Source organism: Hyperolius riggenbachi, chromosome 9, assembly GCF_040937935.1.
Source record: "Hyperolius riggenbachi isolate aHypRig1 chromosome 9, aHypRig1.pri, whole genome shotgun sequence".
Taxonomy (NCBI): Eukaryota; Metazoa; Chordata; class Amphibia; order Anura; family Hyperoliidae; genus Hyperolius; species Hyperolius riggenbachi.
In genome coordinates, this window is record NC_090654.1 from 135,372,440 (window position 1) to 135,516,618 (window position 144,179).

The 144,179-nt window shown below is 44.9% G+C and overlaps 1 protein-coding gene across 1 annotated transcript; it reads left to right on the plus strand.

The window, feature by feature from the left end:
• Positions 1–13,768: 13,768 nt before the first annotated feature.
• Positions 13,769–94,459, plus strand: TAGLN2 (transgelin 2). Its single transcript, XM_068251709.1, has 5 exons — positions 13,769–13,875; positions 79,797–80,007; positions 84,327–84,492; positions 89,944–90,046; positions 94,017–94,459. The coding sequence occupies exons 2-5, from the start codon at positions 79,825–79,827 to the stop codon at positions 94,156–94,158; spliced, it is 594 nt and encodes a 197-aa protein (XP_068107810.1). The 5' UTR covers positions 13,769–13,875; positions 79,797–79,824; the 3' UTR covers positions 94,159–94,459.
• Positions 94,460–144,179: the final 49,720 nt, after the last annotated feature.

Sequence of the window (144,179 nt, forward strand, 5' to 3'; positions counted from 1 at the left end):
AATTACTTTTCTCCCATGTTGCTGTTACTTACAGTAGTTAGTAGAAATTACGATTTTCACGATAGTGGTCCTTTAAACCTAATAAGTTGCCAAGATATATAAAATTACACATAATAAAGTGTGATTTTTTTCACCCTCCCCGGGTCCGTTTTCCACATATAGTCTTGAAGTCCCCGCCCCCAATGTGAAATTGGGCCAGGGTGTGACAGGATCTCTCCTGTAGCATGTTCTGTCGGTTGCAGTGGGACTGCAACCGGGCAGTTCTGACTTATCTGCTTGCATTTAGTTGCGCATTCGCAATACGTCTCATTGTCATTTGCAATCACCCTGCAATTCAGAGCAGCTTGAGATGCTGTCATTACTCCTCCTTTTGCTTGCTGCAGTTGAACTGAGCCCTGGATTTCCTACATGCATGTCATTGCATAGTATTGTATGTATTTGTTATGAGAGTCTTTCAGCTAGCAGTTTGTAATCAAGCTGGCTCAAGATTGCGTAATTACCATTCAGCTGTGTGGGAATTTGCATGCCTTCATCCATTGGCTGATGCCAACATAAAAGTCTGCCTCCCATTTCAGACCCCGCCCGACATAACGTTCAGCTCTCTGAGTTGTTGCTGGGTCATTCATGTGAATTGTATATTGCATTGTTTAATCTTGTTTCCTGCTTGGACGTTTGCTGTATCTGCGGGGATACAGTAAAGTCACTCTGATCCTGATAGCTTGGATTCTGCCAGCACCACGTTTGTGATTGGTAGTATTCCTTCTTGCCTTGTTCTTGAGGACGTAACTAAAGCAGCAGTTGCCATTAGTTACGCTCCTACCTGTTAGTATTGTCTATGTCAGTGTGAATGTTGCCGTTGCTGAGGCAACGACTAGATTGGCAAAGCATTCTGTCTGTCTGTCTGTCTGTTGTTTGTCTTAATTGTTATTGTTCTAGTCAGCCAGTTTTCAGAGCTATATATATATGCAGACACTGCCGATATATATGTACTCTAGTTAGTTCAGTATTGTATATTGTACTTTGTAATTGTCTCATTACCTGCTATCTATCCTGTGTATGACCCGGCTTGTCCCTTACTTTGATTCTGTCTCGTCCTTCCTGTACTGCAGTCATCTGATATTAGTTTATGATAGGCGGCCCAGAGCTGCAGTTGCTCTGGGCAATCCTGCTCCCTTGTTCATTACTGCTGTGTCCCTCTGTGTAGCCTCTTCCATTACCCAGCTACATAGTCTGGAGCACACACGCTGACTCAGAAAGTATGGCCACCCAGCATTACAGGGTGATTTTTTTTCTTTCCAAACCATAGGTGCAAAGGATGTTGCTGGATTGATGTCATAACTCCAACCCCCATGTCCATGTGATCTAATCCAGGCAGGCAGACAAATATCTGAAATATGAATTATAGCAAACAGACAGGATAAGGCAGGCTGCAGCAGTGCTCCTGTCTCTCTTCTCTGTTACACACTGTGAGAAGAGAGGTCATTTGATCCAGGCAGGCAGAGAGCAGGGGAGGGAGGGTCAGGAAAGGACAACAGACTGGAGGGGAGGGTACAATGCTGAGGGTGTATTTTAGCAAGGCTTCAGCATATGGAGAAAGAAGGAAGTGCTACTTACAGATATAAATGAGTACCTGTTCTATCCACTACATCAGGCTCGATTGATAATCCTCCCCTCGATGCCGTGTATGCCCAGCATTACACTCTAAAGGTAGCCATACACTGGTCGATTTACCATTAGATCGACCAACTGACAGATCCCTATCTGATCGAATCTGATCAGAGAGGGATCGTATGGCTGCCTTTACTGCAAACAGATTGTGAATCGGTTTCAGGCTGAAACCGATCACAATCTGTTGAGCTGCTCTTGCCGCCTGTCCCCGCCCCCGTGCATACATTACCTGACGCTGGCTCCGGGTCCTCTTCTCCGCGCTGCACCCCGCACCGCATCCCAGCATACGCTGTGTCACTCCGTGACCAGGAAGTTCAAATAGAGCACCCTCTATATGAACTTCCTGGTCACTGGAGTGACACAGGAAGTTCATGTACGCTGGGATGGAAGCAGGAACAGAGCGGTGCAGCGCGGAGAAGATGCCCGGGAGCCAGCGTCAGGTAATGTATACTTGATCGGATCGGCCGCCGCTAACGACACGCTCCCTACCCGCAGGCGATCGACGGTAATTTCCCGCACGCCGCGATCGACGGACCGATCCGATTTCGGGAGGAAATCGGATCGGCGGGTGCGTTTAGCGCGAACGATTGGCAGCAGATTCGATCCCAGTGATCGAATCTGCTGTCGAAACGGGCGCAAATCGGGCCAGTGTATGGCCAGCTTAAAGTTCTGGATAGGCAAATCTCTTGTCACCCTAAGATGTCTTTGTAATGGATATACCCTGCTTAGAGAAAGTCTGGTTACCTAGGAAAGCAATTACGTTATTCTGGATGTCAATCCAAGCGGCAATAACACAGGCATGTATTAAAATTAGAATGATGTACTGCGGCCCGGTTAAAGCCTCTTTTCCACAAGCAGCTGAAGTTGGTGAAATCACCACATGTCAGCTGCTCCCGTTCAGGTGCTTGCTAGTGCTAAGCATGGGTGGTGGACATGTGGCCCCCCATGTAGTTGCATCTGAAGTTGGCATCCTCAGATGTGACTTGAGACGCTTTTTGGCCATTACGTAACTAAGCCGCCTGTGAAACGCGACATGCGCGGAGCTACCAAATGCTGCATTTGGCAGCCTGTGCTTGAAACAGAATAGCGCTTGTGGCTGGCAGCAGTTCAGCCGCCAATGGAAAAGAGGCCTTAGTTAGTCTGTTTGCATAACGGTGGCCTGACGATCAAGCAGTCTGTATAGGGAATATGACTGGCTTCGTCTCTCACATACTTGGAGTAACCTGTTGACAGTATTTTAGGTGGCAAGATGCAGCCTCCCGCCAGAAGAGGTTGCCAGAGGAGCCCACAGCATTAGGTAGCCATATAGATCACCCCAAGGATAGGTAGCCAGATGTATAGGTAGTCAGTGGTGCCCCCTGTATTTGGTAGGATCCCCTCAATATAGGAAACCAGATGTGCCTCCCAGTATTAGGCAGCCTTCCCCCAGTAGTTAGCCAGAGGAGCCCCCATATTAGGTAATTAGATGCAGCCAACCCCTAAAGGATACTTAGCCAGATGTAGCCCTCCACCCCCAGTACTGTTAGCTAGATGTAGCCCCCCAGTATAAGTATCCAGAGATGCCCCTAATATTAAAAGTAGAGATGGCCCGAACCTCCGATTTTAGGTTCGCGAACCTCGAACGCGAACTTCGCGAACTGCAATAGACTTCAATGGGGAGGCGAACTTTGAAAACTACAAACATTTATGCTGGCCACAAAAGTGATGGAAAAGATGTTTCAAGGGGTTTAACACCTGGAGGGGGGCATGGCGGAGTGGGATACATGCCAAAAGTCCCGGGGGGAAATCAGGATTTGACGCACAGCAGCGATTTAAGGGCAGAAATCACATTGCATGCTAAATTGGAGGCCTAAAGTGCTTTAAAACATCTTGCATGTATATACATCAATCAGGTTGTGTATTTAGTGTACTGCTTCACACTGACAGACCAAACTCACGGTGTAACGCACTGCAAACAGCTTTTTGTGTAGCGGGGGCCGTGTTGGACTGGTCCGCGCCATGGCGAGAGTGCAGGCAATAGCGGTTTTCAAGCCCATATGGTCGCCGGGCTGAGATAGCTCAATGCTAGAACAACAGTGACTGTCCAGCTGATCGAATTTGGTCTGTCCACAATGAAGCAACGACCTTATTATCTTGGGTGTGCACCCACCCCCGACATACTCATATAGCCAGCGGTCATTGCTTCATTATGATACGCAAGCCCCTTCACCGTGGCAAGGTAACGATCACGAAGGGGAATTTACACATGTACATGCCTTTTGTTTTGTTGTTGCAGCTGCAGTGCAAAATTAGGCAGGCATGTACACACACCAGAAAAAATTGTTATTGGTGTTGTTAGCGGCCGCTGCTAGTAGAGGCCTTAAAAATTCAGGAATCCGCCTGGAGTCCTGGACCCTGTTGGTGGTGGCGTAGAAGGCAGTCAAGCGGCCTGCAGGCAGAGATGCTTTGTAGAGACCGACTTAGTCTTGGGGCAGGCAGTCACACGGCGTGCAGGCAGAGATGCGGTATGTGTGTGGGGCTAACTTAGTCTTCGAGCAGGCAGTAGCCCTCTGGGATCCATGCCTCATTCATTTTAATAAAAGGTGAGGTACTGAACACTTTTTTTTGACCTAGGCGACTTCTCTTCTCACTGACAATGCCTCCAGCTGCGCCGAAGGTCCTTTCTGACAGGACGCTTGAGGCAGGGCAAGACAGAAGTTGGATGGCAAATTGTGACAGCTCTGGCCACAGGTCAAGCCTGCGCACCCAGTAGTCTAGGGGTTCATCGCTGCTCAGACTGTCGATGGTTCTTTCTCTACCATTGTTAAAGAAAGGGTACGGCCGGGGAATCGGGGTTCGATTCCGGTCCGGAGGGGAGCCTGAGAAACGGCTACCACCACACATCCAAGGAAGGCAGCAGGCACGGCACGCAAGTCCCGACTTGGGGAGGTAGTGACGAAAAATAACAGTACAGGACTCTTTCCAGGCCCTGTATAATGATGAGTACACTTGAAATCCTTTAACGGGAATGGTATGCAGTGACTGGTATCAATACAATGTGCAGCTGTCACACACACAGGTACCGTGAACAGGTATGCAGTGACTGGTATTACAAATGTGCAGCTGTCACACACACAGGTACCGTGAACAGGGATGCAGTGACTGGTATAGGTATATAACACTGCATGCTGTCACGCAGGCGCACTGAACAGGTATGCAGTGATTGGTATCAATACAATGTGCAGCTATCACACACACAGGTACCGTGAAAAGGTATCCAGTGACTGGTATTACAAATGTGCAGCTGTCACACACACAGGTATTGTGAACAGGTATGCAGTGACTGGTATAGGTATATAACACTGCGTGCTGTCATGTAGGTGCACTGAACAGGTATGCAGTGACAGGTATCAATACAATGTGCAGCTATCACACACACAGGTACCGTGAAAAGGTATCCAGTGACTGGTATTACAAATGTGCAGCTGTCACACACACAGGTACCGTGAACAGGTGCAGTGAAAAGGTAGGCACTGAATATGCTGGGCCTGGCAGTGGCACAGTAGGAATTAGCAAGGGCCAGATGTGACTGACTGACAGGGCTGTATATGCAAGTGTCAGTGGGCCACACACATAAAAAAAAACCAGATCACAAGAACAACATTAGCTCTCAAAAGAGCTGTTGTAGGGTGATTTTTAGCAAGAAGTATCAGCAAGGAGCAAGCTAACTAAGCTTTCCCTAATCTGTGCAGCAACCTCTCTCCCTTCTCTAATTACTGCAGCCACACCGAGTGAGATAATGGCCGGCGCTGCCTTATATAAAGGAGGGGGGCTCCAGGAGGGACTGGCTACCATGTGTTTGCTGACTGTGATCTAGAGGGTCAAAGTTTAGCCTAATGATGTAGTATAGGGGGCGGGTCGAACGCGCATATAGTTCGCGGTTCACCGCGAACGTGAACCAACGATGTTCGCATGCGAACCGTTCGGGCCATCTCTAATTAAAAGTTATTTTACTGATAAGACAAGAAAACTCAGGAGAAAAGTTAACTACATATGGACCAAGGACTTGTGTAGCATTTTTGTATGTTTATATTATTTTATTGATGTTAGCATTCCCCTATAAAGAAGCATGGCACTTTAAAGATGCATAATTTTCATCCATTTACCCCTTCACACCATAGCAGTAAAAGGACCATAATACACACTTAAGGAAACAGTCCAGGCTTGAAATCATTGTTGCCCAGCCCAGATCACCTGAAGTCTGAATCAAAACCACTTACAATGACAGAGGCGCTTAATTTGAATCCTTGTGCAGATTGTTTGATACTCCTCCCTATATTGCCTGATGAAGCGGGGTTGAACCTGCGAAACGCGTTGCATTTCTTTTTGGAGTTCCTAATAAATGTATTTGACTGTCTGAATCGCAGTCGTTGTCGTGTCTGCTTGAGGGAGGTAAGACCACCACTTCCTCCTTCAATTTTGCCATTTAAGTTGGTTTTTAAGCTCATTTAATCTAATCTTATACTTTTGGTGCCTCTGTTCATTGTATACAACTTACAATGACCAGCATCTTCCATAAATATTTTATGTATGAACTTTTGTCTTTACTGATGAGGGCCAAAAGCCCGAAACAGGCTGTCTACATGTGGGGTTGGTGTGGCTATGTAATATTTAAAGCTATAGGCTTGCTAAACACCAGCGGGTCTGGATGCTTGCTTTGCTTACAAGGGCGAAAAGGGATAATTTGCATATTCAGCATTGGTGCATTGTGGGTATCCACAAATATTCACTTATAGCTGAATTATTGCAAATTTCCTTCTGTTTTAAAGCAGAATATAACCCTGCATTTCAACTTTGCTCTAAAACATTATTTACAGCATATTATATGCAAAAAGCATTTTTTTTTTTTACTAGACCAGCATTGGAAGGGTTAAACACAGAGGTTTCAAGTTCCGTGGAGAGATATGCAGAAGTTCAGATTGTTACATTCTATTTAGTTAGATGTATCTATTGATAAATGTTACATACTCTTTGGCTGTCCTCCAAGCTCCTTCTCAGTCAGAGAGATGAGTCACATTCAACACTTAGATACATTTATGTAAACAAAATGTATCTATTTCAGCTTCGGATGCTTCTGCAGAAATCTCCAAGAACTTTAAAGCTCTGTGTAACCCTTCCAATGCTGGTCTAGTAAAAAAAAAAATGCTGGTTGCATATAATATACTGTAAATAATGTTTTAGAGCAAAGTTGAAATGCAGGGTTATATTCCGCTTTAAGAAGGCAAATTCCACCAAGCATTGCTTATTAGTAGGAGGGCTTTTCAGTCTCTTTTATTCCCCTATATATTCCTAGTGGTTTGGGTCACTATGAGCTGCTTGGGTGCTCTGTTTTTAGACTAGAAAGAAGTGGAAGTGTGTCGGAGAGTCCAAATCTGCACATGGAAATCCCCCTTCCTACTGTTTATCCTGGATGCTGGTTGTAGAATTAATAACCATTGTATCCTGTCGTGCTTCTGTGCAATAACTCCTAAAGCGCCATACACACACTAGGTTATCTTTGCCTGAAACAGTGATTAGTGATCATTTTGGGTAATAATCTATCATGAGGGGTGTCTATTAATACAAGAGTGTATGCGCATCACCCTATATGTAAATAATAATAGTGAAAGAGGTGAATACCAAAAGACAAAAACCACAACAGTAGCTCTGTATAAGGCACCATTGAAAAATCCCAAAGTATAAAACTCAGACACTTAAATCAATTACAATGCATTCGGAAAATTACGAGTCCTGTCAATTAAAAAAAAAATTATATATTTTATATATATATATATATATATATATATATATATATATATATATATATATATATATATATATGTACGTGGCACACTTTTGTGGATTTTGCAACAGAATATGCATTTCTTCCTAGTACGGGAACTTTTTTAAGATGCCCTTTAATCCCAAAACTTGCGTGTTTCTGCAGAAAAGCAACAGGCAACTGTGTACTTATTTTCACGTCCTGGCTTTCGGTCCGCCAAACAAACATTCCCAGGTATTGGGGCAGGTCTGTCAGCCAAAATGTATTCCCTCCCACTTTAATGTTTATTGTTATCTAACGTAGGCTAAACGAAAAGTGACCAAACATTGCGAGGTCCCGATTCACAAAGCTTATTACCTCTATCTACACGCAGGCTGGTATTGGCTAGGAAGCTGGTACCATTGGGCCATTCCTGTGCACATGGATTATTAAGGGGCAACTTCCAAAAGGGAGACAACAAAACCTCCCTCCTTTACAAAGACTGTGGCTCTTCCCCTCTCTGGTACCTAAAGGCCCATACACACGTCGGATTTTTGCGAACGACCCGTCGTTTAAACGTTCCGTCGTTCGCACGTCAAATCCGGCGTGTGTACAGACCATCGTTCGGGTGATAAGACTGGTTTTCAGCGATCCGCCGGGCGGATCGCTGAAAACCAGTCTTATCACCCGAACGATAGTCTGTACACACGCCGGATTTGACGTGCGAACGACAGAACGTTCAAACGGCGGGTCGTTCGCAAAAATCCGACGTGTGTATGGGCCTTAAAGCTACGTAAACATGGTAAGATTAAATCATTGGAATGAGTGACACATTGTCTAAGTACCATTTGAAAATCATAAGCACAAATAAAGAGGAACTGTCGCGAAAACACATACAAAAATAAAAATTGGGAGCCAAACATAAAAAAGAGAAAGCTGCACAGATCCTTTCCCTCTTAGTCGATATTATTAGCCTAGAACAGGCTCAAAAGTCCACGCAGAAATCAGGTACGTTGTCAGAATTACAGAGCGTTAGAGATAAGCTTAAAGAGGAACTGTTTGAACTTAAAATTTAAAACACATACAAATAAAAAGTACATTTCTTCCAGCGTAAAATGAGCCATACATTACTTTCCTCTTATGTTGCTGTTACTTACAATAGGTAGTAGAAATCTGACATTACCAACAGGTTTTAGGTTAGTCCATCTCTTCATAGGGGATTCTCAGCATGGCCTTTAGTTATTATAAAGACATTCCCTGAAAAAGATTTATACACTGATGCTGGCCAGCCTCCCTGCTCACCGTACACTTCTCTGGCAGCTGGACAGGGCAACTGCCATTCACTAAGTGCTTTTAAAAGTAATGAAAACCCTGAGAAATTTCCATGAGAAGATGGGCTAGTCCAAAATCTGCCAGTAATGTCAGATTTCTACTACTTACTGTAAGTGACAGCAACATAGGAGAAAAGTGATTTATTGCTCATTTTACTCTGGAAGAAACATACTTCTCATTTGCATATGTTTACATGTATTTTAAAATGTTACGTTTTTTGCGACAGAGGTCCTTTAAGGGAACAGTAATCGACAGATCCCGGATGGTGCTCTGGCATTTTAAAGAACCAACATGATGAATCACTTCGGCAGTTAATCGTTCCTCAACAGCAATGTGTACAGAGTTTTTTAGATTTTTAAAAGAGGTGTGTGCAAAGTCTATGGCACTGTTCCCTACTGTCCGTCACATCCGGCATTGTTTATTTGTTTTGCATTTTGTTTGCAGTCTTCTGTTGTCATTTCACATCACTTGACAACTTCTGTACTGATCTTGGAATGTTTTTTTTAAGGGAACCTTAACCATTTAAGCCGCCTGGACGTGATCCCCACGTCCAGGTGGCTGCTCAGTGAATGGTTCCCGTTCACTGATCTAAGTCCCCAGCAGAAAAAACGACGATCTCTTATCAGAGGCTGCGGTCTTTCTGAAAAAAAAAAAGTTTTCCATCCTCCTTATGCTTCCGGGAAGCAAGAAGAAAACAAAACAAAACAAAACCTCATCTTGTGGCCAAATAGTAAAACTACATCTACATACATTTTTAATGCAATTTACACACATAACATTTAAAACTACTATTCCCACACCAAAAAATTACCCAAATAAAATGGGGGAAAAAAATTACAATACAAAAAAAACAAAACAAAAAAAACCCAAAGTTACCTAAGGGTCTGAACTTTTTAAATATGCATGTGAAGGGGGTATACTACAAACATTTTTTAAATTATAAGCTTGTAAATAGTGATGGACGCAAAACTGAAAAAATGCACCTTTATTTCCAAATAAAATATTGGCACCATAAATTGTGATAGGGACAAAATGTAAATGGTGTAATAACCGAGACAAACGGGCAAATAAAATACATAGGTTTTAATTATGGTAGCATGTATTATTTTAAAGCTATAATGGCCGAAAACTGAGAAATAATGCATTTTTTCAATTTTTTTCTTAATATTCCTGTTAAAAAGCATTTATAAAAAATAATTCTTAGCAAAATGTACCACCCAAAGAAAGCCTAATTAGTGGTGGAAAAAACAAGATGTAGATCAATAAATTGTGATAATTAGTGAAAGTTATTAGCGAATGAATGGGAGGGGAAAATTGCTCTGATGCATAAGGTGAAAAATCCCCGCAGGCTGAAATGGTTAACTGAGAGGGATATGGATCTGGACACCCAATACCAGTGGCTTGGAAGTCCTGCTGATCTCTTTGGCTGCAGTAGTGGCTGAATCACACATGAAATGATCCAGTCTGACAGACATGCTTGTTGAGGGGCTGTAGCTAAAAGTATTAGAGACACAAGATCAGCAAGGGAGTCAGGCAACTGGTATTATTTTAAAAGCAAAAATCCATATCCTTCTCAGTTTAGGTTCCCTTTAAACGTTTCAGACGATTACTATCTTCCAGTGTTTATGAGGCTTAACGTAAACTCAAGGCAAACCCGATGTAACAAAGAAAAACTAAATAGAGGAAGCCTTTTATTTGGGACGAAACCGGTTGGGTATAGCTGACGTTTGCAGGGCCAGATTCGCGCAAAGGCCACTAAGGCCAGTGCCTCAAGTGGTGCAAGGCTTGGCGCGGGTGATCTTTGTATTCCTTTGTTTACTACAGAGTCCAAAGCAAAGCGACTCTTGCATAGTAAAGTGTCCCACGGCGTTGACTTTCTCTTCCTCCAGGCTCCAGCTAGCCATGCCTGCGGTTCTCTGGCTCCACCTCTCATCTCTTCATCATGGCCATGTGCTGGAAGCGGACCAGAGAAGAATCACTCGAGGAGGAGAAGGGAGACAGACCTACCGGAACAGGTAACTGTATACTGCAGCTGTGCACAAGAAGAGAGAGGGGACATATCAGCAGTCTTAGGTGGCAAATGTCTGTACAATTTAGAAATACTGTGAAATATTGCACCTTTTAGGCTGCCTGTATTTAAAAGATCTGCATACGTGCAAAACGTTTTGTTTCACTTTGGCAGCGTCTTACTGCACTGCTGGAATGTAAGTGAGCACAGACACTGAGGGCTAGGTCATACTCGGCGCGCCGCTAGACCGTGATTGTTTTCGGCTCGCAATTTTAACAAAAAGTGTCGCGATTCTTGCACGCTTTGCGCTTGTAATTCCCATTCAATAGGACAAGAATCACAGCACAATCGCCCCCAAAACACTGCATGCAGCGCGTTTGCGATTAATCAACCGCTGCAGTGTGAATGTATCCCTAGGAATACATTTGTAGCAGCACTTTGCTGATTGCTAGCGATCAGCAAAGCGCAGAAGAATCGCCCCAATGTGAACCAGCCCTAAGGAGGGCGACCCATGGCAGACCCTGCTTTTTAGTGACATTAGGTCAGTTTCTGTGACAGTTAGTAGACACTCAGGTTACTGAGGAAAGTGGTTACAGGTGCCCTATCAGGGTTCAGGGGTCATGTAGAGGTTCGCACACACGCCGGACTGGAGGCAACGACGGGTCCGTCGTCACCTCCCGCTGGGTGGGCGTTCCAGCGACAGTCCGGCCTGTGTACAGTCTGTCTGCAGACTGATACGGCTGTTTCTGAGCAATCCGCCCGGCGGATTTCACTTTGAGTGAATAGGAGGGCATGGTAAAGCTCAACCCCTCCCCTTACCTTCTCTGCCCATTCTCTCTCTCTTGCTTCCTCTCCCACCCTCTCTAAGGCCTGGGATCCACTACAAAGCGCTATCGCAATCGCTAGTGATTTGTGGTAGTGCTTTGCAATCGATTTTGGGAGCGATTTCCCTGCTCCGATACAATACATTAGAAAGGAAATGTTCCCTAAATGCTGCATGTCTTGCGACTGCGATTTGCCTAATCGCAATTGTTCTTGTGGAATCAGTCGCATCAGCTTACATTAGCAAAGCGTTTAGGGAGATCGCTAGCGATTTAAAGCGGTCCCTAAAGGCACAAAAAACACCACTGTAGCGGATTCCTACCCTTACGGCCAGTTCACACTGGATGGATCAAAAACGGTCTATGTAAAAACTGATCCTGAAAGGGACCCTGAGCAGTGGATTAAATTGAAATTGGTACTTACCTGGGGCTTACTCCAGCCCACCAATGGCAATGAGGTTCCCCAGCGTCCTCCTGGCTCCTCTCTGGGTCCCGCTGGTGGCTCCTTTACTGGCAACTTTCCGCGGGAGTGTCAGCCCAACACTTCCATGATGACGCTACACGTCATCATGGCGGCAAGCATGAAAGTCCTGTGCATGCGCTGTTCAGAGTTAGAAAACCGCGCAGGACTGTCACGCCAGCCACGGTGATGATGTGGAGCGTCCCAGTCCAGGAAGTGATGGTAAAAGAGCCGCCAGCGGGACCCGGAGAGGATCCAGGAGGATGCCGGGGGACCTTGCAGCCTACGGTGGGCTGGAGGAAGCCCCAGGTAAGTACCAATTTCTTTTCAATCTACTGCTCAGGGTCCCTTTAAAACGGATCCAGTTTTTATTGGGAATCAGTTTTGATCAGTGACCCTCCACGCCGTGAATGTAATGGGTCCGTCAATCCAGAAAAATCACTTGCTCCCCAAACGTGTGGTCCGTGGGCCGAATGGATCCATTCCAACAGAGCGATGTGAACAAATCCTATTGATTAACATAGGATCCGTTCATATGCATTAGGATAAGTTCCATTATCGTCCGCTAAATGGACCATTTTTTATGCCAATGTAAACCAGACCTTACTGTCTCTGACCACCCTCTTATGTACTCTACCTTTCTCTAGTTGAACTCGATGGACGTATGTCTTTTTTCAACCCAAATAACTATGTAACTATGTCCGATCGGGATTCAATCGATAGTGTGGTAAATTTTGCATTGATAACTATAGTGTGATCGATTTTGGTTAGTTATCAATGCAAAATTTACCACACTATCGATTGAATCCCGATCGAACATGTCAGATTTAATCGATCCAATCGAATTTGAATTGTGACGTGTAGATGGGGCTTAACTCTGATTACACCTCTGACACTACAGCTGTCCCTGGAAGGTTCTGGGGCTCCATATCAATAGATTGTTTGGGGCCCCGTGTAAAACTCACACTGGGGCCCCAAGTTCCTTAGTTACACAACTGCTGAAAGCAACCAATTCACTGCCTGTCAGCTGCTCTCATGCATTGGCACAACACTTGCTAGTGATTGACTCTTTTTTTTTGCCGCTGGGCAATGCCACATTATTATTATTTTTTAATTATATCACACCAACATCTTCCATAGCTGAGTACGTTGTTCAAAACAAATTGAGGCATAGATACAAGAGAAGTAGTTCAAAACACTGACTGTACAACTAGGACATCCAGCAATACACATGCAACTACATACAAAGTTTACTGGTGAGGAGCATTTTAGCCCCTTTGAGACTTTTATAAAATCTTACTTGCTCTGGGTCACCATAAAGCTACCTGGGTACTCTACATATCTGGGTACTCTATTACTAGGAAATTCAAAGCAATTTGATGAGCATTGAGCCCCCATATGGAGGTAACCATAAGACATGAGGTTCCTTCAGAACTTAGTGCTCATGCTCAGGTAGTCGTCCAGTCTGTCCACAAAATAGAAGTTCGATTGATGACTTCTGACGGCTGTATACATTTCTATCTGTTAACCAAACGTTAAAACGTTAGCTGAAGCTTAGCCGAACAGAGTACAGCCGCCAACTTCGAACAGGCAGAATCTTTTCTCTATCTCAGGAATCACAGGAAGAAGTCTAGCACAAGGTTCAGTGTCCACCCACACACACCCTTTTTTCTTTGATTAGGGCTGATGTCACTGCTTAGCTTTTTTTTCTTCTTTGGGGCAGGGCTGGGAATCTAGAGAGACTCAGACACACAGGGCAGGCGTTCTAGTGCTGTTTCCTGCTGCCCGAGACCGAGAGAGCTACAAGGTAAGTCTTGCTTCCCACCAGTACAGCTGTTACCAGTAGCGAAGCGCTGTGCTACGCATTGCTAGATGCTGGAAAATGAATACATTTTATAGGCGGAGATCACTTGCTGTCTCTGCCAGATATATGTACTGGATTACAGTAGCCTTGGGCAGGCTGTGGCTCGCTAGCTGCGGTGGAGCTACAAGTATCAGCATGGCTAGATATTTTGGACTGCCGATCAAAGTCCCCTTTTAGGAGCTGAAAATCTTATCAGTATTCATATGGGATTCACAGCTTGTCATGCTGTAATACAACCTGTATCAGTTCTGTTGAACGACATATCCCAGAATACCCCACCACCCTCTGGACTCTGATCTGTGCACAGCTTTTGAGAGCAGATGACTCAGCCTCGAATCTGTACCTTGTATTGATTATTGGAGCGCAGGTTTCGGATCTGTATGATTCATCAAGTCTTGGGAAGTTGAGAAATTAAATGTTGCAGCACTACAAGTGTCTTTTAGGCTTATATAGTGATTTGGTTTTATAGACTGCTGATCTAATGTATAAGAGCATATTGTGTTATCATTGGCAGAGTACTACTTTTCTAATCGTGAAGCACCCCAATACTGAAAGACCATTTGCACAGTGGCATAGGTATGGAGTGAGGTTTATATGGGGTCCCAAGCACTCTTGTTATGGAGCCCCAAAACCCAGCTGCAGTGCAAGAGAGGTGTAATCAGAGTGAGAAAATAGATTGTGAAGGATTACCCCCTAATTAATGACCATAAAGAGGTGTTCATTATTAATATAGCACCAATAAAAAGCTAATAAGATTTATGAAGGAAGGCCCTTCTGGCCTAAGGGCCCCCATGCAGTTGAAACTTCTGCATCCTCTATTGCTATGCATCCACTGCATTTGCATCTGTGCTTGGTCTCTTGAACTATCCCAGACTCAGTATGCCTTGTAGGTATTCTGATTTCCAGTTAAATGAAATGCTAGTTCTGACTATATTTCCCTTTTAGAGAGCTATCTATTCTGAGCTGATCTTTTGCATTAATTTGAAATACATGTTTCTTAATACCTGTGCATGACGAACTAGGACTTTAATCCCCAAATACCCAGTTCTAGTATAACTACAAGTAACTGTACTGTTCGGCTTGAGGAACTATCAGAAATAGGAATATCAACATTGCTTAAAGCGGTATTGTCACCATAAAAATCAAATTTCAAAAGCAACTGGTCTGAGTGTTTTAAGTGATAAAGATGATCCTGCATTCAAAACTTGTAAAACTTTTTCTGCTGTTATGGTTTGTAGTTTTCACATACTTTAGGAGCACTGGCCCTAGTGCCAAACAGTGCCAAAGAGTTTAATGCTGGGAGTTCTTTTTATCTATAATATATTCCTCCTCTTCCATTTATTTCCCTGCCTAGCTCCTTATCAGAAAAACCCTCTGATTACTCGTGGTTACAAGCAAGGCTGAGGTGAATTATGCTGGATACACACAGTGCGTTCCCGCTCTATTCCCGGCCTCTCGATTATTTCCGACATGTCCAATTCGCGTTTCGGTGGATTGTTAGGTCGATTCGGCATACTTTACATGAGAATCAACCTAAAAATCATCGAAACGTGATCGGAAATAATCGAGCTGGAAATCAGTGGGAGTGTCTGAAGACTCTGGGAAGAGGGCAGCTAATGAATACACAATGAGCAAGAGAAGGGAGGGGGAGAAAACAAGAGTCAGGGAGGATACAATGTCAGCATTAGCTTGGCAAGATGGCCTCTGCCTAGAATAGGATTTTCTGCTTTTCCTTTATAAAATTCACAGGAATCATTACGTGGATAGCACGATACATCTGTTATGTAAGTAGAAGTAGTATTTGTGTGTATGTGTGTATATGTATGTATGTATGTATGTATGTATGTATGTATGTTTTTTATTTCTAGGTTAGCATGGGTGTCGCTTGTTCTTCAACTAGTGGACTAGTGGAGGTACAACTAAAGTCCCTGACTTAAGACAGGTCCGAGGAAATAAAAAAACAAGATCTACTTACCTGGGGCTTTCTCCAGCCGTTGTCAGTCGATCTGTCCCTCGCCGCAGCTCCAGGGTCCCTTCCGTTGAAAATGCCGACACCAGGTCGGCATCTTCTGCGCCTGTGCGAGCGTGCAGCTGTGCCACTTGCGACAGCGCTCGTGTGGCCTAGAGCATTCTGTGAAGGTGCATAACTACTGTGCCTGCGTAGAACGCTCCAGGCCACGGATGTGTAGGTGCAGAAGGTGCCAACCTGGTGAGGTCAGCATCTGCAACGGAGGGGACCCCAGAGCTGCGGCAAGGGACAGATCGGCTGCAAGGTGCTGGAGGAAACCCTAGGTAAGTAGATCTTGTTTGTTTCTTTTCCTCAGATGTGTCCTTTAAGGTGCCAATACATTACTAAATTTGCGCCATCAATATCTGGCAGATTTGATCATAAAGATAGTAGTGGCAATCGATTTCCTGATTACAGATGGACCTCTGGCCTGTCTCTTCACTCTCCTGAGCCCATGGCGAATGTGGAAGCAGTGCTAAGCTCACCTGTCTGCTGGCACGTCTCCTCCAGTGTCCTGTGTCTTCTCTCCATCGTTGCGTTGGGGCACCTGTGACCTGACAGCAAGCACGAGGTCACGCAGGTGCCACCTCTTCAAGGGGTACAGATGCCCCCGAGGCCGGTGGTGATGGAGAGAAGACACAGGATAAACAGGAGGCGGTGCGCCAGCTGATCATATAGGTGAACTTAGCACCGCTTCCACACTCTCCATGGGTCTGGGAGGGTACACGTATACATGCGGGAGACCTGGGGGCCCAGCGGGCGGAGGCGGCAGCACTGCTGAAATCTAGTGGAAATATCTGTGCAGAGTGTGGGTAAATAAGATACCTCTCTGATCAAATTCGATTAAAGTGGGATCTAAGTGGTGGCCATCGAGTAATGTATGGTCACCTTTAGGCCTTGGCCTTCATAGATACTGCATCCTTTTTATTTTTTCAACTTCTTCACTACAGGTAATTCAACTGAAAGGACCAAATTCATCTGCAGTGATTGGGCCCTTGGTTTATAATTCGGACAGCCTTAATCTGTAGTTTTCAGCATTTCATGTGCTTTTGGTCTTGCGTTTAGATTGTACACTTTGGTAACGGTCAAATATCTCTTTATTTATTTTTTTATTTGTAATGTGAAAGTCTGAGTAAGAGAATTCTCAGGCATTGAGCCATCAGTGGGTCTGCTGACATATTTTAGGGTTGAGAAAGGCATTTTTGGAATGTATGTGTACTGCATTAATCCCACTCCTCCCTCCTTTCGTTAAACAGGACATGACCCCCTCTTCCCCTTAGCAGTGTGATTAATAAGTGATGTGGAAGGAATAATAACAAGGGAGATAAGTCTGTGAAGTCTCTTGTATGCTGAAGTACTACAAGATTCAGAAACAACTGTAGAGCATACAGTGTCCATGGCATTATGAAAAAGGCTTGAGAATAGTATCTTGCTCAGAAATCAGTCACTCCCTGTCCTTATCTTGCTACTGCACAGTGTTAACCAATGCCACTCCTGGGAATGGAAATGTATAGGAAACCTACCAAAGAATAGAAATTCTACTGTATGCTTCACTGTATGGTGGCATTGTATTGCTGCCACACAAATACACTCCTTCCACCCGTGTGTCCCCCTCCCCTCGTGTACACTACTGCTGACTCCTCTGATCGGTCCGAGTAAACAAATGAGTACAGGTCAGAGGCATGGAGATCCCCATTGGATTACAAAAGACGAATGGGAATCCTCAGCAAGAGGGAGAATTCTTATTGGTTCATGATGGACCAATGAAATTTCTCCCTGTTAGTAGGTATAATTGGTCTGTTGTAATCCTCTGGGGAGCCCCATGCTCCAGCTGGCCTCCGGTCTCTGGGCCAGGGAAAACATGAGTATCAATGATTGAAGCAGACAAGTGGAGCAGATGCAGAAAGGACAGCATGGACGTGCAATGGAATGAAGTTCTTTTAATGCAGTTTTACATCCGCTGCAAGTGGGAACCGAGCCTTACAGCTAGCAAACAGATTTCTCCTATGATGGGAGGTTTAAGTACTGGACACCATATATTTATTACAATCTATTGCAAGTAAACTAACTTCTCTGATCATCTAAAAAAGTATTGGAGCCACAATTAAACCAACTACACTTTTAAGACCTTGTTGGCAAACTTGATTATCTGCTGCTATTGGTGATGGTAATATTGCAATTCCGACTTCTTAAATGAGCCACAAAATCCAAAGAGGCCTGTTTATAAAACAAACCTTTTGTTGTCTGCGATTGCCAGCCACAGCAGTTACTTCTGAAGTGGCAATTGCTGTTTGGTGAGCCACAAATTTAGCTATGGGGTTGACCACCAACTTAAGGGTGCATTCACACTGTATCAGTTGCGTTGCAGAATAATTTTGGATGTCAACCCGCTGCCCATACAATTCTATGGGGTTGTGTTATGCAGTGTGAATCAAGCCTTATATAAATAGATCCTACAGGCTAGAGATGGTGTCACTCTCTCTGATTTCAGTCCAGTTGTAATTATTATTATTTATTATTATTTAGTATTTATATAGCGCCGACATATTACGCAGCGCTGTACAGTGTGTGTGTGTATATATATATATATATCTTGTCACTAACTGTCCCTCAAAGGAGCTCACAATCTAATCCCTACCATTGCCATATGTCTATATTATGTAGTGTAAGTACTGTAGTCTAGGGCCAATTTTAGGGGAGCCAATTAACTTATCCGTATGTTTTTTGAATGTGAGAGGAAACCAGAGTGCCCGGAGGAAACCCACGCAGACACGGACAGAACATACAAACTCTTTGCAGATAGTGCCCTGGTTGGGATTCGAACCAGGGACCCAGCGCTGCAAGGCGAGAGAGCTAACCACTACGCCACCGTTCATTATGGGCTTGTGGGAGTGGAGAAGACAGGGGCACAGCAATAACCATAGTAGCTGCTACTGGGCCCAGAAGAAAGTGGGAGTTCTGTTGGTCTCCAACCTGCCATTCCAGTGTTTCAACACATACTTTCGGGAAATGTAGCAAGTATAGTCCCCAAGAGACAGAAAAACAATTATTTACTGTAATCTGCTGGTGAAATATTATTTCTGGGTGGATATGGCCTTTAACATTTATAGTACTACATGAGAATGGTAGATTAATTGTACTTACGGTATCTATTACTGCTGGCTGCAATGTTGTCTTTTCATGACCAACAGGGCTATATTTAGTGGCGTCAATATAAACCTATACATTTACTTTAGCTCTAAAATAGTCATTAATATCATTAATAAAACTTAAGAACGTGTGTGTGAAAACTCTGTGGCTGACAGCACGAAACAAAATGGTGCATTATTTGACCTCTGTGTCGAGATTAAACATAGCTGGTGAAAAGGAGTTAAGCTAGGTACACATGCTAGATAACACTTGTCTGTTATGCTGGGCATACACTGGCGATGCGCCCTTATCAATCGAGCCACTGATGTCTCGATTGATAATTTCCGTCAGGTCCGATGACCCGCCGGATCGATACCCCGGCCGCTCGCGGGGACACGGCGGGAGTCGATCCAGCAGCTTATCGAGACGCTGGGTCGGTTCGTGTATGCCCAGCTGACCATCTTGGGTGAGTACAGTAGACCCCTGATATCTGCTCTTGATTGATGCCCGAATTACTCTCAAGCATGTTGTTTTCCTTATTGCTCTGCTTCCCAGAAGTGCATCACACTTTGTCCCCTCTCCATAAAAACAGGCTAGAAATATCTCAGCCCAGTTCTGTTACCCAAGGGATCAAGTCCCAGTCCTTGAGAGGATTTAGGATCCATTCCCACTGCAGAATACACTGCACAGGATACATGCAGATGGTTTTCCTGTGCATCTGCTATGCTATTTTTGGTATGGTTGTCTACCTCCCATATTTTTTGTACCATGGAAACAAGGGCTGTGGAGTTAGTACAAAAATCATCGGACTCCTTAGTTTACAAAACCATTAACGCCGACTCCAGGTATGCAAAAGTTGCTCCAACGCCTCAGTCTGATACTTATTAGGGCTGTGGAGTCGGTACAAAGATCATTCAACAGGTCAGTTTATGAAACTCCCTCTCCAGGTACCCAAAAAATTGCTTCGGCTCGACTCCACAGCCCTGGTGGAAACGCAGTTGCACAAAAATGCAGCATACGGTGTGTTTGCCAATGATAATGCATTGCATTAGTGGAAACCGTAATATGGCATTATGTCATTGTGATTCCTTAGTTGCATACTTTGAAAAAAAAACAGATTGGTATGCCTATGGCAGAACAAGCCCTAAATCCCTGCCTACATGCTCAATCAATGCCACTGCCTGGGATCAGTTCCCGATCCCTCGGGCAACATCGCAGGGCCAGGGCTGTGCTGACACATCCTGTTCTACTCTATTGGGGGATTGAAGTGGAGGAAGAGTGACATTACATGGTGGGTGGGGTAAATGGGAGAACAATGCTTTTGGCCGTAGCAGGACAGATTGCTGGCCGAGTGGTAGAGAGGGGTCTGGGGCTGACATTTGTCCCCTACAGCAGTGTTTCTCAACAGTATCATAACATATTCCATTTTATGAAAAACGGCGACTGAGGTACTACCTACTGTTGTTGGTAACTTCATCCTATACCCGTGATTCATACACATTTGTTGGAAGCACTTCATAACTGTGTGTAAATGCTTTTACAGCCTTCCTTTATGCTTTTATCGCATTAGTGTAATAATTTAATATTAAATGTTAAATCAGTGTAATCTATTTTGCGAATTGCCAAACCCTAAGGGCCCGTTCACACTGCACGCGTTTCCAGCCGCGTTTTGGAAACGCGTGCAGGCGGCCGATACGCACGACATCAGACATTGCATAGAGTGCAATGTCTGATGTTCACACTGCATGCGTTCCTGACCTGTGCGGTCCGGGAACGCATGCTGCACGCAGATTTTGCTAAAACGCGTGGCTGTCCCATTCACTTTTCAGTGATGGGATCAGCCACGCAACGCACACAAACGCGGATGGCCATGCGTTCGTACGCGTTGCGGTCCGCACGCGTTCCGCACGCATGGCCATCCGCATTTGTGATCTGAACGGGCCCTAACATATAACTGGAACAAATTCAAGTATCCCTTGGCTATGTTTACATCATGCTGAGAATCTAGAGTAATGTTCCAGTAATTAGATAATGACAAGTTTCTCAATGGGAAGACCACTAGGAGAATGAATGTTGTAATGTCCATATGAAAGGGCACTAGGGTGATTGAAGTGGGCGTGGTCAGAGTATGACTGCCAGCGGAAAAGAAAACACACACACACACACACACACACACACACACACACACACACACACACACACACACACACACACACACACACACACACACACACACACACACACACACACACACACACACACACACACACACACACACACACACACACACACACACACACACACACACACACACACACACACACACACACACACACACACACACACACACACACACACACACACACACACCTCAACTTTTTATTGTATTCCTATTTATTGCATTTATAAAGCGCCAATATATTATGCAGCACTGAAATTTTAATTTGATGTTGATGTGCAGAGATAAAACTTGCAAACCAATTACACTCCTTTTCAGGAAACCCAATTAAGCCAAGTAAAAATTCTATAGGGAAGTATTGCTTTAAGATCAGGCTGACATGTGTGACTGGCATGGCAGATAATGAGGTAATCAAGGCGTGCAGACAGGCATGCTGGGACACATTGCACAATCACTGCAGGAATCTGTCTCTGCCTGTAGATTTCCTCCCTTCCAGGCGGAGATTACATTGGACAAACATTAAACTTCCCTAGAGCCAATCTTCCATCTTCTGACTGGTCATGCTAATAAAATCTGATTATCCATGGACACAAAGCAGTGCATGCTAATAAAGTCTGATTACCCAGGGACACAAAACACACGTACATCAGATTTGTAGCTTTCTCATACAGGTTTATATATGATTGAGTGTACCATAGTCAGTTAAGGTGGCCATTCACTCAAAATATACCGTATTTTCCGCCGTATAAGACGCTCCGGAATATAAGACGCACCCAAGTTTGGAGGGCAAAAATCAGTGAAAAAAAAAAAATACTAAACCTGGTGCGTCCATATTCCAGGAGCGTCTTGTACATGTCCTCCTGTGTGTCCTCATGTGTGCTCCTGTGCTTTCCATATCCCCATGTGTCCTTCTGTGTGTCCTCCTGTGCCCCCATGTGTCCTCCTGTGCCCCCCATATGTCCTCCTGTGCCCCCCATGTGTCCTGTGTGTCCTCATGTGCCCCCCATGTGTCCTTCTGTGCCCCCTCATGTGTGCCTCTGTGCCCTCCATATGTCCTCCTGTGCCCCCATGTGTTCCTGTGCCCCCCATGTGCCGTTCATGTGTCCTCCTGTGCCCCCAATGTGTCCTCATGTGCCCCCCATGTGCCCTTCATGTGTCCTCCTGTGCCCCCATGTGCCCTTCATGTGCCCCCCCCATGTGTCCTGTGTGTCCTTATGTGCCCCCTCATGTGTGCTTCTGTGCCCTCCATATGTCCTCCTGTGGCCCCCAATGTGTCCTCATTTGCCCCTCATGTCAACTCTGTGCCACCCATATGTCCTCCTGTGGCCCCCAATGTGTCCTCATTTGCCCCTCATGTCGCCTCTGTGCCCCCCATTGTCCTCCTGTGGCCCCCAATGTGTCTCCACTTGCCCCTCATATCGCCTCTGTCCCCCCATGTGTCCTCCTGTGGCCCCCTGCCTTCCTCCCTCCCTCCCACCCGAGTTTTCTGATCCCCCCTTCCGTCCCCGAGTGTCAATAGCGGCAACTTACCTTTCACATGCTCCCGCGCCGATCCCACATAATTGCGCTGCCCCCCGCTAGCATGCGCTCCCTCCTCCTTGCGGATCTGGCCCCCCCGGGTGTGTGAAGTAGCGGCAGCTTACCTCCACGATGCGCCCGCGATGACTGGAGACATCCCTCTCCCCGGCACTTCGCGCTCTAGTGACTGGCTTGAACTGTGCGTCATCAGTTCAAGCCAGTCACTAGAGCGCGAAGTGCCGGGGAGAGGGATGTCTCCAGTCATCGCGGGCGCATTGTGGAGGTAAGCTGCCGCTACTTCACACACCCGGGGGGGCCAGATCCGCCAGGGGGAGGGAGCGCATGCTAGCGGGGGGCAGCGCGATTATGTGGGATCGGCGCAGGAGCATGTGAAAGGTAAGTTGCCGCTATTGACACTCGGGGACGGACGGGGGGGATCAGAAAACTCGAGCGGGCGGGAGGGAGGGAGGAAGGCACCCAAGCAGGCACTGAAAGGCAGGGAATCCCCGACATGGCGGCGGGTCGGCGGTTCGTATCGGCGGGCGTTCGTAAGTCGGGGATTCCCTGCCTTTGCCGTATAAGACGCAGGGACTTTTTCTCCCTATTTTTGGGGGAGAAAAAGTGCGTCTTATACGGCGAAAAATACGGTATATATATGTATGTATGTATGTATGTGTGTATATATATCGGACAGGATGGAAAATGTTAAACAGAGGTGGGGCAAGAGCATTGGCAAATCGATGGCCTATAGCTTTGCACTGGATTGAACAGTGCAACTCTTCAGTTTGATCGATTTTCAATAGATTCCCTAATGGAATCTATTGGAAACTGATGTGAAGTGTATGGTAGGAATAGATTCCTTCTGAATCGATTTCTTTTGAGAAAATAATCATTTTTACTCAAGTGAACCACACAACATATGTAGGGTCTCTGACTCCTTGCGTTGCCTCCAAAAACAAGCCCTGAAACAATTACTTATAATTCTGTCAGATTGACGGTCCAATCTATATTTCTGACCGATTTGATTTCTGAATTATAGTGTGTGTGTGTGTGTGTAGAAGGGATCGGGAATCAGATCGAACCTGTCGAATAATCGATTCGACCGTCAATCCGTGCATCGTGTGTACCAGGCATAATGCTGGGAATACACCGAGTTTTTTTTTTTTTTTTTTTTTTTTTTTTTTGGCACATAGATGGCTTGATAAATATTTCCCCACAGGTCCGATTTGATGTCGATAGTTTTTCTGATCGAAAAAAACCTATTGAGATAAGTTACGAGGGAGGTATATCCTGATTGAATACAAAAGGTTTATAAAAATACAAAACTTTATTAAAGGGAAGGTTCAGGGAGGGGATTAAAAAAATAAAAATAAATTTCCACTTACTTGGGGCTTCCTCCTCCGGTGGTCTCCGGTGCCCGACCCGGCCAGGCCGGCTGCCAGGTTGGGCTCTTCTGCGCTCCATTTCCTGGCACTTCTGCGTCCCACGCCGGCGCGCTGACGTCATCGGACGTCCGCCGGGCTGTACTGCGCATGCGCAGAACTACTGCGCCTGCGCAGTACAGCCCAGCGGAAGTCCGATGACGTCAGCGCGCTGGCGTGGGACGCAGAAGTGCCAGGAAATGGAGCGCAGAAGAGCCCGACCTGGCAGCCGGCCTGGCCAGGTCGGGTCGGGCACCGGAGACCACCGGGAGCCTGCGGAGCGGCGGCGAGGGCACCTCCTGCCTGCCACGGGCTGGAGGAAGCCCCAGGTAAGTGGAAATTTTTTATTTTTTTAATCCCCTCCCTGAACCTTCCCTTTAAACACTTACAAAAAAGGAAAAACATAATATAAAATCATGCATGACAATGAGTACCTTTTTTTTTTTTTTTTTTTTTTTTTTTTTTTTTCTGATCGATTTTCTCATAAAAATGAATGGAAATCTATCAGAAAAATGATTGGAGAATCGAAGGGCTAGTAAATCTGCCGAAAAAAACTTGTTGTGTATTCCCAGAATAAAGATTTATACAGATGACTGATAAGGTCCGTACACACGCCGGACTTTAGGCAACGACGGGTCCGTCGTTGCCTCCCGCTGGGTGGGCGTGCCAGCGACAGTCCGGCGTGTGTACGCTCTGTCGTCAGACTGATACGGCTGTTCCTGAGCGATCCGCCGGGCGGATCGCTCAGAAACAGCCGTATCAGTCTGACGACAGAGCGTACACACGCCGGACTGTCACTGGCACGCCCACCCAGCGGGAGGCAACGACGGACCCGTCGTTGCCTAAAGTCCGGCGTGTGTACGGACCTATATTGCAAATGTGTACTTAGCCCTGAAAATAAATTGCTAACCAAGCCTAATTTAAACAAAAAAACATGGCTACAGGTCCTGTTTTATCCTCAAGGCATCAAAGATTTGCTATCAGTTGTTAAGTACAATCAATCGGGGTACACCTAGAATGGTAACAGAGTACTTGAAAGCCATAAATATCTGCTGCATTGAGTGTAATTGATCCGTCAAATTGAAATGAAGCAGGTGCTTTTTGACCTCCCTTTTTGTTTTTATCCAGTAAAGTATGGGCCTTTAATTGAACTGGTCCACGTATTGGCTGGCTTCAATGGCAGAGCCTTTTATAACTGTTAGAAAATTGCAACAGCATTCTTTGTAAGGCTTTATGGTTAGGGTGGGGCAGGAATGAAACCTTTTCCTTACATGGCTAAGCCAGCCCTGCTGTATAAACTGATTTCCATCCACAAGGAGGATTAAAGGGAACCTGAAGTGAGAGTAATATGAAATATATGCCGTTACATAGCTTTTGCTATCAGCTTTTCAGTTTGTGTTCAATTTGACATTGGCTCATGTCTCAGCTTTGCCAGTTGATTGGAAACTGTGGACAAAATAGAGATAATGAATGTCCAACTGAGCTGAAAGGCAAACTGAAGTCAAATGCTTTTGTACAGTATATACATTTTAGGTTCTCGCCCAAGTCCTGTCTAGAGGTCCAGTCACACATATGCTGGCCGTACATTTGTACATGTGGTAGATTATGTAAACAATGTTTCCATGGTATTCATTGTTTACCTGATCTACCAACTTGCCCCATTCGTTACTGGACATATCAGTAGAATTCTTGCCTATTATCAATTTTTCCACCATTGCCATTGGTTTTGTATTTTATGATGCACTACCAAGCTATGGGAAACTCTATTTGATTATTGCAGCTGCCCACAATCCTCCACGCTCCTGGCACATACAATGAGAAAAGGAATGGAAATCTTCAAACATCTTGAACATCAATCATCAGACTCTTTCAGCCACACCATTGACATAGATTTTCCAGCATTAAAGACAACGAAACCAACCAACCAACACACTAAGGATTAAAGGTAACTGTAAAGGGAGGGATAAAGGGGCTGCCATATTTATTTTAAACAATACTAGTTGCCTGGCTGTTCCGCTGATCCTCTGCCTCTAAAACTTTTAGCTGTGGGCCCTGAACCAAGCATGCAGCAGATCAGGTGTTTCTGACATTCTTGCCAGATCTGACAAGATTAGCTGCATTCTTGTTTCTGATGTTCAAACACTACTGCAGCCAAATAGATCAGCAGGCTAGCCAGGAAACAAGTATTGCTTAAAAAGGAAAAAAATATGGAAGCCTACATATTCTTCTCCCTACAGTTGTCCTTTTTAGTGGAAGAGTCCCAGAATTCCAGCCAGTGTCCTCTTCCTACCTCTGCCATGCCGGTTCTACTTGATCTGCAGAGAACCCTGCACTTGTCTTGCCTCTGGCCAGATTGTTGGACATTTGCAATCGCCTTCAAAGCTGGGATATGTGTTGATGCACTGCTGAAAGGGAACTCATGAAGAACCATGTGTAATGGAATCAGTATGTATTTGGATTAAGTTAAGGGAAAGATCCTTCTGTAAATTGCACCCTGTTGGCAATAGTCAAGTCTATTTTTTAAATAGATTTTTGTTTGATTACATATATACATATATATTTGGAGTGTTTGTCTAATGTATTAAGAATGTCTTAACTTACTATAAAGGGATTCTACTGTACTCCACACACAGACCGTATCATATTATTGGCCACCACAATGTAAATCAAACTTGGCTTACACAACAGACAGCTAGCCTCTACCTGCTACCTATTTCCCTTTTTTAGATTTGAGAAAGTGATAAGATCTGTGTTGTGGTCACAGATATATCAAAAACCAATATGTTTAGAGACCAGTGAGTAAATGAATTATTTGAACAGAAAGACCTCCAATAAAAGCCTAGTAAAATGTTATAACTTCCTTGCCCTACTACTGGAAAAATGTTTTTCATCACTGCTATTATTGTCTTGGGAAGGATTTACTTACTTCCTGTAACTGGAAACCAAGGAAATCCCTTTAACATGGAGAGCCGAACAAACAAACTGGTTTGGGGTTTTGTTAATTAAACCCCAAATATTCTTGACCTGTGCTTTGCAGAGCCAACTACTGATTTGACAACTATCAAACACTTTGTTTGGAGAATGTCTACTCTAGATATCTGTTTGTAACGATCGGTGTCAGCACACAGAGAGAATCTGATTATTGGTGATCTGCAGTATCACCAACAATGCAGATATATACCTGATTATTGATGATCTGCAGAATCGCCAATGATACAAGTATAACTAAACTCTGGACACCTGGTAACGTGTAAGTGTTTGGTGCAACAGTAGATGAGCATGGACCGTATGAGGAGTATCTCCTTAGTGAAGGGCTGGAGATAACCAGTGAGCCAGTGATTCCCTGAACTGCTGGGAATCAGACTCTACTGCAGTCAAAGAACTCCTATGGGATAGTGTCCCTGACTGGACTGCAGAGAATCCCCTGTGAGGGACAGGGAGTCTCTGCAGCTACCTGACACCTAACCGGGGGTGTCACAGGTAGTACAGACAGGCTGATCACCCAAGGAGTGAGTAACAGCCAGAAGGGTCGGCAACACACGAGCAGATAAGGTACAGAGACAGAAGGCTGATTCGGTAACCAGGTACAGGCAGGGTTGGCAACAGGTAATCAGATGTGCATAGGTACCGAATCAGATAACAGGAGAGAGGTCAAGAGAGCAATAGGTCATAACAGATATCAAGCAGAAGCCTAGTCTAGAGTATGAGGTCCGTGGTCTCAACACCCAGGAACTGGTCTAAAGAATAACACAGCAATGACACAGTATTCCTAAACTTGGGTGTGTGGTCCGTGGTCACAACACCCTGGAACTGGTCTAAAGTATAACACAGCAATAACACAGTAATCTGGCTAAGTGTGAATTCCCAGGTCCACCTGGTTCTAACACACTGTGAGATCTGACTATGGTCTGAGTGCTAACACATAAGCATTCGCAACAGCAGACAACCTGAGACTGACCAGCAAGATCTATATATAGAGCAGCGCTCCTCAGCGCCACCCAGCGCTGCTCAGCCAATGACTATCTGCGCTGGGATCAGCTGATCCCTCTCCTCGTGGCACAAAGGTCCTGCCTCCCCGCGCACGTAGCTCTCCATCTGTGTGCACTAGAAGGTCCAGATGCACCAGACGCATGCTGCTGTGCGGAAACCGCCGGTCTTTAACAGAGACACATGGAACGATCTCACACCTCGCATGCTGGCTGGGAGATCAATCGCATAAGTGACATTGTTAATTTTTCTGGAAAAGGTCCTATAAATCTAGGACCTAGTTTGGGTGACAGTTGCTTCAAGGCCAAATGCCGAGTGGATACCCACACCAAGTCCCCTGGGGAGAATCTCCACTCCACAGACCGCCTTTTGTCTGCCTGTTTTTTCTGGGTTTGGAAGGCTTTCCCCAAGTTTCTTTTAACCATTTCCCCAAATTTCCTACAAAGCCCTCTGTCAATCCTCCAGGGCTGGGAATGGTGTAGATGCCACTGGCAATGGGGCAAACTTGGGTGATCTTCCCGACACTATCTGGAATGGGGAAAATCCTAAAGAGGAACTCTTCAGGTTGTTGTGCGCAAATTGTTCCAGGGATTGGTTAACTCTCTCGGTCTGGCCATTGGTCTGTGGGTGGTAGCCTGATGAGAATGCGAGATCCATGTCCAGTTGATGGTAAAACGCTCTCCAGAATTTAGACACAAATTGGACTCCCCGATCTGACACTATATTTTCCGGAATGCCATGCAGCCGGAAAATATGCTGGATGAAGAGATCAGCCAATTCCTGGGCCGAGGGGAGTCCTTTCAAGGGAACAAGGTGAGCCATCTGCTGCTGTGCGGAAACCGCCGGTCTGAACGCGGCGACAGCCGCCTCACCGCCAGACCGTGCGGCGGCGTCTCCGCAATCCTTTAGGGCTGTTTCACATTAGGGCAGATTTTCTGCGTTTCAACGCAAAGGGTAAAGTTTGCGTTACCTAATGTGAAATGAAAGTCCATAGACTTTCATTTTAGCTTTCACATATAACGCAGCCTTTTTGTGCGTTGCGTTACACTGCACCCAGGCGCAGTTTTTCAGCCGACGCTAGCTTTATGCTTTACAATGTTAGTCAATGTAAAACGCACACTATGCGCATTTTTAATCCGTTAACGCAGGCAATCAGTCCCATAGTGCAACGGAGGAACTATGGCCTCGATTCATCAACACTTAGCAAATTTGTTAACAGCAGTTTGGTAAAATACCGAATTTGTTAACTTTGATGAATCCTGAAATGAAGTTATCTACAGCTGTTAGCGAACATTCGTTAAGGATTCGGTAACGATTCGCTAAAACGGAAGAAAGTGCAATTCATGAAAAAGAAAGTGGGCGTGGTTTAGCGTTACATTTAGGATTAGTTATCTCCTTCACTGCTGTGTCGTTATTCCTGTCAGATCATTGCTGACAGAGAAGATGGAGCCATTTGAACTGGTTATGTATCAGCTGAGAGTGATTCAAAGGCGCAGAAGGGCAAGAATAAGGTCTGCAACCATATAAATTTGTAAGAGAATAGATTTATTTGCTATAACACGACATCTGCATTTCTCTTGAATCATCTTGTAAGAGAACACAGGCAGTGCCAGGGTTAACTAATTTTGCTAGCTGCACTATAATTTTTTAGAAAAGGCTCCTATCAAATTGTGGGATTGTCCCAACCACTTCCAGAATCCTGGTCCAGGTGTTAAGCCCTATTCAGAATGTTGCTACGTAGTGCTCAAAGGACTGCCTTTTACCCACAATTCCATGGGAATCTTATGGCCTTGTGTTAAATTACCGCTGTAAAATGGAAATATCGGCACGTTACCGAATGTTTACCGAATTTTTATCGAATTCACACCGAATGAGGAAAAACCTTGATGAATACAACTAGAAATCGCTAAACTTCGAATTCGGTAATTTAACAAACTGGAAAAAGTTATCTCAAAGACAATGATGAATCGAGGCCATTGTAGAAAGTTGAAAACTAAAAGAAGAAAAAATTACCTGCGTTTTTCTATGTGCTGTAACGCATTGAAAACGGATTAAAAACGCACACTCACTGCAGTGCAACGCATACCAAAACGCATTAAAACGCATACAACAAAACGTATGCTTTGAGCGTTCTCCAACGCAAGCTCTGATGTGAAAGAGCCCTTACACTGTCCTGTAGAGCTGTGAAGACAGTGTCCACACTCAGTACTAGGCTATAGTTGAGGTATTTTAGCTGTGTCAGGGGACCTGTTTGCTTTGTATTGTCCTGTGATATGTCTGTTAGTAGATTGAAACCGGATGCATGGCCTACATCAAGTAAAGTACTGTGAGCTAGTTTGACATTTGATTATCTACAGTTTAAAAATTGGACCTTCCAGCTCCAACAGCCTCTGCAGCCATAAAAACTTATGTAACACTAATATGTTAGTGACAGCTTAAACCAGTTTTTAGTGAGAAAGCGATGTGGGAAAAGGTGGAAGAGTTCTGGTGATACTTCCCAGCATTACATTCTGCATGAAGTTTTATGTAATCTTTCTGCATTTGGATTTTTGTTCAGAGATCTGCTTTTCTTTTCTACGGTCCAAGCACCAAGCATGTTAACTGAAGAAACCAATTAAAAGACAATAAGTATGGTGATACTTATTGTCTTTTAATTGGTTTCTTCAGATAACATAACTACACGTGTGAACAACTTTTTATTATGCTGATTCACAAGGTATCCGTATATCACGTTATTGGCGTTCCTGTAGTGGGACTTTCTTAGTGTCAGGTTGTCTCTGTAGTAAGACTTCCAGATGTCAGGGTCTTGCTGTAGTAGGACCTCCTATTGGTGGGGTATCTTTGTAGTTGCAACTCGTAGCATTGGTATGTCTGTGTATTGGGAGCTCCTAGTGGCAGTATGCCATTGTTGTAGGACTTCTTGTGTCAGTATTGCATCTAGGACCTCCTAAGCAGGGCTGTGGAGCCGGTCCAAAAATCCACCGACTCCGACTTCGCGTCTCCTCAGTTTAGGATTCCACCGACTCCTCTAATTTGCATATTACAATTTTGTTGATTAAAAGTATGTAACATGAAATTTGTCTCTTAACTGCCAACGCTTAGGAATTTTACAAGACAACTGAAGTGAGAAGGATATGTAGACTACTATATTTATTCCCTTTAGACTAAAACTAGTCCTTGGTAAGAGTACTTGTAAAAGGTACAAACCGGAACAAAGAACATCTATCAGGCCCTAGGCAATGTAAGTGTGGGTACATCTAAGAATGATGTGCAGGTACTCTGCAGGGGAATGAGGAGATTGTAAACAGACAACACCTCTGTGTTCAATGTGCACAGCATTCTCAGTGGATTCCCTGCAGCTCTGTGGGGAGTGCATATGTGGAGTATAGTACTACTGTGTAACAAAGTAAACCTGAGACAGATGAAATTAAAGTTTTTTTTATATATACCTGGGGCTTCTTCCAGCCACCTTCAGCATAATCAGTCCCTCGTTGTCCTCCTCCACCACCTGGATCTTCTGCTATGAGTCCAGGTACTTGAGCCAGTTGGGCGTAGTGCGCATGCACACACTCCACCGCCAGGAGCATACTACACCTGTGCAGCACTATTGCGCAGGTGCAGAATGTTCCTGGCTGTGGGAGCGGCATGCGGCCGGACAGCGCTGACTGGCTGAATTACCAGGACTCATAGCAGAAGATCCGGGTGGTGGAGGACAGCGAGGGACTGATTAGCCTGAAGGGGGCTGGAGGAAGCCCCAGGTATGTATAAAACTTTACTTTTCATCCGTCTCAGTTACCCTTTAATTTGAAGTCACCAAACCAAATTTTAACATATCAAATTATTTGATTTCATCAGCAAAGGGAGTGCATACATTTGCATAAATCAGCATCAATGCAGAATTATTTCCATCTCGTTGACCATCTCTATTAGTGACACGGCTACACATCAGGCTTTATACTTACAGCATAGATGTTGTTTCGTATATATAAGAGATTCCTGTGTACACCTCATATATACAGTCACAATCAGATATGTGTATCTGACCTTAAAAATACGGGGACTGCTTTATTGAAGCCGCACAAGTAACTAATTTTGATTGGTTTATTTAATTTTTGTGGACTAAGCACAGCTATTACTGTATATATACATTATTTTTAATGACTATTATCTGAGAAATAGAACATTTTATCATATTTTCTATTTTAATTACAGTTACAAATTCATTAGGAGTCGAGTCGGTGCATTTTTTCCCGACTCCGACTCCAGGCACCCAAAATTGCCCAACTCCACGACTCCGACTCCACGACTCCGACTCCACAGCCCTGCTCCTAAGGAGTGTTAATCTTGTAGTATCCAGGGCTGTGGAGTCGGAGTCGTGGAGTCGGAGTCGGGCAATTTTGGGTGCCTGGAGTCGGAGTCGGGAAAAAATGCACCGACTCCAACTCCGACTCCTAATGAATTTGTAACTGTAATTAAAATAGAAAATATGATAAAATGTTCTATTTCTCAGATAATAGTCATTAAAAATAATGTATATATACGGTAATAGCTGTGCTTAGTCCACAGAAATGAAATAAACCAATCAAAATTAGTTACTTGTGCTGCTTCAATAAAGCAGTCACCGTATTTTTAAGGTACATATCTGATTGTGACTGTATATATGATGTGTACACAGGAAATATATATATATATATATATATATATATATATATATATATATATATATATATATATATATATATATATATATATATATATATATATATATATATATATATATATATACTGTAAGAATAAAGCCTGATGTGTAGCTGTGTCACTAATAGAGATGGTCAACGAGATGGAAATAATTCTGCATTGATGCTGATTTATGCAAATGTATGCACTCCCTTTGCTGATGAAATCAAATCATTTGATATGTTGTTAAAATTTGGTTTGGTGACTACAAATTAAAGGGTACCTGAGACGGATGAAAAGTAAAGTTTTATACATACCTGGGGCTTCCTCCAGCCCCCTTCAGGCTAATCAGTCCCTCGCTGTCCTCCACCACCCGGATCTTCTGCTATGAGTCCTGGTAATTCAGCCAGTCAGCGCAGTCTGGCTGCATGCCGCTCCCACAGCCAGGAACATTCTGCACCTGCGCAATAGTGCTGCACAGGTGTAGTATGCTCCTGGCGGCGGAGTGTGTGCATGCGCACTACGCCCGACTGGCTCAAGTACCTGGACTCATAGCAGAAGATCCAGGTGGTGGAGGAGGACAGCGAGGGACTGATTATCCTGAAGGCGGCTGGAGGAATCCCCAGGTATGTATAAAACTTTAATTTCATCTGTCTCAGGTTTACTTTGTTACACAGTAGTACTACACTCTACATATGCACTCCCCACAGAGCTGCAGGGAATCCACTGAGAATGCTGTGCACATTGAACACAGAGGTGTTGTCTGTTTACAATCTCCTCATTCCCCTGCAGAGTACCTGCACATCATTCTTACATGTACCCACAGTTACATTGCCTAGGTCCTGATAGATGTTCTTTGTTCCGGTTTGTACCTTTTACAAGTACTCTTACCAAGGAATAGATTTAGTCTAAAGGGAATAAATATAGTAGTCTACATCACCTTCTCACTTCAGTTGTCTTGTAAAATTCCTAAGCGTTGGCAGTTAAGAGAAGAATTTCATGTTACATACTTTTAATCAAAAAAATTGTAATATGCAAATTAGAGGAGTCGAAGGAATCCTAAACTGAGGAGTCGGAGTCGGTGGATTTTTGGACCGACTCCACAGCCCTGGTAGTATCTGTATGTTTTGTTCTAGGACTTAATAATTTGCCTGTGGGAAAATTCTGCAGATGATTGAGTGATCGTTTGGGGCAACAAAAATAAAGCATGTGTATGTTTTTATAACAGTAAGCAGAAGGATTATGAGAATAGAACCAAATGATTCTGTGTTGGAAGGCTACCATTTTAACTATCTTCAAGGTGCTGTGCCTCCACAAAGCAATGCCCAGGGGTATCCTTACGCAGATGGTCACAGAATGCTCCACCTATATTTCCAAATGCTTGTTATGCTATCTCTATTGTGTGTGTTTTTTTTTTTGTTTTTTTTTTTATAAAATAAATAATAATCCAGAAGTAAAATCTCTGTGGAAAAAATGGCAGGTCTATTCATGTATAGATCAGCAAGTACTGCTTGTTTCCATCCACACACGATAATTATGATCCTTTTACTGTTTTCCCTGCCTGCTGCTGTTTTAAATTGGATAATCACAGAAACTGTAATGGATGGCTCAAGTGCCCATCCCCACTTTTTCCTTCACAATGTGAGAATTCCACAAAGGCCTGGGCTGCAAGTCAATAGAATTCAGTGCTTGCAGAGAGTGGGAAAAATGTTGACTCTGCCATAAAATTTCCAACTCCAGGGCTAGAATTAACCATACAGTGTAATATTTGGAGAATTAAAGGGTCAGTCCAACTATAAGTGATATTTTAAGTGCAGATTGAGTTTGACAGGCTGAGTTACTGTACATCTTTTTGAGGGTTTTAGTGGTGGGATCCTCCTTTTCATCATACATGACCCTCTGAAAGTAATTTAGGCAGGGAAGTGTTTGCAGTGTGGTTCAGTGCTGCTCACTTCTTTTGTGGTGACTGAAAAATGTAGAGCTCAGACTGTTAGTACTTAAGAACATGCTGACCTTACAGATCAGGCAGGCTTAAGGTGCATACGCACTACTTCCGCCAACGACTGGTTCGTCAGACCCTCCCGCTCGGCGGATGGTCAGCCGACAGTAGTACGTAGTACGTGTGTACGCGCTGCTCAGCGGATCGTTCAGAAACAGCCTCATCAGTCTGCCGACAGTGCGTACAAACGGGCTGAATGTCCGCCCAGCAGGAGGGTCTGACGGACCTGTCGTTGGCGGAAGTAGTGCGTGTGTACGCACCTTAAGAGCACTATTGAAAGTATCTGATTAGAAATCTCACTGGTTCACTATGACCTTTTATGAGCTGCAGGCAGTGATCTTCTCAAAAAAACTGTTCTCCCTTACAGTAGTATGATCATCCAAGGTTGAACAGGAGCCATAAAGTCTTCTACAGTATCTCACAAAAGTGACTGTTTTATTACATCTTTTCATGGGGCAAAAGAGATTTGGAAAGCAAATGTGCACACCATATGGTATAAACCCTGAAAGTGATGCTGGGTGCACAGACAATAATACAATGTACAACTCCACTGATGTCAATCAAGTAATGGATTGGATGTCTGTACACCAATTATTGAACCATGAATTGATAATCCAGTGTAGCAAAAGAAGTAATGGTCTGCTCCACCTTCATGGAAAAAGCTTCATCTGTTTATTAAGGTAAAGACATACAAAAAATTAAAAACTATATGGCAGGACAGTCCACTGTTTCGGGCTTCTGCCCATCTTCATGCTGCCTAGTTCTAAAGACATTATTGGTGGAACAATTCCAATAGTACAGGCTAGAAAAGAATCAGGTATACCTCAAGAGTATAGTGATTGATGCTCAACATAACCGCGTTTGTTGGTAAAAACTGACAGGCCATGGATTGCTGTAAAATAATGTCCGTGCACCCATGTAAACAAAAAAACGCTTCATCAACCAATTCGAGCAGGGGGGGAGGACTCAGCAGTGACGACACCACGCATGCTGCCATACAACATCAAAGGCAGCACGGTGGCATAGTGGTTAGCTCTCTTGCCTTGCAACGCTGGATCCCCAGTTCGTATCCCAGCCAGGTCAACATCTGCAAGGAGTTTGTATGTTCTCCTGGTGTCTGCGTAGGTTTTCTCCGGGCACTCCGGTTTCCTCCCACATCCCAAAAACATACAGATAAGTTAATTGGCTTCCCCTAAAATTGGCCCTAGACTATGATACATGCACTACACAATATAGACATATGACTATGGTAGGGACTAGATTGTGATCCCCTCTGAGGGACAGTAGTGATAAGACAATAAACTCTGTACAGCGCTGCATAGTATGACGGTGCTATATTAATACTTGAATAAATAAATAAAGGCTAAAGGATATGACATTGTGAAGCTGGTGGATGTTAGACTTTGCTCTCCCCACCTTATATTTGAGGATGCCCCACAGATGCTCAATAAGGTTTAGGTCAAACAAATTAACACTGTTATGGTACATACACACGGGTTACAACTGTCGCTGCAACCGTGTGGCACGCGCATGTTGCAGCGACAGATTCACCCGTGTGTATGCCGCGCGCGACACGAAATGTCGCTAGCCTGAGCTGTCGCCGGGCGATTGACTTGGTCAATCGCCGGCAACAGCCGTCGTCGCAACTTCGACGCAACTGTCGCTAGTCCGCCGTGTGTATGCGGACTAGCGACAGAAACTCCATACACAATGCATGGAGCTTCCAGAAGGGGGGGAGAACCTTCGGCGACAGCTTCCTCCGCATCTCTGCCTTTGGGCAGAGACGTGTAGACAGCTGTCGCACAGGCGGAGCTGTCGCCGAGCTGTCATGCGCGCGTCCCCTGTGCACTAGAGACTAGCCACAAAGGTCCCCCGTGTGTAATTGGCTTTTTAAAAGTTATACACTGACTGCTTTACACAGTATCAAAGTTTCATATTTTCAGTGTTGCCCTATGAAAATATACTAGTTGACCTAAACCCGTTTGAAAACGGGCTCTAGGTCTCTGTCACACCGCGGCCACTGCCGCATGTCAGTGCACATGTGCGTGCAACCCCCTGCCGCGTGCACCTGGCTCCTTGGCCCCGTCCTCCTGTCTCAATGGCTGTCCATGCGCACATGCGCAGACACGGACAGGATGATGCAGGGACACTTAGGTTTTATTACATAGGATTTACAAAAATGTGAGCTGTACTCCTACTGTATACTGTATTTATTTTCTAACTGGCTGCTTCATGCTCTTGGCCACATTTTTCAAATAGGATTTTAGTCACACTGCCTTGTGTGACACAGAAAAGGTAGGTGAGATCTGGGATATATTGCTTAATCTGCTATCTGTCGAGGCATTTCTCATCTGTGCCCAGAGTAATGCTGGGCATACACGGCTCGTTTTTGCGCCGGTATCAAGCCAGCGGCTCGATGCCGACCCCGTGCGTGCGCGCGGATCTATCCCCGCTCGTCCCCGTGCATGCTCGCGGATCGATCCCCGCTCGGCCCCGCGGGCACTTCCTTCCCAGCGCTTATCAGTGCTTCATTTTTGCCTATTGTCCACCCGCGGGGGTCGAGCCCGGAAATCGATCCCCCGCGTGATCGGACATGTCGGAAATTCTCAATCCAACCATCAACGGCTCGATTGATAAAAAGAATCTGGGCCGTGTATGCCCAGCATAAGGCTTTATAAATATTTTGAATGACGAGGCTTTATATATAGTGGTCCTATAAATGACATAACCAGCTACTTCTTTATTTTGTCAGAGCAAAACTGTCTGAACCTGCTACAAGGTGTGCAGCAAATCCATTTATGGCCTTAAAATACAGATCTTCTTTAATGAGCATTAATAGCCTCTTATTACTAAATGGAGGAACATAAAACCATTAAAAGTCTCGACACGCCTTGATGGATGAGGTCCTTTCATGCCTGCTAAGATGCCGGTGGGCAAATGCAGCCATTAATCCTACACTTCACTTCCTACGTAATGCACAATGGGAAGAGGAGAGCGCTGATGTCAGAGGGTGTAAACCGTGTACCTATCTCAAACACAAACTCAGTGTGAAGAAGAAATCCATTTTAAAAGTTAACTGGCAGATAAAACTGCGTATCAAAAAGATCACCTTTTTCCAGAGATAACGGCTGCTTGTCAAGAATTGTCATTTTCAACATTTCATGGAGGTGTCTACTCTAATCTTACCCTTTCCATCTCGAAAACCTTCCTATTGTTTCTTTGTATGTTGTGTAAAGCCCCATCTACACGATACAATTCTTTATGTGATTCGATTACGATTCTATTTACGATCCAATTAAATCTGACCCGTCCAATCAGGATTCGATTCCATTCGAGTTGCCATTGTTTTGCATTGGCAAATCGAATTGAATCGAATCCCGATCGGACATGTCTGATGTAATCGGATCGTAAATAGAATCGTAATCGAATCGCACAAAGAATCGTATCGTGTAGATTGGGCTTAACATCTGCCCTATAGAGAAGATTCATTTTGTGAAAATTTAGTCATTATGTTCCACAGATAAAGTGGTCTAAAAGCCAGCATTACTACTTTCTAAATAAATAGAGGCTGATGTGGCGAGCTGTTGCATCCCTGGCTGATGGTAATTACAGTACACTGTTGTAGCCAAGTTCAACAGTTTGTGGAGTTTATTTTGAATGCTATTTCAATCCCAGTACCCACTTGTGCACAGTACAACTCAAAGCAGCCTTGGACACAAAGTGCATACTGGAAAACGTGGGTGTCATTTTATGCCCTGCCCACATTACACCAGAATCAGACTCCTGTCCACTATATAATTATTATTATTTTTTTTTATACATTAAACCTACAAAAATCATAAAATTAAACAAAAATCAATTATAACCCAGGACTTTGAATAAGCCAGCTGAGGAGTGGGGGAGGGAGATTGATGACCCTGTAATGATATGAATGAAGCAGAATCAATTCTTGGTCACATTTCTACTGAAGTCTTTTTGAAGCATTACATTGGGAAGAGCTTTTGAAACCTCTAGTGCCTAAACGCTAGAGGTTTCAAAAGTTCTTCCCAATGTAATGCTATGGGTTTTTTTTTTTTTTTTTTTTTTTTTTTTTTTTTTTTAACAAAACCTCATTGCTCCAGTGTGCACAGACACATAGGATAACATTAGCAGCAGATTTAAAAACTCAAAACGCTCAGAAAAACTCCTCTGGTGTGCACCAGGCCTAAAACAGGATAGACATTGTTGGAAGTCTCAGTGCCTAGCTGGTGGCTGGGGACTCCCACGTGGAAAAGGCCCTGACATCATGGAAAACGCACACAATGTGCGTCTGTCTCTGCAAGGCTGTAATGAGTGCAGTAAAATCATTAATGCAGTGAAGAGCTAGGGGATTATTTGTAATCATGCCTGTCACCACCCTGCAACCACTTTCATGTGTTGTTGGCAGCTTGTGGATTAGATGGAAAGTGTTGTATGCAGACTGGTAACCTCATAGGTCTCTCACATCCACACAGCCCTTCAGCTATCACCTTCACTGCTTACTGTTCAACTGCAAGCAAACTGCTAAATACGTGGCTTATATCATGACCTGTGTCACATGCCTCGCCTGCCACAGGATTTGTAATTCTGTATGATGAATCCTGTTGTTTGGCTGTAAACAGTCCCGCCGACAAGTCACATGAGAACGGAATAATCAGAGAGGATTTGGAGGGCCTCACTCTGACTTGTTTCGTGTTGAAAATATGCATACAAGTATTATTGTCTGACAGCACTGGACTGAGATAGGGCACAGTGGGTTGAGAGCTATTGCTGCATGGTAGACTGAATAAAAACAATTTTTAGTAATAACAGGCTAATTTTCTGGCCACACTAAAATCTGCATTCTGCCATCTCGTAGACTGGAAAAGCCCTTATACAAGTGGTATTATAGTTACCGTAAGTTTGGTACACACATCCAATTTTACCACTTCCATTTAACATGAGAGCTCACCTACAAAATTCATATCTGCTGGCTCTCATACTTCATGAAGGTAGTAAAATTGTTTATTTATTAGCCAATCAAAATGGCATGTGTGTATGAGACTTAATACAGAACCATCACCACAAGTGTTTTGTAAAAGGGAGGGGGGGGGGGGGGAATAGGAGATTAAAGAGCAACCGGGGTGACAAGCACACAAATACAATTTTAGCGTTATTGGTGCAACGTGAAATTTTTTGCGTTGCACCGTTAACGTTAAAAAAATGTTAATTTTCCTGCACCAGCGTGAATGCATAAAAAATGGTCGCAATGCAGCCTGCCGACCCCGAGGTTGGCAAAAACGAGTTGGAATATGTCTTTGTACAATGACTAAGCTATTGGTGTACTGTACTCCAGCACTTCTTCTGGATGCGCCTGGCTTTTCATGCTCATCAAGGAATGATTTGCATATTCCACCCAGTCTGCTGATATGATTCTGTATGGGAGTAACTTCTTGCTCACATTGTAGATTTCCAAATACAAGAAGGAACAATGTTTTATATTATCAGACAGGAAGTAGAATACACAGAGTTGATTGTTTCTGCCAGAGGATCCTGGTCACATTACATAGCTACGGGCACTGCTGAGGCATTCTCAGGAAGAAGGGAGGGGAAGAGAAAGTTGGCATCCCTGCAGGTAGACTTTCAACAGTGATGCTGTCGTATTAGACTGCTGTTAGGGCTTAAAGGGGAACTTCAGCCTAAACGTACTGTCATTAAGTTACATTAGTTATGTTAATTAGAATAGATATGTAATATAATCTCTTACCCACCCTGTTTTAAAAGAACAGGCAAATGTTTGTGATTCATGGGGGCTGCCATCTTTGTCATGGGGGCAGCCATCTTTTTGGTTGAAAGGAGGTGACAGGGAGCAGGAGACACAGTTCCAACTGTCCTGTGTCCTGATCACCCCTCCCAGCTGCATGTGCCAGGCTTCAAATGTCAAATTCAAAATGTAAAAAAAAAAAAAATTGCACCAAAACAGCAGAACGAGAACAACATCAGAAATCCCATCATGCTTTGCACAGCATCAGGGGAAAAATGCCCGGGCAGTTTACTTCTGTGCAGCTAAAAATGAGGCTTGTATAAGAGAAACAAAGCAGGCCTTTTCAGTGCTGCTGAGTCGATTTTTAGTCTGGAGGTTCACTTTAATCACACTAACAGCGTTTTTTTTTTTCTTTTAGCGCTGGCGATTTTGCAAATCACTCTAAAAGCTCTTGAGTAGTGATTTCCTATGACATTGTTCACATGTGAGCATTTAGATTTTATTAAAATTGCAAGCACACTACATGTACCATTTTCTGAGCGTCTTGGCTCAGTGGAAGGTATAATGAAATTGCAAAGCACTTGAAAAAGCGCTTTGTATAGCGATTTCCCAAGCTCTTTTGATGAGTAAATTGTATTTATTCATTTCCGGGTTAAAGAGTTCTTTCTGACTGACGTCAGGAAGTGAAAAAAACCAGTCGCTCCACAAATGCGCTTTTCTAAGTGCAAATCGCAGGGAACAGCTCTTCAAAAATCACAGTATAAATCGCTCAGTGCCTGTGTTAGTGCTGGAGATTTGTAATGTGAACAAGGCCTTACTAGGTATACAGTAGATAATAATCTAAATGGAATTTTTTATTTATTTATTTTTTTTTGCACAGTGTGAACCGAGCCTAAACCATCCCCACTGTTCAGACTGCAAAGTGTCTGCAGCACAGAAAGTCTGTTGTGCATCAAGTGGTCAGTGCCTGGCCTCATGTCACATCACATCAAATGTGCTTTAAAGTGTACAGTACCTGAGACAAAGCTAGCACAAGGTTTTATACTCACCAGGGGCTTCCTCCAGGCTCCGATATTCCACCTGTTCCGTAGTGTCTTCCTGGACCCGTCTGTGGCACCACTGTTAGGCCTGGTAAAGTCCCCAACTGACCCAGTGCAGTCCCAGCTGTGCTTGCACCGCAATCATGCTCCTGCAGCCGCGAGCAATCTGTGCATGCGCTATTTAACCACTTGCCGACCGCACGCTTATACCGTGCGTCGGCAAAGTGGCAGCTGCAGGACCAGCGATGCAGTACTGCGTCGCCAGCTGCAGGCTGATTAATTAGGAAGCAGCCGCTCGCGCGAGCGGCTGCTTCCTGTCAAATCACGGCGGGGGGCTCCGTGAATAGCCTGCGGGCCGCCGATGGCGGCTCGCAGGCTAAATGTAAACACAAGCGGAAATAATCCGCTTTGTTTACATTGTACGGCGCTGCTGCGGTGCCCCCCCCCCCCCCGCAACTAGCCTGCACGCAGGAGCGATCAGACCCCCCCCTGCACATCATCCCCATAGGGGGGAAAAAAGGGGGGCGATCTGATCGCTCTGCGTGCCCTCTGATCTGTGCTGGGGGCTGCAGAGCCCACCCAGCACAGATCCCTTCAAACAGCGCTGGTCCTTAAAGTGAACCTTAAGTCAAATGGAAAAAATGAGATTTACTCACCTGGGGCTTCCCTCAGCCCCCAGCAGCCGATCGGTGCCCTCGCAGCCCCGCTCCGATGTCCCAGGACCCGCCGGCGAGCACTTCCGGTTTGGTCGTCACCGGCCGACAGGCATGGGAACGCGAGTGATTGTTCGCGTTCCCAGCCTGTATATCGCCCCCTATGCTGCTATTGCGACCTCCTAGCCGCAATAGCAGCATAGGGGGCGATATACAGGCTGGGAACGCGAACAATCACTCGCGTTCCCATGCCTGTCGGCCGCTGACGGCCAAACCGGAAGTGCTCGCCGGCGGGTCCTGGGACATCGGAGCGGAGCTGCGAGGGCACCGATCGGCTGCTGGGGGCTGAGGGAAGCCCCAGGTGAGTAAATCTCATTTTTTCCATTTGACTTAAGGATCACTTTAAGGGGGGGTAAAGGGTGGGTCCTCAAGTGGTTAAGACTATCTGCACTTGTGGAGAACAGACCCGGCCTTGGGAGTGCGATCTGAGGGTGTGTGCAGCCAGGACTGTGCATGGCTTGACTTGATCGTGGATTCCATGGTGGTGCAATGGAGAGGACTGGACAGACACAAATGAAGCTAACAGACTAAAGGGAGCTGGAGGAAGCTCCAGTTAAGAATAAATCCTTGTGTTGGCTTTCTCAGGTTTTCTGTAAGCCTCCCATTTGTGTGTAAAGTGGACCCGAACTGTCGCCCAAGGGATCAAATCCTGATTAAGTGGGTAACCGTTCTCGTGCTGGGAATACACAATGAGTTTTTTTTTTTTTTTTTTTTTCCCAGCAAATTTACTGACCAATAGTTTTTTCTGTTCGATTTTTCTGATTTGGTTTTCTGAATGTTTTCCATTCACTTCTATGAGAAATCGATCAGAAAAACAATCAAAATCAGATCTGACTTGACAGAAATTATCTATGGAGCCATCTATCTGCCGAAAAAATCTCATGGTATATTCCCAGCATTATACACGTGTACGGAGCATCAGATCTGTGACGCTTATAACTAGAAGTACACTTTTCTGATTTAAAGGACAGGTCCTGCTTGAAACTTTGGTGTGAGTTTGCATACTTCTGTTTTAAAGTAACGATAGCGATATTCTGTTTTTTAATACTAGATTTTAAAAACTGCCAAAAAAACTTTAAAATAATAGTGCACGCTTAATCAATATTTGATTAAGTGCTTGAATGATTAGGAAATACTGTTGTGTCACAAGGAATGGAGCATGGCAGGAATGTGAGGGCTGCATGGAGCTGGTAAAACTAGCTGTTGCAGTGGTGTGATTGGTTATTCAGTCACATTTCTTCTGAGATCTGGTGAGGCACAGAGTGGTAGACCAGGTAAATGAAGATGGAGGTGTTTTCCTGATCAATTACAAATGGCATAGTGTATCCTCAGCTTTCTAGTGTGAAAAATCACAGGAACAGGGCTTCCTCACCCCTTGGAGCAGGCTGGGTGGTAACCGCATACTTGGATAACAATCTTCGCAATAACTCTGGGGAAGTTGATCATTAACTGGCTGACAAAGATATTAGCCCTTAAGGGATTGGATTCTTCTGGCCTGGAACCAGTTACTGTTTAGCACAAGTAAGAGAATGGAAGCATAGCTAGGAGGCAGCAGCCTGGGACAGAGACAATAGCATTGCAGCATGTGAAAAGTTCTTATGTCATTATGTTTTACACAAATAATGTTCTGATTTATTTAATATATATATATATATATATATATATATATATATATATATATATCTATATCTATATATATATATATATATATATATATATATATATATCCGTGCATATATAATATAATTTTTATTTTTTTATTTTTTTTCAATTGATCGCTAAAGATTTTTTGAAAAAACAGCATGAATTGAGTAAACATAAAAACACACATTATGGCCCCCCAAAATAATTTGACAGTTTGCTGTGTGTGCGTGTCTGTGGTTCTGTTTGTGTGACTGTGACTTTGTCTGTTCCTATGTTTTCAGACTCCTTGCCTGAAAATTCTTATCTATGCCTTGTTTTTCTGCTGCAGTGTAGCCTGGTGTCTCAGTGGTTTCTGTGGATCGGAGCTGTCAGTAGCTGGAGCAGAGTGATGGCACTTGCATGTCCCGCAATGCGGTGTCTCTATGCTTCCTCCACTCGCTATTTCCCCATTGCTCTGTCGCTATAAATGTAGGTTTGAAATGGTGACTGGATGAAGTGAACACTGGCAATGATGGGACATATAAATATTGTCAAACTGTCAGTCAGTGATAGCGGTAAGGTATAGAGCAAGGAGTTGCATTTTTTTTTTGTTGTCTATTAATGTAGTATGTATGCGGGGGCTGTTACTGGGGGACTCTCTTGGGGTGTTGTCTATTACTGGAGCCGTCAAGAAGATCTGGTCTCTTACTGGGAGTGCTGCCTAATTATGATGTTTTGGAGAACTGCCTGACTAGTTATTTGGGGTGCTGCGCTGCTGTCTAACTGTTTTGGGGTAAGTGTGTATTCCGTCACATTTACATGTTGCTGAACGACTGATCTATTGGCAAACTTCATTCTTAATGGACATGCCACACTTCAGCCCTTGTAGCACACAATACCCCAAGAACATGCGTATCCCCTTTCACCAGGGGGCACAGTTTCAGTGCTTGCCATGGACGTGGTTTTCCCTATATACGCCTCTGGTTCCCTGCTGCCTTGTGTTCTGATGAGCCTAGGGATACTAAATCACAGCTCAGAAATGCAGATAGGATTAATGGAAATGCATCGCTGGAGTAAGCGCAACTCTTATTTTATGAATCAGTCAACTACCCACGCATTTCGCTAGGTTTATAGAAAAATTAGAAAAGAAAAATATGATATGCCTTTTTCAGAAGCAGAGGCTGGAATGTCTCCAAAAACACTGGAGATTCTCCCAAATTTGGAAACAGGAATTGCTCAATCCTTTCATTAATGGACATAGCGTGAGCAGCCGGGGAGCCCTAGCTAGTGAGGCAGAGATTCTTGTACAGCAGTCTGTGTGGGTGTAGCTAGGAGGCCCTGATCCATCTTTGGCGCTGCCCTGGTCCCTTCTAGGGGCCTCAGGGCTGTGAGGGAGATATGGACCAACAGAACCCTGGCAGTTCCTTATCATAGTAATTCAAAAAGCTTCCTTTTCAGGAACAGATGTTTTCCTAGTCCTGTACTGCACTCAGAGCTTTTTTTCTTTCTTTCTTTTTTTTTTTTTTTTTTTTGTGTGTGTGCAAAAGTTCCTTAAAGTGAACCCATGGTGAGAGGATATGGAGGCTGCCATATTTTATTTCCTTTTAATCCATACTAGTTGCCTGGCTATCCTGCTGATCCTCTGCCTCTAATACTTTTAGCCATAGACCCTGAACAAGCCTGCAGCAGATGAGGTGTTTCTGACAATATTGTCAGAACTGACAAGATTGGCAGCCAATCTTGTCAGTTCTGCTTGTTTCTGGTGTACTTCAGACACTACTGCAGCCAAAAAGATCAGCAAGGCTGCCAGGCAACTGGTATTGTTTAAAGAGGAGCTGTTAGGTATAGGGTCTCAGAGAAAAAACACATATCAGTAGCTAAATATTGGCTGTACTTACATTACATATGCATTTCACTGTCCACGTTTGGATTTCACAGAATTTTTATATAGTATTTGCAGAGAATGATGCTCCTGACAGCTCATGGCAGGTTCCATGATTGTCTGTCTTGTATGAAGCCAATTGTGACGTAATATCCTCCCTTACGGGGCTTCCTGATGATTCGACTCACAAAAAAAGATGGTTCATGATCCGGACAACATTACTGTGCAGTGAATATTAATTAGCCATGTGGCTAGGAACAATAGCGGACTCTAACTGAACATGTCCCTGTGAACAGCACAATGATTTTTCAGTGCTGTGAGTTAGGCTGCGTTACTGGCTGCTGTAACATGAGCCTGTAACTTCTCACTGTGAAAGCAGCCTTAAGGTGGCCACTAATGATCCAATCTTTTTCATCCAATCTTACCAAATCTATGTAGTATAAGGGTAAATTGAGTGATCATACTGAATGGATACTTCAGGCAGTTGCCTTATATTACATAGACATGGTAAGATTGGATGAAAAAGATTGGATCATTAGTGGCCACCATTAGGGCGGTATAGGGAAATGAAGGGGGAGGACCAAGGGAGTGGGGAGAAGGAGCAGCCCCAGAATGCTTTGCAGTATCTGTTATTCGTCCAGTCGGCCTCTTTAGGAGCTTGAGAATAACAAGCCTTGCTGTTCAGCAAGCATCAAAGTAAGAGGGATTTTTAACTTTATTGCCTTTTTGGCTTCCTTCTAAACTGTTTAACACAGGAGAATAGAGGTTTAAATTAGCTTTTGCAGCCTGACAGTTACTCTTTAAAAGGAAATAAATATGGCAGCCTTCATATCACTCTCACCTCAGGTTCAATTTAATAAGCACATGTCATTCAGTACCTAACTAGGAGTCCCCATCATGCAGCACAGACTCCAAGAGTGACAGGCTGTGCTCTTTCCCCCTAAACTTTGCTTGTCCAGTACAGTATAGACTTTCAGAGCTACAGACTGACACATTTTCTGAAAGATCTGTCTCTAGCAAACGGGCTATGATTGATCCGTTGGGCTAGATTTAGGTCCCTTTTCCACGGACAGCTGAACTGCGCGCTTATCGGGCAGTTCAGTCTTTTGATTACCAAACACCAGCTCCTTTCAGCTGCAGTTTTGTCATTTTTAAATGTGGTGGCCTTACCCAGCAGAAAAAAAACCAACAGGTTGCATCTGAGCACGGCCGGGGGGATTCCAACAACTGTGCCTTCACTAGAAAGTGTCTTGCCAGTGCACGTGAGTGGCTGAAAGGTGGTGGGTTCACCGCCTTAGCCTCCTGTGGAAAAAGGGACCTTTAAAGAGAACCTGAACTGAAAATAAAAAGTCAAAATAACCATACACAGGTCATACTTGCCTCCTGTGTAGTCTACTCCTCAATCTCTTTCTCCTCTCCTGCGTCCCATTTGTCCACTGTGATCAATGGATTTCTCCGTCCTCCATTTTAAAAATGGCCATTACTCCCTAACCGCTTTTTGGTCAGCACACTGTTAAACTGTAATATCACCCACTTGAGCCATAGGGAAACATGGACATTACCTTGCACATTCAGTTGTAACTGACAGCTGCTGATGTATAACTAACAGCAAATGGTGTATTTCAGTTCTGATAAAATATAGTCAGAACTGGAAGGGATCACTGTAAGAAGAAAATGGTGAGCCTCTGAGAGGAACGGACGGTGAGGTTAGGCTACGTCGTGTTCATTTTAAATTTTACTCGCTTCAGGTTCCCTTTAAGGTGGTCATACATCAGGTGACTTGGTAACCGATCCACCATCCAAGTTGATTATTATAATCTGAATCGGAGAGAGAAATTGGTGCCGCCAAGTGCATACCCGACCAACAATGCGACCAACTATTGGCTGAAATTGGCTGCATTAATCAGTCGGACATGCTGCAAGATGTAGGGCCGAGTTGTTCAATTGGGTGAGTGGCAATAACTGCAAGCAATGTCGGGACAAGTGACGAAACCCCTGATTCTGTCCCCTGTAAAGTTTAATGTGCCCAGTGCACTCTATACATTACCTGTCCATGGCCGTCGCTTGCTCCAGGCTCTCTCTACTATCCATACACACGTGCCCCACAAGGTTGCCTAGTAGGGGTACGTGTGTGACCTCACACATGTGTCCACATTACTAAGCAACCATGTGGCAAGCGTGTATGGACAACGGAGGGAGTCCGGAGCAAGCAGCGGCCATGGACAGGTAATGTATAGAGTGCACTGGGGGGCAGGGCACATTAAATATTGGGGGGGGGGGGGGGGGGTAGGGGGGCAGCGTTGGGTTGGCAGGGTGGCGAATGCGGCATCACAAGGCCTATTTTTGATCAATTGTAGCATGAAATTGATCTGGAATTGGCCTGCGGTGTATGGGTAGCTGACAGATTTGATTAGAGAGATTTGTCTCTTGGTCGAATCTGCTCATCAATAGATGTATGGCTGCTTTTACTCAGTTGTGTACATTAAGCCCCATCTATACGATACAATTTTTTGTTTTTTTGTTAGTTAATGCAAAATCAACCACACTATCGATCGAGTCCCGAGCGGACATGTCTGATTAATCGATCCAATCAAATTTGATCGATCGCACGTGGAATTGTATCGTGTAGATGGGGCTTTAGACCCAAGTAAATGTGGAAGGATGAAAGCCATCCTGCATTTGGTTCCAAAAGACAGACCGTGAGAGCTATGTAACAGTATTCCTGGCCACACAGCCTGCTTAAAGAAATACTATCGATTGAAACGATTTTTATTTTTTTTAATCTATATTAGTGTACACATTACCACTAGTGCTAGGGGCACTTTATTTATTCACCCAGGTCTCTCTCCCTCTATTTCTGCTTAAAAATTCATTTCTCACACAGCTCACAAATATATTTCATTGTGTCACTCACAGCATGCAGGAGACATGAGGAGAAATAGGCTGATCTGAGGTTATAACCGGTAACTAAATGAGCTGGAATATAACTAGCTATAACACTAGTCAGTGTTTACACTCAGACTGGTTGCCTGTCTGCCTGCTTGTGATGATTCACTCCAGGCTGCATCCACTTTACAAGCTGCTGAGAGGGGCAGACCACTGTTTACAATTAGCATTATTAGTATCTTTATCAGTCAAGAGAAGCAAATATAATAAACACACATTGCTAGAATCTTAAAAGCCTCATCTACACGCGTAGATGAGGCTGCGATCCGGCGGCTCGATTAGCCGCCGGATTGCCTCTTCCGCGTGCCTGCCGCGTCCCCGCCGGCGCCGCTTATCTTCCGCTCGATTCCCTGCCATTGTCCCCTCGTGGGGAGCGAGCAGGGAATCGGCGGAAGCAAGATCCGTCCTGTTGGATCTTATCAATCGAGCCGCATCAGCGGCTCGATTGATAAGGAGCATCGCAGCCGCATCTACGTGTGTAGATGCGGCTTAACCCCTCACCACCATATCAACAAGATTCATTCAGGACTCTTTCACATCAGAGCTGGCGTTGGAGAACGCTCAACACATACGTTTTGTTGTGTGCGTTTTAATATGCGTTGCGCTGCAGTAAGTGTGCGTTTTTTAATGCGTTTTCAATGCGTTACAGCACATAGGAAAACGCAGGTAATTTTTTTCTTTTTTAGTTTTCAGCTTTCTACATTGTTCCTTTGTTGCATTCTGTGACTGATTGCCTGCGTTGACGGTTTAACTACTTCCGACCGCCCACTGCACATTGGCGGCGGCAAAGTGGCAGCCCCAGGACCACGTAACGCACATTGGCGTCGGGTCCTGGGACACTGTGTTGCCGGGGATCGCGCACTGGGATGCGCGCGCATCCTCCGGCAATAGGCTCCGCCCACCCGCGTCAACCCGCCGGCCAATCGGAAGCGCCGGCGGGTTGTTAACCCGACGATCGCCGCATAGGAAGCGAATATAATACGCATTGTAATGTTTATAAAGTGTATTATACAGGCTGCCTCCTGCCCTGGTGGCCCCAGTGTCCGAGGGACCACCAGGGCAGGCTGCCGCCACCCTAGTCTGCACCCAAACACACTGATCTGCCCCCTGATCGCCCACAGCACCCCTCAGACCCCCCCCCCCCCCCTGCCCACCCCCCAGACCACTGTTTGCACCCAATCACCCCCCTAATCACCCATCAATCACTCCCTGTCACTATCTGTCAACGCTATTTTTTTTTTTTTTACTCCCTAAACGGCCCCTGGGGACAAACTATTTTTTGTCACAAGTTAGCGGAAAATGACACTTTGTGGAAAAAAAAACAATAAAATCAATTTCCGCTTACTTGTGACAAAAAATAAAATCTTCTATGAACTCACCATACTCCTAACGGAATACCTTGGGGTGTCTTCTTTCTAAAATGGGGTCATTTGTGGGGTTCCTATACTGCCCTGGCATTTTAGGGGCCCTAAACCGTGAGGCGTAGTCTTAAAACCAAATGTCGCAAAATGACCTGTGAAATCCTAAAGGTACTCATTGGACTTTGGGCCCCTTAGCGCAGTTAGGGTGCAAAAAAGTGCCACATGTGGTATCGCCGTACTCGGGAGAAGTAGTATAATGTGTTTTGTGGTGTATTTTTACACATACCCATGCTGGGTGGGAGAAATATCTCTGTAAATGACTATTTATTTATTTATTTATTTATTTTTACACACAAAACATTGTCATTTACAGAGATATTTCTCTCACCCAGCATGGGTATGTGTAAAAATACACCCCAAAACACATTATACTACTTCTCCTGAGTACGGCAATACCACATGTGTGGCACTTTTTTGCAGCCTAACTGCGCTAAGGGGCCCAAAGTCCAATGAGTACCTTTAGGCTTTACAGGGGTGCTTACAATTTAGCACCCCCCAAAATGCCAGGACAGTAAACACCCCATTTTGGAAAGTAGACACTTCAAGGTATTCAGAGAGGAGCATAGTGAGTCCGTGGCAGATTTCATTTTTTTTTTTATTTTTATTTGTCGCAAGTTACAAGAAATGGAAACCTTCTTTTTTTTTTTTTTTTTTTTTTTTTTCCCACAAAGTGTCATTTTCCGCTAACTGGTGACAAAAAATAAAATATTCTATGAACTCACCATGCCTCTCAGTGAATCCTTTGTGATGTCTTCTTTCCAAAATGGGGTCATTTGGGGGGTATTTATAACATCCTGGAAGTTTAGCACCTCATGAAACATGACAGGTGGTCAGAAAAGTCAGAGATGCTTCAAAATGGGAAAATTCACTTTTTGCACCATAGTTTGTAAACACTAACTTTTACCCAAACCAATAAATATAGGCTGAATGGGTTTTTTTTAATCAAAAACATGTTTGTCCACATTTTTTGTGCTGCATGTATACAGAAATTTTACTTTATTTGAAAAATGTCAGCACAGAAAGTAAAAAAAAATCATTTTTTTGACGAAATTCATGTCTTTTTTTGATGAATATAATAAAAAGTAAAAATCGCAGCAGCAATCAAATAGCACCAAAAGAAAGCTGTATTAGTGACAAGAAAAGCAAGTAAAATTCATTTTGATGGTAGGTTGAATGACCGAGCAATAAACCATTAAAGCTGCAGTGGTCTGAATGGGAAAAAAAGGCTCTGGTCCTTTAGGGGTTTTATGACTGCAGTCCTTAAGTGGTCAAAAACGCGCATTGCGTGCGTTTTACATTGACCAACATTGTAACGCAGCCGACGCTAGCTTTACGCGTTACAATGTTGGTCAATGTAAAACGCACGCTATACGCGTTTTTAAAACGTCAACGCAGGCAATCAGTCCCAGAATGCAACAGAGGAACAATGTAGAAAGTTGAAAACTATAAAAGATAAAAAAAATTACCTGCGTTTTCCTATGTGCTGTAACGCATTGAATATGCATTAAAACGCACACAACAAAACGTATGCATTGAGCGTTCTCCAACGCCAGCTCTGATGTGAAAGAGCCCTTGGCAAGGTGATAATTAAACTATAAACTAAGGAGTTGATAGCAACTCCCCTGTGCAGAGACATGGTCTATCCCTCTGGGAGCCGTCAGTATTTAGATACATTTTGTATCCAAAATTTATGGAGGATTTTACAGCTGAGAGGAACAGCTGTGTGAGGAATCAAATTGCTCCTAGTACTTGTCCTAATGTGTGCTACAACATACAGCAAATAAATGCATAGATCGATAGTATTCCTTTAATTTTTCAGTTGTGTAACTTCAGATCAGATGACTAAATCTGTGGAGTGGGCATTGATTGCGAATACACATTCTTTGTCTGAATAATGGTGGTAGGGCTCTACAAGCAACAGCAGCATATAACCCACTTTTTCACACCTTTGTACTGCACTGGGCAGGACTAATATGGTGGCAGTGTGGAAATCGTGTCTGATATCTAGTAGTGGAAGGTAGTAGAACTTAGAAGTTAATGATTGAGATCCATTGTGTATCTGATTACCACAAACTTGTGGTAAGCTTTATGGTCCATGCACATACTAGATTAATGTTGGTTGATGCAATAATCCTGCGTGTGCACATATGCCCCCCTCACCGTGGCTACCGATCTGTCAGGTGGATCAATTTGTCGAAGCGATGGCCGATAGCTTTGTTTTTCCTGCTCATCCTGTCTGTGCGGCTCCATTAGCCTTCCGTTCCCCAGCATTGCAACAGAGTGTGTTGTTGACCTGTAGGCTGACTATGGATCTGTACAGTCTCTGCCCAGCAATGTTGTCCAAGGGATCGAGTCTCGATCCCTGTCAAGCAACATCAATTTGCCTTTAGTGTAATAGCAGCTGCCAGTGCCCAGGTACTTGTAGATGGGTATTTTTTTCTGTCGTGTTATTTGTAAACATGACTAACTACTTTCAAATTTGTTTGCTTTGTATGGTAAAATATTCCCACCCTTTACTGCCGTAACAGTGGCTACTCAGCTTATCATGTGACTCACCTCAGAGCTACAACAGTCTGTACAATTTTTATCACAGCAGAATGTGCTGCCAGGATTTCCTTAACTTGGCACTATAAAATTACCTGTCGCATTGCATGTGGTTCAAGGTTTCCAGCATTAAGGCCCATACACATGTCTGATTTTTGCGAACGACGGGTCATTTGAACGTCCCGTCTTTTGCCCGCTAAATCGGATCATTCAAACTCGTAAAATCTATGTAAAATGTTCTATGTACACTTGTGGTAGCCTGCATCCAATCTGCATTCAAATTTAGATTAGGGACTAGCACATAAATTTGCACTTAATTTGCATAATTTTGCATCTGATTTGGATTCAAGGCGTGTATTTAGCCCCTGGGGGTCTGTACACGCCCCTTGATGGTTTATAAGCCAGTTGCAGCCTGTGAGCGCTATCATTTTTGTTTGTCTGTCTTGAAGAAATGTGTATACCATTGTATGATAAGTCGCATCAGGTAAGTTATGCTTTTAATGTTAGGTTAGTGGTTAGGTCTTCCCCGAGGGGGCACGTCATCGCCTGGGGGGGAAGTCTAGTAGGAAATTTGTGCACACATTATTTGTTGAAGCTAACGCCCTCCATTGATTTATCCTATCCGCCCCAACTTTGTATCTTCTGTCTACCCCAGACTATTTAAAGAGACTCCGTAACAAAAATTGCATCCTGTTTTTTATCATCCTACAAGTTCCAAAAGCTATTCTAATGTGTTCTGGCTAACTGCAGCACTTTCTACTATGACAGTCTCTGTAATAAATCAATGTATCTTTCCCCTGTCAGACTTGTCGGCCTGTGTCTGGAAGGCTGCCAAGTTCTTCAGTGTTGTGGTTCTGCTATGAACTCACCCTTCCTGGCCCCTCTATGCATACTGCCTGTGTGTTATTTAGGATTAGAGCAGCTTCTCTCTTCTCTCTTATCTTTTACAAGCTGGATAAATCGTCCTCTGAGCTGGCTGGGCTTTCACATACTGAGGAATTACAAACAAGGGCAAAGCTGTTTGCAGGAAGAAAAGGGCAGCCTGAAACTTCAGTGCATGGGGGAAAGAAACACACAAATGATCTCTTGAGATTCAAAAGGAATGCTGTATACAGACTGCTTATGTATGGATGTATTTTCTATGTGTGGACATACTGTACATCAACCTACTTCCTGTTTTGGTGGCCATTTTGTTTGTTTACAAACAAACTTTTTAAAACTGTTTTTAACCACTTTTAATGCGGCGGGGAGCGGCGAAATTGTGACAGAGGGTAATAGATGTCCCCTAACGCACTGGTATGTTTACTTTTGAGCGATTTTAACAATACAGATTCTCTTTAAGAATTTATATGGTGCCAACATATTATGCAGCGCTGTACAGCGTATATTGTCTTGTTACTAAAGGCCCATACACACGTCGGATTTCCGCGAACGACGGGTCGTTTGAACGTCCCGTCGTTCGCCCGCTAAATCGGGCGTGTGTACAGACTATCGTTCGTTTGATAAGAGTGGGTTTGAGCGATCCGCCCGGCGACGTGTTTGTGGTTTGAAAATCTCTGTGTTTTCCATCCCAAATTTGTATATATTTCCCCATATTTCCCCATGTCTTCTGTCTGTGCTAACAACTTTCATTGTGAAGAGTTGCACTTTAAGACCTGGTATCCGTTGTGTATGGAATTACTGTAATTCTGGGCTCAGTAGCACTGGATAAAGTTAAACCTTAGTATTTCATCAAATAAACAATATGGCCTGGTGCACACCAAACACCGCTAGCAGATCCGCAAAATGCTAGCAGATTTTGAAACTCTTTTTCTTATTTTTCTGCAGCGTTTCAGCTAGCGTTTTGCGGTTTTGTGTAGCGGTTTTGGTATAGTAGGTTTCATGTATTGTTACAGTAAAGCTGTTACTGAACAGCTACTGTAACAAAAAACGCCTGGCAAACCGCTCTGAAGTGCCGTTTTTCAGAGCGGTTTGCGGTTTTCCTATACTTAACATTGAGGCAGAAACGCATCCGCAATCCAAAATCTGCAGCAGCCCGGGAGTATGCGTTTCTGCAAAACGCCTCCCGCTCTGGTGTGCACCAGCCCATTGAAATACATTACCCTAGCGGATCCGCACCTGCAAGCAGATCGCAAACCGCAGCGGAAACGCTCCGGTGTGCACTAGGCCTATGAGTACTCAACTGGAAATTCACTCTATTCTTAAGCAGTCAGAATGTCGTCTAGTCCAGACTTCTAGAAACATTCTATGCATATAGATTTCATACAGTCTTCGCCAAAGGCCCCATAGGACATAGCCTGGAAATTTAGTCGCGTTCAGTCGATCTGTCTCTATTAATAGCAAAATCTATGTCTCCTCAGGGAACCAGCCTGAAAGACTTTAAAAATCAGTTTAATTTTCAGGATGTCAGATCCAGAAGAGTTACAGTTTCATCAGTGAAATTTCTTGTCCTTCCCCCAAGTCAGGCCTCCAGAACTACAGCTTCCAAATCGCCGACCGCAGCTGTTCTGGCAGAAGCCGTGCTGTCTGATTTGTTTAAGATACGAGCAGAAATAGACCCTGACAAACGGCAGAGGCCGAAACTGCATTGAAGTAGGAGAAAAAAATCTGTATATATACACCCATACAGTTCCCCAATTTTCTGTCCTTGTACAAGATCCTCTTACTTCCTGTCAGGGCAGGAAATTGGGAAAATCCTACCTAATCAGGAAAACGGGCAGCAGTAAAGACTTAAAAAATGTAATGCTAACTTGGAGTTGGATGTAAAAGTACAGATATTGCTAGTCCTAGTGCTGTTATAAGGAGTATGGGGATGGGAACTTTAGTAAAACCGTAATTGGGACAGATTCACAGTAATGAGCACAGCTAGATAAGAAGTATGATGGGTTCTCTTTTAAGGGCCAGGCCTTTGGTAATGAAATGGTACACTTTGTATATACAGCTGTCTATCAGAACTAAAAGTGCGACAGAAGTGGGGTAAGGTTTTGTGTTTATTTGGGAGGTGTGATTACATGCTCAGTTGCTGTGAGGTATTGATTTGTTGTTTTTTTTTTAAACCCTGTTTTGTTGCTGTCTTTTATTTATTTATTTTTTTATAGTTTCTCAGGCAAACATGTTGAAAAAACAGGAACTCAAAAGCGCATTGTTGCTTTCTGGATACCAGAAAGATGTTTTCATTCTGCTACACTGAATTTCTAAACAGATTCTGCAACTGTTTCAATTCTTGACTTTTTGTGCACTTTTTTTTTTTTTTTCTTTCTCAGATGTTGTGTGGTTTTTGCCATAATGGCGATGTGTGACTTCCTGTAGTGTGTGTTTTTATATTGGTTGCTATGTCTACAGCCAGTTCATTCACATTATTCAGGTTTTTGGTACCATGTTTGTTTGTGTTCTAATAGAGGTTGTCATGGTGACAGGCCACTGTATAGGAATCCGAATTAGATGCCAGAAAACTATTTTACACCCAAGCAAAGGAGTGTAATGAGGTTCTCCAAGGTTATCCTAGCCTTTTTCATATTTCAGTGCACTAAACTGGCCATATAGCAAAAATAGATTCAAAATGGCATACAGGAAATGCAAGCATAAAACTTGTCTCACACGAGAGACGGGAGCCCAAGGGACTAACAATTTTTAAAATATAACTTTTATTGGTATCTTAAAAAGGTGGCACATATACAATGAAATGCTGGTATGGATAAAGGCCCATACACACGTCGGATTTTTGCGAACGACCCGTCGTTTGAACGTTTCGTCATTCGCACGTCAAATCCGGCGTGTGTACAGACTATCGTTCGGGTGATAAGACTAGTTTTCAGCGATCCGCTCGGCGGATCGCTGAAACCAGTCTTATCACCCGAACGATAGTCTGTACACGCCGGATTTGACGTGCGAACGACGGGTCGTTCGCAAAAATCCGACGTGTGTATGGGCCTTTACTCAGCCTGAGCCACATCTATAGAGATGACCAATATCGTAGATAAAATAAAAGCGTGCTTAACCTTAACCCCCCCACCCAAAACACTCACTCACTCACTCACTCACTCACTCACTCACTCACTCTAAAGACTCTCACCTCCTAACCCTAAACCCTGATTGCGATCAGATTAAATAGTAGATATTGAATATAAGTGGCTAACGCCCGCTATATTGTTGGGCACCTCCTGGCACACAAATAAAAGCTGTGATCAACGACTATAAACGATTTACATCGCCACCTATGGTGGTGCCGTTTTTAGCTGGGTGCCTCCTCCTGTTTTAGTTGTTTTGCCTAAATCGGTGACCTCATTCACCTGATACTGAAAAATATTAGACTACATATAAAGTGTAAAGGTAGTGATACATCTAGTGATGTATGGTCAGAATCGACCAAGAGACAAATATCTCTCTCTCTCACTCACTCACTCACTCATCGAATCTGATTAGAGAGATCGTGTGCCGCCCCGACGCTGGCCCCTAATGAAAAATGTCCCCCTGGTGCCCAGTGCAAAGTATACGTTACCTGTCTGCGGGCTCCGCTTGTCCCCCGCTGGCTTCCTTCTCTGCATACATGCTCGCCCCACGTGGTTTTCTAGTAAGGTGCATGTTTGACGTCACACGCGCCCCCTTATTGGAAAACCATGTGGGGCGTGCGTGTATGGTCAGCGGAGTGCATCTGGAGCAGCCGAGGGACAATCGCAGGCTGTGAACAGGTAATGTATACCAAGGGGGGCATTTTTCATTAGGAGGGACAGCACCGAGGGTGTTGCTGTGTTTGTCGCGAAATTGTATGCCATTCCTGCCGCACACCCGAACGAGCAAGACGGCCCAACATCTTGCAGCATCCTCGATCAACAATTTGACCAATTTGGTCCTGAAATTGGTCTCATTGCTGGTTGGGCATGCACTTGGCAAAACCGATTTTCATCCAACTCGATTATAATAATTGGATGGTTCATCGGACGCCAAATCACTTGATATATGGCCACCTTAAAGGCGTTATCAGGGAAATTACCTAAAATGAGCTTTACTCGCCTGGGGCTTTCTCCAGCCCCTTGCAGCAGACTGTCCCACGCCGAACGGCCTTACTGCGGCTGCGCGAAGCGCCGCTGTCAATCATCGCCACGTGGGCCGCGGCGAACTGCATAGTACTGTGCCAGCGCAGTTCACCGCGGCCCACATGGTAATGATTAACAGCGTCGCTTTGCGCAGCCGCAGTAAGGCCGACCCCCCGCGGTCGGCCTTAATACAGAGTGGTGAGACCGGAACAGCAGCGGGGAGCAGAGCGGTCGGCATGGGGCAGTCTGCTGCAAGGGGCTGGAGAAGGCCCCAGGTGAGTAAAGCTCATTTTAGGTAATTTCCCTGATAACTCCTTTAAGTACTGGACTGGATTCACTCCAACACTGACATGTTTCAACTAAATAAGGCTTCCTCGGTGTGTGTGTGTGTGTGTGTGTGTGTGTGTGTGTGTGTGTGTGCAAAAGTTTGGGCAACCTTGTTAATCGTCATTTTCTGTATAAATCGTTCGTAAATATATCATATAGGAGACACACAGTGTTTTTCAGTATCTGGTGATTTGGGGAACTGATTTATGCAAAACTACTTGTATAGGAGAGGCCCTTTATTTTACCCGTGATAGTGGCTATCTCTTATCTCTATATCTCTATCTCTATACATACCAGCATTTCTTACTTTCCACGTTTTTTCAGTACAATATGCGCTTTTGAGTCCTATGGGAGAAAAGCGCTTTACAGATGTTATTGTATTGTAATATCCATGTATATGATTCTAAACAATATGCGCCAGTAGTATTTTTATATGTATATGTGCTGACTTTTTAGTATACAGTAGCATTAAAAGTTATGCTTTAATTGTTAATCTACATCTCAGGTATGTACTATCAGTTCAAGTGGCCTATGATATTGTTTAGTGATCTGACATACTGGGCTGCTAAATAAAATGACCACTGATGTTTGGCACATGCCACTTACCATTGCCCTTTCCTCTCAATAGGTAAAGAACAAACTGTTCAGCACTAGCAGGGTGGTGTGTCTGTACACCACTCATTTCTAAAACTGGGACCTACAGCGACTTTCACTGACAGTAATTGAGTGTCTGTATGCGAGAACCTAATTTATAGATAAGGGACTGAGGCAGATTCAGATGAGCCCAGGAGAATTGGACCCATCTGCTCTTCTGTTTTGGCTATTTTCTAGGTAATTTCGAAACAAAATGGTTTCCACAGCTGTACACAAAGTTAGTGTGAATTAATGGTGGACAAGCACGCAGATATAGCAGTTCAGAAAGTCTTCAGTGTTGTCATCAGTCTCCTCATCAATGAATGAAATGGCAGTGTGCTGTGGCCTGGGAGCAGAGTTGCTGTCCTCTAGCTGTCTTGGCACAGATGACTCTTATAATTCATAAAATTAGTAACTCTATCCCTGTATCTTGAAAATTCCCAGACATCCTGCTTATGGACTGTGCCAAGATGTGCAAGCTTAAGTGTTCAGTCTGTGCCCGAGATGAGAACAATTTACTCCAATGTCTCCCTCTCTGCCCTTGTTCTTTTACAAGGGAATGTTGGGAAATGCAGAACAGTCCATCTGTTAATCAAAATAAATACTGATTAAATCTTCGATTTAAATTACATTCCCAAAATCCTCTACACAGAGTTGGGAGTTGTTCTCTCTGAGTCAATCAAGCTGAGATGTTTCTGGTGTTTTGTCTAGAGTTTGATCACCAATTGGTGTGGTATACATCATCTTCTGCAGGCTCACTCAATATAAGGCCTGGGACCCACTAGCAGTTCATTTCTAAGCGCTTGTGATTTGAATAGCTCTTGCTAATGTAATGCTATGGGGGATTTAAAAGAAAAAAAAATCACATCTTTCAAGTGGGATCACAGATAGCATTAGATTAGCAAGAGTTCACTTAGAAAAGCGGCGCCATTGGGTTCCAAGCTTTAAAAGTAGAGCTTTCAATGGGAACCTCCAAGTGACAAAGGGTCAACCATTTATCCCTCACATGAGCCACACATCCACAAGCAAACACCCGCATTCAACCAATTCCCTGTTTATTGCTAGTTAGCAGCACAAAGTATGTAATAACTACGTATCAAAATGGGAAAAAACAAGATTTGGCTGCAAGGAAAAGCTGAAAGAAGGCCCTCTATGCTCTGTCTATTCTCCTTGCTATTTTAATTATCCATTCCCCTACCTGCTAATTTTTCATTTCTGGCCATTGTTGGCACCTGAATTAGGTTGTGTTTTTATCTCATAATTTGGGCTCCGGCTATTGCCAGTGCCCAAATTACACAGTGAGCGCCGCTATAGCCGTAATTAATATTACGGCCTATGGTGGCGACCAAATTAGCTGCCTCGTGTAATAATGCGTTATGCTGCTTATTAACTGTGTGCTGCTTATTTGCAATAAACAGGAAATTTATCCCATTAGTTGAACCCAGGAGTTTGCTTGTGGATTTGTTGAACCAAATGGTGTGGGCTGCACAGAAGTGGGATGGCAAAGACAAAAGAACAGCTTTGAGAAACGTAGTATTTTATTCTCTGCATAGAGTGTGGAAATGCTAGACTATGCACCAGGCTTTTACTGTCAGCCTTTACATGGCCGAAAATGGCGAAGCAGTTCATTTCAGCGCCAAGGCTGGGTGCTGTCATAGCAACAATGCTATGCTGCGTGCCCTGGCTAATGGTAATTCGGGGCTCTCTCTGAGTTGCTACAACTCGGAGGGGTAATAGTACAGTATTTAACAACGGCGGGAAGTTTAGCGGCTGTCATTCGGCTCTCCCTGCACCGTAATGACATGCCCTCTGAAAATGGTGCTATTATTGCATGTATCTCAACTGGAATGATTTCACCTCACTTCCTGCCAGCAGAGTAGTAACTGAGGGAAAATCTCCCCAACTGCAACCTAGACAGAAATAAAATGCAGGAGAGAATTAAGTCTTCTCATTTTCCATTCAAGACAAACGTTTGGCAGGAGTTCCACTTTGAAAGTGATATCCTCGTAAGATGGATTCCATTTATCCTAGCCACAGTATACAGTATGCGGTGTCAGCCAGTATGCCCCATATGTTTTATAGCATATTGCATAGACTGACAATAAATGGGAAACAAATGTGGATCTTGATGTCCGTCCAATACAGAAATCCCTGTAAACAAGTTGATTGTGCTCAGCTACGGTCATTACTGTGGCACAGTACAGTCATGTACTAAAATCAGGGATTTATTCATATTACACTATAGCTTCCCAGGGATGCTCAGGGGATAATATGTACTTCATGACTGGATCAATCTTAAGGTGGCCACACACCATACAATTTTCTAAATAGCTGTTCAATTTAAGAATTGCAATCAATTTTTCTGACTGATTATATTTCAATAAATATGACCAATGTACCACACACCTATGTTAAATGTTTTACTCAATTATGATAAAAATGATTGTAAACTCAGAGAAAATTGCTAGGGTGTGTGTATCAATAAATTAACAATCCAACACACACCATACAATCTTTAGAGATTGAAGAGAAATATCTGGCATTCCGGATCGATTTAAATCGGGAAAAAAACTGGAAATCTGATCGGATTTTTCAGTCAAATGGGAAAAAGCTTTCGATTTTTTTCGACAGAGACTATCGTTTTTATCGAATTACTGTAAAATCGGATCATTTTATAGTACCGTGTGGCCACCTTTATAATGATTCTCCTATCACTAATTGTGAAGCAGAAGTTTAAATTCACATTTCACAGAATTCATTAGGGCACACAATGGGCTTGATTCACAAAGCGGTGCTAACACAGTTAGAGACTTTAGGCGTGATAACCATTGCACCACGCTGGTGAAAAGCCAGTTTAGGTGTGATAAGTTTAGGCGTGATAAGTTTAGATAAGTGTAGATGGCGTGCAAAGTCCCGCATGCAAAGCAGCGCCATTAAACTCTATGCAAAGTGCACCAGACTTTGCTAGCGCAACATTTTTGATCAGCTGTGCACTGCGGTGCTAACGCAGTTGGTGCTTAAACTTATCACGCCTAAACTTATCACGCCTAAACTGAGTTTAGGCGTGATAAAGGGCTTTTTACCAGGGTGCTAACTGTTAGCACCGCTTTGTGAATCAGGCCCATTGAACCTTATCAGATAAGTTATTCTGAATGAAAAGTGACCATTGAAACCTGACTCCAGACTTTAGATAGATCTTTCCATCTGATGGCAAAGTTCTTGTGTAAATGAGGCTTCTACAGCTGAATGGTCTATGACTTAAAATCTATGACTTAAAGCAGTGGTTCCCAACCTTTTTGGAGTCGTGACACATCAAACCAAACGTTCAGATCTCCGTGACACGTAGACTAAATGCATGTAATGAGAGACAGCGTTTCCCCACTAAATGCACATAAGAGACAGCGTTTCACCAGTAAATGCAGGTAATGACAGACAGCCTTTCACCAGTAAATGCACGTAATGAGAGAGCGTTTCCCCAGTAAATGCACATAATAAAAGACCTCTTTTCACCAGTAAATGCACATAATAAGAGACAGCTTTTCACCAGTAAATTCACATGAGACAGCTTTTCACCAGTAAATTCACATGAGACAGCTTTTCACCAGTAAATGCACATAAGAGACAGCTTTTCACCAGTAAATGCACATAAGAGACAGCTTTTCACCAGTAAATGCACATAATAAGAGACAGCTTTTCACCAGTAAATTCACGAGACAGCTTTTCACCAGTAAATGCACATAAGAGACAGCTTTTCACCAGTAAATGCACATAATAAGAGACAGCTTTTCACCAGTAAATGCACATAAGAGACAGCTTTTCACCAGTAAATGCACATAATAAGAGACAGCTTTTCACCAGTAAATGCACATAAGAGACAGCTTTTCACCAGTAAATGCACATAATGACAAACAGCCAGTTATCCCCAGTATATGTAGCCAGGGATATATGTGCCCAGTATATGTAGCCAGGGATATATGTGCCCAGTATATGTAGCCAGGGATATATGTGCCCAGGATATGTAGGCAGGGGTATATGTGCCCAGGATATGTAGGCAGGGGTATATGTCCCCAGTATATGTAGGCAGGGGTATATGTGCCCAGGATATGTAGGCAGGGGTATATGTCCCCAGTATATGTAGGCAGGGGTATATGTGCCCAGTATATGTAGGCAGGGGTATATGTGCCCAGTATATGTAGGCAGGGGTATATGTCCCCAGTATATGTAGGCAGGGGTATATGTCCCCAGTATATGTAGGCAGGGGTATATGTGCCCAGTATATGTAGGCAGGGGTATATGTGCCCAGTATATGTAGGCAGGGGTATATGTGCCCAGTATATGTAGGCAGGGGTATATGTCCCCAGTATATGTAGGCAGGGGTATATGTCCCCAGTATATGTAGGCAGGGGTATATGTGCCCAGTATATGTAGGCAGGGGTATATGTGCCCAGTATATGTAGGCAGGGGTATATGTCCCCAGTATATGTAGGCAGGGGTATATGTCCCCAGTATATGTAGGCAGGGGTATATGTCCCCAGTATATGAAGGCAGGTGTATATGTCCCCAGTATATGTAGCCAGGGGTATATGTCCCCAGTAAATGTAGCCAGGGGTATATGTCCCCAGTAAATGTAGCCAGGGGTATATGTCCCCAGTATATGTAGCCAGGGGTATATGTCCCCAGTATATGTAGCCAGGGGTATATGTCCCCAGTATATGTAGCCAGGGGTATATGTCCCCAGTATATGTAGCCAGGGGTATATGTCCCCAGTATATGTAGCCAGGGGTATATGTCCCCAGTATATGTAGCCAGGGGTATATGTCCCCAGTATATGTAGCCAGGGGTATATGTCCCCAGTATATGTAGCCAGGGGTATATGTCCCCAGTATATGTAGCCAGGGGTATATGTCCCCAGTATATGTAGCCAGGGGTATATGTCCCCAGTAGACAAGACAAGACAAGACAAATAACATTTATATTGCGCTTTTCTCCTTGCGGACTCAAAGCGCCAGAGCAGAGCAGCAGCCACTAGGGCGCGCTCTATTGGCAGTAGCAGTGTAAGGGAGACTTGCCAAAGGTCTCCTACTGAATTAGTGCTGGCTTACTGAACAGTATATGTAGCCAGGAGTATATGTCCCCAGTATATGTAGCCAGGGGTATATGTCCCCAGTATATGTAGCCAGGGGTATATGTCCCCGGTATATTTAGCCAGGTGCCCCCCCAGGAGGAGAGAGCGAGGGAAGGAGAGCGGCACCTCAGGGTGCTCTCGCTCTCTCCTCCGGAACGAAGTGCGGTGGCTGGCAGAGGGGCGGAACTTACCTTCCGTATCTCTGTCCCGTCTGGTCTCGTCGCTGGCGCGGGATGATTTGCCACTACTCTGGCCTGATCCAGACCAGAGCAGCGGCTGCAGAGTCAGAACTTCCGGCCGGCGCATGGAGCGACACGGAAGGTAAGTCCCGCCCACTGCCAAGTGCCGCCAGCCCGCCACAGTTAGTATCGGTATGGAGAGTGAGGGAGGCAGAGAGGTGAGAGAAGGGGGGGAGATGGCCCCCTTCTCCGCCGCTGCCCACAGTTCTTCTCCCTCCACTGCGCAGCTCCCCTCCGAGAGCCGCGACACATACCCAAAGCTGCCGCGACACATGTATGTGTCGCGGCACATGGGTTGGGAACCACTGACTTAAAGCAAGCCAGCTGAACATGCAGTATGGCTGGTGGTGCTGCCACTGCATGGCTCAGTATCATTGTGCTACAGAGAGTAAAGGTTCGGGACACTGAGGGAAAATCACAGCCTGCAGCACTGCAGTATGTGCTACGGAACATGAGGCTTCCTACCAGGCACTTTTTAAAGTAATTTATAAATATGCTTATCCAGGTTATACACACAGAGAGGGAACAATTTCTGCCACTTGGTGCTTACACATGGCTGATATTTGTATTACCTATTTTTGAACTCAAGTGATTTGTATGTATAACCAGCTATTGCTACTGTCCTTTGCTTAGTTTGATATATTAATGATATTTTGCACTCTAATAAAACCTTATTAAAAAAAGAAAACCTTATCAGTATTCAATAGTAAAAATGTTGGCATTTTTCTTTTGGACTGCTAAACTTGCTCACATACCAAATACTATTTCTTAACTGTAAAACAAATACTGGAGAGCTGCAGCCAATGGCCCTGCACCAAGCGTCACAGTACTTTTCCACCACTTCTTCGGAGATCAGCCAAGATCTAGTGATTTACAAGTGATAATCAGGAAAGGTGGCTGCCAAGACAAAGGGCCATAGTCTGCCCTCCTCCCACCTCAAAATGAATTCCACCTCTCATTGACTAGATTTGAGAATATCTGTATTAACAATCCCGTTACCAAGGGCCTTCTCACGGAGCTCTATTCCTTGCTGGATAGCCCACTCCAATCGTTAAGACATGGCATGTCACTAAGTGGGAACTAGAGTTGAATGGTACTACCTCGGAGGATTGGGACGAAGTGTAGAAAATTGTCCCTAAGCTATCTTTAAATTGGCAATAGTTTATTTTTCTTTTAAAGGATACCCGAGGTGACATGATGAAATACATGTGTATGTATAATGCCTAGCACACAAATAACTATGCTGTGTTCCTTTTTTTTTTCTTTCTCTGCCTGAAAGAGTTAACCATCAGGTATGTAAGTGGCAGTTCCTGTCAGGACTGGGTCAGACTACAGTGTGACCCAGACATTCCAACTATAAAACACTTTCCTAGCAAAAAAAAAAAAAAAAAAAAAAAAAAAAAAAAGCTTCTGAGAGCAGAAAGGTGATAAAAAGGGTCGTTAGTTCATAGATTTAAATATAAAATAAAACTGTGGAATGTCTTGTAAAAGTCATTTTTAGAAGGAGGATAGATAGAATTGCTTATTTCATTAGTTTATTTTCACCCCGGGGGGGGGCTGTCTTTTTTTCACCTGAGTTTTCTCCTAGGAGATAATTTTTCATCTTCACTTTTAAATAACTTTCCGGCACTTTTCAACTAAAAAAGTACCAAAAAGTAGGTGAATAAGTACTATCTAAATTATTTTGAGAATTTTCTTGCTTTTGGTGGCTAAAAAGGCACTTTATTGACAAGTTTCAAAATATCACCTGGGAGAAAACTATGGAGAAAAAGTGAATTGCATATGGGCCTGGGTGTCCGTTAAGGTACTTATACACTAGTATTGTTTCCCAGCTGGACTGCCTATGGGCACTGGGTCTGATTTATGCTTTAGAACCTAGGTTCTCAACGTGTGGTACGCGTACCCCAGGGGGTACTTCTAATGGTTCCAGGGGGTACTCAGGCTTGATATACTTAGCCAAGAATAACAAATTTAGAGTTTTTTTTTTTTTTTAGAAAATGATAAATCTTATTTTAAACAACCCCAAATTAGTATTTTAGCTAATTAAAAGCAATAGTAAAGACCAGAGCCGGGACAAGATCCTCCAGCATCCAAGGCTGAGACCCCAAAGTGCGCCCCTCCATCCCTCCCACCACAGCCATCACACACTGATTGCTATTAGACTAAGAGGCGCCCCAGGGCCCCCAACCCCTTAATCTCTAGTTATCCGGCTTGCAGTCACTGCCAAGTATCCCCTTTTTTTTTTTATTTCTCATCTTCAAACACAATAGGGGAATGATAGCTGAATGAGTTGTGCGCCCACTCCTACACTGCTCCCTGAGGCTGGAGCCTCTCTGGCCTCTGCTTCGGCCCGGCCCTAGTAAAGACTTGGAAATGGTTTAGAACCAATTATAATGTACTATGATTAAATATATATTTGTCAAGGGGTACTTGTGATGTTTACTATGCTAGGGGGTACTTGGTAAGTACAGGGTTTTAAAGAGAACCCGAGGTGGGTTTGAAGAATATTATCTGCATACAGAGGATGGATCTGCCTATACAGCCCAGCCTCTGTTGCTATCCCAAACCCCCCTAAGGTCCCCCTGCACTCTGCAATCCCTCATAAATCACAGCCACGCTGCTGACAAACAGCTTGTCAGAGCTGGCTGTGTTTATCTCTATCCTGCAGAACTCCGGTCCCCGCCTGCATCCCTTCCCTCCCTGCTGATTGAAGGGAAGGGAAGGGACAGGTGCAGGGACCGGAGTTATGCAGGAGGCGGGGGAGCAGCTGAGACTGACACTACAGATGTAAACACAACCTCCACAGCACAGCTGTGATTTATGAGGGATTGCAGAGTGCAGGGGGACCTTAGTGGGGTTTGGGATAGCAACAGAGGCTGGGCTGGATAGGCAGATCCAGCCTCTGTATGCAGATAACCTTCTTTAAACCCACCTCGGGTTCTCTTTAAAAGTGGTACACACCATGTTGAGAAACACTGCTTTAGAAGATGTGGAGTTGGAGGCAGTTTGCTACATACTTTCTGGTCTTGCACTATGGTACAGTGGACCTGAACTTTTGCACAGGACAGAAGGAAAACTAGAAAAATGCACCCATTATGTATTTAGAGACTTTAGCCTGTCTAATTCCCCCTCATCTGTGACTAATCACCACTGTAATTTGATCTCTTCAGTTGTGTCAGCTCAGGAATCTTCCTCTGCCACGACAGCTGCTAATTTGTAAACACAGGATATTAAGCCTACGTCTGCTTCCATGAAAGCAGGAAGTAGACACACTGCAAATTTATTGCAGGATTTGTATACACTCTAACAAAGAAATGTTTTTTTTTTTGTTTTGTTTTTTTAAAGGCTATTATGCTGTTGTGTTTCGTTTAGAGCAGGTAAGTTCTGAGTTCAGGACTGCTGTAACCTCGCATATTTAGACTTCTTCATTCCCTAAAGACCCCTGGTCTATGCTATTGCACTTTGTTTTAGTTAATTTTATCTTTGTTTCTGCAAAGCAAACAATAGCTAGGTCTTGGAAGAAACAGCTGGTTTGTTGTGGTGTTGGCTGTGCACTTTGTTGGACGTCTGTACGTTCCATAATGCTGGGTACACACTAGGAAATAATCTGACAGTAAATCGACCAGAAAATCTCAAACATGTTCGATTTGCTTTCTGATTGTTTTCCGAGCATTTTCCGATCAATTTCCTATTAAAGTGCACTGAAATCGATCGGAAAATGCTCGGAAGTCGATCGAAAAGCAAATCGGACATGTTGGAAATAATCGATCTGACAGTAAATCGACCAGAAAATCTCATAGGGTATACCCAGCATAAGGACTTCCTTTCGACTCCTCAGGTCAAGGCTCTACTTGACTGTTTTTAAAGGTGATGGCTCAATCGTAGCAAGTTCAATACCTCACCTGTTGCTTAATCCTGACGTGAAGTTCAAAGCGAATATGAGGTATTCTGTTAATTATTGGTATGCAGTTGTCATAATTTTCTTGAACATTTGAGATGCGATTGCTCCAAAATCGCAGGAAAAGCACTGCATGCACCGCATTTCCGATTTCCACAAATCACTGGCGATCGCTGCAGTGAGATCACTGCCATATACTATACATTAAACGATCACTTTTCAAAGCGCAGTGGAATTGCTCGGAAAGCTCCCCAGTGTGAATGGGCCCTAAAGGCTATGGACTGGCTTTAAAGCTCTTGTGTCAATTTTAGGCTTTTTGTATTCAGCAGTTTTGCATGGTCATACTAATTTATACCCATTTATGAAAAAATCGGCAACCAAATTTAATAGGAAGGAGAAAAGTCTAGTGCAGACAGTGTAGTTGATAGGCAGATATCAAACCTTAAAACAAAACCGATATATAAAATAATCTCCACCTGGCCAAACACAACTCTGCCCAGAGATTAGAAGATGGCGTTTAATGCTGCATTTAGCGATGGATGGGTCTCCACCCTGATGTCGCGCACACTCAGCAGGGTGTGAATAATGCTGTTGCGCCTGTGAATAGTAAACACAGCCGTGCCTGAAAAGCACACAGAATGAGTGATTGTCCTTCCTGTGCCAGCGTTCCCTGTTGTGTGGCCAGAGGACACGCCTGTCCCATTGTTTGGCACTGGCTGGTCAGGTGATTGATAACATTACATTGTTACACTGGGTCTGATGTACTAAACTTCCTAGCTGCCTGTATTATGTCACTTTTTTTTATTTTAGGTTTTCGCGGATTTTACTTTATGATGCGCTAACAATGGACAGCCAAGAGAAACTTGTATATTGTAGTACTTATTTATGCACACAAAATAACACATGTACAAAATTGCACATCAATTTTTATATTATCTAATTTCATATTCGCTTTTCAACTGCCTTGTTTGGCTCACTTAAAGGTGCATACAGACGTATTTAAGGGTTAAAGTGGATCCGAGATGAACTTTTACTCCTTGCATAATTGTGTTCCTTTATAGGGCATTCCTCAAGCCAAATACCTTTTTGTTTTTGTTTTAATGCTCTAATTCCCTATAAACTAAATAAGCCACTCCCACAGGTTTCAGAGAGCCAAGGCTTTCAGACAGTAGCAAGGGCTCATGGGAGCTCAGTCTGGGCAGGAGGAGGGGGAGGTATTACTAGCCAGATATTTCAGAGGCAGAGGGGAGGAGGAGGAGGAGGAGGGGGATTAGTTTTCTTTGCTCAAGATACAGATAAGCCTGCCTCTGTGTAATGTTTACAAACAACATGGCCGCTGTCTTTGTATCACAGGAAGAAATATTCTTATTCTATTAAAGCTGTTTGCAGCTAGATTTGCTGTGTAAACTATCTAAACTTTAGATAAGATATATAGACAAGTTACTTGTTAAGGGGCCCATACACTCAGCCGATTTTCTGGCCGATCGATCGATTGCAAATCGGTTGGCCAATCAACCGATCGATGGCCGATTTCGATGGATTTCCATCGAACTGGCAGGGTGGAAAATGTAGGTCGATCTGATGAGATTGGTTATCATTTTGCATTGGCCCTAAGGGCCCTTTTCCACCAGCGCGTTTGCGCTGGCTGAATCGCAAAACCGCAAATTGCTAGCGATTTTACAATCGCTACGGTTTGCTTTTTAACATAGGAATCGCGGTAGGTCATTTCCACTACCGCGATTCGCTTTTGTCGGGAACGCGAACGCGCGGCGGAGCGATAATTGCCGCGATTTTGCTATGCAGTGCATAGCATAGCAAAATCGTGGCCGCAAACGTCGGGGGAATCGCCGGTTTTGCGATTCAGCAATCGCTAGCGCTCAGCGTGAACGCTAGCGATTGCAGGTGGAAAAGGGCCCTAATGGAAATCTGATGGCAAAAAAATGCCATCAGATTGAATTTCAATAGATTTCAAACTGAAATCTATTGGAATTCTATCCTGGTAAAAAAATGTTCTAAAAACACATCAGACAGATCATCAGATGCATTTCTTATCTATCTGCTGCTAATCTGACGTGTATAGTTTTTCATCTCGGATCCGCTTTAATTAAGACCTCTCACATCCAGGTGCTTACTGATAATGCTGAGTAGAGCTTTTGTAATGTAAAATAAACATTTATTCACCTTGGATTTAGGCCCTTTGCACACACACAAGCACGCTGTTTTGCACCACGTAACTCATCCCCACTGCAAGAGCAATGTGCTTCACACTCTGCTTCGAAAACCCAAATCGTCGCAATGCAGATGCAAATCTGCAGCACGTTACTGCATGATCCATGCCTAGTGCACAGGTTATGCAGTAATGCAAGTCAGTGGGCAACGCAGAATGTGTGCATGACGTCTATAACGCCTGCCAACATGTGTTCAATCTAGCGTTTGTACTAAGTTTAGATGAGAGCATAAACCACGCAGGGATTGTAAAGTCTTATTTCTTGTTTAAAGGACAACTGACGTGAGAAGTCTATGGAGGCTGCTATATTTATTTCCTTTTAACCAGTTCGCATTCAGTCGTTTTTCACTTTATGCATCTGAGCAATGTTCACCTCCCATTCATTAGCCTATAACTTTATTACTACTTATCACAATGAACTGATCTATATCTTGTTTTTTCCGCCACCAATTAGGCTTTCTTTGGGGGGTACATTTTACTAAGAGCCACTTTACTGTAAATGCATTTTAAAAGGAAGAATAAGAAAAAAACGGCAAAAAATCATTATTTCTCACTTTTCGGCAATTATAGTTTTAAAATAAAACATGCCTCCATATTTAAAACTCACGTATTGTATATGCCCATTTGTCCCGGTTATTACACCATTTAAATTATGTCCCTATCATAATGTATGGCGACAATATTTTATTTGGAAATAACAGTGCATTTTTTCCGTTTTGCATTCATCACTATTTGCAAGCTTATAATAAAAAAAAAATTGAAATATTTCATCTTTACATAGATATTTAAAAAGTTTAGACCCTTAGGTAAATATTTGTGTTTTTTTTTTTTTTTTTTTTAATTGTAATGTTTTTTTGTTTTTTTTCAATTAAACATTTTATGTGGGTATTTTTGGGAGGGTGGGATTTAAATTGTATTTTTTTTTTAGTAAATATGTGTATTTTTATTTTTATTTAACATTTAGCTGTAGTTTACTTTCTGGCCACAAGATGGCAGCCATGAGTTTGTTTACAGTGACGTCACTCTAAGCGTAACACGTACGCTTAGAGCGACGTAGGGGAAATAGGAAGCAGAAAAAGCTAGGCTTCTGAGAGAAGCTGTCGCTTTTTCTGCGGGGGAGAGGAATCAGTGATCGGGCACCGTTGCCCGATTCACTGATTCGCTGGCTAACAAACCGCGGGCCGGGAGCGCGCGTGCACGCGCGCGATCGGCCGCGGGAACGCGCAGAAGCGCACATGGCTTCCTGGACGTGAGTTTCACGTCCAGGAATGTCAAATAGTTAAACAATACCAGTTTCCTGGCAGCCCTGCTGATCGATTTGGCTGCAGTAGTGTCTGAATAACACCAGACACAAGCATGCAGCTAATTTTGTCAGATCTGACAATGCCAAAAACACCTGATTTGCTGCATGCTTGTTCAGGGTCTATTGCTAAAAGTATTAGAGGCAGAGGATCAGAAGGACCGCCAGGCAACTGGTATTGCTTTAAAAGGAAATCATATGGCAGCCTCCATATCCCTCTCACTTCATTTGTCCTTTAAGTTGATAGAAGCCTGCCATGGCAGGTGATAAAGACTACCTCAGCCGAGAATCTTCAGTGAATGTAGCGTGTGTTCAATTTGTTTTTTTTCTTTCTTTTTTTAGCAACCTCTGTTTGTTTTTTGTGTTAGAAATACAAAATGACCTCTGTCTGCAAATTTAACAAAAGTGGAATTTTACTTTTATATAATGCCAAAGCAACCTGGGCTGAATATATGAAAAAAAGTTCTGCTTGACAGGACTTCAGTTGCTCTTCCTGTTCAGTACGCTGGCACCTATTCAGAAAGGGTTCCTGGGGCCGGAGCAGAGGTGCCCACACTTTTCCACCTTGTAAGCTACTTTAAAAAATTAGCAAGTCAAAATGATCTACCGATGTACAATTTTAGGAGCACACTTGTACAGTATATACAGAATGGAAAATGTAGTGGGGTCAGCATCTACCATGAAGGCCTTTGCGATCTACTTAATGGGCACCCCTGCTGGGCTAGAGTCACTAATGATGCTACTGTCTACTGAGCTTGCTGTAGTAGCTGCAGCCCAAGTGCACCAGGCGTTAGGCCCCATTCACACTTGAAAGCACAAAACGCCGGTGAAAAATCACTGGTCACTGCAACCATTTTGCCGCGATCACGTTTAGCGCATCTGTTGCACTGAAACACAATCGCCTGAAAATGGTGCAGGCTATGCTTTTGCGTTTGGTGATTTGCATTAATCACCGGCGATTAACGCAAATCGTCCAAGTAAGAACGGGTCCATAGGGTATTAAAGCACTAGCGCTTTCAAAAGCGCTAGCGCTTGAACGTTTTGCCGAAATCGCCAAAACGCTCTAGTGGGCCTAAAGCACAACATGAATGTTATTTTGTCTTGTGTGACTCAGGGATACAAACTTGTATCCCCTAACAAACAATATTTACAGGTTTATTTATTTATTATTTATCCCTCCAGGCCAAAATACATTTCTATGTAAATTGCATGTATTCCCACTGCATGAAAATCCCTTTTTAATTTTGTGGCTGGATAGTTTAAGTGTTAGCATTGGACAGGAAGTTCTGAGGCAGGAAGCAGGGTGGAGAGGAAGTGAAATGTATACAGGATAGTAAAGCTATCACTATAACATATGTCAGGTGTAGTACTGACTTGTAATCATTCCTGTGACAATGCTTTGTCATAAAGAGCTGCTTGTATTTCACAATTTCTTATGAAAAGCCAACAGGAATTGGGAGGGGAGTTTAACATACCAAGTCTGAATGTCGCAAAAATGTCTGCCCCATTTCTTGACAGATTTCACTAAAGGGTTAGTGGTGCTTTGCCTGCTACACACCAGGGCTGTGGAGTCGGAGCCATTTTGGGTGCCTGGAGTCGGGAAAAAATGCACCGGCTCCGACTCCTAATGAATTTGTAACTGTAATTAGAATAGAAAATATGATAAAATGTTCTATTTCTCACATAAGTTATTAAAAATCATGTATACATACAGTAATAGCTGTGTTCAGTCTACAAAAAAGAAATAAACCAATCAAAATTAGTTACTTGTGCTGCTTCAATAAAGCAGTCCCCGTATTTTTAAAGTCAGATATACACCTCTGACTGTGACTGTATATATGATGTGTACACAGGAATCTCTTATATACGGTATACTAAATAACATCTATGCTGTAAGAATAAAGCCTGATGTGTAGCCGTGTCACTAATAGAGATGGTCAATGAGATGGAAATAATTCTACGTTGATTCTGATTTATGCAAATGTATGCACTCTCTTTGCTCATGAAATCAAATAATTTGATATGTTAAAATTTGGTTTGGTGACTACAAATTAAAGGGTACCCAAGATGGATGAAAAGTAAAGTTTTATACATACCTGGGGCTTCCTTCAGCCCCCTTCAGGCCAATCAGTCCCTCGATGTTCTCCACCACCTGGATCTTCTGCTATGAGTCCTGGTAATTCAGCCAGTCAGCGCAGTCCAGCCACGTGCCGCTCCTCCAGCCAGGAGCGTTCTGCACCTGCGTAATAGTGCTGCGCAGGTGTAGTACGCTCCCGGCGGTGGAGTGTGTGCATGCTCACTACACCAGACTGGCTCAAGTACCTGGACTCATAGCAGAAGATCCAGGTGGCGGAGGACAGCGAGGGACTGATTAGCCTGAAGGGGACTGGAGGAAGTACCAGATATGTACAAAACTTTAATTTCATCTGTCTCAGGTTTACTTTGTTACACAGTAGTACTATACTCCTACGTGTGCATTCCCCACAGAGCTGCAGGGAATCCACTGAGAATGTTGTGCACATTGAACACAGAGGTGTTGTCTATCACCCATAAACCTGGTTCAGATTGTACATGAAGAATGTGTAATAAAGGAAGAATCTCCTCATTCTCCTGCAGAGTACCTGCACATCACTCTTATATGTACCCACAGTTACATTGCCTAGGGCCTGATAGATGTTCTTTGTTCCGGTTTGTACCTTTTACAAGTACTCTTACCAAGGACTAGCTTTAGTCTAAAGGGAATAAATATAGTAGTCTACATATTCTTCTCACTTCAGTTGTCTTGCAAAATTCCAAAGCGTTGGCAGTTAAGAGACAAATTTCACGTTACATACGGTTAATCAACAAAATTGTAATATGCAAATTAGAGGAGTCGGAGTCGGTGGAATCCTAAACTGAGGAGTCGGAGGATTTTTGGACCAACTCCACAGCCCTGCGACACACTATGCAATTTTCTGTCAGGTTGACGTCAAATCGAATTTTTTTTTTCTTTTTCCTGACCGGTCCAATCTCTCATGTCAGATTGTTTCAGATTGTTTTTCCGATTGATTTTCCGAATACTTCTATACAATATCAATCAGGAAAACAATCAGAAATCAAATTGGACCTGTCAGAACGGGCATTAAAGGGAACCAGAGACTAAGCACCCTCATGTATTTTACCATATATATCAGTGGGAACATTAGAGAAAACACCTACCATGCTTTCTGTTTCATTCTGCACTGCACAGCTTGTTTATCAGCCCTGATAAAATCCCCCCACCTGAGCATTCAGTCTGGCTTTAGGGCTGGTTCAGACGGACGTTTGCAGAGCGTTTACAGCCAGCGTTCAGGGCTTGGTGTTAAACGCTCCCATTCAAGTGAATGGGAGCGTTTGTACCAAGCTTTCAAGCGCGTTTACACAAACGCGGCGTTTGGGTCCCGATTTTCCCTGGCGTTCAAGGAGCCCCTGGAAGCTACATGTAGCTTCCAGGGGAGGTTAACCGCGACGGCTAATGTCCCCCTAGGGGAAGAAAAAACGCGACCGCATCCAAACGCACACGAACGCTGCTGAACGCGACGCCAGCAAACGCAACGCCTCCAAACGTCCGTCTGAACCAGCCCTTACTCAGGAATCTTTATTGCTGAGTCTGTGTTCTGTCATGCCTTTTCAAGTCCAAGCCTGCCCCCTGCTGGCTCTGCTCAGGAATCATTATAGCTGAGTCATTATAGCAAAGCCAGACTGAATGCTCAGTCAGGGATTTTATCGGGGCTGATAAGAAAGAAGCTGTGCAGTGCAGAATGAAACTTAGAGCAGGGTTAGTGTTTTCTCTAATGTTCCCACTGATATATATGGTAAAATATGAGGGTGCTTCATCTCTGGTTCACTTTAAAAAGTGAAAGGACAATTCACACTACAAGCTAGTGCTAGCTGATATGTTTTCTTTAAATTGTGCTTCAGTAGAACACCGCACTTATGCATGGAGGAAAAATGTTGTGCACAAGTGACTTCTTTTAACTTGGCATGCGCGGACCTTACTTTTGCGCTCCCTTGTGGCCAGAAGACACTTATATGACTGGTTCCAGTCGAATAAGTTTAGATGGGATGACCTTTTGCTGGAGCGGTGGCTTGTAGGAAGATGCAGGAAGCTTCTGGACTATCCAGAGGCTGCCCTCTACCAATGTAATTTTCTTAACGCTTCAGAGGTGTACTTTTAATAATGGTGACACAAAAATGTAAACCTGTAAAGAGGTTTTTATTCATAGTCCCGAACTGAAATTCTTCCTTGGTGCTGGGCTGGGACAAAGAGGAACAACAGGTAGTGACTGCTCAGAGGCTAGATATCTGCAGAGAATAATGGTATGCTGTCCCTGTATCCAGAGTGGCAATGTCCCACCCTGTTCTCCAGCATGTGTGACAGGGAGTGTCTCTGCAGCTGTGCTAACACAAGTCACGTCACATAATTCTCAACTGGCAGCAAACAGTCCCCCATCAATCCCCAGGGGTTTCTACTCTATCCTTGTTTGTGAGATATCAGAAGGAAGCAAACAGCAGCATTCATGCTACATATTGTTACACTGTAGTAACAACATTATGCAACACTTACAGCACCAGTAAACTAATGCCACATGTTTATGTTAAAACTCTGCTCCAGGCACCAATATGCTTTTAACCTTTAAAATGTCTGTTAACTGTATTGCAAAAAAAATCAACAATCTCCCCGCCAAGACCGCTGTGGTTTTGCCTAAGTGTAGTATGTAGTGCCGGAACTGCATGCAAGATGACTTTCTGTATTCGAGCCAGCAGGCTGTGAATACATGCAGACTGTACAAATCTCCTTGGACTTCCCATTTTACTGCACTGAGCAGGAGCCATTGTTACTTATTTTTCACAGCTATACTAATTCAGGGACTGGCAGCAATTTATTTTTTTTATACTGACAGTTTGTTTAGTAACACTGTGGAATGACTGTTTGGTGTGCACAAATGATATTGCAAGCAAGTTGAAATGTTTGCTATTCATCCTAATCATGTATTTGACATTCTATACAATGTATTTTATTGGGGGATATGGCAGCCACTGCTTTTTTTTCTAGCATACTTATCTGCAATGCTTCAGAGGCTTCTCTGATCCTTCTGGAGTCTTCCCCCCCCCCCCCCCCCCCCGCTAGTCGCTAGGACCCTCTTTGCGTCTGCATTGGGCAGGTGTACTGCAGCAGCACAGAGCAGCTCCTGCACAGAGGCGAAAACTGTGCATGATCAGTGCGGTGCTACTGCACAGGCACAGGGGCTGTCTTGCACCTGTGCATTGTGGCTGGGTTAACATATATCCAGTGCAGCATCTTACCTACTCCAATCACTTTCCCTTTACTGCACCTGCTTGATTACCCACACTTCCTGCATGTCCATGTGAGGATTCAAGTCCAGGATGGAGGTAAGTGACAGCAGGTGGCTGCAGCAGAGGAGGACAGATTGGAACATGTCGCTAGCCAGAATTTTGCCCCGTATTGAATAATTGTGCCTGTATGCAACTTTAGGCTTGGTGCACACCATGCTAGAGTGGTGGTATATCCATATAGAACAAATATGCTGTATTTCTCAGACATGTGCCACTCTGTGGGACGAATGGTATGGCATCCTCTGCCTGAAAAGTCATGCGGGGCAGGTTTTTGCATTGTGGAAAGACAATGGACAAATCCAGATATTTTGGTGCTGATGAGTGTTTGTTTTATGCAGGGGTCTGATATGTTTATCGGTGAGTCCATCACTGTTGGTTCTGGGAAGTGGTCTGGCAGTGTATCAAGGAGTTTGTGAGGATAGGCTGGTAACATTTTTAAGATGAAAACTGTTAAGTAAGGGTTAATCATGTGATAGATGTGACCTTGGGATACATCTGTCCGCTCAGTATCTGAGCAATACCTACTTCCCCTCAACACAAACAGGATGTAACGAGTAAGATCCTGTGGGCGCCCATTTTCCGGGTCCTTCAGAGTTGAAGCTGTAAAAGGTAAAGAGTTTCATTGCTTGTTACAACATGTGGGAAAAATTGTACAGACTTTTTCAAAAAGCGAGACTACCCGAGGGGGGCGGCGATTCTGTGATGGTGCTGATGATAAATGGAAAGCAATACATTTGCTGAACTGAATAAGTTTGTTGTGTAAGTAGAGATTCTGAGGACCTACCACTAAAATTACACTTTACATTAATCAGTAGAGGAAATATCAAAGGGGTGGGAGCCATGTTTGCCAGTTGTAAAATGAGGTATGCTTCATATTTGTACCCTTTTTTTTTTTTTTTTTTTTTTTTTTTTTTTTATGCATTTCCTACTGTATGCTCCATACTGTGTGTATTTCCTATTGTTTCATTTAGTCGCTCTGTTACTCGAATGGGTTCTGTCTGATTAAAAGCTGTCACTTTTTACTTGCCTGTAATCTTTGATGATGCTTAGTGCTCTGCAGAAAATCGCCAAGGCTTGGCACTATGCTATTGATACGTTATAGAAATTCCCTATAGAGTCTGTCCTGCAGTCCAGACCTATGCAGACAGCACATTGCAGGCCTTCTCAATAACATGACTGGCGTCAGGATACACAACTTAGTCTATCTGAGATTAACTTTTACTCATTGCATAATTGTGTTCCTTTCCTATTGTTTATAGGGCATTCCTCAAGCCAAATAACTTTTGTTTTAATACTCTAATTTCCTATAAACTAAACAAGCCTCGCCCACAGCTTTTCAGAGAGCCTTGGAATTTTCAGTAGCAAGGGCTCATGGGAGCTCAGTCTGGGTAGGAGGAGGGGGAGGTATTACTAGCGAGAGATTTCAGAGGCAGAGGGGAGGAGGAGGGAGATTAGGCTTTTTTTCACAGGCTGAGTGCTGAAGATGCAGAAAAGCTTGGCTGTGTGTAATGTTTACAAACAACATGGCTGCTGTCATTGTATCACAGGAAGAAATAATCATATTCTATTGAAGCTGTTTGCAGCTAGATTTGCTGTGTAAACCATCTAAACTTTAGATAAGCTATATAGACAAGTTCGTTTTTCATCTCGGATCCGCTTTAACTGATCGCATGTCTCATTATTTTCTAAAGGGTATTATTATGGTCAAAATTGTGCACAAAAAGAACAATTGTAGTAATTCCTATATTTTCCTATGGGAACATAGCAAAAGTTTAATCTCATTCATAAAATGTAGTCTTGGTGTAGGCAAAGACCTCCATCTCTTTTAAAGAGACTCTGAAGTGAGTCTAAGGTCCCCTTTTTTTTAACTTGTAGTTATGTGAAGCAGTATACCCCCGGCTAAAACGCCGCTATCCCGCGGCAAAACGAAGGGTTTTTACCCCCCCCCCCCCCCAAAATCCCCTCCGTGGTGCCCGAAGAACACTTCCTAAAGAGGCAGAGCTAAGCCCTGTAGCTCTGCCTCTCAACGCGTCAATCCCCGCTGATCGCCGCCTCTCCCCCGCCCCTGTCAATTTGCCTTCATAGAGAGGGCGGGGAGAGGTGGAGATCCGCCGGCAGATTGACACGCATGGAGGCAGAGCTGCAGCTCCTAGCTCTGCCTCCATGAGCAGCAAAATCCATGACAAGAAAGTTGGGGGTATTAACCCCTCATTTTGCCGTGTGATAGCGGTGTTTTAGCAGTTGTACTGCTTCACATAACTGCATGGTAAAAAAGGAAATTTAGGACTGACGTCAGTGTTTCTTTAAAGTGGATGAACTTTTACTCATTGCATAATTGTGTTCCTTTCCTATTGTTTATAGGGCATTCCTCAAGCCAAATACTTTTTTTGTTTTTGTTTTAATACTCTAATTCCCTATAAACGAAACAAGCCACGCCCACAGGTTTTCAGAGAGCCAAGGCACTTTCAGACAGTAGCAAGGGCTCATGGGAGCTCAGTCTGGGCAGCAGGAGGGGGAGGTATTACTAGCCAGAGATTTCAGAGGCAGAGGGGAGGAGGAGGGGGGATTAGGTTTTTTTGCTCAAGATGCAGATAAGCCTGCCTCTGTGTAATGTTTATAAACATGGCTGCTGTCATTGTATCACAGGAAGAAATAATCATATTCTATTAAAGCTGTTTGCAGCTAGATTTGCTGTGTAAACTAAATCTTAACTTTAGATAAGCTATATAGACAAGTTACTTGTTATAGTTAGTTTTTCATCTCGGATCCGCTTTAAGCAAGTTTTTAAACTATAATATACTGTACATATATACAATCATAATGATTTATTTAACCTAATGAGTTTTTCTATCTTGTAGAGATCTCACCCACCAACACTTTTACAAAATGGCAAACAAAGGACCTTCTTATGGACTGAGCAGAGAAGTGCAGATGAAGATTGACCAGAAGTATGACCCGGAGCTGGAGAACATCCTGGTACAGTGGATTAGCGCACAGGTCGGCCCTCAATCTGGCAAGCCAGAGGAGGTTGGCAAAGGCGGCTTTCAGAAGTGGCTAAAGGACGGCACTGTGAGTAGACTATATGAACCGTGCAGTGGTGGCTCCAAAATTTTTGGTGGCTGGCTGGTGGGGCCTATTTAGGTGATTTTCAAAGTGATGTTTGTATGACGACCTTAACACTTTTTTTTTTTTCCCTTTTTTTGCCTAACTCAGGTGATACAATTAAGGCTAACTAGTTCAGCAACGATGGGAACCAAATGTTAACATCACAAATAGAACTCTGAGGCTTTTGAGCAAAGCAAATTTCTTCAATAATAGCACTATCATTTTGACAAAGTTTCCTACAGATTTACTTAGCTAGCTTGCTGGCATGCTTTAATCCTTACTTGCTAGCAAGCTGCTCCTGTGAGGACAGATCAAAGACAAATAATTCCAGCCCCCCAGCCTGTGTCTCATGACTGTACAAGGGGGGGGGGGGGGGGGGGGGGGTGGTCAGGAGGGAGAGAAACTCTGTGTGTAATTTCTTATCTTAGTAGCTGAGCAATGCTGGAGACTAGAGCTTGTATTTTACAGACAGGAAGTTTTTATTGTGCGTATGCAAAATTTCCTGTCTGTAACATACAAGCTTTATAGTAGGTGCTCACAATACAATTTTCTGTTCGATTTACCTGCCAGATTGATTTTTTTTTTTCAAAATGTCCGAACTTAATTTCTATCGAATTTCTAATCTATTTTCCAATCGATTTCTGTTCACTTTTATGGTAATTGATCAGAAAATTGATCTACATTAAGATCAGACAAAAAAAATCGATCTTTCCCCTACTTACCCTGCCCAGTGGATGATGCTCCATCTTGTGCTCTCATCCCTCCTCCCATCCCCATAGAGACAGCGACATGTCAGTATGACACAGTTGCCCAGAATTGTGACTCTCGGAATCAGATTCTGAGTGTGTGTGTTTTGTATTTGATAGATCAATAGATTTTGCTGGCTGATGTGTTTTTAGGATACGTTTCTCATTGCCCCCAATGCATTGTTTCAGAGTCCATTTTCATTCCGCTGGGCTCCGCGGCCCAGAAAAATCGCTGCAGCATCAAGCTTGCTTGTTCAGCGGAACAGATCCGTTCGAATGGATGAATGAAAATGGATCCATGGGGTTAACATCCATTCACATGTTTGCGATCCGCGACTGGGCCGTTTTTTTAAAGCCAGTCTGAACCGAGCCTCAAAGGGAATGATTTATGATTTTAAAAAATGGGGGAATAAAAGTGTACAGTGCATGGATAGGTGTACTATATTTTCTGCCGTGCATCCATGTTCCAGGAGCATCTTGTACATGTTCCTCCCCAAATGGTGTCCTCCTGTATCCCCCCCCCCCCCCCCAATGTGTCCTCCAAGTGTCTCCCATGTCTACCCCATGTGTCCAACATGTCTCCTTCTTTGTCCCCAGCTCTCATCCTGTGCCCCCATGTATACCCCTTTCACCCCCATATGTCCCCTTCTGTCCCTCCACCATCCCCCCCCGTGTGCCTCCTCTCCCTCCTCCTGACCCCCAGCCACCCCCCCCCCCCCCCCCACCCGTGCTGCAGTTTATAGCGGCAACCTACCTCATCAATGCACCCGGTGGTTGCAGATCTCCGTGCTCTCCCTGCTAGCCTCCTCTTCCTCCGCCGTTTGTCTCCTGCCCCGCCCCCCGTGCTGTAGTGTATAGCGGCAGCTTTACCTTCCATGCGCCCGTGATGAATGCAGACATCCGTCTCCGCTCTTTCTCCCTGTTACATCCGGCTTGAACTGATCACGTCATCAGTTCAAGCCGCCTACTAGAGCGAGAAGTGTGGAGGATACGGATGTCTGCATTCATCACTGGCGCAAGGAAAGTAAGCTGTCGCTATACACTACAGCTCGGGGGGGAAGGGGGGGGGGGAGGCTAGGGGGGGGGAGCGCGGAGGTGGGAAATCACCGCTGGAGCATTGATGAGGTAAGTTGCCGGGGGGGGGGGGGGGCAGGAGACACAAGAGGAGGCAGAGGTATGCTGGCACAAAGGCAGGGAATCCCCAACCAACATGGCAGCGGCGCAGCGGGCGTTAGGAAGTAGAGGATTTCCTGCCTTTGCCGTATAAGATGCAGGGACTTGTGTGTCTTATAAAGACAGCAAATACGGTAATTCCCATGTGTGTATGACAGTTATTAATCATAAATGTGGCTTTACAAATGAGATTTCAGATTGTGACTACCGTAAAGCCCACTTAGTCACTTAAACGGGTTCTTTCGCGAAAAAGTAGGCAGTTAAAAAATGTGACAGATGACAGGTTTTGGGCCATTCCATCTTTTTAAGCGGGATTCTCAGGGCTTTCTTAATTTTCAACAGCATTTCCTGAACAGCAGTTTAACTGCCAAAATAGCAAGATACCAGCCGGCCTCCCTAATCACTTGCACACTATTAGGTCAGTTAGATTTTGCAACTGTTGTTCAGGAAATGCTGTTGAAAACAAACTGACCTAATAGTGTGCAAGTGATTAGGGAGGCCGGCTGGTATCTTGCTATTTTGGCAGTTAAACTGCTGTTCAGGAAATGCTGTTGAAAATTAAGAAAGCCCTGAGAATCCCCCTTAAAAAGATGGAATGGCCCAAAACCTGTCATCTGTCACATTTTTTAACTGCCTACTTTTTTCGCGAAAGAACCCCTTTAACCATTTCAGGTCACGGGTTGTTTTCACCTTATGGACGAGAGAACTTTTCACATTTCAGCGCTTCTCCCTTTTTTATTCCCCAATAACTTTATCACTACTTATCACAACAAAATGATCTATATCTTTTTTTTTTTTTTTTTTTTTTTTTTTTTTTTTATTTCTCCCCCCACCACCAATTATGCTTTCTTTGGGTGGTACATTATGCCAATAATGTTTTTATTCTAAATGCATTTTAATGGGGATGAGAAAAAAAAAATCATTTTTCAGTTTTCGGCCTTATAGTTTTAAAATAAAACATAAAACTGTGGATAAAAGCCACGTATTTTATTTGCTGATTTTCTCCTGGCTTTGCAATGTTTAAATTATATCCCTAGTACAATGTATGGTGACAATATTTTATTTGGAAATAAAGGTGCATTTTTTCAGTTTTACATCCATTACTAATTGCAAGCATATAATTTAATAATAATATACCCTCTTGACATACATAGTAAAATTACACCTACATACATTAGGCAGTACATTTTTTTTTTTTTTATTTCATTTGTCCACAAGATGTCCTCGCAATAAGTAAATATTATAATATTCCATAAATACGTTTAAATAGGAAGTAATGCGTGGCTGTGGTAAAACAGAAGTGACGCAGGCATCTTATTGATGCTGGCGATCACGGGCCTAGAGGGAAGATAAATGAATGGGAACAAAGTTCTCATTCATTAATCTAATGATCGGTGACGGGATAGGCGGAAACAAGCAAGCAGGAGGGAGCGCGGAGGCACCAATTGAGAATGATCACTGTTTTTGAATTAAAACAGTGATCATTCTCGCCAGACAAGCATGGATTGACTCAGGGGACTTTTGTCCCCTGCCACCAAAACCTCCTTTCGCCGGGACCATCGTGCGCTTCTGCTCACACGATCGTGTGCACAGCTCCCAAATTGCAGGGCCGTGAGTCTCTCATCCCTGCTGCTGTAGCGGCAGCAGTTGCGGATGTGAGACTTGCGACCCTGCGGCAGTAATGGTTAAAGAATAAAGGTATTTATACTGATGAAGACTTCTCTCATTTGAAGGGGCACTATGGCGAAAAATTTTTAACATTTTACAATATGTGCAAACATAAACAAATAAGTACATTTTATCCAGAGTAAAATTAGCCATAAATTACTTTTCTCCTATGTTGCTGTCACTTACAGTAGGTGGTTGTAGAAATCTGACAGAAGCGACAGGTTTTGGACTAGTCCAGACAGCAACTTAGGAGAAAAATCATTTATGGCTCATTTTACTCTGGAAAAAACGTATTTCTTATTTGTCTGTTTGCACATATTTTGAATTTTACAATTTTTCCCCATAGTGCCCCTTTGGATGCCTATTTGTATATCTGGATGCTGTCATCCTTTGTCTACGGTTTTAAACATTGTGAAGATTATGTTTAAACTAATCTACCTCAGTGCTTTGGTAATAGACAATGGATGACAGCCTCTGTTACTTGCAGGTAGAAGTAATTAGTTGAACTGTGGTTTTTGTCACATTGTGGGGCAAAAAAATAAATAAATAGGTGTACATACCTGTATAGGTACACTTTATTTTTTTTCTTCCTGTTTTTACCCATTGCATGTACCTGAATATAATCTTGTTGATGATGGACAGGGCTTACAGTGAATGTCTATCAAGCTGCTGAACTCCCATCTTCTTCCTATGCAGATACTGTGTCATCTCATCAACTCCCTTGCCCCCAACTCCGTGGCCAAAATTCAGACCTCTTCGATGGCGTTTAAACAGATGGAGCAGGTGTCCCAGTTCCTGAGAGCCTGTGAGAGATATGGCATCGCAGCACCTGACCAGTTCCAGACTGTTGACTTATGGGAAGGTAAGAAATTATGAAGTTTTTTTTTTTTTTTTTAAAGACCAATACCAGCCAAATATCAAAATTGAACACTTAGGTACATCTAGAACTGTATTAACTGCCACAGGTTTATAAAGCAAAGTCTATACTCATGAGCCACTTAGACAATTTGCTAAGGAAGACTGAGGCAGCTGTTGCCATGGAGAACCTAAACTGGAGGTGGAGCCTGTGTGATCTAGTACAAGAGTAGGAATAGCCAGACCATTCACTATTCGCTTCCTTGAGAAAGCCCTGTGGGCGGGGCAAAACTCATTGGTAGGCGTGGCTACCGCCGGAGTGCTCACGCTGGCCTACTACGTGCAAATGCCGGCACGCTGAACGATACTCCACACAGCCTGTTTCCCCAGCCGCTTAGACAACAGCTAAAAAGTCCCAGGCTACAGAGCCATTGAGTCTTTTGGATGGATGATGTCTTCTGGGATGGCCGCATGAACAACTCGACCCAGTGCACGGCAGGTCTGAAAGTCAAAGTGAACCGGAGTTCACCATCTAAGTACGCAAGTATCCTAAGCCACAATCGTGACGTCATATGTCTTGCAAAAGCCAGAATTAAAGCCAGCAATTGCGTGCCCTGTGGGGTGGATGTTCTATATGCTAGCCGCTATTTCATCACCATTCAATTTAAGTGGACTTTCAATGTGAGCAAGCGTCAGGAGGATCAGAATATCGTGCTGAGATTGTGTGGTTGGTCCACCATCTCGCTGCGTGTATGGTGTTGCGGTGGTGGGTGAGGACCTAGTTGACCCATCTAGTGCAGCGTTTTTTTGCATAGGCTAAGGCTGGGCGATTACGCTGCATGGATATATGGGTCGGGTCCCTTATAAAAATAGCTAGCGCTCCTGGCCAGGTAGTTGTTTTAAAGAGGAACTCCAGTGAAAATAAAAAAGTGCTTCATTTTTACAATAATGATGTATAAATGATTTAGTCAGTGTTTGCTCATTGTAAAATCTTTTAAATCCCCGATTTACATTCTGACATTTATTACATGGTGACATTGTTACTGTGGGCAGGTTATGTAGCTGCTCCGAGCTGTTTTGGCTGTTACAGACAGCTGTAAACAGCTAATTCCTGTCTGTGAACCTTGTTACATTGTAACAAACTGCCAAAAGTACCGTGGTACTCAGAACTTCTTGTGGGAGGGGTTTCAGCACAAAATCAGTCACACAGCGCCCCCTGATGGTCTGTTTGTGAAAAGCAATATATTTCTCATGTAAAAGGGGGTATCGGCTACTGATTGGGATAAAGTTATATTCTTGGTTGGAGTTTCTCTTTAAAGCGTCTGTTTTTAAACGTGTTGTGACATAACATTATGCAGCTAAGGCGAACAATAAAATTTTATATAAGTGCATGAGACAGCAATTGAAATTTTTGTAAGTTGCTAAGGAAGACCTCACTTTTTCCAAACCCTACAAATCCGCAGAAGTTTGCCACTGGCTGTGCTTTGGATATCTAGTGAACATACAGTAACTTGAAGGGCAATGCCCACCTTTTGGAGGATCACTTAAAATTTACATATACTTTAGGATTTAAAATATGTAATTTTTAAATTATTTCTTATAATACAAAACTAACACTAAATTGGAAAGGAGTGTAGCTTTTTGGAATGTGCTCCTTTATGATGGCATCCTTACTATTGCATTTGCTATTCTATCACTGTGCCGGAGGGAGGAATCAGCCTGGCTGACCCAGTTACCTTTAAGACTTTACCCACTAAAGACCTATTGACTACAGTGTTCTCCCCAGAATTTTTTTCCAGCCATGTGACATGGAAAAGTAGCCGGGTGGGGCGCGACAGGGGCATGTAAGGCCGGTGCAACTCTGCTTACAGCATAGGAGGAGGATAAGGAGGGCAAGCCGATGACAACCGGGTGCTCAGCAAAGTTAGCTGGGTGGAGCACTCGGCTAAAAAAGCCTGGTGGAGAACACTTAACTACTAGCATCATATTACTGTAGAGTCTAAGCTAACTAACAGGGGGCATCACCCTGCCATACGTCATTCAGGCTCTGACCTGCTGCTCAGTGCAGTGACCTAAGTGGGTAGGGGAAAAAAGTTTATGGATATTTAAAGGGGCACTATGGCTAAATTCTGTTTATATTATCATTTAATATAAGATATGTGCAATCATAGCAATGTGTAAGACTTGTATTATGGCTGAATAAAACTCTGTTTCAATATTGCTTTACCCTAAATCAGTGCTGGAGTCCCGTCGCCAGAGAAAGCTAAGCGACGCTGAACCGGCACATTCCATTCTGCAGGAGGAGGCTGCCTTATCAGTCGTTTCATCTGAAGTTGTAATCTCCCCCTTTGATGTATCAGGAGAGGTTTCACCCAACGTCTAACTGCACATTAGTGCTGTTACAGCTCCTCTGATCTGCCGTACGTCTCAGGACAATGATGTACGGCTCTAATGAAAAACATGCTCCCTGCTGAGGCCCCCCTTCAGAGACACAAGCAGGACACTAGCTACACAGCACTTGCGTGTGCTGAATCAAGATGCTGAAATCCTGTGCATAAGAAGAGAAGCTGGTCTCCATGGCAACTGACAACAAGTGGTGACCCTGCCTGTGCCAGCTTCTCTGAAGGGGGGCCTCAGCGGGGAGCATTTTTTTTCATCAGAGCCGTAAGTAGGGTTGCCAGGTGTCCGGTTTTAGACCGGACAGTCCGTTTTTTGGCCGCTGTGTCCTGTCCAAAAAGGCATGTTAAACCGGACAATTAAGATGTCCGGTTTTATGCCTTTTGCCACTTGCCGCCACCTGTCCGCTAGCGCTGCGCGACCGCTGATTCGCTGCCTGGCTGTCAGTCAAAGGCACAGCCAGCCAGCTTACGCGGCGTAAGTTACGCCAGCTTAAGTACCGCCGCCGAGCCCGCGCTTCCCGACGTTGCTACGGCAACGCCAACGCTGCGTTGCCAACGCATGCATGACGTGCGTCACTCACGTCATTTGCAATGCGATTCTGCATCTGCGAAGGAAGCAGGGTAAGGTCAGGAGTCTGGAGATATGGTGAGTGAGTGACCCATAATTCTCTGGTTGTATTTCCGCTCTTTGTGTGCATTGGCTCCGCTCTATCTCCCCTCCGTATAGTCCAGGCGTGACTTTCAATCTCATTCAATCTCGCCTGAGCCCGCTGCTTACTATACTTTACACTTGAATTCATACTATTGTACAACGCAATTTATACTGTTATACTGTTATATTTGCTCAAAATGTGTACATGTATGCGCAGATTTATATTTTAACTTTATGCCTATGTATGTCCACTTTATTGTTCTCAATAAAAAATTTTGGTGGGAAAAATTTTTTTTTTTTAAAACTTCCCGCAAGAAATCGACCACTTCACTGTGCAAAAACGCCATAAATGCATTGCATTATTTGCATAGTTTTCCAGTTTTGTAATAGTTTTCTGCTCTGTCTCTTATTATGTGCATTTACTGGTGAAAAGCGGTCTCTTTATTATGTGCATTTACTGGTGAAAAGTGGTCTCTTATGTGCATGTACTGGTGAGGACAGTTAGTGACAAGGCTATGTACTCTTTAATGTGCTGCTGAAGATGTCAGTGCGATATAAATACTGTAAAAAACATTTTTTAAAAAGCCCATTGCTTAGCCCCACTCTACATAAAAGTGCGCTTCTGACTCCGCCCCTAACTCCACCCCCTGTCCGGTTTTCTCCATCAGCCGACCTGGCAACCCTAGCCGTAAGTCATTTATTGTCCTGAGACTTCCAGCAGATCAGAGGAGCTGTAACAGCACTAATGTGCAGTTAGACGTTGGGTGAAACCTCTCCTGATACATCAAAGGGGGAGATTACAACTTCAGATGAAACGACTGATAAGGCAGCCTCCTCCTGCAGAATGGAATGTGCTGGTTCAGCGTCGCTTAGCTTTCTCTGGCGACGGGACTCCAGCACTGATTTAGGGTAAAGCAATATTGAAACAGTTTTATTCAGCCATAATACAAGTCTTACACATTGCTATGATTGCACATATCTTATATTAAATGATAATATAAACAGAATTTAGCCATAGTGCCCCTTTAAGAAAGATTTCAGACTTATAAAACACATCTGCTAGTATGCAAACTCCTATATGTTGCAGGTAACATGTTACATGTGCAAATGTACAGCTACATGAAGTTGCTCCCCACTTATCAGGTGCTGCGAAGTCACTTCCACTACAAGCCTTTATCAGTATTCAGCTGGGCTGTGGTTATTCAGTTTAAAATGGGATTAAAAAAATAGTTTGCTTAATAATACATTTTTGAAGACAGATGTCAAGAGAGTCAACACAAAGTAAAAGGGAAGTAAGTCTGTAAAGCCAACACAAACTCAAACTGTAAACTCAAGGTTTAGCAGCGCAAAAATGTATTTTCCAATTACTTTAACAGCAGTATTAGTGATTGACTGAGTCCTAGCCACATCCATATCCACTTGAAGCTGCATCAATATGGCTCTAGCCGGATAACCTAAAACGCAGGCCACAAACGGTAAATTTAGACATGCAGGCTAGAGAGGAATCCTGTTGTGGGAATCCAGCGTGTGTACAAATGTCCCCAAGTATAAATTATAGTGACTCACAAAATGCATGGTTACCCTTCATACCCTGTGTGCCAGAATCTGCTCTATAATGAACCAGGCCATTGCCCCTCCTCCTCATAGCAATTGTATGCATTGATCTGGTATACCAGATTATTGCATCTGAACAGCACTCTTTTTCCACAGTGCTTCGCAAGCTCAGTCTTAACAGATGATTTTATATGCAACATTAGCCAGGTTTAATCTGGCTTTTGAGATCCACCTAGAGTTCTGTATACTATAGGCATCCAACTTGGATGCTAATTCAAAGACGTGTATGAAAACAACCAGCACTACGAGAGTTACAGTCCTCCAAGTACAAAAGGGGTAATGTGAGTTGTTGGCAGGGAAGGGGTGTATCAAGTCACAAACTGCTACCTCAGAAATGGATTCTGCGTGCTCATGATTGGATGTAGATATGATATTAATAAAGTAGAGGTAGTAGACAATCAGGCACTGCAGCAATGTCAAATTTATTCTGTGTTCAAATGTTCAGCAGTATATTCCAAACAAGATGCTGTATATGGTGGTAGGTGAGTGAGTCACAATGACAAAGTTGTTGCACACAGTGCCAAAAATCAACATTTGCTTTATCCTACCAGTACTGAGGCAGATGGCGTTGGGTGTAGGGCAAAAAACGGGCAGGTACCCACCACCATTCTGCTGAACATCTGAACACGGAATAAATTTGACATTGCTGCAGTGCCTGATTGTCTATCTCTATTGATATCAACTTGGATGCTAGCTGTCTTCCAATGCAAGAAAGGAAGGTATTCATGCAACTGCTATCTTAATTTCTCATTTTAAATGTTGCCTCCTGAAATATTTTCTTTTTTCATCATAGGCAAAGACATGGCCAGCGTTCAGCGGACCTTGATGAACTTGGGTAGTTTAGCTGTAACAAAAAATGATGGCTATTTCCAAGGAAACCCCGACTGGTTCCCCAAGTAAGTAGATTATTCAAGTTCTAAACTTCTCTCACTTTTTAAAGTAAATTAGGCGTTTTGTTAGGCCATAGGCGTTTGTTCAGTTATGGAAATAAGAGGCAGTTTTCTTCAGTTTTAGGCCTGTAGCAGACTGAAAAGCATGCTTGATGACATCCCCAAGGGGTATTGTGTTATACAGACAAACTAACCACTATGCAATTTGATCCTGCACTCACATTACCTATATCCACTTAGGAAGTGCCTGCAAATAGCTGAATACTTTATGGAACCTGAACATTAACCACATAAGAAAACCTACTCACAATTACTCAGAAAAAATAAGCATGAAAAGCTCATACATTTATTTATTTTTGATTTTTAAAGCGCCAAAATATTCTGTGTCGCTGTACAAACTAAGAGACAAACATGGGGTACAAAATAATATAGACCATGTTATACACCAATATACAAGATACAGAGTTGGTACAAAATACAGAACTGGTAACTACAGTGACAAAATGAATATGAATAAATGTGTAACAAACTCCAAGACAAAAGTGAGAGCCTTACCCTTGCAAGCTTACAATCTACATCATAAATAAGAAACCTTCAAATTTTCTGATGAATTTTGCCAGGAAGGCATACTGAAGCAGACCGAGCTCTTGAACAGCACACAATGAAAAGTCTTTATTACACATATACCGTATTTTCCGCCGTATAAGACGCACTTTTTCTCCCCCCAAAATGGGGAGAAAAAGTCCCTGCGTCTTATACGGCAAAGGCAGGGAATCCCCAACTTCCGAACGCTCGCCGATATGAACCGCCGACCCGCCGACATGTTGGGGATTCCCTGCCTTTGTGTCCACTTCCCCCTTGCGTCTCCTGGTCCCCGTGCTGCAGTACATGGCCGCAACTTACCTAGTCAATGCTCCCGCGGCGATGTCCGACCTCTGCGCTCCCCCCCGCTAGCCTCCTATCCCTCCCCCTCGTCTCTCCTGGCCCCCCCTGTTCTGTAATGTATGGCGGCAGCTTACCTTCCAAGCGCCCGCGGTGAATGCAGACATCGGTCTCCACGCTACTTCTCGCTCTTGTGTCCGGCTTGTACTGATGACGTCAGGGGGGGCCAGGAGAGACTAGGGGGAGGGAGAGGAGGCTAGCGGGGGGGGGGAGGGAGAGGAGGCTAGCGGGGGGGGGGGAAGCGCAGAGGTCGGACATCGCCGCGGGAGCATTGACTAGGTAAGTTGCGGCTATCTATGCACTGCAGCACGGGGGACCAGGAGACGCAAGGGGTGGGAGAGAAAACATGCCGGGGAGAAGGGGACACATGAAGGAGATAGGGGGAATGTATGGGAAGGCACACTGGGGACATGGAGGCACACTGGGGACATGGAGGCACACCCACTGGGGACATGGAGGCCCACTGGGGACATGGAGGCCCACTGGGCACATGGGGAGGCCCACTGGGCACATGGGGAGGCACACTAGGCACATGGGGAGACATATTGGACATATGGGGCAAACATGGGTGACACAGGAGGACACATGGGGGAACACAGGAGCACACATCAGGACACATGGGGAGACACGAGGACACCATTTGGGCTAGAACATGTACAAGACGCTCCTGGAACATGGACGCATCAGGTTTAGTATGTATATTTTTTTCCCCTGGTTTTTGCCCTCTAAACCTAGGTGCGTCTTATATTCCGGAGCGTCTTATACGGCGCGAAATACGGTAGTTGCCAGGAAGGTTTGCCCCTATAGATTACTAGGCAATCCACTTTGTCATCAAATAGTACTGTATAGCCATGTGTTGAAATTAAGCAGTTTCCATAAAGTTTATGTAGCTTGTGGTGCCCAATCAAAGCACTCTGCTAGATATAGAAAAATATTTAATATATAGTCTCCTTTGAGTGTCAGGAATAAGTACATCAGAAGCAAATCTGAAACCGACACGGTTGTTTTTTGAAGTTTTGTCCACAAACTATAACTAAAGAGGGAGGATCCAGCCTTAAAGGGAGGGTTCACGGAGTTGGTTAAAAAAAATTAAAAATACTAATCCACTTATCTGGGGCTTCCTTCAGCCCGTGGCAGGCAGGACGTGCCCTCGACGCCGCTCCGGAGGCTCCCGGTCTTCTCCGGTGGCTCACCCGACCTGGCCAGGCCGGCTTCCAGGTTGGGTTCTTGTGCGCTCCAACGTGTGTCTCACGTGGTCGCGCTGACGTCATCGGACTTCTTCCAGGCTGTACTGCGCAGGCACAGTAGATCTGCGCCTGTGCATTACAGTCCGTAGGACGTCCGATGACGTCAGCCAACCTCCCCTATTATTAGGGCAAAGGCAGCAACAAACTAGCAAAGTTCGCCAATTGTATTTAAATTCAATAAATGCAGCAGTCAGACTGATCAACTCCTCTCATCGCAGTGCCTCTACAACTCCCCTCTGTAAAGCTCTCCACTTGCTCCCATCCGCTTCAGGACCAATTTCCAAATTTTGTGCCAGACCTCCATCTCTGATCTTGTCCACAGGCACAAACAGCCCGCCCCCTCCGATCCTCCAACAACCTGTGCCTGTTCGCACCACTCATATTTCATCCCCATGCACGATTGCAGGACTTTACTAGGGCTGCCACCACTCTCTGGAACTCGCCCCACCTTCAATACTTTCAAACGAGCCCTTGAGACTCACCTTTTTGTACTCGACCATCTGATTTGGTTATTATAATCGAATCGGATAAAAATCGGTGTTGCCAAGTGCAGGCCCGACCGACAATCAGACTAATTTCTGTCCCAAAATTGGTCGCATAGTCAATCACACATGCTGCAAGATGTTGGGCCAACTTGCTTGATCGAACGTGCTGCTGTAACTGCATGCAATTTCGGGTGATTGATAAATGCGAGGAAACCTTCAATGCTGACTCACTCTAATGTTAAGTGTGTGCACCCCCCCCCCCCCCCCCGATGCCCAGTGCCAGTTATACTTTACCTGTCCGCGGCCTCCACTTGTCGTCTGCTGTCCATACACGCCCCACCTGTTACCTAGTTGGGGCGTATGTGGCATCACACACGTGGCCACGTTACAAGGCAACCATGTGGGATATGTGTATGCAGCCTGCAGGGACAGGTGGAGGTCACGTAAAGGTAATGCATAACAGGCACTGAGCACCCGGGGGGAGTAGCACTTCACATTAGAGAGAAAGTGGCGAGGCAGCAGATGTGGTGTCACAAAGCCGATTCCGGATCAATTTCAGTATGAAAACGATCGGGAATCAGCCTGCGGTGTATGGGCAGCTGACAGATCTCTCTAATTAGATTCGATTAACCTCCTTGGCGGTCTGTTGAAACCACCAGGGGGCAGCGCAGCACATTAATTTTTTTTTCTTTTTTGTTAAATCATGTAGCTAGCCTAGCGCTAGCTACATGATAGCCGCTGTACAGCGGCATTCCCCCTCCCCTCCCGATTGCCTCCGGTGATCAGAGCAAACAGGAAATCCCGTTCAGAATGGGATTTCCTGTTTGGCTTCCCCCGTTGCCATGGCAACGATCGGGATGACGTCATCCACTTCATGGCGCACGGGGGAGTCCCGATCCACCCCTTAGCGCTGCCTGGCGCTGATAGGCCAGGCTGCGCAAGGGGTCTGGGGGGGCGTGGCGGGTAGCGGAGAATCGGCGCGGAGGCGATTGTAAAGTACACGCAGCTTACCACCAGGGAGGTTAAGAGAGAGCTTTGTCTTTTGGTCAAATCTGCCTATCATCGCCAGATGTATGGCTACCTTACGAAAATTACCCTGGTTGAGGGGTTGGGATGCCCACAACTCGTAAGAGGCTCTGCTGAAAAGGACAGAGGTTTTCATGGGGTAGGGTTATCAGATCATGAGAGTAGAGCATGTGGAATTTATTCACTACTTTAGAAATATTATCTAAAAAATGTATCACATTGTTTAATTTGCTTCTTAATTTCTATACTGATTGTCAAATTTTTTTCCCCCACTAGAAAATCCATGGAGAACAGACGTGATTTCTCCCAAGACAAGTTAAAAGAAGGCCAAAGTGTCATCGGCCTACAGATGGGCACCAATAGAGGTGCTTCCCAGTCTGGAATGACCGGCTATGGCATGCCAAGGCAAATCCTCTGACCGCTCAAACCTGCTGAACCTCCTGGCCTAAACCGGGACACCTCAACCACTCATCTCCCAGCTCTTTCCTCTCTACACCCGACTCCTTTCAATTGGAATTTTCACTTCACGGGCAGCATCTTGGGCCCCCCAATACAGCTGAATGTCAAGTCTGCTTAATTGGCTAGATGGAAGTGCTAAGGCCATCTGCTTCTCATGGGTTGCCCTCCGTTGCATGTCGTGTTTAGAAAGCAAGAAGCCCATTTTTTTTCTAGGGGGAAGTATTTAATTAGGGGTGTGGGATGTTTAAAATTTTTTATAGTTTAAAAAATATTAGATTTTTTTTTTGGGGGGGGGGGGGGGGGGGGTACTTTGCTGTGCCTTGACATTCCACTAGTGCCTGCTGTTTTTGTTTTGCTTTTTCATTTTATTGATGACCAACTATAGAGCACCTTTTTACTAAAATTAAATTGGGTAATTTTATTCTATGATTTTCTTTGTTTGGTTCTGATTTTGTGGCTGGTTGGAAGGATCTCCCACAATGCTTTGCAGCATCTCCATGGCTGACAATTATCCACTCAGCATTAGTTAAAAAGGGAACACGAATTTTAACTATAGATTCATTCCAGGGAAGAAAAAAAGACTGGGGTGGGACCTTTGCATCCTTTGGCTCTGCTGTTTGATCAACTTCAGTTTTGATGCTGATACATTTACTTGTGATCCAAATAAAAGACCAATCTATGTTTATAATTTTTGAGTCTTGTCATAGGTGGGAAGGAAGAAGCTTAAAGAACAAGTGACATCCATGCTAACCTAGAAATAAACACATATACAAGTAGAAAAATACTAGTTCTACTTACATAACAGATGTATTGCACTGTCCACGTTATGATTCCTGTGAATTGTATAAATGAAAAGCAGAGAATCCTATTCTAGACCGTTTCCATCTTGGTTACCTTTGACCTCCTGACATAATTTCCTCCCTCACTTTTTTCTCCTCTTGCTAATGTATACGGTACCCGCCCTCCTCCCAGAGTCTTCAGACACTCCCACTGAGGCAAGGTGTATGTCGGGACACAGAGAGGGTAAAGTGGATGGCGGGAGGGTCGGTGCACAGAGCGAGCCAAGTGGATAGTGGGGAAGTCAAAGGTACGGAGAGAGCCAGGTGGATAGTGGGAGAGTCGGGGCATAGAGAATCAGGTGGATAGCAGGCAAGTCAGGACACAGAGAGCCAGGTGGATGGTGGGAGAAGTCAGGACACAGAGAGCCAGGCAGATAGCGGGGAAGTCAGAGCACAGAGAGAGCTAGGTGGATAGCGGGGAAGTCGGAGCACAGAGAGAGTCAGGTGGACAGCGGGGAAGTAGGAGCACAGAGAGAGACAGGCGGACAGCGGGGAAGTAGGAGCACAGAGAGAGACAGGCGGACAGCGGGGAAGTCGGAGCACAGAGAGAGACAGGCGGACAGCGGGGAAGTCGGAGCACAGAGAGAGTCAGGTGGACAGCGGGGAAGTAGGAGCACAGAGAGCCAGACGGATAGTGGGGAAGTAGGAGCACAGAGAGAGCCAGGCGGATAGCAGGAAAGTCAGGGTACAGAGAGAGCCAGGCGGATAGTGGGGAAGTCAGAACACAGAGAGAGAGCCAGGCGGATAAAGGGGAAGTAGGAGCACAGAGAGAGCCAGGCGGATAGCAGGAAAATCAGGGTACAGAGAGTGCAAGGTGGATGGAGGGAGGGTCAGGGCACAGAGACAGCAAAATGAATGGCAGGAGGGTCAGGGCACAGAGAGAGCCAAGTGGAAAGCGAGGAAGTCTGGGTACGGAGAGAGCCAGGTGGATGGCGGGAGGGTCAGGGCACAGAGTGCCAAGATGAAAAGTGAGTGCAGTCTAAAGGTATCCATTAACTGTACATTTCTACAGCCAATCAATCGTTCCTGATTGCGGTAGTATGGGAGCAATCGGTCGTGCCCATTAACGCCCAAATTACGCTAATTAGATCAGATCAATGGGATTGATCCGAAAAACAGATCAATTTGGTTAGCGGGAATTCAACAGTTAATGGACATGATCAATCCGTTACTGCAACAATCAGAAACAATTGATCGGCTGCAGGATAGTACCGTTAATGTTCACCTTTAGACTGCTAAACATGGGAGAGGTAAAGGGGACACTATAACATTTTAAATTAATACAGTATATACAAACTGATTGCACAAACCTACATATAATACAGCACTACAAACACACTCAGCAATATAATAATAGAAAGACACACATTCCTCCAGACTTATCCCCTCCTCAGCACAGTTACACAGGATAATGGAGGCTCGTTTTGACTGCTGCTGTGTGTGAGGAAGGCTGGATGCATACTGGTCTCTGATACAGAATCCAGGGAACACACAGGAAATACTGGCTGCTGTAGATTCAGAAAGCCTGTGGGAGGAGAGGATGGGTAACATGAGATGTAGACTGTCGGAGGAAGACAGCGTCTCAAAAAGTGTCCTCTGTGCAAAGAGGCTGTGGTCTTTTTACCATAGACAATGAATACAGTGCCAGGCTACAAAAAAATGGCTTCCGCTGTTGATGGCAGACCAGGCAGATACCTGTAAGTTCTGGCCAGCTGCCCGCATTGTGCCCTTCAGGTCTGGCGCTCTAGGCTATGGGCTTTGTACAGATCCGGCCAAGGGCATTAGTAAGCATATATTGAAGTACATAAGCCATGGGAGCTACATCACTTCTCCTATGTCTTCCATGATCCTTCTCTGGTGTCCTAAAGCCTTCAATTTTAATTGGCAAATAATTGGCCGATTTTACCACCTGCATGTAGTATGGGGGTCCACAAACCTGTAATTTTTTTTTTTAGTTACCATAGATACCCACATAGAGGGAAGCCTCTAGATAGTGCAGAGCCTTCCCATGTTCACCTCAACCAAACGCTGCTGACCGGGGCCCTGTTCTTGTTTGCGGTTGGCCACCTTTCTGTGTAAAAGCGTGACCATACTGCACATGCCAGAACTTGCGCAGTAGTATTCAGCCGCTCATGAACAAACCACTTTTGATTAATACTCAGGCGTAGTGAACATCAAATTTTCGGTTCACGAATGCGAACTTATCACAAATGTTTGCAAACCGTCAATTTGCAGCAGGCTCCATAGATTTAAATGGCAGCTGAACGGCCACTGACTTTAGCAGTTAATAGCAAAGCCCCCATACATGCTTGAAACACCAAATTTGCAGGGTATATGAAGGACAGTGGGTAAAAGAGGAAAAAAACTTCAAAAAGACCTTATAGTTTTTGAGACAATCGATGTTAACTAAGCCTTTTGGGCGTAGCTGCTACATCCAAAAGGCTGCTGCTTGCTGCCACGGGTGATCGGGCACGCTCCCGCAGCAGTCCATTAGCCCGGAGATTAATGAATGGAAACACAGTTCCCATTCATTGATCTAAGTCCTTGTTAGAAAGACACATCCCCCTCTTCACTTCCTGTAAGTGTACAATACACTTACAGGATGCCAAAAAGACTGAAGCCATCTTGTGGCCAAATGGTAAAATTACACCTACATAGATTTTAAAGGAGAGGTCCAAGGTAAAACAAAAATCAAAATCCACTTGCCTGGGGCTTCTTCCAGCCCATGGCAGCCGTCCTGTGCCCTCGCTGCAGCTCCGCTCACTACCGGTGGACTCCACTGAAGAAGCCGACCTCGCCAGGTCAGCTTCATATGCACTCCACTGCGCGGGTCACGTGGTGTAGCCGACGTCATCCGGTCTCTACTGCGCAGGCGCAGAACTACTGCGCCTGCACAGTAGAGACCTAATGACATCGGCTACATCACGTGACCCGCGCAGTGGAGTGCACATGAAGCGGACCTGGCGAGTTCGGCTTTTTCAGCGGAGGACACTGGCAGTGAGCGGAGCTGTGGCGAGGGCACAGGACGGCTGCCGGGGGCTGGAGGAAGCCCCAGGTAAGTGGATTTTGATTTTTGTTCTACCTTGGATGTATCCTTTAATTTAATAAACATTACCACACTTACATTTATAATTACCTAATTACTTACCACACACTCCTAAAAATACCCCAATAAAACTTTAAATAAAAATTTTAAAATACAATAAAAAAAACAAAAACAAATGGTTACTTTAGGATCTGAACTTTTTTAATATGCATGTCAAGAGGGTATATTATATATTTTTTAAATGAGCTTGTAAATAGTGATGGATGCAAAACAGAAAAAAATGCACCTTTATTTCCAAATAAAATATTGTCGCCATACATTGTGATAGGGACATAATTTAAATGGTGTAACAAGCGGGATAAATGGGCAAATAAAATACATGGGTTTCAATTATGGTAGCATGCATTATTTTAAAACTATAATGGCCGAAATCTGAGAAATAATTATATTTCTTTCATCTTAGCAAAATGTGGCAGAAAAAAAACAAGATATAGATAATTTCGTTTTGATCGGTGGTGATAGTTATTGGCAAATGAATGGGAGGTGAAAATAGCTCTGCCCAAGCCTCTGTAACCCCTTCTCCCCATGTTGGCGAGGATAGCCAGAATGTGGAGCCCCGGCCGCGTGGTGCTTTGCACACTGAGCTATTCCAGCCGGGGTGGACCATGGTATGGGGGGCTCTGAGGAAGAGGGGTGGCCACGCCTCCCCCTTAAAAACTATTAGTTCTTAAAAAAAAAAAATCTTGTACCTACTGTCCTCCACATACCCTGCAAATTTGGTGTTTCCAGCATGGAGGGGGGCTTTATTAACCGCTAAACTCTGCTGCCATTGACTTCAATGTAAGGTCCATTTGAAAAAAAAATTGCGTTATAGCAACCTCCATATCCCTCTTGCTTTAGGTTCCCTTTATTTATTTCCTTTTAAGCAATGCAGACTGCCTTGCTATCCTGCTGACCCTCTGCCTTTATACTTTTACTACCATAGACCCTGAACAAGCATGCAGATCAGATGCTCTGACTGAAGTGTGACTGGATTAGTTGCATGCTTGTTTCAGGTGTGTGATTCAGACACTATTGCAACCAAAGAGACCAGAAGGACTGCCAGGTATTGCTTAAAAGAAAATAAATGTGGCAGTCTTGCTTTAGGTTCCCTTTAAACGTGAACAGCGAACAACCCAAGTTCGACGGCGACCTGTTTGGGCCATCTCTACTTAGGTGTGGCCGTACTGAGGGGAGCGCGGTCACATGAACTTATCAGACAACCTGGCCTCAATTCACTAAGCTTATCTCCTGTATTTAATAACATTTCTAAAGTTGTTACCATGGTGATAAGGCATGTAGATTTCAGGAAACATTTTACCTCAGGCAAACCTAAAGTTAACTCTTCAATCCTTAAAATAACTCCAGAGTTAAAGACAGGCTGTTAATTAACTGCGTGTGAAAATAACTACAAAGGAGGTAAATTAACTACAGAGGAGGTAACGTAAGGAATGAAGAGATAAGATAACTCTCTCTCACTGTGTGGAGGTACGTTTTCTCTTGCCTTATTATCTCCAGCATGATCTTAGTGAATTGAGGCCATTGGCCTTAATTCACTAAGATCATGCTGGAGATAAGGCAAGAGAAAACAAGAGTTGTCTTATCTCTTCATTCCTTAAAGGGGCCCATACACTCAGCCGATTATCGGCCAATCGATCGCCCGATCGATTTGCGGCCGATTTCAATCGATTTCAATCAATCAATGGAAAATCTAGGTGGATCTGTTGAGATGGCTTATTTTGCATTGGACCTAATGGAAATCTGATGGCAAACAAATGCCGTCAGATCGATTTTCAATAGATTTCACACTGCAATCTATTGGAAGTCTGTTCCTAGTAAAAAATGTTCCTAAACACATCAGATAGATCCGAGATCTATCTGATGATCTAGTTGCTGCTAATCTAACGAGTGTATGGCCAATTAAGTTACCTCTTCTGTAGTTAAGTTTCCCTGTCTGTAGTTAAGTTGCCTCCTCTGTAGTTATTTTCAGAATTGTGGAGTTATTTTAAAGAGGATCTGTAACATCAAAAGATCCCCTGGGGGTACTCACCTCGGGTGGGGGAAGCCTCCGGATCCTAATGAGGCTTCCCACGCCGTCCTCCGTCCCTCAGGGGTCTCGCTGCAGCCCTCCGAGAATCATGACGTCAATATTTACCTTCCTGGCTCCTGCGCAGGCGCTCTGACGGCTGTCGGCTCCGAACTACACGGAAATACCCGATCGCCGTCGGGTCTGCTCTACTGCGCAGACGCAAGTTTCCGGCGCCTGCGCAGTAGAGCGGACCCGACTGAGATCGGGTATTTTCGTGTAGTTCGAAGCCGAGAGCAGCCATAGCGCCCCTGCTGAAGCCTGCAAAGGTAAATATTGAACTGACAGTCGGCTCTGTCGCCGGCTGTTCGGAGGGCTGCAGCGAGACCCCCGTGGGACAGAGGACGGCATGGGAAGCCTCATTAGGATCCGGAGGCTTCCCCCACCCGAGGTGAGTACCCCCCAGGGGATCTTTTTGATGTTACAGAGTCTCTTTAAGGATTGAAGAGTTAAAGTGGATCCGAGATGAACTTTTACTCATTGCATAATTGTGTTCCTTACATATAGTTTATAGGGCATTCCTCAAGCCAAATACTTGTTTTGTTTTGTTTTAGTACCCTAATTTCCTATAAACTTAATAAGCCACACCCACAGCTTCTCCAGAGTGCCTTGGCGCTTGCAAGGGATTGTGGGATTTCAGTCTGGGCAGGTGAAAAAGGTGTTACTAGCTATAGATTTCAGAGGCAGAGTTTTCACAATCTGAGAGCTGCAGTGCAGATACAGATCAGTTGCCTGTGTAATGGAGGAGATAAGAGTGGAGTTTTCACAGAATATGCAGATTAGCATGCCTAGATACAGATAAGCTTGCCTGTGTGTGTGATTGTGTAATAGTGACAAGCAGAAAACATGTCTGCTCCCATTGTATCACAGGAAAAAATATTAATATACTGTTGAAGCTGTTTGAAGATAGATTTGCTGTGTAAACTATCTAAACTTTAGATAAGATATATAGACAAGTCACTTGTTATATTTAGTTTTTCATCTCGGATCCGCTTTAACTTTAGAGCTCTCACCTTAAAGAGAATCTGTATTGTTAAAATCGCACAAAAGTAAACATACCAATGTGTTAGGGGACATCTCCTATTACCCTCTGTCACAATTTCGCTGCTCCTCGCCGCATTAAAAGTGGTTAAACAGTTTTAAAAAGTTTGTTTATAAACAAACAAAATGGCCACCTAAACAGGAAGTAGGTTGATGTACAGTATGTCCACACATAGAAAATACATCCATACACAAGCAGGCTGTATACAGAGATCATTTGTGTTTCTTTCCCCCTGCAGCTATCTTCCACTGAAGTGTCAGGCTGTTTCTTCCTGCAGAGTGCAGACAGCTCTGCCTGTATGTAATTCATTAGTATGTGAAAGCCCAGCCAGCTCAGAGGAGGATTTATCCAGCTTGTAAAAGATAAGAGAGAAGCTGCCCTAATCTAAATAATAGACAGGCAGTGTGCAGAGAGGGGCCTGTAGGGGGGAGATGCATCACAGAACCACAACACTGAAGAACTTGGCAGCCTTCCAGACACAGGCTGACAAGTCTGACAAGAGAGAGATAAGTTGATTTATTACAGAGATGGTGATAGTAGAACGTGCTGCAGTAAGCCAGAACACATTAGAATAGCTTTTGGAACTTGTAGGATGATAAAAAAACAGGATGCAATTTTTGTTACGGAGTCTCTTTAAAGGGAACCAGAGATCCTGTAAAGAAAAGAAGTTATACATACCTGGGGCTTCCTCCAGCCCCATATGCGCTGATGGATCCCACGCCGCCATCCACCTCTGCTCGCCACTACGAGAACCGGCTCCGGTCAGTGATGTCATTTGAGCAGGGCTATGCAGGAGAAGTGCGCCCTCTACGTATCTCTCCATTCAGTGCTGCAGAGATACGCAAAGAGTGCACCTCTGCTACGCTAGATTGGCTCCGACTGGCGGCAGAGCGGGGTCCCGGTTCTCATAGCTGCGGGAAGCGCTGGACGGCGGCGTGGGATCGATCAGCGCTTATGGGGCTGGAGGAAGTCCCAGGTATGTATAACTTCTTTTCTTTACAGGATCTCTCGTCTCTTTAACTTAAAGGGAAGGTCCAAGCAAAACAAAAAATGAGTTTCACTTACCAGGGGCTTCTACCAGCCCCATGCAGCCATCCTGTGCCCTCGTAGTCACTCACTGCTGCTCAAGTCCCCCGCTGGCAGCTTGCCGACCTCGGAGGTCGGCGGGCCGCATTGCGTACATTTTTACGCATTCCCGCTAGTGCAGGAACATTAACACATAAATTTTTCCGCGTTACCAGTTCAATGCGTAAAAATGTACGCATTAAACCAGTAATGCGTAAAAATGTGTGTTAATGTTCCTGCACTAGCGGGAATGCGTAAAAATGTACGCAATGCGACCCGCCGACCTCCGAGGTCAGCATGCTGCCAGCGGGGGACTGGAGCAGCAGTGAGTGACTATGAGGGCACAGGATGGCTGCATGGGGCTGGTAGAAGCCCCAGGTAAGTGAAACTCATTTTTTTTATTTTGATTGGACCTTCCCTTTAAAGACAGAAGAGTTAACTTTAGGTTTGCCTGAGGTAAAATGTTTCCTGAATACTACATGCCTTATCACCATGGTGATAACCCTAGAAACGTTATTAAAGACAGCAGATAAGCTTAGTGAATTGAGACCAAACTCTTGTGGGATATGTTCGGAGGGACCCTGCAGCCTGCACAACTTGCAGGTTTCCTGTGGTTTTAAAGTGTACCTAAACTGACGTGGCAAACAAGGCTGCATATAGTACTAAGCCTAATTAGAACTTTCCTCATGTGTTCATTTTTTTATTTTCTTGTTTTGCAAAAGTTAAAGGACCCCCCCCCATTGCGAAAAAAGTACGCAGTTAAAAGCTGACAGGTTTTAGACCAGTCCATCTCATCACGGGGGATTATCAAGCTTTTCTTTGATTTCAATAGCATTTCCTGAACGGCAGTTGGTAAGTCTCACTGCCAAAGTAGTGTGCAAGTGAGTAGGGAGGCTGGCTGGTGTCTTACTGTGTTGGCAGTTAAACTGCCATTCAGGAAGTGGTTCTGAAAACAAAGAAAACCCTGATAATCCCCCCGGAAGGGATGGACTAGTCCAAAACCCGTCGGTTCTGTCAGCTTTTAACGGCTTACTTTTTTCACGATAGTGGTCCTTTGCTTTATGTATGCAAATGAGGCAGTTGAAATGAACCTTGGCTCCCCTAAAAAGTAAATTAACCCATTTGTGAAGTGCTTTTCTCCTGTAGGACACAAAGTTTTATCTGAACATTCTATTACCCAGAAGGCTGCCTTTGGATATCCTCGTGTGTACACAGCATACTTTGAAGGGATATTTTTGCTTCAATATAATACAGACAGGCTCACAAAAGATGCCAGATGGCCTCACTTGGTTACTCTAGGTATACCCCCCCAAAGAAAAAAACCCAAGATTTCTGGCTCTGTATTCATCACCAAACCACAAAGCACAGTACCGTTTGGCACCTGGCCAGAGGTTCAAAGCTCAGGCAGTTCTACCATGCGGTGATAATGTAGAGAGTCTCATCTGTCTTCTCCAGCAGACATGCTCATAGTGAATGAGATAATGAAGAAACGTAGTTCATGTACATAGGAGACACAGACCAGGCACTCTCTCATCACTGGTTTATTGCTTATCTGGACATCTCCATTACATCATGGTTGTAAAGGTGCAGCAGGTGGTGCGGAGAGGTGGGTTCCAGAGAGAAGTGGGACGGGCACTCTACACATAAGCTGTAAGTCCAAGAATATGCCAAAAGTGTACAGTGCCATGGTTGGTAAAGGTGCCATTTCAGCAATTTATAAATAAATACATTCAAATAGGAATACATATTATATAATTTATTACAAACTTAACTTTTCTGCGTTGGCACTCAGTGGTATTTTGTTTGCATCTACTGTATATAGAAGATCCTTAATCAGCTGATCCTATATACAGTACTAACCGAAGGTTATAAGTATTTATTTAGTAGTAGCAGTAGGGTATTGTACCGTGTTAGCCATCAGTAAGGCTGCATTTCCACTTGTGTGGTGCGGAATCACTGGGAAATCACTGCAGACGAAATCGCATGCGGGTGCGATTTTGCATGCGGTTTTTCCCGCGATTTCGCATAGGGTAGTAGGTGGCGATTTTAACCATGTCACTGCCTGTGTAAATTAACATTACCTCCTATGCGAAATCGCGGGGAAAAACGCATGCCAAAACCGCATGCGATTTCCCTAATAGATGCATTGTATGCGATTCGCTTAGCGGTGTGCGGGGAGCGAATTCTGACGGCTCTGCCGTGCAGATTTTCCCCGCACACAAAAACGCTCCGCACAACGCACAAGTGGAAACAAGCCCATCCACTTGTATTGGCTGTGCGAATCCGCATGCGGATTTGCTATAGTGGAAATGAGCCATAAAACAAGAAGTTTTAAATCAGAATGATACCATTTATTGGCCAACTAAAAAGAATAAGAATAAGCGAGCTTTCGGCTGTATATAGGATCAGCTGATTAAGGATCTTCTATATACAGTAGATGCAAACAAAATACCACTGAGTGCCCACGCAGAAAAGTTTGTAATAAATTATATAAAATATGTCCAACAAACACAGGTTCAGCTACTGAGTACAAGGTGTGGCAGACTATATGCTAAGTATTGTATATGCGGCAAGAGTATAAACACAACTAGTGTAATATCCCTTTGTTTTGGTATTAGTAATCCTTCTGTCTTAACACAGGGAGCCAGGCTGACTGCCTAAAATTTCAGCACATTAACTAGGCGAGCACATAACATTGTCTGTAAAGTGCAGGTATTAAAGGGAACCAGAGAGGAACGGGGGGTGAAAAAGAAACAGATTTTATACATACCGGGGGCTTCTTCCAGCCCTATAAGCCTGAATCGCTCCCACGCCGCCATCCTCAGCTTCCTGGATCCGCCGGTACCGGACCCGTCACTTCCGGCGGACGCGGCCAATTGTCCGCATCACAGGGGCTCCCTCCATACATGTACGCATGCGGCTGCGCAGTTAACAGCCACATGCGTATCTGTATGGGGAGAGCACCCTGTGATGCGGACAATTGGCCGCGTCCGCCGGCCGACTTGCCGACTCGCGGCAATGACGGGACCCGGTGGCGGCTGATGCAGGCAGCGGAGGAGTGCGACGTGGGAGCGATCCGTGCGTATGGGGCTGGAGGAAGCCCCAGGTATGTATATTGCATCCTCTCTGGTTCCCTTTAAAGAGGAACTCTTATCCTGCCTAACAGTGGAACACCCTAGATGGATCATCCTGGGAGATTTTAATGCATGGGTGGATGATCACGACTCCCGCCTAGGAAGTGAACTACTTCTCATAATGAGTGAATTGGGTATCTCTCAGGCTGTCAACCTCCCACCCACAAGAAAGGGCACACCCTAGATCTTATATTTCATTCCGGACTTTTAATATCACACATGGATATAAACCCAGTGGTATGATCAGACCACCACACCATCCACTTCTCTCTGACAGCACCAGCGATAAAACACAGAGGGAAAGAACTCATAAAATACCGTTCTCTGAAAGATGTCTCACCCCAGCACGTTCAGAATACCCTCAACTTCGACGCATTAACCAATCATTGCGCAGACCCAGACTCCATGGTCCTGATGTACAACCATGCAGTGTCATCTGCCTATGACGCCCTTGCTCCAGTTCGCATTAAACGGTCTACACCACTTCACCATGCACAGTGGTTTGACAGCTCACTAAAGGACCTAAAGAAAGAAGTGCGCAGACTAGAAAGGAAGTGGCGAAAATCTCAGAATTCAAAAGATAAACACACCCTTGTCTCTCACCTGGAAAGCTACCAAAATGCGATCACCAAGAAAAAAATCCTCCTACCTATCACAGGAGATCGCAAAGGCCGCCAACAGGCCAGCCCAACTATTTCGCACAGTTGATAGACTATGTAACCCATCCTGTCTAAAACCTACTATAACTCCCTCAAAGGAGCTATGCGAGAAATTTGCTTGCTACTTTGCTGACAAAGTATCCTCTATTCGGTCTCTCATTCAGTCCACAGCACCTAAGACTTATTCAACTCCTGGAAATAGATGCAAAAACAACCTAACACCCTGGACTGACTTCAAAAGTATTAGTGAGGAAGAGATCTCAGACATCCTCCATCGCCTTCGCCAGACAACCTGCGACCTGAACCCTGGACCAACTAAACATATGCTGAAATGCCCTGACCTGCTTGGTCCAGCATTTCACAAAATAGTAAATTGCTCTCTGCAAGCAGGGAGGTTTCCTACCTCTCTAAAAGAAGGAATCATCAAGCCCCTTCTTAAAAAACCTTCCATGGATCCAGATGCTATGAGCAGCTACAGACCTGTCTCCAACCTCCCGTTCTTAGGTAAAGTTATTGAAAAGGCTGTCTATCTGCAACTTGAAACCAGGCTGTCAGTAAACAACATCCTGGACCCTCTACAATATGGCTTTAACCTTCCTGGCGGTAAGCCCGAGCTGAGCTCGGGCTATGCCGCGCAGGAGGATATCTCAGCCCCTGGTGGGGCGATTCGCCCCATTTAAAGTGCTGTACGCGCAGCTAGCACTTTGCTAGCCACCGATCCTTTGCTCACTGCACTGGCTACCAGTAGAATGGAGAATACTCTTCAAGATTGGACTGCTGACATTCAAATCCCTGCACAATCTGGGCCCTGGATACATGAAGGACCTGCTGAAGCTGCACCACACCTCTCACAACCTCAGATCAGCAAGTTCTATAAACTTGGCAACTCCCAGAGTGCACCTCAAAAAATCTGGAGATAGAGCCTTCTGTCATGCTGCCCCTACTCTTTGGAATTCCCTGCCACACCCAGTAAAGACAGTACCATCCCTGGAGCTATTCAAATCCAGACTGAAAAGCCACCTGTTTAGCCTGGCATTTCCAGACTAATAAAATTCTTCCTTTGTACCATGATGGTCGGAGCCATGCTTATGCACTTTGAGTCCCATGGGAGAAAAGCGCTTTACACATGTTATTTTTTGTTGTTGTCCAGTGAAAATAATGTAATAAGAATAGTGCTTAATGTTTTACAATAATTATGTATAAATGATTTAGTCAGTGTTTGCCCATTGTAAAATCTTTTCTTTCTCTGATTTACATTCTGACAGCACATGGTGACATATTTACTGCTGGCAAGCCTCATTTTTAGCTGCACAGAAGAAAACTGCATTTTCCCCTGATGCTGTGCAAAGCATGATGAGATTTCTGATGTTGTTCTCCTTCTGCTGTTTTGGTGCACATTGTGTTGGTTTTTTTTATTTTGAATATGAGATTTGAAGCCTAGCGTGCACAGCTGGGAGGGGTGATCAGGACACAGGACAGTTGGAACTGTGTCTCATGCTCCCAGTCACCTCCTTTCAACTGCAACACCAAGAGAGTGAGTAAAGGTGAGCCCCGGTGCTCCCACCACCAGGGAATTCACCATCCCTGCCTCTATATTTGCTTAATACAAAACACACAAGAAATGCTCACTCCCAGATTGTCACCAGCAGGGGGCTCCACATGCAGGTATACCTCTCACTTTGGCCCCCCAATGAGATGTAAATCAATGAAATGCAGATGTGCAAAACATTTTTATCTTAACAACAATGCCATTTTAAAAAGCCAAATGTTATGCTTTTACTACTCAGTTTCTGCTTTAATTCTTCCCTACTGTTTCTAATACTCGCTGCATGTTTAAATGGCTGTATTTGTTAGTGACACATTTATCGTGTTTACTATTTCGGCACTATTTATACAGCACCCTGAAAGATTATGATTTTAGTAAAATAAAAAAAAAATTAAAAAAAACACCTACGGTTTATAGTTGGATTTTCTTTAAAAGGGAGATTACATTTTCATTAAAGTTATTATATAAACATAGACTAGTGCAGTAATAAACTATGAATAATGCACGCTTGGCTGGATTGAGCATGGTACACATGTAGAAGCCACCTGTGGCACCCCCGGAGGGTGGTTACATAGTTATTTGGATTGAAAAAAAGACATACGTCCATCACGTTCAACCAGAAAATAAAGTACAACACCAGCCTGCTCCCTCACATATCCTGTTGATCCAGAGGAAGGCGAAAAACCCTTACAAGGCATGGTCCAATTAGCCTCAAAAGGGGAAAAAAATCCTTCCCGACTCCAGATGGCAATCAGATAAAATCCCTGGATCAACATCATTAGGCATTACCTAGTAATTATAGTGATGGATGTCTTTCAAAGCAAGGTAAGCATCTACGCCCCCTTTAAATGCAGATATAGAATTTGCCATAACGACTTCCTGTGGCAATGCATTCCAGATCTTAATCACTCTTACTGTAAAGAACCCTTTCCTAAATAAAGATGTTTGGCTGCATCTGCCCATTTATTCTTTAGATGTGCTTATATTCTTTTAAACAGTAGGTAGAGGAATAATGGTAGGCATATGTATGTAACATCCCCACTTGGCAATCAATCAATTCGATATCAGTGATCAATTCTTCCACCAATACTGATAAGATTAATATTGTATTAATCAGTGCAGTATGATTTTATGTGGCCATGCTTTGTCGCTCTTCCCCACTTATCCGACGAACATTTTCATGATGCTTAGTCACACTTTGAATGAATAAACCGCTCTAAATTAATCAATTAAAAGTTTAATCAATTGGTCATGCTTAGGGCAATACATTCCTGGCAATTCAATCAAAGTACCCAATTGGCTTAAAACAATTTGTGTGTGTATGGCAATCTTAGGGCTCAACCCACTATGCGATTTTTCTGTCCAGCTGTTTTTTTTTTTTGAGTGATGATTGTTTCCACATTCTCGCAACATGGGTACAGATAGGCACGCGATCACGTGAATGGTGTTTAGCGAGGCATGACATCTGTCACGGTGGATCGAATCTTTAAGATCCCCAATGACTCTGTGCAAAATACCTCAATCTATTGACTTCCTGTTAGTGCCCATTGTGTGACGTCGCATGTACTTACCACCTTTGGATGGTAAGTATTCAGCTTAAGACTGGGCCACACAGTCCCTCACTGAGAGCATTTCCATGCTGTGTATCGCTTGGCTGACTTCTCCATCCCAGCTGGTCCTCTCTAGAGTTACTAATCCCCTCTCGGCCTCTCCTGTTTTCTTTTATAAGTGAATAAAGATGAATGTTTTCCTTCAGACAACTGTTTCTGAGAAAACTGGTTCTCAGAAGAGATCTGTTTCTTTTTATCCCATGGACGTGACAGCAAACCTGCTGCAATTACACAGGCAGACTGAGTATGGACCACGAATGCATCTCTCTTTTGTGAGGACACCGGATACATAACATGCAGGAATTTCTCACGCTGCAGCGCAATATTGCTGAACAGGGGTGCAGTATTTTAAACATGGTCACCACATGACCAACTTGAGAATGAACTTAAACTGGTTTGGGATCGCCGATAATTAAAACTATAAGAATACTTGTGGCTGCCTAAGCTTGATGCGGGGTCGTTTTATCACCAATGGCTTCCGACTGTGGGATGCAAGAGCGCGTCCCTAACGGAATAGATCTGCGCCGACTTTAATGCATCGGTTAAGAGCTATTTTCATTGGCTCCTGACTTCCTAATCACTGTGATTGGCTCACAGTGATTAGGAAGTCAGGAGCCAATGAAAATAGCTCTTAACCGATGCATGAAAGTCGGTGCAGATCTATTCCGTTAGGCCTCGTTCAGACTATACGCGCTGCCGTGCGCATTTTGGCAGCGCGTATAGTGTGCGACACGCAAGAACGGTAGAAGGGCATAGACAGCCCTTCTACCGTTCCCATCATATGCGCTGCGTGGCAGCGCGATTGCGCTATCGCGTGCTGCACGCATTTTTGGAAATCGCAGCGCAGATCCCATTCATTGTAATGAATGGGATCTGCAGCGCAGCGCATAGGAGCGCAGATGGCGTGCGATCGGACGCGTTGCGTTCCAATCGCACAGCCATCTGCGCTAAATGATGTGAACGAGGCCTTAGGGACGCGTCTTGAATCCCAGGGTCGGAAGCCATTGGTGATAAAACGACCCCGCATCAAGCTTAGGCAGCCACAAGTATTCTTATAGTTTTAATTATCGGTGGTCCCAAACCAGTTTAAGTTAATTCTCAAGTTGGTCATGTGGTGACCATGTTTAAAATACTGCACCCCTTTTCAGCAATATTGCGCTGCAGCGTGAGAAATTCCTGCATGTTATGAAGAAAAAGGGGGGGAAAAAGCCTCTGGTCCTTAAAGAGACTCCGTAACAAAAATTGCATCCTGTTTTTTATCATCCTACAAGTTCCAAAAGCTATTCTAATGTGTTCTGGCTTACTGCAGCACTTTGTACTATCACAGTCTCTGTAATAAATCAATGTATCTTTCCCTTGTCAGAATTGTCAGCCTGTGTCTGGAAGGCTGCCAAGTTCTTCAGTGTTGTGGTTCTGCTATGCACTCCCCCCTCAGGGGGGAAAGAAACACACAAATGATCTCTTGAGATTCAAAAGGAATGCTGTATACAGCCTGCTTGTGTATGGATGTATTTTCTATGTGTGGACATACTGTACATCAACCTACTTCCTGTTTTGGTGGCCATTTTGTTTGTTTATAAACAAACTTTTAAAAACTGTTTTTAACCACTTTTAATGCGGCGGGGAGCGGCGAAATTGTGACAGAGGGTAATAGGAGATGTCCCCTAACGCACTGGTATGTTTACTTTTGTGCGATTTTAACAATACAGATTCTCTTTAAAGTGGACCCAAATTAAAAATACAAAATTTCAGAAATAAAATCTATTTTCTAAATTATAATAATAAATAGCAGCCTTTTTTCAGATGCATGATGACAAATATAAAATATTTTACAATTATTGGAGGAACCCCTCCCTTCCTTTCAAATTGCCTGGATTTTTCCGGCAAACTGGTGGAGTAGATGGTGTCCGGCAATGGAGGAATTGCTAATAGCTGCCCCCAGTATAACCCTAGCTATGAAAAGAGAAGGGTGAAAAGCATGCACTGAAATGCTCATAGGTTTGAAGGAGTGTTTATTTATCTTTGTATGTGTCAGAGTGGTGCAACTAAATATTTTTAATTAAAAAAATGTTTGGTTTGGGTCCGCTTTAAAGGACAAACAAGGTGAGCATGTATCTTTACTTACCTGGGGCTTATTTCAGCCGCTAGGAGTTTTCTGGGTCCCTCGCTGCAGCTTCGTTGCTCCCTACTGTCCCCCTGTAAGACTGGTCCGACCCACCGACAGGTCGGCGCTTATGCACATGTGCCCACGTCATCGGGTGCATTCTGCGCCTGCGCATACTACTGGCACAGTAAGCGCCCGGTGATGTGGGCACATTAGGGAGTGAGCGCAAGTGCAGCCTTAGGGGAACAGCGGGAAGCACCGGAGCTGCAGTGAGGGGCCCAGAAGACTCCTAGGGGCTGGAGGAAGCCCCAGGTAAGTAAAGATACATGTCTCTGCTCACCTCATTTTTCCTTTAACCACTTCACCCCCAAGGGTTTTTACAGACCAGAGTAATTTTTACCTGTCAGCGCTCCTCCCTTTCATTCACCAATAACTTTATCACTACTTGTCACAACAAAATGATCTATACCTTGTTATTTTCGCCACTAATTAGGCTTTCTTTGGGTGGTACATTATGCTAAGAATAATTTTATTCTAAATGCATTCAAATTCACTATTTCTCAGTTTTCAGCCATTATAGTTTTAAAATAAAACTTGCTTCTGTGAATAAAACACAAGTATTTTATTTGCCCATTTGTCCCAGTTATTATGTTTAAATTTTGTCCCTAGTACAATGTATGGTGACAACATCTTATTTGGAAATAAAGGTGCATTTTGTTTTTTAAATGCTGACATTTTTTTTTACAATTGTTTTTATTTTGGTAACTATGGGGGGGGGGGGGGGGTGTTCAGGGAGGGGGATGGAGGTACTCACTTATCTTTATTTAATTTAATAAATGTAAAATGTAGTGTAAAATGAGTTTTTTTCTTTATTTTCACATGTATTTTTATTTTTACCACTAGATGTCCTCACACTCCCTGTATCTATGAGACAGAGAGGGTGTTGTAAGAGCAAATCTCATTGGCTTCTCGTTGAAGCCATGAGCTTTGCTTACAGGCACTCTGAAAGATTCTTCCCTGTCCCCAATCACAGTCCTGCGGGTCTCAGCGGTAATCATGGCGGGGCGGGGGTGCCCGTGATTGCGAATGGCAGTGGCGGTGAGGGGGGATGTTTTAAAACTGCGGGTGGGCGGGTAGTGGTTAAAGTTAATGTAAACTGAAAAAAGAAACAGATTCCTATAGAGAGGGAAGGCTCTAGACTAGGGCTGGGCAAACTTTAAGCAGCCGGGGCCACATGCTGTGGACCGCAGGCCGCATCCCTTAAATTCCAAATCCCCTGCAGAGTTGCGAGCAGGTAGCGGGGGGATTTGAAACTCGCCTCATTCACCGATTCCCATGTCGCATCTCCTTGGCAACTGGACATCACATGACGTATTACCCACTGGCAGTTCTAAAGTGACATGTAACATCCTGTTGCCATGGAAATGCGAAGCGGGAATCAGTGAGCGAGGTGAGTTTAAAATTTGTCCGCCACCAATAGCTGAAAGCCGAATTCTGTCTTTCCCCAGCAGGGCCGTATTTACCATAAGGCACTGTAGGCACTTGCCTACAGGCGCCTGATGATGGAAAGGCGGCTCACTCCCCTCCTAAGTGCCTCCCTCTTTCCTTCCCTATAAGTTCTGATGAGAGTGTAAATGAGAGGTTACTCACCTACCTCCCAGCATTCCACTGACGAGATCTCCCTTCAGTTAGGGGCACCTCTAGCTACTAAGTATTGAGGGTATTTCTGGTTACCTAATGCTAAGGGGCGCCTGTAGCTAGCTACCTATGATGGGCAAGGGAATTAAGAGAGAAGTGACAGCTGGGATAGCCAGCACACTTGTGGTGCGGTTCGGCCGGGGTTTGTAGGTTAATGGAGGGTGAAATCTAAGGTGCCAGGACAGCTGTGCCTATAGGCTCCTCTTAGGTAAATCCGGGCCTGTTCCCCAGTGTCAATGGCAGTCTGGAGGGGGAATAGTAATTAATGCCACCAGGACGTTTGCAGTATGAGTCGTTTTTTGGCTTTACCCTGCACCCAAATTTCCAGATGCCTTAATTACCATATATTTACATTTTTATTGTAATATTCTTTTTGGCCACTAGATGTCACTAGATTTGGACACACATTTTCCTGTCTGGTTAGAATTACACTCGCCTAAATGGTTATTAGGAACACCTGTTCAATTTCTCATTAATGCAATTATCTAAACAACCAATCACTTGGCAGTTGCTTCAATGCATTTAGGGGTGTGGTCCTGGTCAAGACAATCTCCTGAACTCCAAACTGATTGTCAGAATGGGAAAGAAAGTTGGCATGGTTTGAGCGTGGCATGGTTGTTGGTGCCAGATCGGCCGGTCTGAGTATTTCACAATCTGCTCAGTTGCTGGGATTTTCATGCACAACCATTTCTAGGGTTTACAAAGAATGGTGTAAAAAGGGAAAAACATCCAGTATGCGGCAGTCCCGTGGGCGAAAATACCTTGTTGATGCACTTTAAGGCTGGTTTCACAGTGGGACGTTAACCACTTCAGCCTACAGCTTCGAAAATCTTATGCATCCGAGCAATGTTCACCTCCCATTCATTCGCTAATAACTTTATCGCTACTTATCAAAATTAATTGATCTATATCTCGTTTTTTCCGCCACTAATTAGGCTTTCTTTAGGTAGTACATTTTGCTAAGAGCCACTTTACTGTAAATACATTTTAACAGGAAGATTAAGATAGAAATGGAAAAAAATCATTATTTCTCAGTTTTTGGCCATTATAGTTTAAAATTAATACATGCTACAGTAATTAAAACCCATGCATTTTATGTGCCCATTTGTCCCGCTTATTACACCATTTAAATTACGTCCCTATCACAATTTATGGCGCCGATATTTTATTTAGAAATAAAGGTGCATTTTTTCAATTTGCGTCCATCACTATTTACAAGCTTATAATTTTAAAAAATTTAATAAGATACTCTCTTGACATGTATATTTAAAAAGTTCAGACCCTTAGGTAACTATTTATGTAGTTTTTTTTTTTTTTTTTATTGTAATTTTTTTTATTTTATTTTTCTAATACAAAAATGTATTTGGGTAATTTTAGTTTGGGAGGTAAATAGCCAATTTTAGATGTAATATAATGTATTTTTTTATTCAATACAGGTATGTGGGTGCAGTTTACTATTTGGCCACAAGATGGCCACATTCAAAAAATTCCTAGATGTGAACGATGTCGCATCTAGGAACTAAAATGAAGAGAAGTTTCCTGGGGGCAGAAATACCACACTCTCTGATGAGAAAGCGTCGGTATTTCTGCCGGGGACTTAGATCGGTGAATGGGAATTATATTCCCATTCACTGATCGGGGGGGCAGCGGGAGGCAGCGGGAGCGCGCACGGGCGCGCGCCCGATCACGCGCACCACACGGCTACAGCACCACTGCCTATCTGGACGGATATATGCGTCCAGATATGGCGAAGTGGTTAAAGTCCCACGTTACAGCAGCCAGTAACGCAGCCTAACTCACAGCACTGTAAAATCAATTGTGCTGTTCACAGTGCCCACGTTGAGTTACATAGTAACGCAGCACGTTTAAACAAAGTGCTGCATGCTGTACGTTATACTGGGCTAAGCAGCATTAGACTGCTTGCAAATGCTCAGTAATGTTGGAGGAGGAGGTCTCCCCTCCTCCTCCGCGGCCAGCCACATGGCTAATTAATATTCACTGCACTGCAGAGACTGGTGGTAGGACTGTAGTGTTGTCCAGATCATGAACGAATCGTTCATTTGATCCGGATCTTTTTTGTGAGTCGAATTATCCGGATCATCACAATGAAAGATTCGGTTCACAGTGGATGTCTGTCTGGAAGAAACAGGAACATACAGAATATACAGTGCAGGGAAAGTCCTGTCCTGCTAGTCATTTCACCCAGTCTGCTTCCCAAGTAAAATGATTCAAATTATTCAGTTCAAAGATCCAGATCATTTCAATGATCCGATTCAAATGATCCGAATCCTTAAAAAGATCCGGACTTCCTATCACTAACCTGGAGCGGCTGCTTTGAGAGCTGCATAACGCAGCTCAATCTGCCGTCCAACTTCAACACCACCATGCGTTGCGTTAGGGGCATGTTATGTGACCATAACGACCCCTAAAACGCAACGTCTTGGTGTGTAAGTAGCCTTAATGTATCAGGAGGCTTTACCTGCAGCCACTTCTAAGACAGGTGCTCTTTGCCAAGGTGCACTAAGCGGACATGCATGCTGACACACTTGGTTTTGGGCCTTGCAACATCTGATAGTGCAAAGGTCCCTGCATGTGCTGTTACTTTAAATGTATCGGGAGGCTCTGGACTGGAGCACAATTTCGAGAACTGCCGAATTTCTGCATTAAACACGAAATTCCGATTATTTTCCATTACAGAAATTATCGTAATTATGAAAAACAATCGTAATTACGAAATTCTGCATAAACGCGAAATTTCACATCATTTTGCAAAATTATGAATTTTCGATTACAGCCATAATCGTAATTTTGTGAAAATTTTGCGTAATCGTAATTGGGTCATAATCCTCATCACTAATCTACGCCCCTGGGAGCTCAGGTGAGACTTTCAGGGACATAGATATTCGCTCCGCGGAGGGTAAGTAGTAAATGGGCAGATTTTTTTAACCATACTAATTACCGATACATAATAAGTCTGCATCACATTTACACACAGCACACTCCTTGTACTTTTATTAAACTCGTTCATGAAGGGTGGGAAGCAAAGTCCTTTTTCTTTCAGAAAATGTTACTTCCTCCTTCTGCAGCAGCTGCCCAACAAGAGTCACATGAGATCTGCTAAATATTTAGAATAAATAATAATAATAAACATAAGCTGGAGTAAGATTTTAAGCCATGGAAAAGTTCCAGTGGAATCCCAGATATTTTAAAATTGTGTTTACATTTTGTCATAGAAACAAAAACAACTAGAAAAATGGCAAGAGCGGGTCAGAGACATGCATGCAGACCATAACTGGTGGCTCTGGAGTCTGCAGTGCAGCCAGATGCAGGCAGCTGGAGTGATACATGGCACAGGAAGCTAGCAGGGAAAGTTTCATGTGGAAGAAAAACTTATGAATATGTCAAATCTCATCTCCAAATCACAAGTTTTTGTGGTGAAATCTCAGGTGCAGACATGTTGTCCTTTCTTTTAACAGAAATGGAAACGTACAGCCTTCATTGTGGTCATGCTGACATGAAATATGTACAATTGTTTTATTAGATCCTGTGATTTATCTCCACATAGGCCTGGTGCACACCAGAGGAGTTTTTCTGAGCGTTTTGAGTTTTTAAATCTGCTGCTAATGTTATCCTATGTGTCTGTGCACACTGGAGCAATGAGGTTTTGTAAAAAAACCCTATAGCATTACATTGGGAAGAGCTTTTAAAACCTCTAAAAGCTCTTCCCAATGTTTTGCTATGTTTTTTTTTTACAAAACCTCATTGCTCCAGTGTGCACAGACACAAAGGATAACATTAGCAGCAGATTTAAAAACTCAAAACGCTCAGAAAAACTCCTCTGGTGTGCACCAGACCAAACTGCTGTTTTGTATTTCAACAAATGTTTCCATAGCTTCTGAATGGACCAAGTGAAACAAAAGGTTTTCTAGTTTACTTATAGGGAAACTGAAGTGAAAATAAACGCATGATATCATGAATTGTATGTGTAGTACACCTAAGAAATAGAACATTTGTAGCACAGATACGAGTCTCATATTGTTTCCAGTACAGGAAGAGTTAAGACACTTCACTTGTTATCTATGGAAAAGAGCTTCTCTGAGCTCTCTGACTAATTTAGTCAGAGAGCAATGCTATTTTCTGTTTCAATATTTTTATTGAGTTTTCAAAAATAGATACATACAACAATGGTCATGGACCAATATAGTAAGAAGACATTGCTCAAGTATAGTAGAGTCTTTCAATTAAAAATAAAAGCCTCGTTAGGTTAGCCCTAGGCAACTCATTCAACAATAACGTAATATGTTACAGCAAGGCACAGCTTAACCCACTTGTTCTGTCTTCTTATACTGTTTGGAGGGCAGATGTCCTAAAATTTAAGATAGAGGTAAAAAATAGAAGAAGAGAGTGAAACTAAAAGTGAGAAAAGAAGAAAGGGAGGGGGAAAGCTGGGGGAAAGGGGTATGGTGTTGGTGGCCTACAGACTCCATACTGGAGACTAACATTAGCTTATGGCTCAGGAGGTGAGAATGAGCGCATGCCATGGTTCCCAGATTTTGTTGAATTTATCTACCTTGTCCTCAAGGATCGCAGCCATCCTTTCCTGAGTCATAAAAGACGTCACCCTGCTCTTGACCTCAAATGAGATGAATTGAGTTCTCCAGGCCCTGGCTATACTTTGTTTTAGCTGCGACTATAACAAAGTGGGCCAGCACTTGCTGGGATCTATTCAGGGAGGCAATGTAACAGGGCTATCCAGGGGTCCCTAAAAATTGAGACCTTGAAAAGCTGGCTCAGCAACCTAAGAACTTTGGTCCAGAATCTCCCTAACATAGGGCCGGACCAGAAGGTATGTAGCATGTCCCCAGAAGCGCCACAGCCGTGGAAGCAGAGACCGGAAGCGTTACCCGCCACATGCCTCAACCTGGCGGGAACCCAGTACCATCTGAGGGCTACCTTGTATGCAGACTCTACTATTGCCAGATTTATAGACAGTCTCGAGTAGGTCTTCCAGGCCTCCCTCCAATCGTCTATAGTTTTAGTTTTCCCCAGGTCAGATTCCCATCTGGACACAAACGGATGTGAAAAAGATGCATGAGGTTCGTTGAGGATATTATAGAGAGTTGGCCCCTTTCCCGAAAGGATCTTTTATACAAAGATGTTCGAAGCCAGAGAGGACAATTGGAAAGTTTGTTTGTGGTGGAATGAGACTCTGGAGCCAATGTCTTATTTGGATGTAACGCAAACGCTCAGAAGGAGGGATTTGATATTTATCAAGCAATTTTTCCCAGGTAAGGATACCAGAACCATCAATTAGGTTGTATATGCATTCTAGGCCATGGTCTCTCCACCACTTGAAACTTAAAGGATTGTCCCTTCCAGGAACAAACATAGGGTTATTAATAAAGGACATCAGGGATAGTGTGGGAGACATCAGGCCTTTAGAGTATCTGATGTCGTCCCATGTCCTTAAGCAATGATTGAGGACCTTACTCATGTACTGAGGACGGTAAGGCCTTGAGGTCTAGATGGGAGTCTGAACCGACTGAGGTGCAGAGTATGAAATGTCAAAATAGGTCCAAAGGGGCATCCTGTCACCCTTGTAGAGGTCCACCAGGTGTACTAATTGTGCAGCTTGGTAATATCGTGATAGATTGGGAACACTCAGGCCGCCTTTATCTTTACTAGTGTAAAGGGTGGACTTGGGAACTCTAGATCGTGTGTTACCCCATATGAATTTGAGCAATTTGCTCTGCAGCATTCTGAGAAAGTGAGGGGAGACCTTGATTGGGAGTAGTCTAAAATAGTATAAAATCTTTGGCAGCAGGGTCATTTTTATAGCGTTAATCCTCCCTAGCCAGGAGAGATTATAAGCAGACCATTGTGTCAATTGCTGAGAGACCATTTTTGCTAGCGGATAGTAATTTTGAGCAAATAAGGACTCATAAGAGTTGGTTAAATTGATTCCCAGGTAATCTATGTAGTGTGAGCACCACTGAAAGGAGTACTGCGACTTCAAGAAGGCTAGGGTGTCTGTCGGCAAAGTTATACTTAGGGCTTTAGACTTGGCAGGGTTAATTGTTAAACCAGAGGCCTGGGAAAATCTAGAAAGCAGTGACAGCAACTCAGGGATGGAGGAAGCAGGCTCTGAGATGAATAGAAGTAAATCATCAGCAAATATATTGGTCTTATGTTGTACTCCTGCTAGTTCCACTCCAGAAATTGCTTCATTTTGCCTGATCGCGATCACTATAGGTTCCATAGCTATAATGAAAAGAAGTGGTGAAAGAGGACACCCTTGACGCGTCCCTGTTAATATAAAGTAAATCAGAGGTATATCCTGCGTATTGTACTCTTGCTGAAAGCCTAGAGTATAACACTCTGATCCAGGTTGAAAAAGATTCTCCAAATCCCCACCTTTCCAAAACCCTAAACAGGTAGGCCCAAGAGACCACCGTATCAAAGGCCTTGTAGATATTCAGGGCCAGACACAACCCAGGAATCCTTCTGGATAGCATCAATTCAATGACTTGCATTGCCCGCCGCGTGGCATGTGAAGCCTGGTGGCCCGGAACAACACCAACCTGGTCCTTGTGTATTATTGAGGCCAGGTATAGGTTGATCCGGGCGGCCAGGATCTTTCCTAACAGTTTAAAGTCTACGTTTATTAAAGAAATAGGCCTAAATTGGTGAGAATCTAGGGGCTCTTTCTCTATTTTAGGAATCATGGCAATATTTGCATGTAAGGAGTCTACATGAGGATAAACCCCCCCTTCTCATCTCGTTAAACGCAGACGCCAGAAAGGGGGACAGCTCCGTTTGGAACTTTTTGTAGAAAAGGTTTGAGTACCCATCTGGACCGGGGGTTTTGGAACTTTTTAGAAACTTAATTGCCAATAGGACCTCTTCCCCTGAAATATCCTTATTAAGATTTTCTACTAGTTCTGCTGAAATAGGAGGTAAGTTAATTTCCTCCAAAAAAAACTCCATAGATTGACTTGTTTAGGATTCAGGACGACTATAAAGAGTGCTTAAAAATTCCTGGAAGGTATTTACCACTTTATGGGGATTGCAGGATACTTGCCCATTAGACAAACGAACAGACAGTGTGGGCAGTTTGTAAGATCTATTCTTAAGCCTGTTTGCTAGAAGAGTATGCGACTTATTTGCCCACCTGTAGTATTTATTCTTTTGACACCTTAGGGACTTTTCAGCCACCTCTGTCAGGAGAGAGTCTAATTTGACACGGAGAGTATCATGGGCTTTTTTGGACGCAACACAAGGTGTGTTTTTCCAGTTCATTTCAACATGCTCTAGATCAGTGTTTCTCAACATTTTATTGGTATGTACCCCTTTTAAAACCCTCTACTCACCAAGTACCCCCTAGCATGGTAAACATTATCACACGTACCCCTTGACAAATATATATTTAATCGTAGTACATTATAATTGGTTCTAAACCATTTCCAAGCATTTATTATTGCTTTTAATTAGCTAAAATACTAATTTGGTGCTGTTTAAATAAGATTTATAATTTTCTAAAACTCTAAATTTGTTATTTTTGGTTAAGTATAATCAAGCCCAAGTACCCCCTAGAACCCTCAGAAGTACCCCCTGGGGTACGCGTACCACACGTTGAGAACCTATGCTCTAGATCATTGGTGAGATCAGTAATTAGGCTAGCACGTTGCTTCTTCTTGAACGGTGCAAAACTTATAATGCGACCACGCAGTGATACTTTAAAGAGAATCTGTATTCACAAAATGAAGTATAAACCAACATCCCTGCCTGTTTGGGGTCATCTCCTAGCCCCCTCTGTAATATTTTTTGCTGCTCTCTGCTGCAATAAAGAGGGTAAAAAACTGTTTTATAAACTGTTTTGTAAACAGAAAAGATGGCCACCAAAACAGGAAGTACATCAGCAGAGCAGTGAACTCAGGTAATACACAGTGAGTACACAGAGAATTCAGTGAGTTACACATTGAATTCAGTCTCCAGAGGTTATGTGCAAGTTTTGAAAGAGCTCTGTGTCAATGAAGCATGACAAGCTGTGTTAAAGCCTGGAGTCGTGTTAGCCTGCCAGGCAGCTTCCTCCTCAGCCAGCTATTCTTTGTTCAGTTTATCAATCTGTGTTTATCAACCTCACAGATAGCAGACAAGCTGACAGTGAGAGAAAGGGACATTGTCTGTGAAGAATAATCATCACAGGAGCACTGGAGGGGCTTGGAAGGAGTTAACTTGTTCACATTACTGAAGAGTTGGCAGCCTTCCAGACACAGCTGACAAATCCGACAGGGGAAAGATAAGTTGATTTATTACAGAGATGGTGCAAGTAGAAAGTGCTGCAGTAAGCCAGAGCACAATGGAACAGCCTTAGGAACTTGTAGGATAGGAGAAATACTGCTGAATTTTTTGTTACAGAGTCTCTTTAAGAGCTTCCCAAAAGGTTATAGAGGATTGGACCGAGACAGCATTTTCATCAACATATTCTTCAAGGTAGGAACGAAGTTTTCCCAGAGTCTCAGGATCAGACAGAAGGGAATCATTCATTCTCCAGTTGAAGGATGTCTTTTTAGGATTTAATAACAATAACAATAATATTTATATAGCGCTTTTCTCCCTGGGGACTCAAAGCGCTGTGACCCTGCATTATGCAGTCTCAAAGGCTATGGAAAAGAGGTGAGTTTTTAGCCTTTTTTTAAAGCTGTCCAGAGAGGGAGCCTCTCGTAATGATTGTGGAAGTGAATTCCATAGAGTAGGGGCTGCATAGGAAAAGGCCCGAGCACCAAATGTTAAGTGTATCCTGGGAATAATCAGCTTCATCTTGTTGGCAGAGCGGAGGGAGCGTGGAGGGGCATAAAGTTCCAATAGATCCGCTATGTATTTGGGTCCCATGTGGTGTAGAGCCTTGAATGTCAGCAGGCAGATCTTAAAATTGATTCTCCATTTTACTGGCAACCAGTGAAGAGTTTGCAGTACTGGGGTGATGTGTAAGCTGCGGGGGGCATTGGCTAGGAGTCTGGCTGCAGCATTCTGTACTAACTGTAAGGGGCGCAGAACCTTTTCTGTAGATCCGATGAACAGGGCGTTGCAGTAGTCTAGGCGGGAGGATACAAATGCATGAACCAGGGCAGGTAGGTCTTCAGCTGGGATAAGGTGTTTGATTTCCGCTATATTTCTTAGATGGAAGAAGGAAGACTTGGCGACAGCTAATATCTGCTGTTTGAGTTTTAGATTTCCATCCAGGATCACCCCAAGGTTTCGCACAGAGTCTTTATACTGTACAGTATCTCCCCCAATTGCTAGTTTGAGGTGGTGAGCGTTTTGAACTTTATCCATCATGTGTGGACCAGGGGTGCAGCTAAGGTTTTTGTGGCCCCAAGCGGACTGTAGGAAGTGGCCCTATCCTGCGGCGCGAAGCGCGCCACTTTGAAAAATGGGTGTGGCTATCCCGCATAAGTGGGCGTGGCCATGACATGTGGGTGGAGCTGGAGGCGGATTGGGGCGGGGCAGTTTGCGGGGAAAATGGATGTGGGGGTGATTGAGGCGCGCCGCGCCGAAAGTTGGATTTGGCCATGACATTGTATGGGTGGAGCTTAACCGTAGCACAGCAAATATAGCCAACTATGACCATTAAATAATAAATGCAGCAACAGTTACCCCAGACACCAGAAAATAAAAATGCAATTTGTGCAACATTTCAGCAGAAAACAAACGCAATTTGTGCAACATTTCAACAGAAAACAAACAGAATTTGGGCCACATTTCAGCAGAAATCAAACGCAATTTGGGCCCCATTTCAGCAGAAATCAAACGCAATTTGGGCCACATTTCAGCAGAAATCAAATGCAATTATGGCACATTTTCAGCAGAAATCAAACGCAATTAGGGCCACATTTCAGCAGAAATCAAATGCAATTTGGGCACATTTTCAGCAGAAATCAAACGCAATTAGGGCACATTTTCAGCAGAAATCAAATGCAATTAGGGCACAGTTCAGCAGAAATCAAACGCAATTAGGGCACATTTTCAGCAGATATCAAACGCAATTAGGGCACATTTTCAGCAGAAATCAAACACAATTAGGGAACAGTTCAGCAGAAATCAAACGCAATTAGGGCACAGTTCAGCAGAAATCAAACACAATTAGGGCACAGTTCAGCAGAAATCAAACACAATTAGGGCACAGATCAGCAGAAATCAAACACAATTAGGGAACAGTTCAGCAGATATCAAACGCAATTAGGGCACATTTTCAGAGCTGCAAAAAGAAAAGAATTTACTCACCTGGCACTGGCAGAAGTCTTCTCTCCCCGTCTCCTCTCCTGGCCAGCTCCTCAGGCGCGCAGTTCCCACGGTGCTCCCTCCCTCCTCCAATCTCCCGCGCTGATTGAATCACCTCTGTTTTGTCAGAGTTCAGCCTCAGCCAGCTGGTGTTCATCCAATTTTGTAAATCCACTAGACACGCATTTATGAATGCTGATGGGTCTTGGGTGCCAGGCTTGAAGGACAGATACAGTTGTGTGTCATCTGCATAACAATGGTATCCTAGGCCATAGTTCTGGATTATTTTGCCCAGTGGGAGCATGTAGACTGAAGAAGAAGAATGAAAAAAGACTGACTTTTAATGGGCTGTGATCGGACCAAGTTACACTAAGAATCTTCGCAGAGCAGACATTTGGAAGGAAATGTTGCTTCAAGAAGAAATGATCAATTCTGCAAAAACTATCATGTGGGTGTGAATAAAACTTAAAGTCATTTGTGGTTGGGTGTAATTCTCTCCACGTGTCGATTAGACCCTGGGATTTAAACAAAGTGGCTATTACTGTGGGGCGGGGGGATCCAGGGCTTTGAGAAGGGGAAGGAGTGCTCGTGGGACGGGATCTGTCTAGGGTGTCACTCAAGACCTCGTTAGTGTCCCCACACAGAATCAGGACCCCCACACTGTGATCATTAACAACCTGGATCAAGTGTGATAAGAACCTATCCTGAAATTTATTAGGGGTGTAGTAGGACACCACAGTAAGGGCGGTGTCATACAACGTCCCGGTTAGCAAAAGATATCTCCCTGTGGGATCCGCCAACTGCTTAGTGCATTTAAAGGGAAGGCCACGCCTGAAGGCTATGGTAACCCCCCTCACTTTCTCGTGTGCTTTTGAATGGAAGACCATAGGGTAGTAATAACTTAAATAGGATGGACAGGAGGAGCCAGAAAACCTGGTGTCACGGACGGTTGCGGGGCCGCAGACGCGTCCTGGAACCGACCGTGAAGAAAAAGCGATCGCACTCGATTCTCTGCATCGATTGCGATTCAGATCGATAGAATCTGGATTGATTGTGTAGGAGCAGCTGAGTCTTTTCTCAGCAGAGAGATAGCATCAGCTTAACTGCAGGATGGCTCTTTTGATATGCTAATGAGCCCGGGCCAGGCCTGTGTCCAGGAGGATGTTTGTTCTCAATTACCTCCATTTGGTGGTCCTTTTTTATACAGGGAGATCCCAGGAAGCTAGTCACAGCTTGACACCAGCCAGCCTGGCTGCAGCCTCACCAGGAAAAAATGAATGTATTATATAATTTTTGCCTATTTACAGAATACAGTAAATAGGGTAGTTATGAGAGCGGTATCATTGGATCCGTAGGGTCATGCTGAATCTCTTGATACCAGTCGAGAGGGGCCCGGGGCCCCTACAACATGTAACGATCGGTGAAGCACAGAGAGGATCTGATTACCGGTGATCTGCAGTATCACTGGGAATACAGATATATACCAGATTATAAGCGATCTGCAGTATCACCGATAATCCGATATACTAGCTAACCTCTGTTCACCTGAGTAGAGTGTAGTGTTTGGTGTAACAGTAACACTTCAAGGACTAGGCCTCAGTGCAGCAAGGAGTACTGCACAGATTCCTTCCGCAGACCTGAGCTCTCCAAGACGGGAGGAGTCAGACTGACAGTAGGAAGGATTGTCTGAAAGTAACCCTCAGGACGAAGGGTCGCTAACAGAGCGAGGAACCGTCTCTAATGGTAAGGTCGGTTCTCGAGGTCAGACAAGCCAGGTCGTACACACACGGACAGATACAGTACAAGATCAGAAGACAAAGGCGGAGTCTAAGTACAGGCAGGGCTCGGCAACGGGGTATCAGATATATCGAGGTACAGAATCAGGAGGCTGAGGCAGAGTCTAGGAACAAGCCGGGGTTCGGCAACAGAGAATCAGAAATATCGAGGTGCAAGATCAGCGTTCAGGAGGATAGTCAGGCAAGCAAGAAGTCATAACAGATAATCACAATCAAACTAGTACTTTAAGCTATCAACAGAATCTAGCTAAGTGTAGGATTACAGCTCCAGCTGGTCCCAGCACACTTGCGGAGCTGACTACGGATCTGGGTGCTCCCACATATGTGATCGCAACGCCAGACACCAGGGGAATGACCAGCTAGCAGTATATATGCACCTGTACCTCTCCAGCACCTCCCACGGTGCTGGACCAATGAGTGGTGGAGCCAGAGTCAGCTGACCAGCCTGGTCAGCTGACTACTTCTGGCTGTCATATAAATCCTGCCTGAGTGCGCGCGCGCGTCACTCTAAATCTAGAGGGACTACGTGTCCCAACCACACCAGCCCCGCTCTGCGGTACCTCCGCAGCGGGGGCATGCGCGCTAACCGCCGCGTCTGACGCGGCGGTTTCTCCGCACTCCGTTGAGTCCTGCACGGAGACAGCCGCCTCATACTGAGAGGAGGCGGCTGCTTCTCCGTGTGTGGCGCCATTATGCGCGGAAAGAGCCGCCTGCCGCTGGCTCATGGCGGCGGCTCTTCCGCGTTTTCTCACAGTACCCCCCCCCCCGAGGAGTGGACTCCGGACAGCTCCTTCCAGGTTTTTCTGGGTGCAAAGTGTGAAACTCCCTTTTTAACTCATCGGCATGCATGCGCGTCCCTGGTACCCATTGTCTTTCCTCAATGCCGTATCCTTTCCAATGCACGAGATATTGTACCGAGTTCTGTACAAGGCGTGAATCTAAAATCTTTTCTACCTCGTACTCAGGTTGGTCATCTACCACCACAGGAGGAGGAGGAGTGGGACCCACATGGACTGCTGGTTTAAGCAGAGATACGTGGAAGGATCTTACCCCACGCATGCTGGCGGGAAGATCAACGGAATAAGTAACGTTGTTGATCTTCTTGGCTACTGAAAATGGACCCACAAACCTGGGGCCCAGTTTATCCGAGGGCTGTCTCAGGGTCAAGTGACGAGTGGACACCCAGACCAAGTCTCCTGGCTGAAACTTCCACTCCAATGAGCGTCTTTTGTCAGCCTGACCCTTTTGACTCTGGAATGCCCTTTCCAGATTACTCTTCACCGTCCCCCAGATGTCTTTAAATGCCCTGTGCCAGGCTTCCGGGGTTGGAAACGGAGAAGAGACAACCGGCAAGGGGGAGAATTTTGGTGATCTCCCCGTCACTACCTGAAAAGGAGAAAATCCGGAGGACGAGTTCTTTAAATTATTTTGAGCAAATTCTGCGAAGGGCAGGAATCTGACCCAATCGTCTTGCGCCTCTGCCACATAACACCTCAAAAACTGCTCTAAGGACTGATTTATCCTCTCAGTCTGGCCGTTAGTCTGTGGGTGATAGCCTGATGAAAATGACAGCTTTATGCCCATAAGCTGGCAAAAAGCCTTCCAAAATCGGGAGACAAATTGGACTCCCCTGTCTGAGACTATGTCTTCAGGAATGCCGTGTAATCTGAAGACATGAGTGATGAATAACTCGGCCAATTCCTGAGCCGAGGGGAGTCCTTTCAATGGCACAAAATGGGCCATTTTGCTAAAGCGGTCGACTACCACCCAAATGACCGCCATACCTTCAGATCTGGGGAGCTCACCCACAAAATCCATGGACAGGTGGGTCCACGGCTCACTCGGGGTGGGCAAAGGCTGCAAGGTACCAACAGGTGCCAGCCGGGAGGGTTTACTCTTGGCACATGTCGCACACTCCCTCACGTATTCTTTGCAATCCGCTGCCAAAGAAGGCCACCAGGCGCATCTGGCTACCAGATCCTGTGTTCTAGATGCTCCAGGATTCCCCGCATTCTTATGCGCATGGAACATTTCTAAAACCTGGAGGCGAAACGGCAGAGGAACGAACAGAACCCCTGCGGGCTTCCCTTCCAGGATGTCCTGCTAAAAGGGAATCAAAGTCTCCCTCCAATCCTCCCAAGTTTCAGTTGCTGCCAGTATCAACCTCTGGGGAACAATGGTCTCTGGAACGGAGGGCTGTGCTGTCTCTGACTCGAAGCATCTGGATAAAGCATCCGCCTTAACATTCTTGCTACCCGGGGTGTACGTAATAATGAAACTGAACCTAGAGAAGAATAACGACCATCGAGCCTGACGAGGGCTCAACCTCTTAGCCCCCTCGATGTACTCTAAGTTTTTGTGATCGGTGTAAACCGTGATGGTATGCTCAGCTCCCTCTAACCAATGTCACCATTCCTCGAAAGCCAATTTAATGGCCAGGAGCTTCCTGTTGCCAATATCGTAATTCTTCTCTGCAGGGGAGAACCTATGAGAGAAGTAAGCACACGGGTGCATTCTGCCCTGCAAGCCTGACCGCTGAGACAGCACAGCCCCCACCCCAACCTCCGAAGCATCCACCTCAACAATAAACGGGAAAGACGTATCCACATGTCTAAGGATGGGTGCTGAACAGAATAGGCCCTTCAGGGTGGCAAAAGCATGTAAAGCCTCAGGAGACCAGTGAGCGGTATCTGCCCCTTTCTTAGTGAGACTGGTAAGGGGAGAAATGACCGTGGAGTACCCCTTTATGAACCTTCTATAATAGTTGGCAAAGCCAAGAAAGCGCTGCAGGGACTTCAACCCAACCGACTGCGGCCACTCCAGAACAGCGGAGACCTTGGCAGGATCCACAGACAGGCCTGTGGTGGAAATTATGTACCCCAGGAAAGCGACAGATGTTACCTCAAAAATGCACTTTTCAAGCTTTGCGTACAAAGAGTTCTGCCTTAGCTGATTCAAAACAAACCTCACATGGTTCCTATGTTCAGAGAGGTTGTTGGAGAAGATAAGGATATCGTCTAGGTAGACTAGAACGAATTTCCCCAACACCTCCCTGAAGACCTCGTTAATGAGTTCCTGGAAAACGGCCGGGGCATTACATAGCCCGAAGGGCATCACCAGGTACTCATAATGCCCGTCTGGTGTATTAAAGGCCGTTTTCCATTCATCGCCCTTTCTTATGCGTATCAAGTTGTACGCGCCCCGCAAATCTAGTTTAGAAAAAATCTTGGCGTCGGTAATCTGTGTGAACAAATCGTCTATCAACGGCAGCGGATAGCGATTTTTTACTGTAATTCTGTTAAGGCCGCGGTAATCAATGCAGGGTCGCAGACCTCCATCTTTCTTTTTAACAAAAAAGAAACCTGCCCCAGCAGGCGACCGGGATGGGCGAATGAAACCCTTGGCCAAGTTTTCACGGATGTAATCCTGCATGGCCAATTTTTCGGGCCCTGACAAATTGTACAAATGACCCCAGGGGGGTACAGAACCTGAACGGAGATCGATGGGACAATCGATAGGGCGATGTGGGGGCAATTTGTCAGCTGCCTTGGGACAGAACACATCGGAATATTCAGAGGACTGGTCTGGTACCCCTCCCACCTGAATTCTGGTTTGCCCCAATGTCAGCTTTCCCAAACAATGTTGAAAACAACGAGGTGACCAGGTGGTTAACTGACCTGTGGCCCAGTCTATTTGAGGTGAATGGACTTGCAACCACGGCATGCCTAGGATAATAGTGGAGGTTGACATTTTTAACACAAAAAACGGTAATTGTTCCCCATGCAGTACCCCTATGGTGACCTTCACCTCCGGAGTCTGCGACAGAGCACGATTCCGTTGCAGAGGGGAATCGTCTACTGCTGTGACCTGAATTTGGGGTCTCACAGGGGTGAGGGGAATACCCAACTTCTGAGCAAACTCAAAGTTCATAAAATTCGCCGCTGAGCCAGAATCAATAAAAGCCTCAGTGGCCACAGACTTGTTCTCCCATGTAATCGTACAGGGGAGAAGCAATTTTTTCTCTTTAAGGGGTGAAAATTGTGTGCCTAGGGTGTCACCCCCCACTACTCCTAGGCAAACTCGTTTCCCGACTTGTTAGGGCAGTTTCGCACCCTATGCCCTGCTTCTGCACAGTATAGGCACAGTTGTTCCGTCATTCTCCACCTTCGCTCCACCTGGGTCAGTTTTGATCGACCAATCTGCATTGGCTCGGGTGAAGGCAAGGCCGGAGAAGGTGAGACAGATGGAGATGGCGTTACTAGAGGTGCAGCGGAGGGTGCCGCATAAGATGTCACCCTGACACGGTGACTACCCCGAGTCTGCCTCTGATGGCGTAACCGTTGGTCGACTCGAATGGCCGATGTGATGGCCTCATCGACTGTCTTGGGCTCGGGTAAGGTCAACATTAGGTCGGAGACAGAAAGTAATCCATCAGAGCGTAGGTGTCAAATCTGGCGGTAACTGACCAACTATGAAACTCTGCCGCATAATCCTCGACCGAGCCTCTGCCTTGTCGCAACAGTTTGAGCTTCCGCTCAGAGGTTGCCGCCAGGTCAGGGTCATCGTATATTACTGCCATGGCCTTAAAAAATTCCTCTACCGAGGTCAGCGCTGTATCTGTGGGAGGCAGGTTGTATGCCCAGGACTGGGAATCACCAGTTAACAGGGTTTTAATAAAAATGACCCGTTGGGTCTCAGTCCCCGAGGATCGGGGTCTCAACTCGAAATATGACAACACTCTACTCTTAAAATTCCGTAAGTCAGACTTGTGACCGGAAAATTTGTCTGGTACGGGCTTCCGTATGTCATCACTAGGAGGGGATCACACCGAATCAACTGACGTCTGAAGGGTTTGCACAGAGCCTGTTAGGGCATCAATTAAAAAATAAACAACAAGTGTCAGCGCCAAGGCAGAAGGCGACCGCAGCCGAGAAGGACAATGTCCAAAAGTCCACACAAGCAATGAATATATAAAGTCAGCACAGGTCTATAGTAATACAGCTTTCATCATTTTTTGGTATACAGGATCTTCGAACAAAAGGGTAAAGAAGCAAGGCTTACCAGATTCCAACAACCCACATTATAAGGTTGTAAACGAGTTTGATAGGTGGTCCGCAGAACTTTCAAATGGTGTCGTTTCACCAGCGATGTTGCACACTACAGATTCCTCCGGAAAATAGTAGATATCCTGAGATCGCAGAGACTCACCAAAGGGGAGTCCAGTAGGATAGTGACATGAAAGAGATGTACGGCACATCTAAGTGTAAACCGTCTTTATTACATAACAAGTAAAACAATTAAAAACAAGGATAAAAGAAAACTCACATACGGGGCCCGTGCACTGGGAACCCCGAAAAAGTAGCGCGCATAAAATGGTCAATAGAAGACCTCAAATAAAATGGTGCCGCCTGTCGCCTTCCCGACCGGTTTCGCAATCTTGCGTCATCAGAGCCTCCCACATATGTGATCGCAACGCCAGACACCAGGGGAATGACCAGCTAGCAGTATATATGCACCTGTACCTCTCCAGCACCTCCCACGGTGCTGGACCAATGAGTGGTGGAGCCAGAGTCAGCTGACCAGTCTGGTCAGCTGACTACTTCTGGCTGTCATATAAATCCTGCCTGAGGGCGCGCACGCACGCACGCGCGCGTCACTCTAAATCTAGAGGGACTACGTGTCCCAGCCACACCAGCCCCGCTCTGCGGTACCTCCACAGCGGGGGCATGCGCGCTAACCGCCGCGTCTGACGCGGCGGTTCCTCCGCGCTCCGTTGAGTCCTGCACGGAGACAGCCGCCTCATACTGAGAGGAGGCGGCTGCTTCTCCGTGTGTGGCGCCATTATGCGCGGAAAGAGCCGCCTGCCGCTGGCTCATGGCGGCGGCTCTTCCGCGTTTTCTCACACAACCCAGGTATGAATCTTCTCAGGAACCTGATCCGCTGCACTAGCCATGTCTGATATCATATTAATCGGTAGGTTCTGGGGATCGATAATATGTAATTATTATTTGTGTGCCGGCCACGTAGGTTGGCCTAGAGAAATGTCAGGATTATGGGGCTTGTGGAAGCCCCTGCCCAGATGTGATTACCATAGTCTGGCCCGGGGGCCGACTCTGGAAGCCCGCCTCTGAAAGCAGCTCCATTAAAAGTACATGAGCTACCCGGGCTATTCAGTCCTCCAAATTCCACCTTCCTGAAAGCACATTGCCAGCCAGAGGACACATGGCTGGCGGCCATCTTGCTGAACTCTGAACTTTGATCTGAAACAAAGGACACATGGCTAGTGGCCCTCTTGATTGGCCATCTTCTGTAACCTGGAACAAAGGACATGTTCCATGTTTGCGTGGATTTTAAACTTTGCTGGAACTGTACAAAAGGAACTCTACAAGTTTTCCCAGAACGGACATATTTCCACAAAATCCTAAGTATTTTCTCCCTTTTATTTCATACTGGCTATTACTGTTTTAATAATTGTTGATTTTAATAATTGTCTGTATATATTAATTATTTATATTGTTTTCAATAAACTGACGCTATCGTCAGTTGTTGTTCTAGCTACCCTATTATTCAGCACACACAGAACTGATCCCAGGTCTCTGAAGAGACGCTACTATTGTTTGTTGTTGGCTAGACAGAATACAGCGTGTTTTAACTGTTTTTATTCGCAGGATCAGTCAGGCAGTCGGGTCCACTGGCCCATATCAGTGGTGGTGGCAGTTATACCCTGGAATCGTGTGTAAGTTGTAATTACTGTACCTCACAGGCTCCCTTCTGGTTTGTCTGCGGTTTGTTCCCAACGGTTCCTGCACATTGACTGCGACCAGAGTTCGCACGATCCGTGCGCTGGCACCGTTTGGAAGGGCATTTGCGGTCTGACCACCAGGGCCTCCTGTGACAGTGTTAGGCAGCGGTTGGGATCTGTGTTGTGCTGAAAGTATCTAAGATAGCGCTAGCGCTATCCAGAAACGAACTAATTTGTTGGTGTAGCTGGAAGGCAATATATTTTTTATATATACAGAGAGACTGTGTAGCCAGTACCCCTCCCCAAAAGTTTTATTTTATTTGGCATGGAAATGTCTGGGAACTACCAGAACATGTGCCTAGCAGACCTGGAAAATCTTTGCAAAGCGAGGGGCATGGACATCCTCCGCAAGAAAAAACGGGACCTGATAGCCGATTTGTCCAGATGGGATACCCAGCAACTGCGGGAGCCGGGAGTGTCCGCTGAAGTAGACGCCGGCCCATCTGACCCAAATCGAGGGGAACCAGAGACTGAGAATCCTGACCGTACAGAGGTTGTGCATTCTGAGGGCCCTGCATTAACAGTTACGCAGGAGAATGTCAGTATGGTCCCCAATCCCAGAGTTTCTGAAAGTACTCGCCCGGAACTGGCCAGTGCTGGACTGTCCATGGGTGCTGACCCGGTAATGCAGCAGGCATTTCGAAAGCTGATGGAGACTGACCTGGACAAGTACATGCAGTACATGCAAGCGCAGTTGGAGCGCCAATCTGCAGAACGCCACACGGAGAGGGTTGCCGCTGAGAGAGAACGGGAGCGCCAACGACAGCATGAGCTAAACATGGCAAAAGTGCAACAGGCCAGCCGGAGTTCTTCGCCCAGCCTCCCTGCGGAAGGAGCTGCATCACCCGTAAGTGCAAAATTTAAATTCGCTAATATTGAGAAAGACACAGACATTGGCCTCAATTCACTAAGATCATGCTGGAGATAATAAGGCAAGAGAAAACTTACCTCCACACAGTGATAGAGTAATCTTATCTCTTCATTCCTTAAGTTACCTCCTCTGTAGTTATTTTACCTCCTCTGTAGTTAATTTACCCTCTCTGTAGTTAATTTACCTCCTCTGTAGTTATTTTGACACGCCTGTCTTTAACTCTGGAGTTATTTTAAGGATTGGAGAGTTAACTTAAAGACAGAAGAGCTAACTTTAGGCTTGCCTGAGGTAAAATGTTTCTTGAATACTACATGCCTTATCACCATGGTAACAACTCTAGAAGAGTTATTAAAGACAGGAGATAAGCTTAGTGAATTGAGGCCATTGACTTGTTTTTGCGGTCTTTTGAAAAAGCCTGCCGTCAGTATCGTCTGTCCCAAGACCAGTGGGCCAGACATCTGACACCTTTGCTGCGATACAAAGCGCTTGATGCTTTCGCAGAATTGCCTGCGGAGAAAGATAATGATTATGCCGCTATAAAAGACGCTATCATTACTAAGTACCAGCTGACGCCAGAAGCCTATCGCAAAAAGTTCAGGGCCTGGCAGAAAAAGTCTTCTGATTCGTACCGAGATGTGGTCAGCAGCTTGCTCACCACACTCCGCCAGTGGACTCTAGGCCTCACCAAAGGGTCTTATGGTATCCTGGAGGACTTGATAGTCCTGGAACAATTTCTGAACATTTGCCCTGCTGATGTACGACAGTTTGTGCTAGAGCGCAAGCTGGCGTCAGCAACTGTCGCTGCAGACCTCGCTGAGACTTTTGCGACTACCCGGGTGCCTGATGCACGCAGAACTGTCCCATCCAGCTGGAGAGGAGGTCAGCCCAATCCCCCGGCAGACTCCCCTGCCCCTGTGAGCCGTCAGCCACAGAGGCCACCCAGCACAGCTGCTGCACCCAGGCCTGCAGCCCCTGGAGAGGTCACCTGTCACTACTGCCGCCAGCCCGGACACATGAAATTCGACTGTCCGGAGCGGAGACAGACACCACCAGCACCTGCAGCACCTGTATCCCCTGTACCTCACCCACAGCAGAGGCAACCCGCCAGCAAACCACAGCCTGGATCCTCGGATTTTGTTCTGTTTGCCCGCGGAAAGGAAATCCGCGACCGAACCGACCAGCAGCAACTTGTTAGCGTGAACGGCAAAGTTGTCACCGGATTCTGAGACACCGGAGCTGACATCACGTTAGTTCACTCACACCTTGTGCCAAAGGAGAGCATCAGCTCCAGCCGATCCCTTGCCCTTACTGGAGTAGAGGGCACCCTTTTCCACATAGCCCACGCGAGAGTGAAGATGGATTGGGGGGGTGGGAATCCAAGAAAGGGTTGTTGGGGTTATGAAGGATCTCCCAGTCCCTGTGTTGCTGGGGACTGATTTGGGCAAGCTTGTGTCCTACTACGAACCTGCCACGACCGCCTTGTCACTCACGGAAGGAGACGGACTCTCCACTCACCACCAGGTACTTTATACACCTGGGGGAGCACCAGGGGGAGGTGGGTTGAATGTGCCCAGTTCAAGGGTACCCGGTTCAATAGTGCCTGCTTCAAAGGCACCTGAGTTTGATGTACAGACTGTCTGTTGTGATGATGATGTAACTGTACCTGAGTTTACTGTACAACCTGTCTGTAATGAAAACATGTCTATACCTGTCAATGTCATTAATGCATGCAATGATGATTTGAGTAATGCCCATCTGTGCCCTTCTGAAGGTGTACCTGTGCTAGCAGTACCACGCAGCTGTACTGCTCAGAACCCGAGCTCAGAACAGGTGGAGGGGGTTCCGGCCTCCTCCCCCTCCTCTGACCGCAGGGATGAGACCTTTCAGCCGCTGGCCTCGTGTGACGTGAGCAAGTAGGCTGAAACTGACAGCGTCGTCACAGCAGCACTACAAAGCAACCCAAGCCTGGAGGTGCTCAGGAAGCAAGCCTCTGAGTCCCTCGCAGACGGGGCTGCTTTCAAGGTGTACTGGGAAGGTGGGAGACTGTACAGCGAGTCTGTACAGCCCCCTACCGGTGGATCACATGCAAATACCAAATGGCTTGTGGTCCCGAGTGCGTTCAGGGGACATGTGCTGAAATCCGCACATGCTAATCCTCTGACAGGGCACTCAGGTGTCCGCAAGACACTTGCCTGTATTCGGAAACAGTTTTATTGGCCCGGGATGAACAGGGATGTAGCCAAATACTGCAAAGCATGTGCTGTCTGTCAGGAGCGGGGGAGGTCCAGGGATTCCCACGGGGTTCCCTTAAGTCCACAGCCGCTTCGCAGGGAACCCCTGCGTGGGCTGGCTGCTGACCTACCCAAACCACTGCCCGTTGTCAGCAGTCCTGGCAGACGCCCCATCCGAACACAGTGGCGCAAACGCCCTGGCTGGAACGGTCCATGTTGGGTCAAGCCTGAGGGTAGCGGACCGCGACCTGTCCAGGGGAACCGAGCCGCCGGTTCCAACGGGTTTTCCTGCCGTACCGGCGACCCGAGACCCGTCAGCCAGGTTAGCGGCGCCGCCACACATCTTGCGGGTGTGTGGCTCAGCCACAGACAAGAGGGGGGGCTGTCACGGACGGTTGCGGGGCCGCAGACGCGTCCTGGAACCGCCCGTGAAGAAAAAGCGATCGCACTCGATTCTCTGCATCGATTGCGCTTCAGATCGATAGAATCTGGATTGATTGTGTAGGAGCAACTGAGTCTTTTCTCAGCAGAGAGATAGCATCAGCGTAACTGGAGGATGGCTCTTTTGATATGCTAATGAGCCTGGGCCAGGCCTGTGTCCAGGAGGATGTTTGTTCTCCATTACCTCCATTTGGTGGTCCTTTTCATACAGGGAGATCCCAGGAAGTTTTCACGGATGTAATCCTGCATGGCCAATTTTTCGGGCCCTGACAAATTGTACAAATGACCCCAGGGGGGTACACAACCTGAATGGAGATCGATGGGACAATCGAAAGGGCGATGTGGGGGCAATTTGTCAGCTGCCTTGGGACAGAACACATCGGAATATTCAGAGTACTGGTCTGGTACCCCTCCCACCTGAATTCTGGTTTGCCCCAATGTCAACGTTCCCAAACAATGTTGAAAACAACGAGGTGACCAGGTGGTTAACTGACCTGTGGCCCAGTCTATTTGAGGTGAATGGACTTGCAACCACGGCATGCCTAGGATAATAGTGGAGGTTGACATTTTTAACACAAAAATTTGTCTGGTACGGGCATCCGTATGTCATCACTAGGAGGGGATCGCACCGAATCAACTGACGTCTGAAGGGTTTGCACAGAGCCTGTTAGGGCATCAATTAAAGCTTTGTGCTGGCCCAGTGCTTGATGGATAGTATCCACCGAAGTGGCAAGCACAGTCAGAGGGTCAGCGCGTGCGTCCATCTGTTTATTGGTCTGGCGTTCTGTAACGATCGGTGAAGCACAGAGAGGATCTGATTACCGGTGATCTGCAGTATCACTGGGAATACAGATATATACCAGATTATAAGCGATCTGCAGTATCACCGATAATCCGATATACTAGCTAACCTCTGTTCACCTGAGTAGAGTGTAGTGTTTGGTGTAACAGTAACACTTCAAGGACTAGGCCTCAGTGCAGCAAGGAGTACTGCACAGATTCCTTCCGCAGACCTGAGCTCTCCAAGACGGGAGGAGTCAGACTGACAGTAGGAAGGATTGTCTGAAAGTAACCCTCAGGACGAAGGGTCGCTAACAGAGCGAGGAACCACCTCTAATGGTAAGGTCGGTTCTCGAGGTCAGACAAGCCAGGTCGTACACACACGGACAGATACAGTACAAGATCAGAAGACAAAAGCGGAGTCTAAGTACAGGCAGGGCTCGGCAACGGGGTATCAGATATATCGAGGTACAGAATCAGGAGGCTGAGGCAGAGTCTAGGAACGAGCCGGGGTTCGGCAACAGAGAATCAGAAATATCGAGGTGCAAGATCAGCGTTCAGGAGGATAGTCAGGCAAGCAAGAAGTCATAACAGATAATCACAATCAAACTAGTACTTTAAGCTATCAACAGAATCTAGCTAAGTGTAGGATTACAGCTCCAGCTGGTCCCGGCACACTTGCGGATCTGACTACGGATCTGGGTGCTCCCACATATGTGATCGCAACGCCAGACACCAGGGGAATGACCAGCTAGCAGTATATATGCACCTGTACCTCTCCAGCATCTCCCACGGTGCTGGACCAATGAGTGGTGGAGCCAGAGTCAGCTGACCAGCCTGGTCAGCTGACTACTTCTGGCTGTCATATAAATCCTGCCTGAGTGCGCGCGCGCGCGTCACTCTAAATCTAGAGGGACTACGTGTCCCAGCCACACCAGCCCCGCTCTGCGGTACCTCCGCAGCAGGGGCATGCGCGCTAACCGCCGCGTCTGACGCGGCAGTTTCTCCGCACTCCGTTGAGTCCTGCACGGAGACAGCCGCCTCATACTGAGAGGAGGCGGCTGCTTCTCCGTGTGTGGCGCCATTATGCGCGGAAAGAGCCGCCTGCCGCTGGCTCATGGCGGCGGCTCTTCCGCGTTTTCTCACACAACCCAGGTATGAATCTTCTCAGGAACCTGATCCACTGCACTAGCCATGTCTGATATCATATTAATCGGTAGGTTCTGGGGATCGATAATATGTAATTATTATTTGTGTGCCGGCCACGTAGGTTGGCCTAGAGAAATGTCAGGATTATGGGGCTTGTGGAAGCCCCTGCCCAGATGTGATTACCATAGTCTGGCCCGGGGGCCGACTCTGGAAGCCCGCCTCTGAAAGCAGCTCCATTAAAAGTACATGAGCTACCCGGGCTATTCAGTCCTCCAAATTCCACCTTCCTGAAAGCACATTGCCAGCCAGAGGACACATGGCTGGCGGCCATCTTGATTGGCCATCTTCTGTAACCTGGAACAAAGGACATTTTCCATGTTTGCGTGGATTTTAAACTTTGCTGGAACTGCACTAAAGGAACTCTACAAGTTTTCCCAGAACGGACATATTTCCACAAAATCCTAAGTATTTTCTCCCTTTTATTTCATACTGGCTATTACTGTTTTAATAATTGTTGATTTTAATAATTGTCTGTATATATTAATTATTTATATTGTTTTCAATAAACTGACGCTATCGTCAGTTGTTGTTCTAGCTACCCTATTATTCAGCACACAAAGAACTGATCCAAGGTCTCTGAAGAGACGCTACTATTGTTTGTTGTTGGCTAGACAGAATACAGCGTGTCTTAACTGTTTTTATTCGCAGGATCAGTCAGGCAGTCGGGTCCACTGGCCCATATCAGTGGTGGTGGCAGATATACCCTGGAATCGTGTGTAAGTTGTAATTACTGTACCTCACAGGCTCCCTTCTGGTTTTTCTGCGGTTTGTTCCCAACGGTTCCTGCACATTGACTGCGACCAGAGTTCGCACGATCCGTGCGCTGGCACCGTTTGGAAGGGCATTTGCGGTCTGACCACCAGGGCCTCCTGTGACAGTGTTAGGCAGCGGTTGGGATCTGTGTTGTGCTGAAAGTATCTAAGATAGCGCTAGCGCTATCCAGAAACGAACTAATTTGTTGGTGTAGCTGGAAGGCAATATATTTTTTATATATACAGAGAGACTGTGTAGCCAGTACCCCTCCCCAAAAGTTTTATTTTATTTGGCATGGAAATGTCTGGGAACTACCAGAACATGTGCCTAGCAGACCTGGAAAATCTTTGCAAAGCGAGGGGCATGGACATCCTCCGCAAGAAAAAACGGGACCTGATAGCTGATTTGTCCAGATGGGATACCCAGCAACTGCGGGAGCCGGGAGTGTCCGCTGAAGTAGACGCCGGCCCATCTGACCCAAATCGAGGGGAACCAGAGACTGAGAATCCTGACCGTACAGAGGTTGTGCATTCTGAGGGCCCTGCATTAACAGTTACGCAGGAGAATGTCAGTATGGTCCCCAATCCCAGAGTTTCTGAAAGTACTCGCCCGGAACTGGCCAGTGCTGGACTGTCCATGGGTGCTGCCCCGGTAATGCAGCAGGCATTTCGAAAGCTGATGGAGACTGACCTGGACAAGTACATGCAGTACATGCAAGCGCAGTTGGAGCGCCAATCTGCAGAATGCCACGCGGAGAGGGATGCCGCTGAGAGAGAACGGGAGCGCCAACGACACCATGAGCTAAACATGGCAAAAGTGCAACAGGCCAGCCGGAGTTCTTCGCCCAGCCTCCCTGCGGAAGGAGCTGCATCACCCGTAAGTGCAAAATTTAAATTCGCTAATATTGAGAAAGACACAGACATTGGCCTCAATTCACTAAGATCATGCTGGAGATAATAAGGCAAGAGAAAACTTACCTCCACACAGTGAGAGAGTAATCTTATCTCTTCATTCCTTAAGTTACCTCCTCTGTAGTTATTTTACCTCCTCTGTAGTTATTTTACCTCCTCTGTAGTTAATTTACCCTCTCTGTAGTTAATTTACCTCCTCTGTAGTTATTTTGACACGCCTGTCTTTAACTCTGGAGTTATTTTAAGGATTGGAGAGTTAACTTAAAGACAGAAGAGCTAACTTTAGCCTTGCCTGAGGTAAAATGTTTCCTGAATACTACATGCCTTATCACCATGGTAACAACTCTAGAAGAGTTATTAAAGACAGGAGATAAGCTTAGTGAATTGAGGCCATTGACTTGTTTTTGCGGTCTTTTGAAAAAGCCTGCCGTCAGTATCGTCTATCCCAAGACCAGTGGGCCAGACATCTGACACCTTTGCTGCGATACAAAGCGCTTGATGCTTTCGCAGAATTGCCTGCGGAGAAAGATAATGATTATGCCGCTATAAAAGACGCTATCATTACTAAGTACCAGCTGACGCCAGAAGCCTATCGCAAAAAGTTCAGGTCCTGGCAGAAAAAGTCTTCTGATTCGTACCGAGATGTGGTCAGCAGCTTGCTCACCACACTCCGCCAGTGGACTCTAGGCCTCACCAAAGGGTCTTATGGTATCCTGGAGGACTTGATAGTCCTGGAACAATTTCTGAACATTTGCCCTGCTGATGTACGACAGTTTGTGCTAGAGCGCAAGCTGGCGTCAGCAACTGTCGCTGCAGACCTCGCTGAGACTTTTGCGACTACCCGGGTGCCTGATGCACGCAGAACTGTCCCATCCAGCTGGAGAGGAGGTCAGCCCAATGACCCGGCAGACTCCCCTGCCCCTGTGAGCCGTCAGCCACAGAGGCCACCCAGCACAGCTGCTGCACCCAGGCCTGCAGCCCCTGGAGAGGTCACCTGTCACTACTGCCACCAGCCCGGACACATGAAATTCGACTGTCCGGAGCGGAGACAGACACCACCAGCACCTGCAGCACCTGTATCCCCTGTACCTCACCCACAGCAGAGGCAACCCGCCAGCAAACCACAGCCTGGATCCTCGGATTTTGTTCTGTTTGCCCGCGGAAAGGAAATCCGCGACCGAACCGACCAGCAGCAACTTGTTAGCGTGAACGGCAAAGTTGTCACCGGATTCTGAGACACCGGAGCTGACATCACGTTAGTTCACTCACACCTTGTGCCAAAGGAGAGCATCAGCTCCAGCCGATCCCTTGCCCTTACTGGAGTAGAGGGCACCCTTTTCCACATAGCCCACGCGAGAGTGAAGATGGATTGGGGGGTGGGAATCCAAGAAAGGGTTGTTGGGGTTATGAAGGATCTCCCAGTCCCTGTGTTGCTGGGGACTGATTTGGGCAAGCTTGTGTCCTACTACGAACCTGCCACGACCGCCTTGTCACTCACGGAAGGAGACGGACTCTCCACCCACCACCAGGTACTTTATACACCTGGGGAGGCACCAGGGGGAGGTGGTTTAAATGTGCCCAGTTCAAGGGTACCCGGTTCAATAGTGCCTGCTTCAAAGGCACCTGAGTTTGATGTACAGACTGTCTGTTGTGATGATGATGTAACTGTACCTGAGTTTACTGTACAACCTGTCTGTAATGAAAACATGTCTATACCTGTCAATGTCATTAATGCATGCAATGATGATTTGAGTAATGCCCATCTGTGCCCTTCTGAAGGTGTACCTGTGCTAGCAGTACCACGCAGCTGTACTGCTCAGAACCCGAGCTCAGAACAGGTGGAGGGGGTTCCGGCCTCCTCCCCCTCCTCTGACCGCAGGGATGAGACCTTTCAGCCGCTGGCCTCGTGTGACGTGAGCAAGTAGGCTGAAACTGACAGCGTCGTCACAGCAGCACTACAAAGCAACCCAAGCCTGGAGGTGCTCAGGAAGCAAGCCTCTGAGTCCCTCGCAGACGGGGCTGCTTTCAAGGTGTACTGGGAAGGTGGGAGACTGTACAGCGAGTCTGTACAGCCCCCTACCGGTGGATCACATGCAAATACCAAATGGCTTGTGGTCCCGAGTGCGTTCAGGGGACATGTGCTGAAATCCGCACATGCTAATCCTCTGACAGGGCACTCAGGTGTCCGCAAGACACTTGCCTGTATTCGGAAACAGTTTTATTGGCCCGGGATGAACAGGGATGTAGCCAAATACTGCAAAGCATGTGCTGTCTGTCAGGAGCGGGGGAGGTCCAGGGATTCCCGCGGGGTTCCCTTAGGTCCACAGCCGCTTCGCAGGGAACCCCTGCGTGGGCTGGCTGCTGACCTACCCAAACCACTGCCCGTTGTCAGCAGTCCTGGCAGACGCCCCATCCGAACACAGTGGCGCAAACGCCCTGGCTGGAACGGTCCATGTTGGGTCAAGCCTGAGGGTAGCGGACCGCGACCTGTCCAGGGGAACCGAGCCGCCGGTTCCAACGGGTTTTCCTGCCGTACCGGCGACCCGAGACCCGTCAGCCAGGTTAGCGGCGCCGCCACACATCTTGCGGGTGTGTGGCTAAGCCACAGACAAGAGGGGGGGCTGTCACGGACGGTTGCGGGGCCGCAGACGCGTCCTGGAACCGCCCGTGAAGAAAAAGCGATCGCACTCGATTCTCTGCATCGATTGCGCTTCAGATCGATAGAATCTGGATTGATTGTGTAGGAGCAACTGAGTCTTTTCTCAGCAGAGAGATAGCATCAGCGTAACTGGAGGATGGCTCTTTTGATATGCTAATGAGCCTGGGCCAGGCCTGTGTCCAGGAGGATGTTTGTTCTCCATTACCTCCATTTGGTGGTCCTTTTCATACAGGGAGATCCCAGGAAGCTAGTCACAGCTTGACACCAGCCAGCCTGGCTGCAGCCTCACCAGGAAGAAATGAATGTATTATATAATGTTTGCCTATTTACAGAATACAGTAAATAGGGTAGTTATGAGAGCGGTATCATTGGATCCGTAGGGTCATGCTGAATCTCTTGATACCAGTCGAGAGGGGCCCGGGGCCCCTACAACCCAGGTATGAATCTTCTCAGGAACCTGATCCGCTGCACTAGCCATCATTTATATTGCTTTCAATAAACCGACGCTATCGTCAGTTATTGTTCTAGCTACCCTATTATTCAGCACACACAGAACTGATCCCAGGTCTCTGAAGAGACGCTACTATTGTTTGTTGTTTGCTAGACAGAATACAGCGTGTTTTAACCGTTTTTATTCGCAGGATCAGTCAGGCAGTCGGGTCCACTGGCCCATATCAGTGGTGGTGGCAGTTATACCCTGGAATCGTGTGTAAGTTGTAATTACCATACCTCACAGGCTCCCTTTTGGTTTGTCTGCGGTTTGTTCCCAACGGTTCCTGCGCATTGACTGTGACCAGAGTTCGCACGATCCGTGCGCTGGCACCGTTTGGAAGGCCATTTGCGGTCTGACCACCAGGGCCTCCTGTAACACCTGGTTTCCTGCAAACAAATTATGTCCGCTTTACATGATTTATAATATTTAAATGCTTTCGAGCGCTTCTGGGGAGAATTAAAACCCTGAACATTATGTGAGATAATTGTAAGAGAGCCAGTTTCTATATCTTCAGCCATCTTGATAAGTCAAAAAGGCTAAACTTACCGAGCCTAGTTACAGGGGATTTTCCCGAGTTACGGGGAGACTGACGGCCCCAACACCAAAGGGAAAGAACAAGGAGGGCAGGAAAAGGAAAAAGAAATGAGATAAAGAAGAAGAAGAACTGAGGCGCATCTCTCCACAAGGAGGCCAAACAGAGGGATGCCGTGTAAAACACACTTCATGCCTGTTCTGTGCTCTGAGAGCACAGAAGGGGCAAGACTCACGTCTGCGTGGGACAGAATCTGAACCACCAGTACGGATTTCAAGGGAGAGACGGCCTCCTCCAACTACACAATGCTTACAATAACTAAAGGGCAATTTCAGATTACCAGAACTATCTACTAAGAAAAAATGCATAACAGAAAATCACCCCAAAAACACTTGTACCCACCCCCATAATACAGCTAATCAAACCCTCATAAAAAACTAAGCAAACAATCAAGAACAGTCTACTTATTAAAGCCCGCACATAACTGACACGGGCATGTATTTCAACTACTCGAACCTCTGAAGAGAAAACTTTAACTGGAAGTAATAGCTTCTGGTTATTCTCGAAGCATGTCCTACAGCCAGGGGCCGTGTGTTCCAAAGAGCTCCATCAGAGCTAGTGCAGAAATATAATGTCCACTGGGAACTAAGCCAAGATAGCTCAAAAGCAAGTTCCAGCACATGGGCATATAACATTGAGTTTAGGATGCCAAGGGCCAGAGCCCGGGTAACAGGGGACAGAGGTTTGGCAGAGAAACTCCTGGGGAAATAAAGAAAGTTAGAGGAAAAACAAAATAGTCACCCATCCTTCTGATTGTGTTATATCACCCCGGATCAGACAGGTGAGATGGCGAAGGGGAAGCTCGATGACGTCTGTTTTTGGTTCGCTTTGGCTTTACAGTCTCCCAAGGAGGGTGAGAAGCTGCGGAATGTTGACTTGGAGTGGGCGAACCCGCAGGCAGGCAGAGTCGTAGTTGCTCAAATTTTTGCTGGGCCTCGTCCGGAGAAGCAACGGCTACCTGTTTATTCTTATAGGTGAACTGCAGTTTAAAGGGGAAGCCCCATTTATACTTAATTTCTTTGTTCTGGAGGATTTGAACAAAGGGCTTTATTGCTCTTCTGCGTTGCACTGTAGCTGGATCAAGGTCTGCAAAAAGTTGGTATTTGTGCTCCTGGAACTGGAGCTCCTCCTTGTCTCTAGCTGCTTTCAGGAAGGCTTCTTTGGTGTTGTAGTAAGTCAATTTGACTATAATGTCTCGCGGTGGGCCCCCAGGTTTCAGAGGGGTTAATGCGCGGTGAATTCGATCGAACTCTAGACGCTCTATAGGAATCGCCGAGTCCAATTCCTGAAAAA

Excerpts from the sequence above, each read along its gene's own strand:
- TAGLN2 (XM_068251709.1), top strand. The coding sequence starts at position 79,825 with ATGGCAAACAAAGGACCTTCTTATGGACTGAGCAGAGAAGTGCAGATG. Across the intron at positions 80,008-84,326 it reads AGTGGCTAAAGGACGGCACT|ATACTGTGTCATCTCATCAA; the intron begins GTGAGTAGACTA and ends CTTCCTATGCAG. Across the intron at positions 84,493-89,943 it reads GACTGTTGACTTATGGGAAG|GCAAAGACATGGCCAGCGTT; the intron begins GTAAGAAATTAT and ends TTTTCATCATAG.